The sequence below is a fragment of the Xiphias gladius genome, chromosome 8 (genome assembly GCF_016859285.1).
Source record: "Xiphias gladius isolate SHS-SW01 ecotype Sanya breed wild chromosome 8, ASM1685928v1, whole genome shotgun sequence".
Lineage (NCBI taxonomy): Eukaryota > Metazoa > Chordata > Actinopteri > Istiophoriformes > Xiphiidae > Xiphias > Xiphias gladius.
Window position 1 is genome coordinate 25472761 of NC_053407.1, and position 144179 is coordinate 25616939.

General features: G+C 41.7%; 7 protein-coding genes and 1 long non-coding RNA gene across 17 annotated transcripts in view; 1 reads left to right on the plus strand and 7 right to left on the minus strand.

The window, feature by feature from the left end:
* Window positions 1-9967: 9967 nt before the first annotated feature.
* Window positions 9968-23405, minus strand: alkbh3 (alkB homolog 3, alpha-ketoglutarate dependent dioxygenase). Of its 2 annotated transcripts, none has more exons than XM_040134076.1 (10): window positions 23276-23405; window positions 22054-22139; window positions 21724-21833; window positions 21581-21615; window positions 21367-21414; window positions 20443-20546; window positions 18090-18178; window positions 17659-17868; window positions 16735-16833; window positions 9968-12586 (listed from the first exon to the last, which is right to left on the minus strand). In XM_040134076.1, exons 2-10 carry the CDS (start codon window positions 22127-22129, stop codon window positions 12461-12463), a joined length of 897 nt encoding a protein of 298 aa, XP_039990010.1. In that variant the 5' UTR covers window positions 22130-22139; window positions 23276-23405; the 3' UTR covers window positions 9968-12460. The 2 variants fall into 2 exon arrangements, with proteins under 2 accessions (XP_039990010.1, XP_039990011.1); XM_040134077.1 differs by having other exon boundaries at window positions 22054-22142.
* A 1422-nt stretch (window positions 23406-24827) lies between these two features.
* Window positions 24828-46536, minus strand: hsd17b12a (hydroxysteroid (17-beta) dehydrogenase 12a). Its single transcript, XM_040133179.1, has 11 exons — window positions 46359-46536; window positions 33871-33917; window positions 32803-32878; window positions 30828-30935; window positions 29695-29759; window positions 29353-29397; window positions 28794-28828; window positions 27762-27843; window positions 27511-27576; window positions 26323-26472; window positions 24828-25849 (listed from the first exon to the last, which is right to left on the minus strand). Exons 1-11 carry the CDS (start codon window positions 46534-46536, stop codon window positions 25709-25711), a joined length of 993 nt encoding a protein of 330 aa, XP_039989113.1. The 3' UTR covers window positions 24828-25708.
* Window positions 46537-48493: 1957 nt separating this feature from the next.
* On the minus strand, window positions 48494-87650 carry LOC120793643. The gene is made up of 6 exons (XR_005708010.1): window positions 87553-87650; window positions 70810-70896; window positions 54966-55216; window positions 51000-51095; window positions 50317-50435; window positions 48494-48573 (listed from the first exon to the last, which is right to left on the minus strand). It is a non-coding gene; the product is annotated as an uncharacterized LOC120793643 (long non-coding RNA).
* Window positions 87651-111082: 23432 nt separating this feature from the next.
* Window positions 111083-122457, minus strand: api5 (apoptosis inhibitor 5). Of its 2 annotated transcripts, XM_040134247.1 has the most exons (15): window positions 122324-122443; window positions 122128-122217; window positions 120187-120348; window positions 119877-119970; window positions 118694-118759; window positions 117922-118073; window positions 117162-117368; window positions 116868-116972; window positions 115322-115411; window positions 114399-114580; window positions 114150-114243; window positions 113923-113979; window positions 113326-113405; window positions 113056-113198; window positions 111746-111822 (listed from the first exon to the last, which is right to left on the minus strand). In XM_040134247.1, the coding sequence occupies exons 2-15, from the start codon at window positions 122197-122199 to the stop codon at window positions 111746-111748; spliced, it is 1581 nt and encodes a 526-aa protein (XP_039990181.1). In that variant the 5' UTR covers window positions 122200-122217; window positions 122324-122443. The 2 variants fall into 2 exon arrangements, with proteins under 2 accessions (XP_039990179.1, XP_039990181.1); XM_040134245.1 differs by having other exon boundaries at window positions 111083-111822; window positions 122128-122457.
* Window positions 122458-123802: 1345 nt separating this feature from the next.
* Window positions 123803-130615, minus strand: samm50 (SAMM50 sorting and assembly machinery component). Of its 2 annotated transcripts, none has more exons than XM_040133300.1 (15): window positions 130436-130615; window positions 128922-129026; window positions 128683-128784; window positions 128497-128584; window positions 128231-128337; window positions 127878-128008; window positions 127451-127538; window positions 127077-127205; window positions 126719-126790; window positions 126557-126643; window positions 126140-126210; window positions 125071-125138; window positions 124832-124978; window positions 124539-124680; window positions 123803-123985 (listed from the first exon to the last, which is right to left on the minus strand). In XM_040133300.1, the coding sequence occupies exons 1-15, from the start codon at window positions 130454-130456 to the stop codon at window positions 123940-123942; spliced, it is 1404 nt and encodes a 467-aa protein (XP_039989234.1). In that variant the 5' UTR covers window positions 130457-130615; the 3' UTR covers window positions 123803-123939. The 2 variants fall into 2 exon arrangements, with proteins under 2 accessions (XP_039989234.1, XP_039989233.1); XM_040133299.1 differs by having other exon boundaries at window positions 124832-124987.
* A 704-nt stretch (window positions 130616-131319) lies between these two features.
* si:dkey-42p14.3 (EF-hand calcium-binding domain-containing protein 10) lies at window positions 131320-134352 on the minus strand. The gene is made up of 4 exons (XM_040133301.1): window positions 134137-134352; window positions 133068-133232; window positions 132631-132721; window positions 131320-132522 (listed from the first exon to the last, which is right to left on the minus strand). Exons 1-4 carry the CDS (start codon window positions 134237-134239, stop codon window positions 132477-132479), a joined length of 405 nt encoding a protein of 134 aa, XP_039989235.1. The 5' UTR covers window positions 134240-134352; the 3' UTR covers window positions 131320-132476.
* A 614-nt stretch (window positions 134353-134966) lies between these two features.
* Window positions 134967-137615, minus strand: c8h12orf73 (chromosome 8 C12orf73 homolog). Its single transcript, XM_040133302.1, has 3 exons — window positions 137484-137615; window positions 136912-137038; window positions 134967-136474 (listed from the first exon to the last, which is right to left on the minus strand). Exons 2-3 carry the CDS (start codon window positions 137017-137019, stop codon window positions 136355-136357), a joined length of 228 nt encoding a protein of 75 aa, XP_039989236.1. The 5' UTR covers window positions 137020-137038; window positions 137484-137615; the 3' UTR covers window positions 134967-136354.
* A 491-nt stretch (window positions 137616-138106) lies between these two features.
* tdg.2 (thymine DNA glycosylase, tandem duplicate 2) overlaps window positions 138107-144179 on the plus strand; it is a 6596-nt gene continuing 523 nt past the window's right edge. Inside the window, exons 1-10 of one of the 7 annotated variants that reach the window (XM_040131877.1) lie at window positions 138107-138399; window positions 138574-138705; window positions 139946-140262; window positions 140541-140740; window positions 140888-140957; window positions 141979-142114; window positions 142375-142457; window positions 142581-142675; window positions 142760-142931; window positions 143130-143286. In XM_040131877.1, the coding sequence (XP_039987811.1) occupies window positions 138617-138705; window positions 139946-140262; window positions 140541-140740; window positions 140888-140957; window positions 141979-142114; window positions 142375-142457; window positions 142581-142675; window positions 142760-142931; window positions 143130-143236 (1269 nt within the window). In that variant the 5' untranslated portion in view covers window positions 138107-138399; window positions 138574-138616 and the 3' untranslated portion in view covers window positions 143237-143286. The other 6 variants (XM_040131878.1, XM_040131879.1, XM_040131880.1 and 3 more) reach the window with 6 other exon arrangements.

Sequence of the window (144179 nt, forward strand, 5' to 3'; positions counted from 1 at the left end):
GAGAAAAAGGCCAGAAATTGTTATCCCACATTCCTTGTCATTATTTATGTCACACCAAGGGCCACGGGAGACAGACAAAAAGTGTGTGTTTATCTGTGTACACTGCTAACAAGACGAGGTACTGCAGGGGTAGATGACGTAAAAGAGTAAGTGAGAGAAGCAGAAAGCCGGAGGAACAGTTAAAAAAAATACAGAAAAAAGATTGATCACAATTCAGTCACCCTGGGTGCAATGTCAGGTAGACTGCAAATGTGGTCATGGAGACACACATGAGCTTAACAGTTCTTTAAATCACAGTCCGCTTAAACCTGATGTTTACAGTGCAGAGACAGGAAACAAGAACCCCAGGGCTAACACTCAGCATGATCCTCTCCACAAGAATACCAGCACCAGCCGACACTGTGGTGGCTTCTGGCGATACAACGATTATCTGCACTTGTGCGATCACACACCAAGCTTGATTCAATCAGCCCACTACCCTTTTAACACACATTTCTAATTAGGGCTCACAAATGCACACACAGTCAGAGACAACAACACATTGCTCTCCTTACACTCATAAACACACACACACACACACACACACACACACACACACACACACACACACACACACACACACACACACACACACACACACACACACACACACACACACACACACACACACACATTCAACTAGAAATTTCATTCTCATTTAGCCATAGGATTGGGTTTAAAAGTGGAAGCATAGTAAATGTACATGTCTTACACTTCGATTTCTGGAGAACATGACAAAAGTAAAGATTATCTTCAATATACTGAAAGACAGACCCACACAAATCTGGTGAGAGATGGGAGTCGAGCCTCAAGTTGATACAGAACTTTGGTCAGACTTTTGACACAATAGTGTCACCTACTATCAATATTAGCTACAGACTGATACACAGCAACTTTCTTCAATAACTATATCTCATACTGCAGAAGCTAAATACATGCAAACCATCCCAGATATGTTTCAGATTTGGAATCAAGGAACGCTCTTTCCTGCAGGGCACCTGGTTTTGCATTCAAGTCCTAACCTTCTGGCAATATTTCTGTGACACATTCTGTGATAATCGAGGATGTATCTCCCATTGGATCCATAACTTTGTGTATTTGGTAATTTTGAAACTATTAGTGCATACTTGCATAAAATTTAATAAAATGGCTTTGTGTGGATGCCAGAGAGTGTATAGAAAGTCCCTCCCGATAGCTAGAACTTACCTGTTCTTAGGAATGAACAGCTGTGTAACCATTGTAAAGATTAAATATAATATAATATTATTAATTTAATGTATAATAACTTTGTGAAAATGTGGCAATCTTATCTGGATTACATTACCTATGTTCATGTTAGTAATATTATAGGAATATAATCATCAAAGTCTTTCACAAGTCTTTCAAAAAAAGACTTGTGTTGTGCAAGTTAGCATACATACAAAAAATATGAAACACATTTACACAAATTCATACATGCACTGATATATATCCAAAAAATTACTTTCACCTAGTTTGAGTGTAAAATGAGATTGAGAGAAAATGAGAAAGAGAGGGAGCGAGTAGACGGGAAAACCCATTATCCAGGTCCGTGGGGTCAAGAGGTGAGGTACACACCACAGGCCACATTCCCGTACAGGCAAATCACCCCGTACCCACCGCAATGGGACACCCCTGTCACCATAGCAACCTAAATGTCAGGGGAGGGGAGCAGAGGAGAGGGGGAACCAATGTTGTTAAGTCACACAACATCATCGGGCCTGTACAGACACCAAAACCTGTGCTCACTGACTGTATCTGCGAACTGCGGACAAGTACTGGGAGGACGGATAAAATGTTTGTCCAAAAGCGGAGTAGCTACAACACGTTAGTCTCCCTCAAATCATGAATCATTTTCACAAATTTTCTAAACACGTCAGCTTTAGAGGTATTGAACTCAGGCAAGCAACTCACCCCTGCCTCCACTCTTTATGCTGAGTAAGGCTAACCCCATCTCGACTACAGCTCAGTACTCAACACACTGTCAAATATTCTTCTGTCTTACCCACCAATATCTATGGTAACTTTTCAAGTTTTTACCGCAGCTGTGTCGGAGAGGTGCCGATTCAACTCAATGGTTTACATAATGCAATAACAATAATAAGTCAAATCTAATGTTTTTGTTTGTATAATGCCTCTGACAGAATACTGACCAAAATATAACATTTTATGCTAAACTGAGGTTTTTGTATGTGGCAGACCCGTGACTTGGATTGGTTTACAAGGGAGATGCATCTTTTATATTGCATCTTTTATTATTTACAGACTGCGACCTCTTGCATACAAAGTTGCTGTAACTGCAACATTATATAAACAGTATGACTCTAAGTTACAGTTTTCATAGTCTTGGATGTGATCTTGCCCATAAGAATAACTGCAAGATAACCTTACTCAATTCAGTGAGGCATTTCAGCAACTACAGGTAACTAGCGGCTAATTAATGTTATCTGGGTAACTTTGTTAGCCTTAACTTTCTTGCGTAAAACCAAAGGTCCCCACACATTTCATTAAAGTAGTTTACCTTTATACAGATATGTTAAACAACGTATGTAGAAATAACATCCATTGCACTCGCTGGTGTAGTTTTTATAAAGAGAGGTAGCTTTCAAGTAGTTCTGTTTGAAAATACACAAGACGGCAGCAGAGGCAATGCCGTCATAAATCAATGAACACGTCATCTTATGGAGGTTGGTCTGGTTCCCCTACCCTCCCCCTCATGAGACTGAGTCAATAATCCACCGTAGGGACAACGCATTTATTTATAGACAGAGACTTGGAGACTGGGAAGCATTCCCATCCGGGAACACTGTGTCTGTTTATGCTGCATGGCCACATGCACACCCAGATAATTGATATTTTAAATCTTTCACGTACAAAATTATGATTTTTGTTGTTGCTTTTATTCCAAACTTTAATTTAGAAATAAATCTGATGTTTGATATGTACCGTACAAGATATGGAGGCTTGCAGCTTCTGCCAGATTGGCAACGGCAATGTTTGAATTGCAGCTAGTTCCAGTTTGAATTTGAGGTTGCATTATCCATCTTATTCTACTCATAACACATGAATGGACAGAATTGGCTACCACCATCCAGATCAAAATTCCAGCCAACACAACTTTGTCAGGGGCGCATGGCTGGTGAAGGGGTAGAGATTCCATCCACCACCGCAAAGACCCGGGGTTTGATTCCTGGTAGCTGTACCTCTGGATTCGCCAGGCATTCCGACAAGAACAATTTGCTTTGTTTGCAGTTGGGAGCCCGGGTTGAGTTGCTGCCCTTGTCTCTGCACTACGGATTCCTATAATTTGATGATGATCAATTCGTGAGAATTTGCTGTCACACATCTGTGACCTTCCAGTAACAATTCAAACATAATCCCCAGGAATCAGTGCGTGAAGTGTTACCAGACTGGTGATGCACTACAGTCAGTGGCAACGACCTCAAGATGCCATTAATGATGTGTCTGTTAACGCGAGGTTAGTTCCAGCTGCTAAAACTCACACAGGAAAGACGCGACTTCACTGAGGAGGAAAAAACAGTGGGAGAGACGCATTAAGATCAGCTGAGGTCATGTTTTCCATGATTCCAAAATTAGAACAAACCACTCAAATGAATATATGGAAGATTGAACCATGAAATGCTACTGCTTTTAACCACAAAAAGGATAGGGCTTTTATTTTGAAGATTATTGTCACAATTGTTAGTTTTAATAAACTGTATCCATCTATCATCTGCCTTCATCCTGCCTCTTTGTACTATCCCCACTTCTCATCCAGTACAGTCAAAAAGATCTTCTCAACTTTTGTTTCACACGACTGTCTGTAAGACCTGACAAGACATTTAGGTATAAGGGAAAGACTGTGATGTTTCCTTAGTCCAGCAGCTAACTTCAAGTTAATATATGTATGGAGAGGGGCGCGAGCCGATTCATATCTCTCAGAGGTCGACCACAGCAATATGACCTGACCAGCAAAACAACTTGACCAGACTGAATAAAAGAAAGCAGAAAAGGTGATAGAAGACAGGGGAGGAGAGGTGGAAGATGAAGAGGCTTACAGGTGAAGGGAGGAGAGTGGAGTGAAGCCATGAAGCCCAGAGGAGAGGGAGGGGAAAGGAGCTGAGAGGGTGAGTGAATCGGTCAGCTCGTTCCCAGAGCAGCTTCCCAGCAAATCACAGCATGACTTCAGACTGCACTTATGAGTATATTAAAGACACACACACACACACACACACACACACACACACACACACACACACACACACACACACACACACACACACACACACACACACAGACACACACAGACACACACACAGACACACAAATGTAAAACAAAATACACATGTATATTCTTAAAGTATGCAGTTGGGTATAAACATTTGGAGATATATTACTGGCTCACTTTTGAACTACACTCCACAAAAGATGCAGGTCAGTTTAGGTTTCCCACAACACAGCAATAGTGACCCAGTCTCCAGTGCTCAGTGTTATTGACCTGCAAACATCCTGCCTGAGCATGCAGAAGCTCAGAAGCTCAAGTGCTGTTCAATCCCCAAATGAACACACTGCTGTTGTTTTAGACTGTTGTTAACAGTCAGTTTATTTCAGGATTTAGCCCTACCAAGACAGAGAGAATTTATTACTGTTTAAACACCTGCAGCTTTCCCAGCGTCTTTAATACAAAGAAAACAGCCAGCTCAAGATTGGCACTAACAGTACACCAGTGGAAAACATTTCCTGTGATTGGCATTTGATTGTCTTATTGAGAAACGCACGCACCCATTTTTTGGTATTCAAAGAAACTAGGACAAACAATGAAATTTTGTTACTTAGGCACAATGGTGCTTTGAGCTAAAGACAGCATCCCAATGTGCTCACAATGACAATCTCAACATGGTGATGTTTAGCGGGTAATGTTTAACATGTTCACCATCGTAGTTTAGTGTGTTAGCATGCAATGCTAAACTTACTAGCTCTAAAACACAAAGTAAAACTGAGGCTGATGGGAATGTCATTGGTTTTGCAAGTATTTAGTCGTAAACCAAAGCATTGGAAAAATAAAAATGATAACCTTTTGATGTTGCTAGAGTTCACCAAAGTTATTACAAATCATCCTGTCAGGGGAATCACTGAAGTCAGTTGATTCATTCCTCTGGGGACCATGAGTGTCTGTATAAAAAATGTTCTGGCAATTCACCCAACACTTGGTGAAATATTACAAAATAGGCCAAAGTGGTGGATCAAGCAACAGACCAGAATTGCTCACAAAACAGGAAAACTTTTTTAGTTTTTTTTTAGTTAATAGCCCAGTTTTTCTATACTCAACATATCGTGCCATATTAAAAAATAGGCTTAACATGCTCAAACAGCTGGCACAACATTGATTACGCAAGTTTGTTTGGTACTTAATTATAAGGTTATGTAACACTTTTGCATCTGCGCTTAATACACATTGTTATATATTCCCCAATGGATTAATTTAAATATGCTTGTGGATAAGAACATAATGATGCCATGCAACCTATCTAAAGCTCCGTGATCAAACATGGTCCAACGAGTTACGTTTCATTGGCAGCTAATGTGAGACGACAGAGGCTGGTGGCTGGAAACGAGGTGGCCACAGTAAACACCGCGGACAGGAACGCCGCTGGACTAGGGCCTAATTCAGTGTGATCCATACAGTGGCTCCAGTGGCTAAAAAGAGAGCTAAAAGGAGTTAGCAACAGCCACGGCTCCGATGCAGCTCCGGTAAACCCCAAATGTTTCCAGCTCTGCACAACAGGTGTCGGGATCTGGAATAAGCAAACTGTGGCTAACACAGGAATGACGGGCAGCTTGTTAGTTAGCTCTGGTGTCACATGCCAAGTTCCTTTCCAGACAGACTATAAAATGTCAACAATAACAAGACAGAGCTGGGAAAGATCTGCAGATACATGAAGACAATGTCTAAATCTGAATCTGTAGTGGGAATCAATTTTATTTTTTCTGTCATTTAAATCACACTCAATGCATGTGAGCATTTCGCATTGAGTCACTCTGCAATTGTAATTCTAAATTAAACTTAAAATGTAAACTTTAGAATAGCTCAATATACAATGTTGGCACAGTGCTGGCTCTCGTGTAGTTACAGCTGCACTTTTGCTTGACAATCTGTTGTTGCAGCGTACGGTACTGTTGGTTTTTTATACTGCAGAATTTTCACAGACAACAGCTGTACGGACTGCACCAAAACGTTGCGGGCTGTAAAACTAAAACAATAAGCTTGAAGATGTTAAAGACGCACCCTAAAGCTGAGGGACCCTGCAGAGTGATTAATTCTCTGTGGGTTGGTTACAACAAGCAACGCCTTTCATATCACGCACTGAATTTTACCCTTCATAAATATAAAAATATTGATTAGTGCAGCTTTAACGATATTTAATATAAAATAAGATGAAAAATACAATAAAAAAACTGCATCAAATCACAGTGCATTTAGGAACAGTGAAGGCTGCAGGTGTATGGTAGGAAATTTAACATATTTTACACATTTTTTAGGACCTCCAGTCTTTTCTCCCTCTTTTTACTATGATTGTGATTATTATGATAATAAATCGTAACAGCCACCAGAACAACCTGTAGTCGGTGAGCAGGTGCAAGATTTGCTACTGGGCATCTCCAAAATACAAAAAGCACTGGTCTCGTTGTCTTGAACAGAAGGCACTGTCCCAAAACTAAATCAAAAGTTCAGTTCAGACCTCTTTACTGTTCAGCGACATGATGTTCTTGTCCGGTACAAACTGTCCCAATCTGTGCCTCTGGAGGCCCAACATCAAGGAGCCAGTAAAAGTTGGGCACAGCATGGCGCCTTTCTCACCTGCACTGCACCAACAAAAGGCCTAGGAATTATTACACAACCTGCTGCACCCGCTGTGGGGTCTTCCTCATTAACTCACTCCCTTCACTCACAAGAAACAGTGCCTGCTGAACCGATTACACAGTTTCACTCCCCAAACCCCCTTGTATATTCACAAAAATACATCCTGCAGTCGACTACTCTGTCATGTGTTGTCAAAGCTGTTTGTTCGGCACTAATGGAGGAGTGTGAGGGGAAAAGAAAACAACTGTCTGGTGTATGGCTCTTTTTGTCTTGCAGATGCCAATGGGGAGTTTGTGAAAAGACAATGGCTTTCATGTAAGACTTAAAAACATCAGCGGACCAGTAGTATATAAGGCAGGAGCCAGATGGGGCAGTCAAAGAAGTTGTCGTGGTTATAGTGACTGGCGTATTAATGGGAAGTTACATGGAAAATCGAGTTAAGCAAAGGCTGCAGTGAGTTTAAAATGTCTTGTCAGTATCAAGTGGTGTTTAGTTTTAACAGTACAACTTGGTGGCTGAGTTCAAAACTAAATCTACCTTTTTTCGGTGAGTAAATCATACCATTATACTTTCATACTATGTGCCGTCACTTTAATATACTCAACTCATCGTGGTCCCATTCTATAGTATTCATTGTAAAAGTAATTATTTGCCTTTTTTCTGGAGAAAAATCAAGTAATGCTGCCCTGCAGACCAAAAAAAAAAAGTTAGAAGCAGCACTATTACTTGTCAGCTACTGGTTTACAGAGTCAGCCAGTGTACAGAGTCTTGGGCAAACATCCTCTCTACCTACGACTCATTCACATCCCCTATTCTGTCTCTCTCCATCGCCCCTGATGCATCTGTTGAAGGCTCGCTAAGTGAAGCCAGCAGATCAAACAAATTAGGCTCGGAACCACCATCTTGGCCTTCTGTAAAGGTGGAGACTGAGGTCACGGTCACTGCTTTCCCCCTCGACCGGCAAAAAAGACGCTTTGGATCACACAAGTGAAACAAGAACCATTACAATGTCGGTATAGACATTACAGCAATAGTTACTAATAACTATGGTTCTATGAATTTGTGTGTCTGGATTTGAATGCCTTGTTTAAATTTGCAAAGGGGCCTCACTCAAGCTAAAATAGGGAGTTAGTTTGCTCTTTGAAGGAGGACGAGTTGAAAGGTTTATGTTAATGTTATAGCTGCAGTCATTGCCAACCATTCTCCAAAGCAAACCGAGTTCTTAGATGGACTTTCATTGTCCCAGGTGTCAACCGGTTGCAGTTCATTTCAGTGCAGTATGAATAAGGAAATCTGCATTGACAGTACATTTTAAAAAACCTTGAAAGCCTAAAGTTTTGAGGATTTAGATTACAGTTTGAGAAGTGAAAAATGCCATATCGCCCCAAAAGTAAGACAACCCTAAGACAACCCTAAAATATCATCTTATATTACAGTCAGGCAGCTGTGGTACATCAAAGTCAGTATGTGAATCGATCTGTAGTTGTAGTTGAGTTAAAGATATTTTGCTGGTCCTCCAGGAGGCTTCATCAGGGGAGTGATACTCTAATCCATGGGTGGCAAGGTGATTATGTCATCATGGAATGATCTTCTGTCTTTAATGCATTCGATCTTATCTGCCTTTCTTGGTTCTCATCAAGCTTTTTGCACCACTCTTGGCTGTGAGAGCTCCCATGTGCACAGCCTTTATTGCAACTGCAGGACAATTTGTTCTAGCCATCTCTTCTGAGGAACGGCGCTATAAAACTGTTACATGGAGCCTCAATATCTAAACAATCCTCCTATTTCCCAGCGGTTGGTAGTGAACAGCTGAGTCAGGTCTAAACCCTCAGATTGGAGCAATCCATGCCACACAAACAACTATTAATAAACTACATAGAAGGTGACTGGTATGACTGGACTTGCACCAGCAAGTTAATGTTACATGGCCAGTAACCTAACGTCTAAAAATACTAACATATTACATATCGACAGGAATCACCCAGAGGTGTGGGTTCAGTGTCTGGACACTCGATTGAATCTAAGATCCACATTTCTCTGACAAAATCGTTAATTATCCTTTAAAGCAAAGCTCAATGCAAACAACAAAATCGCATTACCGGAATTCTGGTAAAAAACAAAGCTCATCCATACTGAGCCTGTGTATTTTCAGTTGTGCCTGCCGAGACTTGTCACTGAAACCTGCAGAGGATACTTTCACACACTGCTTAATAGCTTTACTGAATTTCAGCCAATGCCATAAATGACCCTTTAACATCATGCGAGAGTCTTTTAAGAGACAGAGAGAAAAGAGAGAGAGTGGGAGTGTGGTGATGTTTAAAGTTGAGAGCGAGTGTAAAAAAGGGCAAGCAATAAAATAAAATGTACGTACATTGTCATTTATTCAGTATATTAAGTCATCCTAAAACTGTCCGTGAAATTATTTGCTAAATGTTATCATAGCAATTGGCATGGACACCAGAGAGTGTGAGGACAGTGACACATTTTATTGTTGTGATAGCTCTGTACTCCTGCACTGAACAATCAGTTGCACTGATTTTGAAATAAAGCAATGACTAGGAGGTTATGGTGCTGACTCTCAAGCTGTAACATGAGGGCGTTTCCATCAACACTAGATAAATGACTTGGGATCCTAGCCATGTTTATAAATAGTCACCTAATTTAACAGTCAAAAACGAATGGAACGAATTACGACGAATCTACATAAAGTCAGCATATTGCAAAACCATTGACGTAAATGACCGAAGTATGTGGCCCAGAGACATCAGCAGCGGCCTGGTGATAATGTGTTGCATCTGTATTACACAAAAAAAAAAAAAAAAAAAAAAAAACCTTGGTTCCCTCATCTGTATATTAAGTCTATTGCCCAATCTTCATTTTTTCTAAGTAGATAGTGGAACAGAGCTCTACTCAGTTCACACAACACGGATGTGAAAACCCTCAAACAACCTTAAAGCTGAGAGTCAGCACTTTAGCCTCACTGTTTCAGTTTAAACCAAAAGTGCTCGACAAAGCCAAAATGCCAAAAAACACACAACTGTCCGACTACACTGTAGCACATGATTTTAATAAAACCCCAACATGAAGTGGTCAAGGATTGTTTTCCATTAAACAACCTCATCACATCTTTTATGTATAATTACAACAATGATTACATAACCTCTCAGTTCTCAGGGATCCTGAGGTGAACCTTTTTCCTGTTCGCTGTGTTTTGCAAACAATATTCTCAGATTTCAGTATATTTTCATGACAAGCTTCCTGTCACAACCTTGTATTTCATTTAAACTTACCCGTTTCAACTAAAATTTTGATCAACTGTAGTGCTGCTAATAATTCATGTTTGTATGATACGTTTAAGAGACAAAAAAAAAATCTGGTTTTGTGGAACATAGGACACAATATTTCACATTCTTTTATTTCATTCTTTTATTTTCACATTCCTTTCTTTAGTGTTACAAAATAAACAGAATATCCCATCACGTGGGCTGTCAAAGTACCCGAGGCATGTGCCGATTTAGTACCTTAGATCTATTGGAAACTCAAAATCTTAACTACACAGTACAGGCTCATTGGATTAATGACTTTGCTAACAGCACCTTAAAGTGTCATAAACAACTGTTTCCTGTTTACCTGTTGTGTCTCGCTTTTTATTGTTTCAGGTTATTAAACCTCCTCTGTCTTATTCGTCTAAATCAAACTGTGCATGGCTGTGGGATTCTTCTGTTACCTTTTCCACTGGTTAAAGTGTCGCTATAGCAACTTTAGCCATACGAATTTCTTTTTGTTTGATGTCTCTTTGTTATTCGTAATATATGCAAGTTTGACCAAGTTTGCTATAATTTTAACAGAATGATAAATCAAGCAATATCACCAATTCTGTGTCTAAATGGGGTTATTTTCTAGAAACAAATATTTTTCTCCATTTATTGATTTACCAAAGACAGGTTTTAATGGAAATTTTAAAACGAGAATTCTTATTGAAACAGCAGGTAGCTCTGATGTCGGTCAACATACAGGACTGATTAGTATCAAAAACTACACTATTCAAGGTATGAAGGGATAAATCTGATTTCTAACAATCTGATTTACCACTTGATACTTACTAAACATACTTTCAGTCATTTAAAACAAAACAAAAACAAAGGCTTTTTTGCAACTGATCAACAACAAAGTTAAAGGGAGACAATCATAAATCATTCAAACAAAAAAAATGCAACTTGCAAATTACAATGGGTATGCAGGTAATCCATGCTTGGTGTACAGTACTGCACGGTTTCCCGGTCTTCAATTATACATTTCAAACACAGTGTCATTATTCAGTTGAAAATGCCATGTTGACTTGATTTGTTAACAAAAACAAACGACTCAAACTATGCATGTGCTATCTCAAAACACTTGTGTAAGCACGTCTTAGATGGACTTTAAAGATTCTTGTTCCTGAATTTGTATTTAAAAAAAACTTGAACTACTTCTTTGAGGGGTTGGTCAAATCTTGTTTCGACAAGACAATTAACAAATTCTAGTCCTGATGGAGTTGCAATTGGCTTAAGTGGCGACTTTACTTGTTTTGTCTCCTTTTATAGCAAATATGTTCTCTCCACGTAGCTCCCCAAGATAAACTAAGAATGAAATCGTTTACATTTCACGGTATTTCACCAACAGTCAGATCATCAGTGACATGCTGTACAGTGAGAACTCGGGACTCTGACTTTCATAAACACACTTTTCATTGCATGTGAATATTGATACGCACACACTGACTTTTCAAACCTCAAAACTACATTTTCTCTAAATTTATGGTCAAAACGAAAGTGTGACAAAAAACCCAAACCAAAACAAAACACTTGAATCTAAGTGACTCATCATGGCAAATATAAGGATATCGAGATGAAATCTGTTTATACCACATCCGACGTTGCCACCTGGGAGCTTCCCAGTGCAAACCAAACTTTTACTGTTGGCAACAAAAGCAGTGGTTGTTGAGTTGAGTTAAACACTCAAACACACTAAGAAAAAGTTTCATAAAATTATTGTCTGAAATGAAACAACTGTCTGTGCTGAATGAATTAATAAAGTCAAAGTAATATTCAGAGCTGACAGTTGATCAAGCCTCAAAGCCCTCATCATCGCCCGCTCTTCTACTCAGCTTCTCTGAAAACACTGAAATCTGATCATCATCACTGCTCACGACTGAGGCGTTATTACGGTTCACTTATGCAACAGGTGAGTTCAGGCAGGGCTGCAAATCTCCCTGTTTCAGTTGGAGGAAGCTGTCATTCACATTGGTTTTGTAACTCAGCGATGTGATCGGAAGGCTTGGGTCAAACAGCGGAAACTGCTTGCACGCTCGCTGAGAAGGGCGAGGACGTTTGCAGGTTACCTAGCCACGTTTGGCAAAATCTCTGCATCATTTATTAGCTTGAGCCTCGCTCACACTCCAGCCACCAGATCTAGCGCTGACTGGATCAGTGCACTGTTTGAAATGCAAAACCACTTCCCACAGGGTTTCCTAAGCGTTAAGTACCTGACTCGGAGGAGAGTTTACTGTTGCTTGGCAGTGAAGCGAAGCTTGGTCCCCAGCCTGTGGCCCTCCGGCTCTGGGTAGATAGTCCTGAAGGTCAAGTTGATGCGTGGGCCTCGGTCATGGTACTCTTTAGCCACCTGATGCTGGTGGAGACAGAGAGACAGATGCGGTAAATTTTTATTCTATTAAATTAATTTTCAAGGTATTTAATGTAGTTACTTTTCAGACATTTATGGCTGAAGAATGAGATCTCTGGTCATTAGCTTTCCTTACCAAAAAGATGAGGTTGAAATGAGCAAGTGCAGCAATACACATATATCAATAAAACTGACTGATAGTGGTCTTATTAAGAGGAAATATATACAGGTACAAGCTGATCTTGATCAGTCTTGAGAATCTGAATCTGTATTCACATTGTAATGTCATATATATTCTACTCTATGCAGCAAAAGGATCATTTTATATAAAAGCCCCAGTACCTTTGCTGTTTGACTGATAGAGGCATGCAGCTCAGATTAGAAAACAAAAAAACGTGAGACCATAAGGAAAGAAGATCAGTATTGAGTTTCCAAAACACAACAGTATTTTTGTTTTGCAACTCACCCAGAAAATGTGACAACATACAACAAACACCATTTTCTTGCCGTTTCACACATGGGGTAAAAGTCAAATTTATCCCCCTTTGCAAAAACATTCCTAAAAAATATCACAAACAAAGTTTTTATTCCCTCAAGAGCTCAACTCATTTATGTCTGGACCTTCTGCATATGAGAATGATAGCATTTTCTTTCCATTTGTGCACCTAGTGCCCTCAAACACACACAGACACAGACACAGACACAGACACAGACAAATACACAGACACAGACACAGACACAGACACAGACACAGGAGGTGAAAGGTTTGCATATCCACAACTGTGTGAAAAGAAAGAGTCCGGAACAGGCAGATATAACCCTGTATCCTTTTTCAAACACATGAAGTACTTCAGCGGGATTGACAGGTTTAGTTAAATATTTAGCAGTCACTTCCAAACCTCTCTGCCTGATCCTGGGGAATTTGTTAGGCAGACTCTGACTGCAGGGACAAAGAGAGAATTAATGGTGGTGTGATCTTCTTTCTCTGGCAAGATCTTTAAAGGAGAGATGAAACCTTTGTTAAGATACTCAGGGAGGTGTCGCCATAAAACACGTGTGACCTTCTCCTTTTTTTTTTTCTGGTAAGCTTAAACCCCTTTCATTGACTCTGTTGTTCCCCCTCTCTTTGTTCACACCATCCCCTTTTGTTTTTCCCTCACTCATTTTAATTGTCACTTACTTTTTAATGTGGCCAGCTCGACGTTTTAAACACAAGGAATTTCTTAGCATAGTATCTAAAATTTTTAGATATATAATATTGCTGCTTTCCTCTCATAACCATAAGTGGAGAAGGGCTCTGGAAAAAGAGATCACATTTCAACGTGTACAACAAAATTTTTATGGATTTTGTGACATTCATTAGCGGTTATACACTCACCAAGCATTTTACAAGGAACACCGGAACACCTACTAATTCATGCAATTATCCAATGAGGCAGCAGATGGTTGGGTCAGAATATGGCGTCAACGGCATGAATCCATGAGACCCAACCTGCCTTGTGTCAGCAGTCCAGACTGGTGGTGGTGTAATGGTGTGAGGAATGTTTTCTTGGCACACTTACGGCCGCTTAATACCAATCAGTCAAGGTCTGAATGTCCCAGCCTGTCTGAGTTTTGTTGCTGACCATGTGCATCCCTTTAGGCCCACAATTTACCATATTCTAATGGCTTCTTCCAGCATTATAATGCACCATGGCACAAAGCAAATGCCGTCTCGAACTGGTTTCGTGAACATGACGGTGAATTCATCGCACTTCAGTGGCCTCCCCAGTCACCAGATCTGAAACCAGCGGAACACCTTTGGGATGTGGTAGAACGGGAGACCGGCAGCATGAATGTGCATCTGACAAATCTGCAGAAATGATGTGGTGCAATCACGTCACCATGGAGCAGAGTCTCAAAGGAATGTTTCCGACATCCTGTGGAATCGGTGCCACAAAAGAACTGAGGTTGCTTTGAGAGCAAAGGTAGGAACTACCCAGTATCAGTACGGTGTTCCTAACAAAGTGCGTGATGAGTGTATAATTAAGTTCATGTAGGTTTATGTTTGGTGATTATGTTTCCATTCATCGATGCCCATCGCCTAAAGAACAAACATCAAGTGGAGTTCCCAAAGGCTCCATTTGTGGGCCATTTTTATTTTTTATTCATTCTTCCCAGAGACTCACAACACTGTCCACTGCAACTCAACCTGGATTGGGTTAAATTTTTATTTATATCAGTGATATTGTTGGTCAGTGCTTAATCTAAGGGGAACTCAACTGCAACACTTAGGACCATTTCTTTTTGTGTAAGACACTAATCTAATTGTGTCACACCCTTATGTACTCATATGTAGGCGAGGCAAACTATAGTCTAGTTAAACTAAATGCATTTTAAATTGTTTCGGCTTAATAATCTACCACTGAAGGTCAAATACCTTACTTTACTATATTAGGAAGGTAGAATACAACTATGACAAAATCAATCACCTAATAGTAATATGTTTAATGATTCATGTGGCAACTGATGTGCACATGACAATTTTACAAGTCCTCCCGATCACAGTTTTCAATTTGCCATGGAGGAGTTTAGTTAGGAATAAGTGCTGTAATCTACAATCTGCTGTATTACTGATTTTACCCATCTACACCAAAGTGTCTGAGTGGTCTCGTCCCCGCTTCTCCTTTTCTCACCATTTTCCCTCACCCTCAGATGACTACATTACATACTTTTGTTTTTTTGTGTTGTTTTTATGCTAATTTTTTGATTTACATTTGACTTTAAGTAAACACAGTGTTTCTGTCCTCTCTTGCACAGCTGTTTTGCATTCTTTTTTCTTTTTTTACTGAAACAAATCTAAAAATGGTAAAACTAAATAGTATGACCTATTTTAGACAGAAGTGAAGCATCTATTCTTCCAAAGGCTGAAAACCTCTCGTCATGATGAAATTCAATCTATTGTAATATAAAATATTCTTACTTTTGAGCGTGACCCAATTATTTTTTAACAGAAACCAGCTACGTACTCACACTCTCTATCACACATCTAAAGACTTTCCATCCAGTTTCATGCACTCATATAAACCCGTTCGCTGTCCCCGATTGTAAAACAAATGACTCTCATTATGCTGACACTCTATTATGCTTCTCTCCAGGCCACTCCATCCATCCTCACTGCCTGTTGTTCAGGGGAGGAACCTGAGTCCCTGAACACAGGTCTATGCTCTCACGTGTCGGTCAGAAGCACTTGTCTAGCCACACACACACACACACACACACACACACACACACACACACACACACACACACACACACACACACACACACACAGACACACAGACACACAGACACACAGACACACGAGGACAACAGGTGACCTCTTCACCGGACCTCACCTGGCTGAGGCAGATGACGTTTTAAGTGCATTTCCTGTATATGTCCAAGGGTAAATGAGGTAACTGTTTGTGTCAAGGTTACTGTTTTAACAATAGTAAGGACAGCTTTCAGCAAAGTCTACTCTAAGAAGTCTCCCAACCAAAGAATATATTTTTAACCAAAATGCTGTAATAAAAGAAAATCTCAGGCAGGTAACAGAAAGTATAAAAAATGAAAACTGAGTTATTTTTTTGTTGTCATCATTCATTGGAGTGTATCCTTCATTTTGGCAGTAACTATGTGATAGTGTTACTCAGAGCTACTGTTACAGTGCAGTGTAATAGGGTCTATAATGAGAGGCAAGCAATGTGAACCTTGAAGTGATACATACATTTTGCACTTTCGTTATGCTACTCTATATTGCTTATCGACGAAATACAGCAGTGATTCAGCCTATCACAATGCAAATGATTAAGGCCTGTAAAATCGGTTATTCTGAGCATGTGGTGTAATGTAGGGTTTCTTTGACAGAGATAAATCATGTGATACAGAGCATAGTAAGGCGATTTCTACACATATTTGTTTGGTATAAAGAGAAGATGCCCTTAGAAGTTTGTGCCAATGGTAAAGGTAACATAGAACACAAAAACAAGACATATAGTATTGCACAAGTTGTTTGTTTGACAAGTTAACTCTGACAAATGTGGTGAGACCACGGCAACCATAACTTGGCATTGATGAATTATGAATTGCCGTTTTGCCTGCATGGACCCTCGATTTTAATTGGTGGAGCCTACCTGCCAATCGTCCTGTGTGGCTCCTTCCATCAGCAGAAGTGTCCCGTGACTGAGAGGAACCCGAATCCGCTCCACATACGTGTAGTCACCGTTCTCCTCCTGCCGCATAAACACACAGAGGGTAAACCAGAGTGTATAATCGTCTAAACACACACACACACACACACACACACACACACACACACACACACACACACACACACACACACACCTGGTCAATTTTGTGTGACATGACATGTTAAAAGGCACTTTCTGTTGCCTGCAAATCACAACTAAATGCCAATACAACTCATCTACGTCATGACTAATGAAGCCTGCCTCCTAGGAAGTGTATACTTAGCACTTGAAATAACAGACAGCTATTAAATACAGGCCTCTAAATAATCTGCTGTGTCTAAACACACTTCCCCCTCTGTGCCCAGTTTTCTCTAACTCACCTTGGCTGCTGTTCTGCGCTACGCTAGCCCTCCTCTTTTTTATTAAGATTTGCACAGCAGTTCAGCTCGATTAAGAAGCATGCGGTAGAAACAAGAGATAGCTTCCTTGACTGTGAGCCAAGTAATGCAACCAAACTAACTGAAGAGAAACAGCAAAACGTCAAATATAGCATCTGCGGATTTTAGGAGGCCAAATCAAATACTTTATGAGAGCACTTTCATGAACAGTGGGAGCTGGATTTAGGGCCAAAATGAGGAGAAGATGATGAAACAAGACTTTGAAGTTAACATAGCAGGTAGAGGTGCTGTCACTATAAAGTGTAACGGTAGCGTGAAAAAATAGAGCCAAGAATTTCAGTGTTCAGAGGCATAATATACTTAATAAGCAATTGAACAACACATTTGTTATGCTGTGCCTAGCGCTATTGTACAAATGGACATATATTTGGAGCAGGGAAAACCAATTTCCATGCTCTACTCATCTCACCGGCGGAGGCTGCTTGCGAAGGCTGAACACTCTGGTGTCACCCAGACTGAGGGAAGCGATGGCGGGTTTGGGACCCAAGGAGGCCTCATCGTCACTGTGCCAGCCGATGCTGTCATGGCCGTCCCGATACAAGTTACACAGCAGGGAGTTGAATCTGCGTCCGCTCGCCTGCTCCACTGCCTCATGAAGGGTTAACAGCAACGGATGCCACTACCAAGAAAAAGCAAGAAAAACAAAGAGTTCAGCAGATAATATAAAGGAAAGAGACATTAAAAACAGAAAGAATGCCAGGGAGGAAAAAAGGAAACAGAAGGACACAATCTAAAGAAGATAACACAACAACACACTTGTGTAGAATAGATGTGTGGCGGCTGCTGTGTCACCACATCTTTCCTTTGAGTCTTGTAGCAGTTATAATGAGTTTATCTAACCTGTGTGTTGGCAGCCATGGTGGAGCGAGCGTACGTATAGGGCAACTCTCCATACCAGCAGGTCAGCCTGGGCTCCTCATATGCCTCACCTGGACCACAACACAACCACACAAACACACACACACACACACACACACACACACACACACACACACACACACACACACACACACATAAACAAAAACCTTTACTTCAGGAAATACAAAAGTAACTGTGGTAAGAACATTTTGTAGCCTCTATCTCCAGCAGCATCTGGTTCCCAACATTAAAACCAAATTTCCCATAATTCCCAAGTCACAAAGACGACATCACTGTTATGTACTTGTTTAAACATTTTCAATATCATTGCCAATATGATGCCTTAGCTTCAGTACAGATACAACACCTTTTTCAATACCTTAGTTTGGGGAACATAAACATGTTTTATTTTTTTTTTTTCCATTTAACCAAATGGGGCAAACTATTTGGTGCATCAGTGTTAAGTAAATAACTTTGCACAAAAAAAAAAATAAAGTCAAAAGTATACAAAGTTTTCTGATCTAGATTAGAAAATATCTGAAGTAATCAAAACTGAGCAAGCATCAAGCATCCAACCCCAACTTTCAATGCTTGACACTTGTTCATACTCGGTGCTACAGGGGCATTTCAGTTAGTAGTCAAAATCTTTTGGGGTTTCATATCCAGCCCCAGTACTGATTTCTCAAAATACATGTGGTGGTGATTTAACGATGCATGTGTTTTAAAAGACAAAAAAACAAACAACCAACCAAACAAATAACAAAAAATAAAGTGGTTCTAGATGTTGCAGCCTTTTAAAGTGACACTCCACCTAAAATCAATTTTTGCCTATCAAACACTCAAACCCTGTTTCTGTTTTTTTCTTTACAGAGAACAGTGGATGGTTTTCATGATGGAATCAAAGCGCACAGATCCATCTCTATATTGCAATAGTAACTGGGTCAAGGCAATTTCAACTTCAAAAGAGAATGGATTGAGTCTGTCTTCATAGCTACCTCTTTTCTGCTGAATGACAACTCTAAGTGAGCCGGAAAGCTGACACAGTTTTGTTCCTAATGTATTCATTTCCAGTGTTAACACACATTCATCTGCTTTGTAACTAGAATCTATTTCTAGCAGAGAGTAAGGCAAACATCTAAATCTAATTACTCTCTGTCTGTCTGCCTCTGTTGGTCTTAGTGTATCTCAGTTTCTCTGGGAACAACCAGATCTTTCCAAGAATCAATTATCTGCCATTAGTGTATTTGGCCAGCCCTCTGGTACGAGAACATGGTAAAACCAAAACAAACTGCTCGAGCAGCCATCACTTTTTATGGCGTTGAATTATTCAGGGCATGTGGGGCCAATATTTATAACTATGTGCGCTCATTTATCAACTCTAAAAAGCTTTACTTTTTCCATAATAAGATGCCACCGAGGGAAAAGATTAACAAAACCTCAAACCTTCAAGATTAGAGTCCTGAGCAATGCTCGGAAAAAATGAGTCAACCGAGTTTTAAAACAAGGCAGGATAAATGATAGAGTATGTGGGAGAAGTGCTTTGGGAAGGGTAAACATCTGTTTTCCACCACTTCTCCTTTAACCCAACTGTCAGATGGATTTTGTTGACAAAGTCTGAGGAATGACGGCTAGAAGATTACGCAACTTGTTTCTAGAGTCAGTGTTTATAAATCATTTTGTCTTCATCGTGCTGTTTGTGTGCTACGGCGCTATCACAGAATGATACACAATATGGACCGGAGCCAGTTGAGGGAAAGGCTGATTCTGTGGCAGTGAGGCTGCATCAACAGTCTCACTTTATCGAGTCTGTCTGGGTACAATGTGTGAGCTATTCTTTCCTTTTAAAGGAAAAGGCCAACTGTTTTGCAGAATTTAGCCCTTGCGCATCTTAACCATGTGCCAGGAGACAGTGGCTACAGCTTTACCTTTTGGGTGATTTGGTTAATCTTCTCATCACATACTGTACTAACTTAATTTTTTTTTTTTTTCCAAATCTGGCAGTTTTACCAGTGTGTATATTTTTTATGCAAATTCAGATGCACATTGAAAATTTCTAAACATATTCTGTTTTAAAGATATCAAATATAGAGAATTTCAGAGAATTTTTCAGCCTTACTAGAGGTGTGCTCTCTGAGTACTTCACATTTTTATAAGTACCATAAAAATGTCTCAAACATGAGGAAAAGAAAAACTCCACCTCTGCACAATAATCAAAATGGGAAGAGACACAAACCCAGCAGCAAAACAGCAGCAGTCGGGAAACCCTTTCCCCCCCTTAGCTTATGTCCCAGGTTCACATTTCACCCCTGCTAATTCTTAAGCCTCTGGTACGCACCCTGTCTGTAGTTGGTCTTCTGGGACCAGGGAAGCTCTGCTAACAGCTTACTGAACATCCAGTCAGCCTCCTCTGGGGGAAGAAACCCAGGCAGCAGCCGCAGTCTGGACAGATGGAAGACAAAACACACACAGTCCCATAAAAGTAACGTGGATATATATATTATGTAGCACATATATTTAGTGTTTGTACAGGACAGTCCAAAATGGGTCATGCTGATGGCCTTAGGGTTTAGGGCGCCAATCATAAATCCCTGGTTCAAGTCTACTAATACTATCAACTCTCTAATAAAGGAATTAAAAAGGATAGTTGAGAATACGCGAGCAGGAAGCTAACCTTTTATTTCATCAGTCAAAGTACCAGCAATACTGGATTCAAAAGTCCAACATCACCTTTCACCAGCGTACATGCTGGTTGTTTATCCCACGAGTGTCTGAATGAACTGGCAAAATAACAACCCGTCTCATACATGATAAATCACTGGGTCACAGTCACAGAATCACGCAATCAGTCACAGAAAATTGACAGCAAGATCCGTGTCGGCTCGAACTCGGTATTCTAGTCTGAATAAAGGCGTCATATAAATGCCTTAAAAGTAAACTGAAATTCTGGTTTTCATCTTAAAGAGCAGTGCGCCGTATATACAGCAGATATTACTACATATTCAGTATCTATTAAAAACATGGCTCATGCAGTAAGTGGGGTAGAAGGCATTATATTCAGTAAGAGCCATGTAAGATATCGCTTGTGGGATTACTGCCATCTAGTGGATTAAAAACTATCACAGATGTGTCATCAGCCATAAATGCACTTGTTTGGTACCATCCCATCCCTGTTCATCACGTCTTTTCCACTTGGTTAATTTTTTTTTTCCATCTGTTCCTCCCACTGAGTAAGATTCCCTCTCATTTAGACTGTACTCACCTGGACACTCCTGACGGTCCACCGCTGATCTCATAATCACCTGCCTGTCTGTCCAGAGCAAAATGATTGGTTAGTCACTCTGTGCAAAGTATAACCCCAAGTGCGAAGCCAAGATATCAGGCCACAAACAACAGAAACTGATTTTAAAAACAAAATCAAATATTACATGAAACACGACCCTGAGGAAGTCTATCCAGTGAAATGTGCAACTTACTCTATCACCTTCTCTGGTGGAACATCTCTAATTGGCTGTAATGAAGAAAAGACAGAAAACAGAAGGTATAAGCACTTTGGTAAAACCCATTTTAACAAATTCAGAGGTTCCTCCTTTTTTTTTTTAACGCGTTAACTGTTTACCTTAGTTGGCTGATGAAACTCAAATGTCTTAGATGTCGTCTGTGGCCCAAATCCCCAGGAACCAGGGGCTGGGTTGGCATTTTTGGGTTGATGGTTGTTTGGAACTGCACCTGTTTTAAATAACATAAATAAAAAGCTGTTTTCTACATATCAGGAAGGTTAGTGGGACTTAGTCAAATCACTTTTATAAGTTTATGTATTTCAGCCAGACACTAACAAAATTTTATAGCAGCATCAGGGCTATAAATAAATAAATATATATATAATGATCTAATTGACTGAGGAGTCACATGCTTCATACATAACAGTGTACAGTGACCCTTAAATTGCCTTTTTGTCCTGTGTGTTTTGGCAATGGTTTGGCCCAGGAGCCCTGGACTCTGGCACGCTGACGTTTATCCGACATCACAACACACCTGCTGGGTGAGAAACACAAAACGAGTTTTCGTCAACGCCGCAACAAACTCTCCACATGCCAACAGAAATACAGAGAGCCGATCACTTGTGCTAGAATTCTCCCAAGAAACCCTGACACGCTTAATATTTATGAAAACAAGGGCTTCCAGAGGGAACGTGGGACTCTTTCTGTTTTCTGTCACAACAGCTGATGATAACCAACAAATTTAAATCCCCTTTTTATTTTTAAACTATTTGTTGCTGTTCAAAAGGACAAAGCTGCACACCGTGTCTGTCTTGACTCCCCAGGCCATTAGTAAAGTCAGCAGTGACAAGAACTGCAGTGCTGAGGGAACTGGCATCCCAAATTGAGAGAATCGCACAAATAATTGATCACATCCTTTTTTTTTCCTGTCTGTGTATGCCTGTGTGTGTGCTAAGTGCCTTTAGTTATTTGCGTTATCTTTTGTGTGCAATGGGTCTTTATTATCTACTCGTAATGCTCTATTTGTCGTAGTCCTTTGTGGTTTTTTGACGCTTTGCTATGCAGTATCTGTTGCTGTAATGTTATTATACATGCGGTTGTACGTGTCTGTTTTATAATGGCATTTTCACTTGTGCTGTAGTTTATATGTGCTTTGATATAATTTGTCTTTTTTTTTCTTGCTTGCCTGTTCCTTTTAATTTTTCACATCAACCTGCCCAATAACTGCTCATGTAAATAATGAATCTCTTAAATGCTGTTAACTAGCATTTTTAGTAGCTGCCTGATCTTTCCATTTCTGCACTCAAAACATGTGCTGTTGATTTTTCTCGTTAAGTATTTGTTTGTTTGTTTTTTCAAGTCTGTGATAAAATTTAATGTTCTGATTTTATCATTAAGATACTGACGGTTGCGTTTCATTGTCAGGTCGAAAGACAATTTAACAAATTCTTTACTGATTTAATCGGGTCACTTCTGAAACTATCAGTCACAGGGTATTTCAGATGGTGAAATCTGACTGAGACGAACCTTGTTTAAGATGCTACCTCGCCCCTGTACTAAGTTAGCTGAACCTACTTAAAGTTACCTTGATAAACACTTTGTTCGTAAAGGTCAGAGTTCAGAACAAATTCCCGGTTAACTAATGTTAAATCACATCTTTAAATTACTTACCTAAATGGCCGCTAAAACACACTAATACAGCGCTCGGAGAAGAGACAAGTTCACATAATCTGGGACGCCTGCTGTTCGACAGCCATGTCATGTGTGTTTCATAAAAACAAATCCTACCCGGAAAAGAAAAATCTGAAACTATGGTTCCGCCCCATGGCTTGTCTGAGACTCCACTATCGCGACCGATTACATTTATTATTTAACATTTATAAATAAAGTTCAACTTTGGGATACATGGCATTTACGTGAGCATTTTCATTTTGAGCTACTTTACTCTTTTACAACACAACATTCCGGGGTGACATATTGGATTTTATTTCATTTTGACAGTTGTAATTAATGGGTAGTTAGACGCAAAACACAGGAAAAGTTTATGAAATGTGATGCACTGTTTTAGACGAAACTATCCATCAGCATGCAGTTAGAGTATACAGTTGCAGTTAGCTGCTTAAAATGCTGCTTCCATGTTAATGAATCAATAAAGAAAATCCAATAACACTGTATATACAGTATACAATAACAGTCTGACAGGGCCCATTCTGCATGATGAGTACTTTTAATTTAAATACTTTTCTTATTGTACTAATATTTTATACTTTTACTTCAGGTTTGAATGCCGGACTTACAGAGAAACATAGTATTTTTACAATGTGTTATTGCTACATAAAGAATCTGAATACTTCTTCCACTACTATCTAAATTTGATTGTATTCATCTTTCTGAAATACATCCTCCCACCCTTGGGACACTTTGGCATTGTTAGCAGTGTGTCTTGATCTGTACCGGACTCAATCTTCACACGACCTTGACAATTCATACATTGTTTGAAAGCTCTAAGTCTCCTGATTCCATCTGTGCAAAGCATTTTAGGATCCCTGTATCACCACAACAGAGTTGGTTCAGACTTGTTGCTGTGGCACTAAGGGGTTTTCCTTACAAAAAGTACTACTATGGGCCTTACATTCAATTTTTTGATTAAAAACAAAAAATTTAAATTAAATCAACACTATAACTTTGGTTCAGTATCACATACTTATTCTGACTTTTTGGTTTTAAAAATTAAAGACCTATCTTTTAAGGGAGACTCGACTGTAATCAAATGGGTTGTAGAAGAGTAAAATTTTTGTTTTGGGTACATTATTTTCAGGCTTGTGCACAATTTCCTTAAAAGTTGCAATTTTATCCAGCCATCTGTAAATTTAAAAAAAGTACACAAGGCAAAACACTTTTATATGCCAGAGCTTTTATTAACAAACAGTAGAAAACTTACATTGCCATTGGCAGGGTACACGTTAACAGTGCATTTTACATGTAGAAATTCAAATTTTAATTTCCAAGCATATTAAAAGACTCTTTACAAAAGGAAAAGGACACATGAGGCCATTTAGTTGAGACACAGGTCAGACCAAGTCATATGGAGTATTCAATTTGGCACTAACTGTAAAGAGGTGTGATTCTGTTTACAGCAAACATTTGCTAGTATGTTATAAGTTCAACTGGACAGACATGTTACAAAAAGAATGATATTCTCTAGCCATGTGAAATCCAGACTGATTGAACTCAATGTGTAGAGATTAAGCTTAAAAAAAAAAAAAAGTTTTCCTTTGGTTGCATTTTGATTAAACGAGGCAGAAAATTGAGCAACTGTGTAGTTCCCTGCTCAATGCTTGGATCTGACCAGCGTCGAACGATAACTATGAAAAACTTTGGTTTAGAACAACTGATACACTGGTGTAACAACAACCCACCACAAAGTATCATTTTAAATATACAGTAAACAAGCAATAATCAAGGGAAAAGTAAAAAACAAAAAACAAAAAAAACAAAACAAACAACAACAAAAAAAAAAAAAAAAAAAGAGCCAATGGTTGATGAATCCAGCTCAGCGATGCATGTAAGCGGACATGAAAGAAAGCAGAAATTGCCATCTTTAAATGGCTCAATGACTCGTGAAACAGGACTAGGTTGAAAGCTAGTCTTAAAAAGGCGAGTTTGGTTCATGTGTTCATACAAATATAAAATAAATAATTATACATATATATTTATAAAAAGATGCCCACCACCATTTTCCACTGCTTATAACAGCAGGGTTAACAAATCACTCATTTTTGGCTGTATAAATTCCACTATCAGTGTCAGGAACAAAAAATATTTATGTCATTCGCCCAGAGCAGCATTTTATTACCATTTCAGCTCCTTCCTTCTTTGGCTATTTTGCTCCAGACGAACCACATTAGGGCAGATTGCCGTTTTTAAAACACAAAGCCATACATAAGCGGCGATGTGTTTATTTACTGAAAGAACAAAAGGTGAAATCTCAGGCAACCCTGGAAAATCAATCACACAGATACGAAACTCTCTCTCTCTTCCCTTAAACACTGCACCGGGTCAGAGCAGCGCGAGAGTTCCCTGCAGAATCGCCAATCGTCTTCCCTATTCACTCTTCAGACTTGCTCCATTCTTCTGCTCCCGCAGCTTCCTCCTATGCAGGTATCCGGTACGCTGCAGACGGTTCATTCGGGCTCCCAGGAAGATAACAATGCTGCTCGGCACCAGCTTGGTGGTCACCCAACCCTGCAAGGAAATAACAGAGAGGTGCATGGGTTTATAATCATGTATAACTTTAGCTTTCAGGCTTTTTTTTCTTCCTTTAAGCTAAAGTCATTGGGCTAAAAAAAAAAAAAAAAAAAAACTTTTCCAAAACTTCTTGAAAAGATCGGTTTTATGTCAATTATATAAATTTTTTTTAGCACGTAAGAAACTGTTAAAGCAGAAAAGATGCAAATCATACGATGCATTCAATGCTCCTGATTTCATAATTTAAAAGAATTAGCAATGTTTACACAAACTGATAGACTAAGACAAAAATACAACGTGGATATGGAGTTGCAACTCTATATATAAATTTCATCAAGTCCTAAAAGGGGCTCAACTACTGAGCCAGATAGTTTAGTCTTAAGTTTCAAACACCACAACTGTGGGCAACATTTCAGTTTATTCCGTGTATCCCCAGATAGATTCAGTATTTTGAGATCTCGACTTCTTACCATGACGGCATGGGGGAAGTAGCCGTTGGTCTGGCTCTGCAGACCCACAGTGGTGAGCTCAGCTGCCACATAGCGCTCCGGGGTGGGCTTGTCCAGGGTGGGCTTCCTGATACGGGTCATCTTAGTGGCCACAAAGAAGGGCAGCACACTCTGCAGGAAAAAGGATAAACGTGTGAAACGAGCTTAAACAACAAGAACATTAAAATAAATCAATTCCTGGCCCGACCACAGAAATTCCTTGCTCTTCCCCCTGTCAGTATAAGGTCTCTTATAGAGATATTGTGTCCTCCTGTGAGACTGACCACTGGCACCGTAAGATGCACTTTATGCTAAAATACATAAAATCTTTGCTGTAGACTGGTCTGGTGACTGGGGTTATCAAGTGAAAATACACTCGGGGTTTGCTGAGGTGAAACTGCCGTACACACTCCGACCACAAGGTGGCACATGAGCGAAGAGTACAGAACAAACGAGCCTTAAGTGGAACATCATAATTTTAAAAAAATGCCTCTGCTGTAAAGGGAAAAAAAAAAAAAAAGGAAAGAAATTGCCTATCAGAGACATTGTTCATGAAAATGCGTTTTAGTTGAGAGCAGCAAGTTGATTTTTTTTAAATTCTTTTGGGTCAAATTCAAAAGCATCAGAAGGACATAGTTCAAATCGCTTGCAGTATATCTCTACAGCAAGGGTTTTAATACGTCACCCCCTTCCACTCATTTTCTCTTTGTTAATGAACTTGAATCTAAAGCCACGATGGAAGTTTGGTCTACAGCGCCCAACCCGGCCGTCACAGGCCAAATGGTGCGTGGATCACATGCACTCACCCCCATACTGGTGGCGTTTAAAGGACGCTCTTACTCCATTTAAGGACTTAAGATTCCAAAACGTAAAATTTTAATTATCAAATTGTTAAAATTACCGTAAATAAATGATTGTTCCATTTCCTTTCAAAAATTAGTACCAAAGCAAAATGTTACACTGTTTTGCCTCCAGACAACTCTCTGCCTTCATTTTTTTTTTTTGTGTGTGTGTGTCTGTCTTCACTGTTTATCGATAAAGATGATCTAAAAATAATCCTCAGTGTCCTCACAGCTCAGGACATCTCCATGGGAAAGTTTTGCACTCAAAACCTCCAATGCACGTCACAAGTGAGGGATCAACTCCACCGGACGAGCTCCAAAAACACACCTGAATGATGACGCCCTGACGCCTGTACTCCTCCTGAAGGCCACGAGAGAAGAAATCCACAAAGGCCTGCACACCGAGAAGGATGAAAGACAGGTCAAACTCAACATATCAGTCGGTGAAACCTAGGTCTGTTATCACCAGCCTCCAAAAAAAATGACGGGTTGCCTTGACGAAACAAGCAGGTACTAACCAATATCGTTAAGAAGTGAAAAATCTGTTTCAAGAGAACTTTTGCCAGATGTTGCACATACCTTTGTGGCAGAGTAGACTGTGAGCAGAGGGACGGGGTACATTCCACTGGCAGAGGAGATGTTGAGGATAACACCTTTGGACCTGAGAAAAAAGTCAACAAGGTAGATTTGGGACAAGAACTTTGAGCATCACAAACAGTAAAGCAGACAGTTCAGAGTTCGCACAAATGAATGAATTAAAATTCCACATCATCAAAACTACCATGTTTTGATGATGTGGAATTGGTCAAAATCATCATCAAAAAAGGGGCTTCGTTGTTCACTTGGAGGTTGTCAAACCAAGAAAACCTGGTAAAATCATCAGTTTCGATGCTGCTGCCATAAGACAAATCTATATCACAGGGTTTTCCCCGAGATGTGAAGCACGGTGCAAAAATATATGTTTTCAGACGGTGTTTTTAAGTCCTTATTTTTCCTTCAGGTCCACAAACTTTCACTGATTTCCCATGCCTGTGGGAACCTAGTGTCTATACACATTCAGCACACTGACAAATATACACACACACACACACACACACACACACACACACACACACACACACACACACACACACACACACACACACACACACACACACACACACACACAAACAGTGCGGTAGTGGCCGTGTGCGTTGCCATGGCAGCCTGTTGCTGCAGTGATGTAGTGGAGCGACGCTCCAGCCTCACACGGCACCAAATGTGCCTGTGCTGCTATTGGCCAGCAGGAGTCACATGGGAACAGGGGAGCCAATCGGGTGGGAAGAGCACTTTGTGTGAATTGAAAGCTTGTCAGCATTGCGAACAAAGGAGGAGAGGGAAAGAGAGATGCAGTGATGGAAAGGGCTTGGGGAGGATTTGTTGTACCACTTCTCAATAAAAGAGTCATCTTTATAAACAGTAGTCTTCCAAATAGTGTGCTTCAAAAACAAAAAGGTTGTTGTTTAATTTTGAGATTCCTTGTGCAGCCCTGTGCCACAATACCCTCCTTCATGACGCTGATATTTGACTGCAGTCATGTCGCAAAACATGGAAGCATATCATTTAACTCACCTCTCAGCCATCCTGGGCAGCACCAGACGGGTCATCTGAAAAACAACAACAACCACAACACAAGCTCAGTTAATGCCAACCAGCACACTAAAACAAATAGATAAAACATGTAGGAGAACAGGGGGACTGGGAAAGAAGGGAAAGAGTTTTATTTTAAAAAATTATATATATTTAAAAAAGACTGAAAGTAGGAGGGGGGGAGAGAGAGAGAGAGAGAGAGAGAGAGAGACACATGCAGAGACCAACAGAGAGAAAGAGAGATGCGTGGGTGGCGAGTACAGACAGCGTTGGTGTAGTCCACCGTTGCTTTGGGAACAACTGAGACACTGCAGGTACCATGGTAGAAACAGCAGAAGAGAAGGAGGAGAAAGAAGAGGAGGAGAAGAACAAAAGGGGGAAAAGTGAGGAGGAAAGTAATACCCGTGGATCAACTTTAAACAAACACTTGTGGCGTGATATAAATGTGAAGTTTGCAGTCACTGGGCAGAACCTAGCTGGAACATTTCCCCTCCGAGGAGGAAAAAGTGTGCAGAGTCGTTCAGTACAGAGCCAAACTTACCTGGCACACTGAGGTCATGTTGACGTTGATCATATTTGTGATGAACTGAAATACAGAAAGCACCAGTCAGACAAACAGCCATGTATAAGATCATGTGTTTATACAGTACAGAGCAGACCTATCGCCCGTGATATAAGAAGGGAGCAGATGTAATAAAGTCTAACCCTTACAAAACTATGGAGCATGAGGCAAAGAAAAGCTTGTGGAAAAAAAAAAAGACAATTTCTTTTGCTTTTTCAGGTTGTACTCTTTCGAATCACAGAAAACTAGAAGAAAAAAATAAATAAAGAGAATTCCTATCTGCAAAGAAAGATGAAATAACGAGAAAAAAAAGAAACTCACGTTGTCCAGATCAGGAATGTGAAGGTAGTACTCAGGGTAGGGGTAAGACACACCAACATTGTTGACTGTTGAAGACAAAAGGAAAAAAAGAAAAAGAAAAATTATTCTACTGTTTTCATAAAATAACCTGGTGCTGGGTAACTCTAACTAGCTCAAATTTCTACCACAAGGTGGCAGGAGAAGCAAACAAGATACAGACAGGCATTTACTCCACACTAGACACAGCCACACCTTACAACCAGTAGAGCACAATTGGATTTATAAAAAAAAAAAAAAAAAAAGGACAAAGAGCTCCTTAAATGTTCAACTAAAAAGTACAACGCGAACTCCAGAGTCTATGCATCTACGATTTACACCTAGATCTGAAATTTTAGTTTAACTTTAAACATAAACAATGACTTGTGAGATCGGTGTCAAAATAATAATGTTTCCCAAAAAGTCATTAAAGCTTGTTAAAAGCAAGGCAGACTTTTCTTAAAAAAGGAAAAAATAGATTTAAAAAAAAAAAAAAATCTTCCTGCACCTCCTCCCTCCTTTCTGTTCTGGCAATATGTCTCCTTCACAACAAAGATAATTCAGCCAGATCTTAAACAATGAACCCAGTCGAGAACAAGTGCATATTGCCAACTTCTCCCGACGGTGAAACAACAGAGAAGTCAATTCAAGTATCTAAATAAGAGAGTTTAAAGTGGATCAAATTACGTTAACAAGTGTTGCACGATCTGGACAACACAAGTCATGGCTGATGTGTAGTGAGATCCAAAAGGGAGGTCTGCCAACAGTAAAACAAAAGGCATCTCACCACCTGCTGCAAACGACGTGCATCTCACGTTACCTTAATACACAAGGTAAGTGAATGACAACTGTTCATTGTTCAGGGGTGTGTAGCTTGTCATGTACTGTTGCTTTGCTCTTAAGGACAGGGCTTTATCATTTATCTCTCTATGCAATACAGCAGCTTACTACACTTGAAGACGAGACATCCATTTTAAAATATGTCGAACTTGTAAACTGTGCCTGTAAGTCAGCACTGGGCAGAATAGAAGGATGGATGCACACACTGTCCTGCCATCAGAAGTTCAGGAGAAAGAGATGCTGCAGAGGAAAACAAAAACAAAAACATCAGCTCTTACCAAGAACACCAATCTCTAGACCAGCCAGCCCCGCCTCGATCTTGGGATAGATGTCTGTCTTGCCAAAGTCAACCGCAATGGTCCTGGTCTCCACTTTAAACTGCTCCGCTGCGAAAGGAGAAACACATATCCAATCAATCATAAGTTTACAATGATATCGGTGCGTGGCAATGAACAACAAATGTGTCAAACACTGTACAGTTGGCACGAGAAGAGCAAAGATCAGAAAGATGCATGTTTAAGATCATTCCTCTTCATGAACGAAGATGCCTTTGGGCCGCACGCTCATACCGTGCATTCGTGTGTCACAAGTCAGCCGGCACACATTGAGCGAAAGCTCATTACATGGCCCGACAACAGAGCAAGCCCCAGTTTCGAAACCTTGGATCCATTCAAATGAAAGGAGCATGGAACCAGTCACCGTCAGGCTCGAACTGAAGAGGGCACTGCGTACCAACAAACCAGCTGAGCAATCTTCTCCTCCTCCCTCCCTCCCTCCCTCCCGCCCTCCCTCCATTCCCTCGTCATGTTTGACGCGCCTGCTGCAATTAGAATTTATTGTCCAAAGACTCGTTTAGCTGATAGGTGGCGGAGGGAGTTATAAGAGGAAAATTCCTGGTTTTGTGCCTCGGCAATGATCTGTAGTGTGTCAGTGTGTGTTCAGTCAGAGTTGGGAAAAGTTGTTTTTTTTTTTTTTAATAAAAGAAGAAAAAAAAAGGGGGAGGGGGGGGAATAAAAAAGTGGGGGTTATGGTTTTGAGCCTCCCTGAAATCCAGCTCAGTTTTCGTTTTTTGTCGTCATCACAACCACTTTGAGTGCATGTCAATGAAAACGATAAAAGCAGCTTAAGACATGGTGGCAAAGAAGCAGAGATATGAAAGCTCGGGTCGGCAAATTGGAGGAGTGATTTGGGGTTTGCCAGGCACGTGTGATCCAGAGTCAAATAAGATGGCTGCATAAGAGAGGAGAAACATGTACAACAATTAAATTATAGGTGGGACAGGGCGGATTTCCTAGTCACATGCCGAGGAGGGTGGTTTTGTCAGTAATCGTGAGGGACGAGTGCCAGAGTTTGGCACGCCGCACCCCGCTCGTGACTACCCATCAGCCCCCTCTGTGGACTTGAAGCACGACAGGGGAAATTGCGCTGTGGGAGACGTCAGAGACAGATGGAAAGAGAGTGAGTCGGGGAGAGGGCACTATTTGAACAAGAGGGGCCACTCACCATTCAGTCTCTGTTCAAATGTGGAGACAGGCCAGCAAGGAGGAGGAAAAAACTTTTTTCCTTTCATATGGACGCTCATTTACTATTTGTTGCTTCTTTTTGCTCAGACTTGAAAGAGGAAAGCCTGATCTGCTTCTAACAAATATCTCAAAAGGAACAGGTTGGTAGACGAGTTTCCTGAAATCAGGCCAGATTATTTAATCCGTCTTTCTTCATACCATCAGTGAGGAAGTAAAACACAGCCTGCTTTGTTGGCTGCATGTTTCCAATTCACTAGCTCTCCAACAGAATAAAAAGGCATGACTTAGCAGGATGCAAAAGAGTGTGAAAAATGGGATTTACAGGATAAATCTGAGTAGTGAAATACTCAAAACGACAGATTCTGTAAAATAAATACACTGTGTTTTTGAAAATGCAAGTTAGCAGATGCAAACCTCTGTTGCCACACTTTGTACAGAGTGAAACATCTAGAATAAACATATGCTAACATGTACATGTATTTTGTCTCCCAAACATATTTTCCTTCTCTATTGACTATATTCTAACTCCTTATGTTGAGGATATGCCCTGTTACCAAGGCCTGGGAAGCCCTGTAGCGGACGGGGTGGGAGGGTTGCCCACACACACACACACACACACACACACACACACACACATCCTCATCAGCCCATTCACTGTGCTCTCAACCCGATCAGGTTTCCATGATGTTGTGGACACAAGCACACACTCTCACACTTTTTTTATACACACCAAGTGACCGGGCCACGTAGTCCAGCTTGTCCTGGGAGCGACTGATCAGCATCATGGCAAATCCGCGACGAGCCAGCTGGAAAGGAAATAATGGTTAGCAACAGATGCATATATGGAAGGCAACATCAGATACAGTGTTGGTAACTACAGATATTATATGAAAATGGCAGGAGAAAAGATCCAGCTTTTCTGTCAAGAGCACTTACTCCCTAAGTTTTAGGAGTTGGGTTTGTATTCTGTTGAATGCTTTAACTCGGGTTCAGATGACTGGTAAAGCATTGGTGCATATATCATTCAAAATGTATCCAGTGGACTTGGATCAATCACCGATGCGTGTATCTGCACGTGTAGAACTACACTTGTTGTGCTCCCTTTGCCAAAAGTGTGTCTTCTGCAACCATGTTTCCAACAGACTGACTTCTGAGAACTACAGACTTTACCTGGGACTGTGGTCATTCTGAATTTTCAGCCTATTTCCGAAACAGCTGCTTCCCTAGTTGTTTCCAATGGACGCACAAAGACTGGATCAACATGGGGTCCTAAGCTCAGCCGGGTTGATCTTTGGGTATGTGGGCATGCGATGTGCTTTGGAGCAAAGAGGAGGACTGATCGTGTTCCACGTGAAAAGCAGCACTGAACTAGTGTGTTTCGGCGTAGGTATTAACATGCCTAAAAACCCTGCATGGCATAGTGCACTGGGTAAAACGGTGGCTAGACCCACTGTAGCGCCAATAGCAACAGTATGAGACAAGGGCCCTACATGAATATATTATACAGCCAGCACGTCCACACAAGTACGGGCCAAACACGTGGCAGCGTAGCCCCCTATGCAACGTGTGCTTCTTACCTCCGTATGAGCTCTTGTTGGCAGGCCTGTGTTAAAGTGTGTGCGCATGTGTGCGTGAGGACTCTCCTCCACGTTAATAGGCCTGTAAGAGCTTTCCCCCTACCGTGGCCTATGAGTGAACACGGTGTGTGTGTGTGTGTGTGTGTGTGTGTGTGTGTGTATGCATGAGTCACAGCTTTCCCGTGAAAGAAATGAAATAAATAAGGGTCCAGGAGCCTCACCTCCTCCGCATAGGATTTCCCAATTCCATCCGTGGCTCCCGTCACAACTAGAGAGACAGACAGAAGGTAGAAAAAGAGGTCAGTACAGTACAGAGCAAGGGGTCAAGTCAACTTCTGTTCACCTAATAAAAGGGAGTGGATGTTCTTTGAAGTCTCCAAAAGTTAAGAAAAGACTCAAATGGTTCATATTCCCTGAGAATTAATGATCTGACTGAAATCATGGTTTCACTTTGTACGTTTAATCTAAGTCTACTTACTCCAAACCTGCCAAATGGCCTCAGCGACATACATCCGCAAAAATTCTTGCGAGTCATTGAGGACCGTCTCATTGCTCTGACACTAGGACATACGTTATTGCTTCTGTTATCTTTCCATCTTGTGACAGGCACACATACAACGTGCACACAAAATCGGATCCCCTTTGTTCAGACGCTTGTCACACACCTTCAGCTTCAGGTTTGACCACTTCCAGTTGTCATCATAATGCCTCGGAGCCTCAATATGGAATTAAGCCTGGGGGGGACTTTATGGGTGACAGACATATGAAGCAAATCTGTTGGCACACACACCCAGCAATACTATTCTCTTGTTATTTAGCAATGCCTCTCTATAAGCTCTACAATGACAACTTTGTCATCAGTCAAATAATGTTTCTTTTGAATGAGAGGCTTACAGGGTTGTCCATTCTCGAAGTGCACCCACAAGCTTGTGCGGTTCGATTTTGGAGCAGAGATGCATATAATACAACCCCAAAATGGTATAGATAGGAGTTAGATCACAAAAGCTGAGCTACAAAGACAACAGAGGGGACAGAGTTTGTATAATGGTGGAGATAAGATGATATAGATTAAAGCAGGACGAAGATAGAAGACAATATATGATTCACAAAGCCTTCAACAACCACCGATACCTCGCTGGGAGCAGCTCTTGTCGTGTAAAACAGTTTGATTTTCGAGATCATGATAAGGGTTTCTTGCGCATGAACGCAGCCTTGAATATCTTATCAGCTGAGCATACTGACAAATCTGACTGGTAATAGTTAAATCACGCGTATCTGTAGTTTAGACAAAAAGGTGGAGTGAAAGGGAAACGGTGGCAAACCCAAGGGGAGCGGAAGAGTTTGGTCAAAGCGGAGGAAAGATTTCATAGGAGCCCTACAAAAGACGGTAAAGAGGCCAAAGCGAAGGAGACAAAGACAGATAGAGGAGCTGTTGTTCATCTTGTGTTCAGAATTCTCCTCACCTTGTCAAGCAAGCAGGGCTATTTTTAAACCTTCACTGCCCATCAACCCCTGCTTGACTGACGGGGGGGGGGGGGGCAAGGGAGGTAGAAAAACAGACAAGACAAAAGAAAAAGAAAAAAAAAAGTGGTGCTATAAGGGGAGATTTGGGTGGTACACACAAATATACATGCACACAGTTGTGCATCATGAATATAATATTAGCGAGGCTTGTGAAAGATTAATAGAGGTAGAGGACATTCTCTGGCAAAGAGCTGGAGAGCAGGAAAAAGACAAGATGAGAGAGGGGATGCAAAGAGGAGGGAGTGATGACGAACATTGAGCAGGAGAAAGGAGGAGGGTGAAGTGGGGTAGGGAGGGTGGGGGCGAGACGGGGGGGGATGAGGAGGGATCCTAGGGGTGGCTAAAAATAGAACTGGAGCAAAGCAAGAGAACGAATGAGTGAAGGAGAAAGACAGAATAGAGATGGCGGTGGAGGAGCGAAGGGGGGGGGGCAGTGAGTGAATGAGAAAGAGTTAGAGTGAGAGAGAGTAGCACAAAGTCAAAAGTGAAAAGAGAGCAGAATCCCTGGTTATTTTTAAACCCCCCGTGTTAAGAATGAAACACTCCGTGGCAGAAAAGCCTCAATGGGCGCGGGCTGTACCAAATCTGGCTCTCGTTGCAGATGCAGGTGGGGGCAAACGACGGGCATGGAGAGGCTACATTCGCCGCAAAGTAAAATGGCTGGGGGGGGGGGGCTGCATCCACCTCGGCATAAAATTAGCTCTTTATGAACTGAATAAGGCTCATCTATAACAAACATGCCAAAATAACACTGGAAATATTACTTATGGATCGTAGCTGGCAGTTGAAAACCACATATTTCTAAAATGTCAGTTTTTAAAAAATAAAAAAAATCAGCCTCATTTCAGATGAGTATCATGTAAGTTTTGAGTTTATCCGATGAGCGCTGAAGGAGTATAATGAACACGAGAAGAGTGAAGCATGAAACCGTTCAGATCATGAAAAAGAAAAAACAGCACAACTTTGAGGTACATGATTCCTAGATGGTAACAGCAAGCGAGCTTTCTCTGAGACTTCTTGTACCAACAAGTGACTGATAATGAATACCTTCTACAATTCTTCTAGAACTAAGATACCTTCGAGGAACAAATGACAGACCATGTCAGCTGAAACTGAGAACACACACACACACACAAAAAAAAGGTATGGCATCAGTGCACCGACCACATTCCAGTCACATGGGATTACAATTATACCCCTACAGAAAGGCAGCTGGTATACATGCCATTCGCCTGCATGACTGAGTTTCAGGTGCTGAGAATTGCACCTGCGTGTAAGAATGTGTTTTATTTGCGTCAAAACGCACGAACAGCCTCGCTGAACTTTAACCTGAAAGAGGAGTGTGCGCAAAAATGTACTCACAACGTGACCTTTTTGAACCTGAGCATGACCGTAAAGAACAAGCGGTACTTTACACCATGTGCTACATTGTCAGACCGCGGATGTGTTCAGCTCATATGCATGCCATGCATTTTCAGAATACTGTTAAAAAAAAAAAAAAAAAAAAAGGAGCATCAATCTCAGCTCTGCATCACTTTAAATAAAACAAACAAACAAACACAAAAAGCAAAATCAGAACAAAACAGGTAAATTCTTCCCATAACAGTGAGGACCTTGACTGGCTCCTCCACTCTGCCGGTTTCAGTTGGGGGAGATGCTACTATCACCTAATCAGGGTCCAGTTTGGGCTGTGAGGACACGGTCTTTAAATTCATTCAATAAATATCCTCTTAGCAAAACATAATTAAAGAGCGTTCTTTTTCATTCTGACGCGGCCATTTGAAATCTAAGAAAAAGAACAGGCACAAGAGCCTGCCCATTTTTAAGAGGTCACTTTTAAAAAGAATTTCCAATACTGCGCTCTCAAACGATTTAGTACAGATCTACTTGTTTTAACAGAGGTCGCAGTTTAACAGAAAACTGCATTAAGTTTACTTAAGTGGTGGAATGGAATAATGGAAATGGAATGGAAAATAAAAGAAGAGTAAAACTGTAATGGAATTAAAATGAAGGTTGTGAAACAGAGGGAAAGTGAGGTATGTAAAGGGGATGTTTTTGGATGGATGGAAAAGTGGGAGGCAAGACACAGTGGAGACAGTTTGCAAATATTCCCTCCATCCTCTTTAGCGAAAAGCAAACAGCTGGAGAAAAGAAAAAAAGAAATAAAAAGAAATTAACACTGAGAAGATTAGAACTCAAATTATTTTACGCCATTTACTTCTTTAAGGACACTCTACTTTGAATTGTGATTTTCCACTGTGCATCTGGCAGCCAGCCCCTCCCACCACATCCCTTCCCCAGGCCAAATGCCCCCCCCCCAAAAAAAATCCTCATGCTGTACTTATGAATGACTACACTCCTCCCACCCATTATATAATAGTACCATTTTCTCAATAAACGTTGTCTAGGGAGTGAGTGAGAGAGAAGTGTGTGTTTGCCTTTTTGCGTGTAACGCGGGGGGGGGGCTAGTACAGTGGGATGAGGACACAGAGTTCCTCTCGAGTCGTGAGACATTTTTGCTTTTGAGTTGCTATCATCCATCATTAGTGCAACGAATACGAGAAAAAAGAAAATATTCTGGGAGATTCGAAGCCCAGTGACCTAAAATAATTTATGGAGAGGGAAAAAACAAACAAACAAATAAACAAACAAAAAAAACAAAAACAAATAGCAAAAAACCTTCATCAGCCACGCCTGAAATACGACAGAATGATATATGATGCCCGTTGTTCTTCCTGTAAGTGGCAACCCTACAGTGATGAACCTGCACTAGACACTGCAGACTGCAAAAATAACTGGAAATGTAAGTCACCTATTCAACTCTTCCACTAATGTACAAGCAGAACACAGTGTCCAAAGATCCTATTGTTCAGCTCAGTCAAAAACACACACACACACACACACACACTCAAACACCCCCCCACACACCCCAGTGCTCCCAGCAGGACTTAATTCCCATCACGTGAGCAATGCATTACATCTGTGACAACCACACACACACACACACACACACACACACACACACACACACACAGATGTAATGTAACAAAAAAGGGTCTACGCAAGCAAGCACGTGAATGACAGCAGCGCTGCTGACGCTAAGAGAAGACGCAGACATACACTGGCAACAAAGCGTGGATGTGTGCTGATGGGGCAACTACATATGAGCGTGATGTGTGACATGGAAGAAAATGGAGGCTTGGGGAGAGGCCGGTGAAGAAGGGTGTGCGAATCCATTAATGTATGCGCGTGTGTTGGCAGAGGGGACGTGTGCGCCGCTGCCTCTCGTTCATTCCTGGCAACACAGCTCTGAACCCAGTTTCCCCCCATTTCAGCGCCTCTGAGAAAACTGGTCCACCATGCCGGTTCTCAAGCGCCCTGACGGGGGCGCGTTTGCACTGCAGCTCTGCTGTGCTTAGTGCTGCACATCACGTCCAGAGGTATTGACATCCCCCAGCCTTTTCTGTCTCTCTCCCTCCCTCTCTCTTTCCCTCCCTCCCTCCTCAGCAGTGGAGCAGCCCCTGCCGCTTCCTGCTCACTATTCCGAGGGTCTAAAAAAAGCAGCAGGAGGAGTAAAAATAGCAGCGCGCCAGCACTGCCTCGTCTGGGAGCTGCCTGCCTGCCGCAGCACCTGAATACCAACAAGATCCCCCACCACCATCACAGTCACCACGACAACCAGGCTGCGGATGCATCCTCAGCCCTCCACCTAACCCCCTGATGCCAGCATGAGCACTGCAAGCTGGGGAAAAGAGGGGAAAACACAGAAAATCTGATCTGATGAGCAGTAGAAAAAGAACAGGGTGATCACAAAGCCCTATCTGCTGATGCTTGTGAGGAGTCTTTGATTATCGTGGACTGCATGAGAATGCATGTGTGAGGATGAGCAGCTCAAAACAGAAAGAGAAAAGCTCAAATCTTTATAAAGTACGGAGATTCAGATTTCCATTCATTCACTGATCATTCAGCCTCAAGATGAAGGTGTGTGGATTAGTAAAATAAGATGATCTGGTGTTTAGTTGTAGAGAAATCTAGCATGATCTTGACTATCAGTTACCCACAGGGTGAGTGAGTTTTTTTTTTTTGGAAGATTCAACTTCCTATGCAAAGAGAGAGCTAAAATGAGCACTCCCCCCTTAACCCTCCCCACCACGACCAAATCCCCAATTAAGATTCTCAGTGAGGAGAGACTGCGGTCCTTGTATGCCCCGCTCTCGTTACGTACTGTTATGTAATCTGTCGCACCCCAAACTCGCCTATCAACGAGCAGCCCCTCCTACCTCAGAGGGAGAGAGAGAAAAAAAAAAAAAAGGAGGGAGGGATGCAGCAGAAGATCCAAAGACAGCCCCCCCCATCCAAACACACACCCCATTCTCCATCCGCCTACCTTTTATATTCAAACACACACACACACACACACACACACACACACACACACACGCTGCTTTAAATAGCAGGGGAGAAAAGTCACATGGGTAATATAAAAGTCGACAAAAATAAAGCCTGATCGGGCCGGGGGAGAGAGGGAGAGATGAAGGGAAGGGAGGGAGGGTGAGAGACAGAGAGACAGAAAAAGAGAACATGTACTTCAGAGCAGCCCAAGATAGAACCAGCATCTATATTTGGGTACAGAGCAAAAATAGTCCCGCCCCCCTCCCTCCTCCAGTCACATGCCTTGTTTCAAAAAGAAAAAAAAAAGAAGAGAAAGAAAAATCGATAGTTTCCCTCACCACAACTACTTGGATTGAGACAAGGTGATTTTTGAGCAGAAAACAAACTTCACTAATGGTTTGTGTGCTGTTAAGAACAGACTGTACTGTGTGGAGGTGTTCATTGTGTTAGTCCGTCCTCTCTCTGGCTGAAGGGGTGTTAATCATTGAAATCACCTGGCTGGAGTTCCTGGTGGTGGGCACGAAAGCCTGGCGTGGTGCGTGACAGAAAATGCCCGTTGTACCATTTCGCATCCCTGCGTTTGTTACATGACTCAAACCGGCGGATCGCCACCAACAGAACACGCAACGTGCCCACGATTGTTGTGCTGCCGATTCCTTCTCTGTACAGACGTTTCGTCAACCAGGGGCTTCTGGTTGATCAGTTTACGACCAAATCACATCAAAAAACTAAGGCCAGCCAGCATTAACAGAGTTTGTCCAAAACTGACAACGTTAACACACATTTCCCCGTCTTTTTTCAATCCAATCACAACCCAGCTGCCTCGTTTTTATTTTCTATCTAAAACTACATGAATCCATTGCACACTAGGTATCTTAACGTGCCCAGTGTTCACTCAATAAACCCTTCTCAGGTGAGGGATGTTTGTATTTTTATAGAGGTTAGGTAATGACTTCGATCAGAACATTCTTCTGCTCGGGTTGGTCCCTGCCTGCCAAAACCTCAATGTATATTTCAACAGATACTCACAACTGAACAAACTGCCTCTCTGGCATGTTGGGCTGCAACTGACGTAAAAAGGTGGTGTAACTTTACAGAAGGCAATAAAACCACAGATTCCAAATATGCTGGTGGTCCAGAACAACACGACTGAGCAGCTACTTCATTATTGAACTTGACGCTCACTTTTAACTCTGCGCAAGATGTGATTAGGCTGGAAAATTGGTTCAACTTGGATTAAGTAGACCAAGTTCATAGTAAAAAAAGAAATACGCGACTTATAAAACAAAAAATATGCAAATAATGAGTATTTTGTGAGGTGCTGTAGCTTCAACATGAGACATTTTGCTGAAAAGGGGCCATTTATGAGTTGCTCTGTCTAAGTAACTCACTCTGATGGCAGTTTACTTCACTCAATATTACCTTAATTTGCTAAGGCATTTCAGTTCCTTTGTCAGAGCGAAGGCTTTAAATGACCATCTCAGCTCAGATGATTATTCACTTAGATTAATTGACAACTATTTTGATAAATCAACTAATCTTTTGAGTCATTTTTCAATTAAAAAAAACAAAACAAAACAAAACACACAAAACAAAAAAACCAAAACCAAATATTCCCTCATCCCAGCTCCTCAAATCTTAAAAATTGGCTGCTTTTCTTTGTCATATGATCTTAAACGTGATTCTGTATTGATTTTTAGACTGTTGGTTGGACACGCAATCAATATGAAGATGTCACTTTAGGCTTTGGGAAACTGTACGGACATTTTTTAACCATTTTCTGACATTCCGCAGACCGAACAAGTAGTCAAGAAAATAACTGGCAGATTAATTGATGATGAAAGTAATCGTTACTTGAAGCCCCAGACCCTCTAATATTTTTTTTGTAAATTCGTATTACCAGTTAATGTTTTGGTTTTTTCTTTGGTAAATAAAAATTACAAATTTACTGCTTGCGCATTGACAAAAATCATCTCAGAACAGGTCATTATGGATGGCAAGCATTTAATTTCTAAGAAAATATGAACTGAAGGGGGGGGGTGTGAGAAGGGGGCAAACAACTGAGTTGAGTAAAGGAGATAGATGGAGAATGTGAGACAAATAAAACTGGGGAAAGAACAACGTGCTCTGACGAAGACGATACTGTAGCTACAAAAGGGTGCAAGATATGGAGAAATGAACACACACACACACACACACACACACACACACACACACAGACACACACACACAAGGCTGGATGGAGAGCTGGGTGCGATGGAGTGAGGGAGGGGGGGGGGGGGGGATTGAGAGGGGCTTGAAATGAGGGAGATGCAGAGGATTTTTTCTCTGCTATTTTTTTTTTTTTTTTACCCAGCATCCCTGGCTCTGGCACGTGTCAGAGAGCGTGTTCATCACATGAACAGCAGTGTTCTCTCTCTCTCTCCCCGCCCCCACACACACTCACTCTTACTCTCTCTCTCACATACAAAGCACTAGGGGGAAGCACATTCACAAGGATGAACAAGTGGAGACCCTGCCTCAGTTGAGGCGTACACACACACACACACACACACACACACGGATACATTTCATTCATATATGTGCATTTTCCTTAACATGAATGAAGCCTAATGCCTATTCATAAAAAACACTGTAAATGATCTCTCTCATAATAATTAACGGTGCTCCTGTAACTCGATTCAGCTCTAAAAGTGAATCGCCTCCAGCTTGCGTGGATAAACTGGCACGCAACTAATGTTTATTCCTGGAGCCGAATCAAACTCGACGAAATCCTTGCGTAAGTGCTGACCCGAGTCTTTGTCACTCTTGTACTGTAGTGATGAATGGCTGCATCCTTCTTATATAATAGGACCATTTTCTCAATAAACTCTAATGTCAAAGGGAGGAGGGAGGCACTTCCAAGGCGCATGTCACATCACTATCCCCCCACCCTCGCAAAAAGCTCCCTTTGGTCTAATTTACTTCCCTGTAATGGAGTTTTACACACACACACACACACACACACACACACACACACACACACACACACACACACACACACACACACACGAACAGACCCTGGCTCCCTTATATAATATGGGTTGCTGGGGGCTAAGAGTGGAGGAGGGAGTGCAGAGGAGAAAACTGAGCATTACTACACATTACAGTGAAAAGCTGCTCCTCTGGAAATAAAAGCATAAATACTGAACACTGCATCATAAAAAAATAAAATAAAAAAAATCTGCTGAAATACTATGAAGGGTCTTTAAAAATGTTACCTCAATGACTAAATCTCTCTCTGAAAGCCAGAATCCTGCACACTGCTTATTATTTTATTTTATTTTTTTTAAGGAATCTCTTCTGATGCACCCATTGGTCTTTTTCAAGATCTGCAAAAAAGTTAAAGTTGAAAAAAATATTTCTTGACATAAAAAAAATGTATCGTGATCTAGAGGATTGCTATTCTGTTACTCTACTCTTTTTTTTAAAGCAAAACTGAGCTGCAGACGTGGATTGGGCTGGCAGGAGGAAGGGAGGGTGAGTATGTGTGTGTGTGTGTGTGTGGAGATGCACAGTGCAGCAGAGAGGCTGGGGAAGCCACCTTGACTCATGCTGCAGTGCTCCAGTTCCGCCACTAGGAGTCCCACCTGCTAAAGGGGAAGACCAGCCATTGGCAGAGAAACTCCAGAGAAATCCCTGCTCTGCTCTGCATGCAAGGGCTGCAGAGCTTCAGGCCATCACAGACATCAACGTGTCCAAGTGAGAACATGAAAACTCTAAAATGTTTCCTCAAACTAAAAGATGTAAAAACTAAGACTAAGTACAAACAAATGTACTCGATCTCACAAGAAGGAAGTCTTATCTGATCCAGTTTTAGTCAGTTGCTGGGCAAATTTGACCTCAACCTCCTGCACACACTCACAAACCTGTCTGACCAGGAAACGCCAAATGCCTCCCGTGTTAGCAGCCATGTGTTTTGCAAAAAGCACATGTTCAAAAGTATCATCAAACTTGACACGTTTTCTTGGGAAGCATGTCAGTCTAAGAACTAAGAATAGTATTATGACGATTTCTTGAAAGATTTTTTCCTCACTGTGGATGGGTTGACTGGCCAACATCATCTCCTCACATTACCACACATGAAGTCGGTAACTACAAGTCTAACTTTAAAAAAAAAAAACCAAAAACAAAAACAAACGTATTGCTAATTACTGAATCCAACTACAATATTCACTGAAATGATGCATTCAAAGAGGAAGGTATTTCCACTTACAGCTACACTCAAAAAAAAAAAAAGACATTTCATTTCAAGCTTCAAGTGTTTTCCTTCACAAAGACACTTTGTATTACTGAATATTTACTGCCAGGGCAAATGCAGGAGGTTTGTGCTAAACCCTGACTTGAGATATTATACAACTGCACATCTCGAGAGAGAGAGAGAGACACAGAGACAGAGACAGAGAGAGAGAGAGAGAGAGACACAGAGACAGAGAGAGAGAGAGAGAGAGAGACAGAGAGAGAGACAGAGAAAATGGAGTCAGGGGTCATGTGGAAGGAAATAGGTAAATGATTGAAAATCCTACAAGCTTAGTCTAATGCAGTTGCTGTAGAACAGCTACACACTAGGACCCATCAGGAGTTCCCATCTTACGCTCTTGTTGCTTATTGTGAATGCCAATACAAAGCCTATCCAACGGACAGAGGAGGTTTAACTTGTCGGAGCAGGTGCCTCTGTCCTTTAGTGAAAGGTGGAGACAGGGAGTAGCACCGCTTGAGGCATATGTATGCGCTTGAACTAAAATCACACCGCTGCCTAATCCGGCCAGACCTGCGGGTCTGGTACAACCAGCTGAGGATGACACCTCATCCCTGGCATGCATCAACCCCCCCCATCCCACCTGTTCACTTCCTGCCAGGGTTCCAACCGATGTGATTGGAAATGAGCCTTAGAGACTTGTCAGACTGGACCCGTGGTTTCGGGGTGAGGCGTGCAAGTTCGCATCTTCAGGAAAGGGCATACAAGAATCAATGTGAACAGTGTGTGGTAAGTCGGGTAGCGTTTTTTCACGAGCCTTTAATATGAGTTAAATAAGAACCCATTCTGAAATATTTCTTTAAAACTGCTGGTTTAGAGCATCTCCTACACTTTTAAAACAGATATCACAGGGATTCCACATTTACCCATTGTATTGGATGCAACAGAAAACTGCACCAAAAATGGGCTCTGCCAAAGAATCATTTTGGGTTACTAGGAGTGCAGGAAGGAAACCTCTGGTGCGTAGTTAGAGCTATAACTGATTTACTGGGGGTGGCGGAGGTGGAGTTGGGGTGTGTGTTTTTTTTTTCTCTGGGGGGGGGGGGGGTGTTTATCACAATTTCTATATGACCAATGGATGACGAAGCGAGGAACAAGCGCATGACTCATCGGTGTGCACCGGTATTCCTCCGCATATTCCAGCAGAATCACTATTAAAATTTTTTTAAAAATTAGTCATTCCTAAAAGCACCCTACCTTTGCGTCAAACGTTTCATCCCCTGGCGCACAGGGCATCAATTAAACACCCCATTCATAAATTTAAAAAAAGGGGAAAAAAAAGACGAAAAAAAAAAAAGGAACCAAACAACGACGATTTGGAGGCAGTGTGCGTCACGGTGCAGAGATAAACAAATGGGTTCTTTATAAAACAAAATTAAAATTAGAAAGGCAACAGCAAGGATTCAAATCGTCCGGATCGCCTGGTTTTGGGGGTCTTAGAAAGAAAGGGGGAGATTATCAACCTATCCCGATGCAAAGGGGAGCGCTCGGCAAATTGCGCAGCAAGAAGCTCCAGACGCAGCAGCCCTCGCCAAATAGGAGACTGGAGAAGTGGGTCAAGCCATGGCAGGGCGATTCCTATGAGACCAGTCGCTACAAAACCAAAATACACTTAGATTCGGCTGGTAACTCGCTCCTGTTTTGCCAAGCACGTTGGAAAAAAACGAGAGGATACTATAGAGTCCAGTCTTATTAATGGCATTATAATACCATATACCAATATGTAGGGCAAACGGACTGGGACAGGTAATGAATGTGACAAGAAGCAATGGTGAGCAAGAAACCGACGACACAACCTAAAGCATGACAACAACACCGCCTGGATATACTGATGTATGAAAGTAGGGCAGAAAGGGAATCAAGACAAGTGTCCAAATGTAGGACAAACTGCCCCATGTGACACATTTTGAGAAGTCACAAGCCGTGAAAATGATCTAGATGTAGGTCACGTTTGACTTGAGCATATGGGTTTGTCCTACATCATGCGGATGGGCTAATGTGGTTCAGTAGTGCGCTGGCTGAGAGCTCACCCACATAAAAAAAACAAAAAAAAAACAGCACTCTGAAAAGTGCGCATAGCCTGCGCAATTTGGCTCCTGGCTCACCAATGTGGGGCATCCCCCTACCGCTCCAACTGTGGGTGAAAACGCTGATTGGAGCCCCTGGCAGCAGACGGTGCTGTCTGACGCGAGGAAAAAAGAAAAAAGAAAAAAAAAAAAACACAGCCAATTGAGCTAATAAGGACCATTATCTTGTCAGTCAAACAGCTGCTTACCTGCGCCTGTTACGCAACACCAGCCTCCCCTTGAATTAAAAAAAAAAATTAAAATAAAAAAAAAAGGCACCAGAATTCAGCCCCTTCTTTGTGCCAAAGTGAAGTTTGAGCCCAATAACCTCATTCTGGCGTTTGCACGTCGAGTCCACCTGGCTACTTCTGAGCTGCCCTCTTCGTGACCGTGGTGTGGACGGCGTGGAAGCCGATGTGACCCGACTCACCTGCCCATTTGCCCAGCTTCGGGGAGAGCAGCTGCCCGTTTCCCAGGACCCAGATCCTGAAGCCCGAGAGCAGCCTGTAGAGCAGCCACAGCGCCAGGGAGGCCACGGTTAACGCGCCGACCCAGAAGAGAGGCGTCTCGGCCCTGCGGAGCATCTCCTCGGCGTTCATCCAGTTCATGGCAGCGGCTCTCGGTGACTCGGCGTGTGTGAGAGTGTGTATGTGGAGACCTCAATTTTAGGCAATGTGCTCTAATTTCCAAGCCACAACGTGAGAGAGAGTCCCTTTATAAGGAGGTTGTAGCATCACACACACACACACACACTCCCCCAACTCCCCCAACACTTGTCTAGCCTGATTTAAAGTGCACCGCCCACCTCCTGCTCTGCGCCGCCCTCCTCCGCTGCTCACTGGCTGCAGTGGCTGTCTCTCGGCTGACCGACCCCGCCGGTTGGTGCGCTGGCGCGTCAGTCGGCCCCGGAGCTTCCCCCATTCATTCGATTTTCTGTATGAAGCAGGGTGGGTCAAAGGGAGACCGGGATGAGGAGCGATTGGGCAAACATTACGGCAGCTCCCATCCGGAGCCTGCCATTGGCTCTCGCCGGAACAGGTTTGTCGGTTTCAGTCAGGATTATGAAACCCTCCAAACCCACGCTTTCGGAAAAAAAGAAAACTGCCCATACCACTTTATGAATGAAAGGCTGCTCTCATTGGTGAGAAACGTGCGCGTCCTCCCGCCCCTCGGAGAGCGTTTGGAGACGGCTCATTGGCCGAAGCGATGCCGGTCAGCGAGGTCCGCCTGCTCCCACCTAGACATGAGTCACTCGTCTATTTTAGGTATTCTGTCTGCATCATACTGCTGGTAACCACTAAAAAAAACCCTCGGTGCATAGTTTCGCTCGTGTAACTCTTCCACACCCTCGCCCCTCTGCCGCGAAACGCGCGACTACAGGCTCCCCGAAAACGGCAAAAAAAAAAAAAAAAAAAACAACAAACAAAAACAAACTACAATCCCCAGCTCGGCTTTCGCTTTGCAGATTCTCGCGAGATCACCCCCCCCCTTCCCCATCGTAGTAAGTTCCCCTTCCAAAACATTGAGGAAGGGGGGAGATGAGATGAGATGTGATGTGATGTGCGTTACATAAACACCGAGACAGGCATGTGAAAATTCACCGCTTTATTTGGGAGTTTTTTTTCCTTTTAATTTTTATTTTCTCTCTCTAAAAACATTTCCATGCACATGAATAAGCCGGTCACGCTTACTGGCGCTGGATGTCTCAGCACAACCGACTGTCACGATTTTTTCTCCTCAGCAGTATGTGCTCCCTTCTCCCTTCGCTCTGACCCAGAAAAAGGCTATTTGCAACCGCATTTTGCAGTCTCCAGCACACCCCCTGTGCCGCCATGCTCCCTCTCCCTCTCTCTCTCTCTCTCTCAACACACAGACACACAACCAAACTAAACATGAAATTCTGACAAACCGAGGCTCCGCGGCACAAGGCGAAGCCTGTCACGTACTCGGCGGAGGGGAGAGAGTATGAAACCGCTCCCACGCGCTGACGATCACCGTGCGGCTCCTCGCGTTCTTCGACAGAAGTGGAGAGCTCGAAGTCAACGTGGTGACACCGGGAGGGAAGCAAGTTGTGCAACGACTTCAAACGGGGCTGGAATCCGATGAGTTGCTGACCAGGTGTCCCTCAGTCGTGGCTACAATGTGCAGGGGGAAAAAAAATATATTCCCACAATGTCAACTGTCCCAGAATCGTCTTCAGAAAAACAAAAAAACAAAAACAAAAATCAAATTTACAGCAGCTTTTTTTGTTTTCTGGCATATTTGCATTTACGTTCATTTACAAAGGAATAAACATTTATCAAAGTGCAGGCTCCAACATGGACCTGTTTTTTTTTTTTTTTTTACACAAACATACTTTCCAACAGTTTTCACGTTAAAACAGCAAATACACAGCATTTCAGTAGAGCGAAGCCCAGCAGGAAGATTTACATTAGTGAGACAAAATTAGCCACAAAGTGTGTTTAAAGTGATGACATGAAAAATAATCAAACTTCACATGTGAGACACACACACACACACACACACACACACACACACACACACACACACACACACACACACACACACACACACACACACACTCTCCCATCGGACGTTTTGAGAGTCCACCTTCACGTATCGGTCGTGTCCTCGCAGCCCCACAGCTGAAAACGAGAGAGAAAACGAGGATTTAGTCGTGCACAGGTCCCTGTGAAAATCTCTAAACGTGTCTGTGTAACATGCAAGACTCGAAAACAGGCAGAGAAAAGTGCACTAACATATCAAAACATCAGCCTGTCCAGCACCTCTTGACACCCATGATTTGCCTTTTTTCTTTTTTCTTTTTTTGAGGGATATCTATTTTGATTTCAAATAAATCCACAGCTATGGATATTTCTGTCTGTTTGGTTTTGTTTTTTACCAGCTTGTGCCACAGCAACACCACAAACCACAGCTCCTACTGTTTTCTGATTTCAGGTATAATGTTTTGCGTGCACGAAAAGTATATTTACCCCTACCAGTATCGATAACCCTAAGCACACACACACACACACACACACACACACACACCACCTCGCCTATATCCTACAACACAAAGCTTTTCTCACATTTAAGTTTCTGCCCCCTCCTCTCAACACAAACATAGTCAACAGTACCCCACCCAGCCACACACACTCACTCACACACACTCACCCACACACACACACACCCTAAACCGACCGTCCACTTGGACACTGCAACATGACAAATCAGCTGTTCCGCCCACTGTGTTAATGGCATCTTCTCTGTCCATTAGTTCACATCAGTCAGTCCAAATTTTATGTGGTATTTATTAATATTAATAATCACGAAACGAACGTTTTTAAGGTGAGCAATAGTTACCTGAATTTTAAGGGGGGGTTGTCACATCAGGGCAGCGTTTAGGACTAAAGTTTCCTCTGTGCTGATAATTTCCCAGCTCACAAAATATTAAAAATAAAAAAAATACGGTCTTTCCCCACTGATTTCAACCACATTGCTCTCAGAAAGTACGTCTATGTGAGCTGAAATTTCGCTGGCACTTTTGCAGTTTTCTACACAGGCTTTGCCAGAGTTTGGAGCGCAGTCAGTGAACGTGTTTCCTTTTCCTTTTGAGTCTCCGTCTTTTGTGTGACGCTGTCCACTACCGTGCTGCTGAAACGCGCGTCTTCAGCACCGCAGACGTGGACAGCCACACACAGAACACCCCCCCCACACTCACACACATTCACACACATTCACACACACACACACACACACACACACACACACACACACACACACACACACCTTAACACTTACTGAATATAGTTCCTCAAATTTAAATGATCGCCTTCTGCCCTGCACAGCGGTTTCCACATCTGCAGGATCATCAGAGGCCCATCTGGCGGAGGCCCGCCAACGGAACACTCCTGCCCCGCGCCTCACACACGACCGACCCCCCTGCAGTGACTACTCTCGGTCCCGTCTTTGCCCCTCCAGCTGCAAATATTCACCGTCGACGTCCGTGACACAACGTGCTCCACGCAGCAGCCTAGGCAGTGGCTTTTCAGTGGAAGCACCTCAGCAGCCTCAACGCAGAAAAACACACAGCCTAACTCCCGTTTTACACATCCAGATGTGTGCCGGAAACACGCGCAATATTCAGGAGGAAAAACTAAGGAACGCCGCTCAAACTGAGTTACAGTGGGCCCCCCAAAAAGTCACACCTAACATTTCACACTCTTAACTCTACAAAATGACAGCTCCTGCCCAGTGAATCAAACCCAAAGCATTACAAGTATCTGACAATTGACACACGTGAAGTGCGTCCCCCCAATAATATTACAACAGACGTTTACAATTACTATCTATATGTTTGTTTGTTTGTGTGGTTTGTTTCTACATACCTACAGTCCTGTTTGGTCCGACCAGGTCAGAAACCTTATGTCAGCTGCATCTGAGGACACGCGGAGCCAAAATGAGTCCAATTTTATTCCCAGCAAAAAAGAGACACAACAGTCCTCCTCTACAAAAAAAGAAAGAAAGAAAGAAAGAAAGAAAAAAGGTCATATTTGAACAATTCATCTCATATTTTCATGTCTGTAACTTCTCAAAAAGGACTGACACAGATGACTTAAACATTACAGCAAACATCAGCTTCTTAAGTAGATTTTAACAGCTACCGTTCCGGCAAAATCTATAGGTTTTTGTTTGAAAAAAGTCAGACTTTTAAATGTAGAAAACGCTAGAAATCTCCCAACTTTCACTCACAGGCAACTTCAAAATACGTTTCAACAAACCGGGAGCAGAAACAATTACCTGCAGTGATTTGTACTGTGTACAGGAATTTAAAAATATTAGTCTTTCATTGAGTTTCTACCCTGGGGCCTAATGGCTATTTTTTCACATCACCTGTGGTCTCTCATCAAATTACATTCTACAGTTTTTGTTTTTTTTTAAACTAATTTTCTGTTAAAAATAGGTTTATAAATACAATTTGTGTTTCGCCTGAGGCTTGACACAGTATACGGTATAAGTTGTTCACTGTGATTTGTTTTTGTGTGACATGTGACATGAAACATAGAATCACCTGTACGTGTGTGTGTGTTACGTCCAGCTGAGGAGATGGTGTTGAACGTATACAGCTGCCTCACATGGTGGCTGCAGTCACATCATTTTGTTTATCCTGCAAAAAAAAAAAAAAAAAAACAAAATACAAAGAAAGACATCACGTTAAAAAAAAAAAACCCTTTAAAAGCACCTTGTCACAAAGTTATCACATGGAGCAAGAGAAACACACACTCCGCCCTGTGCTGTTTTGGAAAGAGAAGAGCCAGCGTGCTCAGGCGCACACACACACACACACACACACACACACACACACACACACACACACACACAGAAGCAAGCAAAAATTAAACAAAAGAACTCCAAACGCTTCCACATTTAACATTTCCTCGTGTCTATACTGTCTGATTTAAGTCTCACCATCACAGAGAGAAGATATATGTTTAAGTCACACACATACACACACACACACACACACACACACACACACACACACCTCTGAATCATGCACATATGAGGCTGATACACTCACGCTCTTGTCTAAAACAAAACGTGGAGACACACGGATGTACATGTGCACTCACTCAACCACACACACACACACACACACACACACACACACACACACACACACACTCACACACACACGCACACACACACACACACTCACTCGCACACACAGCGCCACATGTATCACTGGTACAGCGCATCCTTAATGTAAAAAGCTTGAATTATAGTCAAAACCTACATCAAAAAGCCTCCCTGAGCATATAAACTGTATATTCCCCAAAATGAATCTCACATAAAAAAACCAGTTAAACATCTGCTTTGTTGGAGCCACACTGAAACGCACAGAACAAAATGACTGGAAATTCAAACTGGGGGATCCCTCTGCCTAAATGTGAGTTTAATAAGCATGCAGGGAAAATGTTTTCATCATAAATCAGTTTTATCTCAAGATGTCTAATAAGACAAGAAAATACGTTTTACATTTGAGAGTGAGTTTGTTAGAATTAACACCACAACGTATAACATAAAGCTAAAACTACTGGTTTACACTTTTCTAAAACCCATAGAGCAGGATTCATTACATTAAATATAAGGCACTAAATAGAAGTGCCCCTACGTATGTCTTGAGATATAATTGTTGTATGTTAAAACAGTTGTCTCTCTCAGTTACATCTATTGAGCATGATAAATGCACTCAAACCCACACACACACACACACACACACACACACACACACACTTACGAGTGTGTGAGAGTCTTGGCAGATGTAGCGTGAGTGTGTGCGCGTTTGTCTTAGATATTTTCCTCCACGGTTGCATTTAATTTTATACCAATTTAACTGACACTTTATCCAAATTAAATTCATAGACAACGTGTGTGCGTCCGTGTGTGTGTGAGTGCACGTTTACATGTCACACTCATTATTTACCCTGTACGTCTTAAAATGTACCAACATTATACAGACCCTTAATTTAATACCATACGTACATACACACCCCACTAACAAATATAAAATCAGCCATTTTTTCATTTAGAATATATGTATGTAGATGCTCAGAAACACACACACTCTCTCTCCACACACACACACACACACACACACACACACACACACACACACACACACACACACACACTCACGGACTGCCGTCCCTCACACTGTTGTGCTAATAAATCTGGTAAATTGCAAATTAAAATTACCTGTAAATTATCTGTTGAGAAGTTTAAATTCACCAAAATAATGTGCTGAAAAACTTTAGCATTAGTGGTTTTACCTTTGTGTTGAATATTGTATTATTAGATTTACATTTATATACTGTACTATATATCTTAAATAACTTTCTACATTTAATCTGCAGTGTGATATTTTCTGTATAGGAGCCTTTAAATGCAACATCTCCTCTCACTGTAGCTACTGTGGGAAATTTTTAAAATGACGCACACTCCGGTGAGACGACTGCTCGACACCTCACTTCCAAGTCAGCAAACTCAGGCTTCTAACACACTGACAAATACACACACACACCTACACACCTACACACACACACACACACACACACACACACACACACACACACACTTTAGGATCACTGATCAGGATGGATTTGAGGTTTAGATTAGCGTGAGGCTCTTATTTTGTCTGATATTTGTCTTTAAATGCAAACTGGATATGAACCTGAGGATGTCATGTGTCTTAAATATGATGGAGGTTTGGACATGATTTTACTGAACCAGTTTTCAAAGTCGTCACTTTGCAAAAGGTGCTATCAAGCCCGCCTGGATAAATTTCATAAATCTTGGTTTCAAACAAAAGTTTTTACTACTTCTGATAGCAAAACTGAAGTGAATGACTGAATAAATGGCGGGCGGGCATTAATATTTGAATCTCTTTGCCAACAGAATAGTCATATTTAAAGGCATTCAATATACACTCAAATTCCAGTTTATTAGGTACACCCAGCTAAAACTAATGCGGTCTAATACAACAGTCCTGCAATAAATCCTCCCTTCACGAAGGTTATGATGTTCAGCTGTGGTTTAAACTGATGTGTAAACAGGTATTGATTCAACTTTTTGGTCATTTCGAAGGATGCAGTTTGTGGTGCTGTTGAACTGTATTGCTTAATGCTGACGGATGTTTCCATTATTTTGTCCACCCCGTTTATATCAATGAGGGGTTGGCTAAATAACAGAAACGCCTCTCTATATAATGCAATACAGTTCAACAGCAGCACAAACTGCATCCTTCGAAATGACAACATTCATGAAGGGAGGATGTATTGCAGGACTGTTGTCTTTGGCCTCACTGGTTTTAGCCAGGTGTACCCAATAAACTGCCTACTGAGCCCAACCCATCAGCAGCTTTAATCACGAAATGCTAACGCTGGCACAGGAGAAATGATTAATGCTCTAGTGTAAGGATTTACCCAGCTGTTGTCTATGAGGTTAAGGTGACTGCAGTTCTTTTTTTCCGCCAGGTTTTGAGGTTTCTCGTCTTTAAGAAACCGGAGCCCTCCAACGTTTTTGTGTCCCAAACCCCCAACATCTCAGATTTAATATTAGTGATACAAGATTCTTCCCTATGTCAGGAGGGACTTCCGGAAATCCCTTTAAGGTCCCTTGGTGATTTCCTGCACCCTGGTTCGAGACCCGTTGAGCTAGTTTAAGATGAATCCAATGCTACTGTCTACAACCATCACATCACGATCTGACTAAATGACTGGATCCAAAAAAAGGGTTGGTGAGGACAGACTCAAAACCTGCCCCAGAATCTACCAATAAATGCCAGCAGGTGAGCTCTTTGGACCTTGCACTCTTCCTCCAAAACTCCCCCTAATTAACATGGGAATTAACCCACCAGCCTTGTTTAATTCCTAGATTATTTGTGACTTTGGTGATTCATAAACTTCACTTATTCTCCTGCTTCCAAGTCGCAGCTAAATGGCCTAAGTGTCAAAATTTCCAGACGAGGTTTAAAAGGTGGTTTAAACCCAGTACGAGCAGGTGTCTTTGTGAGCTCAAGTGGAGCAAAAGGTTTCTGCACTCAAGGACAAAACCTGGTTGGTTGATGGTTGGAGATTTTTTTAACAACTGACATGATTCATTTTGCCTCTCTCTTTTCTTTGTTCCTGCTTTCTCCTTGTCTCTTCACATCTATTTTCTTTTTTTTTTCTCCACAGATTTAGTGTAAACAAACTAAAGATCAATGTAATACAGTATATTGACCTATCTCGACATTTTTGGACTGATAAAGGAAGATAGAGCCTAGTGTTTTTTATTTTTTAAAGTAAATTTCACACTAGTTTTTAACTTGAAGAGCTTCTAGTTATGACGTGCAGTAAGGTTTTGAATTTACAGTGAGAAAGGTGTGAAGAGCTGAATGTATTGGGTGTTTTTGGATACCTTTTGTTTTCAAGTTTATTTTCACCAGGAATAGGACCCATACATACTTAAGCAAGCAAAAGTCACACCCGTTTACCTTCCCACACTCTCCCTGGATCTGAGTGCAGGGGACGGGTGTGTCCAACCGACTGGACTCTCAGGGTTTCGGGTGGTGCTACTGGAAAAGAAAAAGGTGTTGGTGGATCGGAGCTCTCTTGCCGCCCGTCCGGATGCCTCCTCCCTCCCCACCAGAGCCAACAGCCTGTATTGTCCCATTCTGCTTCTTCTTCTGCTTCATCGGCTGTGTCAGTTTCAATCTTAATTCCTCTGACAAACATCATTTGGGTCCTACGGGTACAAAAAAATGACAAATTCAGAAAAAAACACAGTGAGTACCCACACTTTTTTGTGGCATGTATGCACAATATTTGACGAAAGCATGTGACAAATAACCTAAGATGTTGTGAAAAAAAACATACGGTATGAAGAGATGGAAAAAGTTAGCAAATAAGTTACTGCTGTCGAACAGTGGCTTGTGTTTTGTGATTTAAAACCTGAAGCAAGTATTTCACACATGCATGGAGCCTGGACTGTAATTAACAAAACAAAAAAAAACACTCCGTGTGAGTGCAGGTAACAAGGAAAGGGCTCCTTTTTGGGGCAGGACACCCACCGTGGGTGTCCCGCTTTTTTCAACCCCTCCGGCCCACAGGACAGACTGCTCACAGTTCCCGTCTTTGGCAAGACTGAATCTGCCTCTGCTGTTTCGTTACGGTGAGATACACAGACTACCACACCTGTAAGTTAATGAGAATATATATCTCCAATACGCTGTCCAGTATGAGTCAAAAACATCCACAGGAACGCAAAACAGAAGCGCGGTGGCGTCACAGGAATCCACGTGCAAAATGAATGGGAGTCGACACACACACACACACACACACACCTGAACACATACAAACATCTCAAACACATAAAAAGGCTCCCACACAACAATGGTGCAGTAAATTAAAGGGTACCTTCATCTACAAACGACAGTTAGTGATCACTACAACTGACATGCAGCACACTGAATAGTTGCACTTTATATTTATCTAAACTGCTGAATGCACTGGACTCATATGGCAACTCAGCTGGTGTCTATGCACAGTATGTACAAATGACACCTAGTACATAACCTTACTACCCCAGTAAACTTAGTTTTATATATATATATATATATATAGACACACACACGTACACATATACATATATATATATATATATACACACACACATATATACACACATATTGCTTTTGAGTAATTATTTATATTTGTATGTTATTGCATTATATTTATAAGTATTTAAAATAGTTTTACTATTCTTTTCTGTTGCCTTCTTCTGTTATCAAATCTTTTTTTTTTTCATTGACTGCCACCTGCCCCACAACAAATTCCATGTACTCATGCATTTAGAGAAAAAAGTCTGATTCTGAGGTGTTGCCTTTCAACATTTTCTCATAAAACTTTTAATTTCACGTATCTTATGATCAATCTAATATTTTTCCTCGTCAATGTAAACCATGAATTTTGGTCGCAGAGATTTATATAAGGCCCAAAATACGATACTACGTGTGTGTTGATGTGTGTGTGTGTGTTTATGTGTGTGTCTGACTCTGTATACGTGTGTGTTTGTGGTAAGATGCAGGGTTTGTCACTGATTTTGGATGGGTGGCTGTTTTTGATTTTCTTTTATTATTTTTCTTTTCCTCTCTTGTTACATTTTCTTGTATTTCCTTTATAATGCTGTGTACATGTTCCTTGTCTCTGTAATTTAATGGAATACTGTAAGGCACGTTGGGTTTTCTTGTAATGAAATGTACTATATAAATATAATTTGCAAAAAATTTTAGGCTTGGCAAAAATGAAAATCACAACATTGATTCACTTTTACAAATCTAAAGTTGGATAATCTGTGTAAAGGTGAGTTTTCCTCAGTCTCATTCCCATTTTTTTATGATGTGAATTGTCTCAGATACCACCAGTGGTAATTTCTGATATAACAACAGCCTCTTTAGCCCAAGCTTTCTGAACAAACAGCCTGTGAGATGCAGGAGTGCTGCTCTGCCTCTCTGGAGCTCTGTGCCTTCAGCTGTACAGTCAGCCATTTTCTGTCAGACATGAGGAGGCTTCACCGAGGCTGCACTGCTCATGAAAGCAAGGCTTTGGTAACTGGTTGTGTCACAAAAGCCGAGATGCACGTGCAGATGTGGTACACAACAACGCTAATGACGCTGTACGAGGCTTTTAACATTCAGTTCTTCCTCAAATGCCTGACTACCAACCCAATGAGTGGTCACAACAAAATGGCTGACATGCATCTTCAAGGGTAACCAGACACATCAGTTTAAATAAGCACCTGGGAGGTAAAATGAAAATGCAGAGAATGTAATTTCACCTGCATTTCCAGCTTATATCAATTAGCTGTGTGTGAGATGGTTGAACTGACTCAACCTGCAGTTTTTACTTTTTTTTTTTTTTTTTTTTCTGAGGAAGATTGTGAAGCACAGTTCTGTTTTTGGTGCATTAGAAAGGGATTTCAGTCAAACAAGGGAGGTCACTGGACATTTAAACCTGCCTCTTTAATAATTTTTAAAAAAGATATAATTGGAAGATTTGAACTTGTCCTCTCTTTATTTTCATGTGTCCTGAAGACAAAGTTAAGATTTGACTTTCTGACATTTAGAGTTGAAACATTTTAGAATATCTATTGGTTTTTACACCCATAAAAATGTTAAGATCCCCACAATCTGGCAAATGTGATGCATTTACTGTGCAATGTTTTTATCCAGCACCAGCACCAGTCTGTCAATTTCATCTCCCTTAAATACGATGAAGGTTTATATATTGCCTTACTCAACAAACTAAAGCCCATCTAAAATATCACCAGTGAAGGTTTCAATTGAAGGCTTTTGTGACTTATGATGATAGAACTGCAGTAGTTGAATGACTGAATAAACATTATGGGGAGGACACTGACATTTTAATTTTTTTGGCATTAAACCAATCGCATTTAAAGGTAGTAAATAAAGGTGATCAGTGGTTGTAACATTGGTATCGGCCTTTAAAAACACCAATGAAAAAGGTCCCATAGGAAGAATTTAACTTTTCCTATCTTCATGTCGTAGCACGATCTAACATGTTTCATGATGGAGAAGTTAAGATTTGTCTTTAATTCAGAAATTACATTTAAATGTGGAATATTTTTGAAGATCTGTCATTTTTATACTCTTAACAATTACTACCATCCCCACAATCAAAAGTTTGAAGAGTCAGTGGGTGGGGAATTATTTGTCAAATTAAGAATATTTTTAGAATTTTCTCTTAACTTGTTTTCGTCTGTAATAATGGTCTGTGTGTCCCCTAACTCCTATATCCAGGCTGTTAGTCAGAGCAAATGAAAGAGTCGGCGCAGCCACTGCCCTGATTATCACCCCCTTACTGTGGAAAGATCACAGAGGGAAAAGAAAGTGATCTGTTAACTTTCCAAATTCCAACTCTAACCAAATGAAGAAGATATTTGTTTTGTATATTTTCAATTTAAACTAGTTATTGAAGACTTTTGAAATAGATCGTTTTTTTTCTTTACATTCCATAAAAGCTTCCTCCTTGATCTTTACACTTTTCTTTGACACCTCTCTAATATATGGATAAAAGGACCTAAAACACGAGGACAGAGACGAAAAGACTGGAACACCCTGATATCAACAGTTCAGCAACTGTATTTTAACATTTGGCTGCTTCTGGAGTTGGTAAACATGCACACATGACCTTGAAAATGTGTCTTAAAAAAGTAAAAAAAAAAAAAAAAAAAATTCCTTTCTTTAGGTGCATTGATCCACAAACTGCAAAAACAAAATGTAAAGTTTTAGATTCTTGACATTACATTGCAGTGTGTGTGTGTGTGTGTGTGTGTGTGTGTGTGTGTGTGTGTGTGTGTGTCAGCGTCAGCAGGTGTCCGACTCACATCAGAAGTGAAAATTAAAAGAATTAAAGCCGGCCATCGTCAGTATCACACATGTTTGGACTGTAACAGCGAAAGCCACACTGCTCTGATCATGATCAGCCAGAGAGAGAACGTGAAGTTCCTTTTTTTTTTTTTTTAAATCACTCGCTTAAATTAATTCACATTAAAATAAAATTATGACTTTAAATTTGATGAAACATTGTGAATTAAACTGCCTGTAATTTGCTTTCCCAGTGAACTTGCAGTGAATTTATCCTGGTAAAACACACACAGACACACACACACACACACACACACACACACACACACACACACACACACACACACACAGAATGTAATGTCACGTCATGTAACGTTACATCTTGTGTCTACAGTTTGTGGATCAGCGCAGTCTGGGGAAAGTTATTTCTGAACTTTTTTGTATTTCACTCCCAGACATGTGTCACGTTTGTGCATCTGCTTTTCGGGATGCCACACATTTTTGTGTGAGTCGGCTTGAGGTTCAGCCTTGTTATTGTCGTGTGAAAACTCGACAATAAAACTCTGAAGCTGTTGTGATTGTCATGCATTAACCCCAGTTTCTGTTTTAAAAACTCCTCTTTGGGCTGAGAAACTTCTGTGACCCTTTTCCTCACAGACTGAATAAACCCAAAAAAGATCATGGGCTAAAAACAACTCGGTTTTTTCTTATTTTCCTGGAAAGAAGACGTTCCGTAGTCAGAATTTCCTCTGAAAGCTGCTCCTACTGTAACATATCTGAATACCGTTCATATGTTTATTCTTTTTCTTCCTCACTCCAACTCCAATCTGCTGTTTTCTACAGATGTTCCCAAGTGAAAATAAGGAAAATAAGAAAACAGGAACAAAATCAACATGTTTGTTAGGCTTTGGTCTTGGTGCACACACTTTGATTCTTAAAAATGGTTGTGTATTTGAATATTGTTTCACTTTTGTCTTCTATTCGTCTAAAATCTCTTGACTCTTTTTCTGCTATTGCTTAGCTAATTCTCATAGACGACATCGGACAGAAACGCAAATTTTGCTAAAATGGAGTAAACTGTAGGAAGCTACTTAGATGCATGTTGGAATCAGCTTAATACAATTTGTCCACTGTCTATACTGTATAATGGTGCTTTCTTCTAAAAACCTTTTTTCATTTACATTTTTAACTTTCTAGAGCTGTGTGACTCTACTACTGTGACTTCCCTGTTGATCTAGAGGATATTAGATTATCTAAACATTATCTAAGACTGTGATATTTATGTTTTATATTTGTAACTGACACTAGTTATTGAATAGCCTTGAAATTGATCATTCTTTCCACATAATCTCTTTCAGCTTCCTCCGTGTTCTTTGTAACAGAATACAGGCATACGTCAAATCCATTTGACAACTTGACACCTCCATAATTGTTGGCGTAAACAGAATAAATTGATCTAAAAACTGAGTCACGGGGCGGGAAACGTTAAAACTCCCCAATATTAAGAGTTAAGAGAACTGCATTCTCATAATTAACTGCTTCTGGAATTAAAGAAGTAAAAAATCTACAAACCTTCCTTTTTAGTTTTCCCCATTAGCTGAAAAACACGGTTCACAATTTAACCTCCAGTATCAGTGAACAAACTATATTTCCATTAAAAGTGTGTTTCAAACTAGTGTGTGCATTTCTACATAACCTCATTTGTGTAAATTCCATCAGGTTAGTGTTAAAGTGTCACAGTTCTTGTCTTAACAATTAACACAGAAAAACCCAAAACACTGAAAGAAAGAAATGAATGTGTTTACGCTGACAGAACTGTCCAATAGCTGTCTTTCAATGACTTTTTGAACTTTTCTGTGGTGCCAAAAAAAGGGTTTGAGGTTAACTAAAAGTGGATTACCGGGCACTTAAATTCTCCTTCTCAAAAAAAAAAAGATGAGACAAAAGTTGAAATCATGACATACAGAGAGAGGTGAAAACTAGAAAAAGATCTCCTGCCAGACTTCTTGCATCAGTTTTTTTTTTTTGATCTGGAGATATTCGGTGCTGTAGCCTAAACAAAATCAGCAGCAGCAGCAGCAGCAGCAGCAGACGTGGCTGACATGTGTTATCAAGTTTAGCCTGACAGTTAAACAGTAGGTAAACAGGTACACAACTGACTCCAGATAAAGCATCAATACATGCTAACTGAAATTTTCACGCTTCACCATGTCAAGACTATAAATTGGCACATAGTAAATGGCACAAGAGGTTTATTTTGTTTTACTTTCTTACTTCTTAGGTGTCATTTGCCTGTACATTTATTTTATTGCTCATATGTGTTTTTGTGTGACGGATTCTTTTAAAGTCCTTGGGATATTCTAGGAGCGGGGCAGTGTCTTACTGTGTAACCATGTTTAGTTTGTCCGACGTCGATTTAGTCAAACTATTTATTCATAACTTGCAATGCACTGTGGCTGCACTGTAGTTTTGATTCTGCTGTTTGATCTGTCTTATTCTATTTCAGCTTATTTTTATCTTCTATTTTATTTTGCTTTACTTTTTCTCAAAACGTGCATGTGTCTTTTTATGTAACCTTGAGTCTCTTTTAAATTTCTTCCTAATGCCTTTCTGTCTTATGCAAAGCACTCAGAAGTGCCCTGTTGTTGAAACGTGCTATACAGATAAACTTCCTGGCTCATGACACTTTGTTTTCAATTTGTATTTGTTGTCTGACTTGAAATCATAGTCACGATTAAGATAATTGGGGCATTGTTTCTGGAAAGACACACTGCCTTTGACTTTCATAAATACAATCTGTCTTTGCTTTGAGAACCATAAACTAAATTCCATTAACTTTCATTGTGTTCAGGTTATGAGGTACTGTACTTATCATAACCTCAGCACATAAAACACATCAAATCTATTTACGTGGCTAAATCCCACCAGGGCTCCTTGAGTACCCATTAAGTCTTCAACATATTATCTGTCTCTCTGTTGTCTGCACTCAGGTCTAGTCCTGAAAAACCTCAGTGTCACTGATCATTCTGGCCGTAACCGAAGCTATAAATCCTTAAAAAAAAAAAAAAAAAAAAAAAAGCTTATCAGTTTTTAAAGCTGCAAAGTTTGACATCCACTCAACAGGAAACATATCATTTCCAGGTAGGATAAGAATTTTAATTGCATTATTTTCTTGTATGCAAACTGCCAAAACCCTGCTACCATTACATAGTACGGTAATGAATGGAGGTGGTTTGGTGTCAGGCAAATGTAAGAAACCACTAAGACAGAACTTTTTGTAAAAATTAATTTCCTTAAATTGGCTTAATAAGCTTCACGTTTGCTTACGTTTCTGGATCTGACCCTTCTGACATCATTAGCAGCCGACTACAAGGATCGAACCTTTTGAGAAGCGTAAAAGTTTCAGCCTCCTGAAAAGTAGTCCCTCAGTGATCTACTCTGTTTTGTTTTGTTTGTTTTTGACCGCTTAGCGCTTTAAAGTAAAAAACAAACAAACAAAAAAACCCTCCCACAAAAACGTAGGAAGCAGTCCGGTTTAGACAGATTCTTGAAAGTCATAGCTACACGAAAACACCACCATGATGTTTTAATGACTCTGCGCTGTCATACAGAAGCGTTATGATTACGTAACCTACAATGTAAATCTCAATCAGCAGAAGACGCCAATCAATCAGAAACCTACACTTTTTATTGACTGAATTTATACTGTGGTAGCTTCTAATAATTTTGCCTTTTAAGGTTAATGATTAACTGGTTATTGGATTTTAGAAAAAGGCCTAATATGTAAAAAATGGGTTTACTTCTCCTTTAGATTGAAAAACTTAGGTGATGAATCAGACAAACACGAGTCTGTGTGTGTTGATCAGAATCAGCTGGTAAATGTTACTATGTTGAATGAGTTTTTATAGGTAAATGGGTAAATATATGGGTAAATATAATAAAGTGACAGCCAATACATTTTTCTTCACATGTATAAGCAGTATACAAACATTTAATGTATGATTTATTACTCACTATTATTTAGTTCTAAGTAGTTAGAAGTGTTTATATTAATGTATTTGCCAACAAGGGCAACTCTTCCTGTGGGCGCCCAAAGGTAAAGACTGGTGTCTAAACAGATAATGATTGACAAGCATATGCACACACATAAAACTGCATTATAGTGTGTTATAAACCATTTATTAACTGTTTAGTGCTTTGTTTAGTTTAGTGCTTATAAATGATAAATAGGGGGACTTAAAGTGTTACCTGTATTTGTGCTTTTGTATTTGTGTGTGTGCAGATGTTTGTGTTTGATTCGCTTTGAATGAAAAGTTAATGTCAAATACAATTATCATATATTTACATTTGCTTCGTTTGGTTTTAAATTGTCATTTAAAAAAAATAGAGTATTATGGAGGGAGAGAGACATCATAGATTTCAGTTTCTTTAATAAATTACACACACGTGCACACACACACACACACACACACACACACACACACACACACACACATGGTGGTAATTTATAATATGTAAGATCTTTTTATTATATTTTGAAGTTATAGGTTTTTTGAAGGTGTTCAAGGTGCTGTAAGGGAAATTTTAATCTCATCAACAAAAAAAATGGAGCTTATTCAGATCCGGAAAAGCTTTGATGCAAATTGGAAAAGCACATAGCTGAAAAAGTCTTATGACGGTTTCACAGATGCTGTTCACTGGTTTATCAGTGTAATTATCCATCTGCACTATTATGGATCATCTTTACATGTGTTTCACTTAAACCACACGTCAAGCTGCCTCTAACATTTGCATCAAATCTGAATAACTTCTTCCTGTGGAACATAAAAATAGGTTATTTGCATAGAATACAGCATTTTAAAAGAGCTTGACATGGATACATGTAAAAGGTGAAGAAGAGAATCAAGGTGGCCGAAGGAAAATTTCATCCAGAAAAAAAACAAAACAAAAAAAAAAACTGTGGAGTTTATTTGGATCCAGAAAAGCATTTTTTTTTTTTACAATTTGAAAAAGGAAAGAGCTGGAAAAGTTTTCTGAAAGTTGTACAGATGCTTTTCACGGGTTTTCAGTGTGATTATTCATATATACTACATTGTACTATCTTGATTTGTGTTTCAGGTCAGTGATTCAGCTTCTGAAACGTGCATCAAATCTGAATTAATTCTGTGGATCATAAAAATGACGTTATTTAGTAGAGAATGCAGCATCTTAAAAGAGCTCCATGTTCATTTATTAAAAAGTTAAAGAGGAGAATCAAGTTGCTCAGAGGAAAATTTAAACTGCATCGAAAAAGGAAAGACAAAAAAAAAAACCTTAAGGGCTTATTCAAATCCAAAGCTGTTTTCTTTTTTCAAACTGGAAAAGGAAACAGCTGAAAAAGTTGTGAGGAAAACGTTGTTTTTTGGAGATAATGATAAATAAAACGACATGGTAACTTCTCTTCTCTGCTATTTGGAAAATTCAAGAAAAAATAAATGTGATGAACGACTTATGATGAATGATCAGTGATGGCATTTAGTGTTGTTTACACATTTCACAGGCTTGCGGGAGATTTCGCTGTTCAAAACGTTGATTTGCGTGTGTGTGTCTGTGTCCAAATGTAAGTTGAGTGGAAAAAAAGGCAGGTCGATGGTGAAAGCATGTTTGGAAAAAGTTGAACAAGATTGTGTTTGAGCAGGTTTATTTATGTGGAGCTCTCTTTTTCTTTTGTGAGGACGTTATGGACCGTCCTCAGAACTTCGTAGAGCTGTCCGAGGGTCAAGGTTTGGATTTAGGGTTCAGGTTAGAATTAGGGTGAGCGGCTATGGAATGCATTGTGTCAACGAATGTCCTCACAACTACAGTGAGACCAACATGTGCATGTTTGTGTGCGTGCGTGTCTGTGTGTGTGTGTGTGTGTGTGTGTGTGTGTGTGTGTGTGTGTGTGTTTCAGACTTTAAAGAGAGATCAAGGGAGAAGAGAAAGTGTGAGAGTGAGTCACTAAGTGTCAGCACGAGTGCGTCAGCATACGAGTGAGAAGTTACTTGTGAAATTGTGTATTCCTGACATATGCAAGTGTGTGTGTGTGTGTGTGTGTGTGTGTGTGTGTGCCAGAGAGAGTGTGTGTGTGTGTGTGTGTGTTTGTGTGCATGTATACGTTGCTATATGTGTGAGTGTGTGTGTTTGTCCATTAAGTGTAAAGACAAAGTGAGGAATAGTTTGTAATAACTTTTGCTTCAACTTGGTCTTCTCACTGAAAATTTAAAAAACCAAAACAAAGAGAAAATAGATATAAATATCCCCTTGATTTAAATAATTTAATGTATAACATAGAAATAGCACTACTTTACAGCTTGAAGTGACAAAATTAAAAGTCAACTTAATTAGAAGTTGTTTTGTCTAATCGACAGATTTGAGGACCTTGAACTTAAAGCAACGGCCACAAAACGTGAGAAACTATCATTAGTCCCGCTTGTGTGTGTGTGTCTGTGTGCATTAATGTGCATGTGTGTGTGTATCCACGTGAGACTGTTGATGTTTTGACCAACAGCATCAGGCATTTAACCACCTGACGTGTGTTTCGCACGGTTGCAGAAAGAAAGAAAAGGATGTGAAATATTCTCTATTTATATTTGTGCGTGTGTGTGTGTCTGTCTGTCTGACTGTGTGTGAATTAAATGGACTGTATGCTGTGATGCTTCATTCACCTACGTCCATGGAGCCACAGAAGCAGCCCTCACAGCAGTGATGACGTGCGGACATGGACTTGTGTGTGCTTTTGTCCATGCAAGTGTGTGTCTATCTAACTGCGCTTGTGTGTGTGTGTGTGTGTCTGTGTGTGTGCGTGCGTGTGTGTCTGTGTATATGTGCATGTTACCTACGTCAGGGGCCACAAAGCTACCTCTTACCAAACCCTCACCTCCCTCCTTCCCGAATAATTTTCCACCACCACCTATGGGATGTGCCGTCTGCTTCCTCTTGAGTCATACACCCAAAAAAAAAGTGCGTGAGTGCGTGTTTGTGTGTGTGTTTGTGTGTGCGCGTTAGTTAGGGAAGGTTAAAGGGTCAGGGGGTCAGATTCAAAGTCATTCTGCATATACTGTGCGTCTGGGGTATGAGTATGGAGAGATGCTGCCATAACCAGGAGGGTGGAGTCTGCTACAGGACATCCTGGCAGAGAACAGGAACCTTCGATCTAAACGTGACGTGGCATTTTGCCCTTTGGTAGCGCGCGCGCACACACACACACACACACACACACACACACACACACACACACACACACACACACACACACACACACACACACACACACACACACACACTGCACAACACTTCCATCCGGCAATCTGCCCCCACCACACCACACCATATTTTGGTGCAGAGCTCGGAAAAACAACAGGTAAATCTGTTTTCGCGCGTAGCTATAAAATACTGAGCTTTGTCTGAGATAATTACACGAAAAATAACGATCACCTCCCGTGTCTGAACCAATATTTAAAGCCGCTACACGTCGCAACATACGTAACGATCAAATCAGCTGCTATGTACTTGTCTAATCACCACAAAGGTATGAGAGAGTTTAGCTAAATGTTGATTCTCAAAGTTGAGAGCATATAAATTTAGCAAATGTTACATTTTGACCCTAAAGATTTGGAGAGAAAAAAATATTTAACCAATTCTAACATTTCTCCAAAAGTGTCTTGGAAAGAACCATGTAGTTTGGTGCTACTAACAGGAAAGACAGAGACAAAGGTGAGAGATTTCCATGAGAGAAATTGCTTCATTTAAACCCCAGTGAATTGGTCATTCATTTATTACTGGGAACTTTATTCTTCATTTATGCCGAATTGTTTGATTGTTTGTAGACACATTTGACAGGTTGCATGTGTGGCTCAGCTGCTGTCCTCTGAATGAAAGTCTCAACGTTGTGCTAGCTTTTAGAAACAAACGAAGTGTACCCCCTGATCACGCTCTTTTTTTTACCTATAATTTGTACCGAATTATACGGTTCTTTCCTGGAAACTTCTTAGGAGATTATTTGGAAGTGAATCGGAATTGACTACAAACTCGTAAAATAAAGCGTTACCTGCGTCAGAGTGACAGCTGGTTCAAATCTAATGATGTGATTTCTGAAGGTGAGGCTTTTTTTTTTTTTTTTTTTTTTTTTTACATGTGGATGCTGCCTTTAAATTCAGGTAAACAAACACTGCCACACTGAGTATATGTATATATCTCTTTTCTCTTCTCTTCTCTTCATAAGAAGAGCAATTCATTTATCTGCTACAACTGATACATCCACATATGGTACACGCACACACACACACACACACACACACACACACACACACACACACACACACACACACACACACACACACACACACACACACACACACACACACACACACACTGCACAACACTTCCATCCGGCAATCTGCCCCCACCACACCACACCATATTTTGGTGCAGAGCTCGGAAAAACAACAGGTAAATCTGTTTTCGCGCGTAGCTATAAAATACTGAGCTTTGTCTGAGATAATTACACGAAAAATAACGATCACCTCCCGTGTCTGAACCAATATTTAAAGCCGCTACACGTCGCAACATACGTAACGATCAAATCAGCTGCTATGTACTTGTCTAATCACCACAAAGGTATGAGAGAGTTTAGCTAAATGTTGATTCTCAAAGTTGAGAGCATATAAATTTAGCAAATGTTACATTTTGACCCTAAAGATTTGGAGAGAAAAAAATATTTAACCAATTCTAACATTTCTCCAAAAGTGTCTTGGAAAGAACCATGTAGTTTGGTGCTACTAACAGGAAAGACAGAGACAAAGGTGAGAGATTTCCATGAGAGAAATTGCTTCATTTAAACCCCAGTGAATTGGTCATTCATTTATTACTGGGAACTTTATTCTTCATTTATGCCGAATTGTTTGATTGTTTGTAGACACATTTGACAGGTTGCATGTGTGGCTCAGCTGCTGTCCTCTGAATGAAAGTCTCAACGTTGTGCTAGCTTTTAGAAACAAACAAGTGTACCCCTGATCACGCTCTTTTTTTACCTATAATTTGTACCGAATTATACGGTTCTTTCCTGAAACTTCTTAGGAGATTATTTGGAAGTGAATCGGAATTGACTACAAACTCGTAAAATAAAGCGTTACCTGCGTCAGAGTGACAGCTGGTTCAAATCTAATGATGTGATTTCTGAAGGTGAGGCTTTTTTTTTTTTTTTTTTTTTTTTTTACATGTGGATGCTGCCTTTAAATTCAGGTAAACAAACACTGCCACACTGAGTATATGTATATATCTCTTTTCTCTTCTCTTCTCTTCATAAGAAGAGCAATTCATTTATCTGCTACAACTGATACATCCACATATGGTACACGCACACGCACACACACACACACACACACACACACACACACACACACACACACACACACACACACACACACACACACACACACACACCTCAGGTAACTTAAAATATTTCATAAAACTGCTATATGGGATGCTTAAAAATTAATTAATGCAAGAACAATCAAATTTAAAAAAGAAAACTGATTTTAAATGATTATGTGAGATGTGAGTGAACGGGTAGATGTGGTCGCGGTGTTTGTGGAGGAGTTTAGGGGATGTTTCCTTTCGTAGTAACAAAATATCACACATACCCCAGGTCTCAACAGGTAACGGAAGAATGTTTTGATTAGATACTTAAACTAGGCAGAGTTTGCTTTTGCTCCTAGTGCGTATTAATTATCAAAACAAAGCCTTGAGTCACACATTCTGCGTCAGACAATCAAAAAGCAAGAAACGACACCGCAAATAGGCGACACCTCTAAATGTCATCAAGTAAGACCACTTCATTATCCATAGAGCACTGAAGACATGACTGGCGACATCTGAGAAACGACTCCCGGGATGTCAAGAAACTGCGCACAACATTCACAGAGCAACACTGGAAAATATGAATCAGCACTCTTTCCTGTTAGATGAAGAGTACGGGTGCGTGACAGTATCTGTGGACGTCGTTTACTCTTTTCAACTCATACACGAAACCATAACACAGAAAGAAATCCAACAACTACTGACTCGATACATAATTGAAATCGAATAGAACCGGGAGGAAAGGGGCTCAGTAGGCACAAAAGGTTTGCAAAATAAAAGAAAATGCGGCTTTTATGGTTGTGAAAATGTAAACCATGAAGTCATATGATTAAAACTGAATAACTAAAGTAAAAGAAAGTAGAAAAAAAGTAAACTCAAACAGTTGCTTCGTTGTTAGGGCAACCAAAACAATGAGTAAGACTGGCGAATTGAAAACACTAAACGTTTTGAGGTTTTACTAAGATTGCTTGTGTGGAAAAATGAAAAACCTTGGTGGTTTTGAAAAGACAGGCAGCTGAACCATATTTACTGTATGTGTTTCAGAGATTTCTTGGGAAACGGGAGGCTTTGCATGGAACAGGGACTGTCTCCTGTAATCGGAATATGTGGTCACTAAATTATACTCAGGAACTTACAATAGTTGTACATCTACTGACAGATTTAAAATGAACTCAAAGTCAGTCAACAACAGAGGGCTTTCAGCCACGTCGGGAGCCCCCGAGGTCCACCTCAACAAAGGCTGCGGACGGGTGATTGATTTCTGAATATGCTAATTTGCTTTCTCAACAGTTAACTGTTAAATGTGACGCCAGCAGCCCGTTAACAAAACTTAGCACAAAGACTGAAAGCAGGGGGAGTGAGCTAGCCCGGCTCTATCCAAAGGTAACAAAACCAGACTGCCAGCACCTCTAAAGCTCATCAATGAACACATTTCATCTCATTTCTTTCATCCGTACAAAAACTGAAGTGTAACGACAACAAGCAGAGAAATAATCCGGCACACACCCCGTGCAAAAATGGCAAATTGTCATTCTTAGACCAGATTTAGTTGCTTTCTGACCTAATCAGGCTAGCTGATTTCCCCTGGAATCCAGCCTTTGCGCTAAGCTAAGCTAACTGGCTGCCCGTGTAGCCTTACGCGCAACAGATCTTCCAACAGATATTTTTTTTCTCAAAATGTCGTACTATTCCTTAAAAGTTCGGTCACGTTGAAGTCCAAACTCCACCCGGTTAAAAGATCGTGGACATGGTTAAAAGAAGAACTACACTGACTGCTGGACAGGGGAAGCGAACAGCGACCTCTTGTGTAACACACTTTCCACCCACCCAGCGGTGAAACAGCAACTGCTTCTGTCAACCAAGCTGATCCTTTTTTCCATCTACACTTTCAGCTACTGCGTTCATAAAAAATATTTTTTTAGACCGTGAATTTGCATATAATCTGGCTAACGCTGACTGCTTGGGTCGCATCAGGTCAGTTTTGAGTACTGTGATGCTAGTCAGTAAGTCACTGATAAGACAGTTATGTGGTTTCTTTAGAGGATATGGTTCTAACTGACGGGTGTCGTTTCATAATGTATGGGAGACTCCTATGCGGATGAGTAGCATTGCAGTTATCCTTAAAAGTAAACTTTTAAAATTATCGAATTAGGGCTGCAACGAATAATTCTTTTCATTATTAATTAATCTGCTGATTATATTCTTGATCGATCGCTTAATCATTTGGCGTATAAAGTGTCAGAAAATAGTGAAAGGGCTGTTATCATTTCTCGTGACGTCTTCAAATACCTTGTTATGTCCAGCTACAGGTACAATAACCTAAATATATCAAGTTTACTGTCATATCTCACAAAGATTCTCAGTAAATCCTTAAAACTGAAAAGCTGGATCCAGCAAATGTTTGGGATTTCCATTTGACAAAAATGACTAGGAGAGATTATGCAAACAAACAGTCGCTCAGCTAATCGATTCATCAACAAATCATTGCAGCTCTAGAGTGAAGACGGGAATATATCCAATCAGCAAGAATAAAGATGTTTGATTATCTGTCATACATGTGGCACCACTGTCATACCTGCAGTCATGGTAAGAACACGATCTGGTCCAAAGACCACCAGGTGCTGTCGTCGCTTCGGGGCAGTGGGATTGCGTACACCGAGTCCTATGTGAAAAAACACAAAAAAAACAAAATAAACATTTAAAAATCATTTTTGTAATTAATGGGAGGCTGAAATATCACACCTCTCATTTACTGTACATATTATCAACTTTTATCAACTCTCTAAGATTACAGTAAAATGCATAGAGCGATCACACTCTCCAAGCTCGTGCTTGCATTCTGACTTCAAAGCTGGTCCACAGCCACTTAAACGAATAAAGTAATTCACTGATAAATTCGAAGAACTAACACAAAACAGAGTTAGAACCTGAACATGGAGTTAGAGGTGGTGAAACATTTGACATTTCTACTTTTTTGCCATTAGTGTGATGAAATGGTGGAACAAGATGCGCTTTTTTTGGGTTAAAAAAAAAAAAAAAAACAACAATCCAAAAGAGCCAGAATAGTGTGAAGGACACTGTCTCATGGTCCTCTCTCAGGCAAAACATCAAGTTCTTGTACTGCAGGGACATAGACTAAATTGATCTTAAGCCAGCTGCTAAGTGGGTCTTGAGCTCTGTGTTCTGACTGGTTAAACCTACACGGGGCTGTGTAGAGTGCGTTGGTCAGCAAACCACGATGCACTGAGCCTGGCTCTATCAACGAAAGCTCCACCTGCTTCGGTAGCACAGCGAGGGATTGAATCCCAGTGGGTCTGCAACTAACAACTGTTTCCGATCATCAGTTCATCTTCTGATTATTTTCTCAGTTAATCATTTAGTCTACGAAATGTCAGGCACTAGCGAAAAAAATGCTCACTATAAATTCCCACAGACCAGGGTGAGTATTTCCAAATGTCTCGTTTTGTCCAACTACCAGTCCAGACCCCAAGAACATTCAGTTTACTATCATGTGTGACACGGAAAAAGCATCACATCCTCACGTGTGAGCAGCTTGAACCAGCAAATGTTTGGTATTTTTGCTTAAAAAAATGACTGAAATGAATATTCGGTTATTAATCTAGAAGCTGATTAATTTTCGTCTAACTGATTAATCGACTAATCGTTGCCGCTCCAAATCATATGTGCACCGGTAAAATATATCATTAATGTTTGTCTGAACCAACTCACTATCTTAACAAAATATGGTTTTTCTATTCATTTGCAATAATTTCTTCACAGTTCAGTCTTTTATTTGAATACAATTATTCTGCTTTTATAGTGATACTTTTACTGTAGAAAGAAATGTAGGAAGCAAAACTGAAGACACGCAGCATGTTCACTGGAAATGGTGATAAGTCTGGGATGTAAGAGGGAGCCCACAAACTGAAAACACTCAGTCAAACGTGAGAACAGCGATTTGACGAGGTCTATTTAGCCCTAAACCTTAAACCTGAAGAAACCTTTGATTTATCTCCTCAGTATCTGACAAGTGAACACAACAAGTTTAGATATTTACCATTAAAAACAACAACACCACCTCCTACTAGCAATTTAAGATCCAACTCGATATGATTTCAAAAGATAGCACATTTAAAAGATTTCAAGTTTCCTGTAAACAGTGGCGGTGAAAGCAATTAGGCTGTAACGGACAGGACTGACTTTCCCGAAAGGGGAAACCGCTGTGGCATTTTTGAGTGGAACTCATGTATTTCAAATGTTAAGACCTTGGAAATTATATTTTTCCCTGCAACTACCCCGCCCACCACCACAGTGCCACCGCTCTCCGTCTCAATATTTGTGAGACCTTTCCATTTTCAGGATGCGAGTATCTAAACGACGTTCCCCTTTGTCGCCTTAAAATCACACCTGGAAGGGAACGGACAGGAGGACACCCACTAACAACACAGCAACCAGTCAAACAAAAACCCAGTAGAACTGCTCTGCCGTAAAGTCCACGTCCAACAATGTTCAGTGGTTTGACCCTGTCCAAGAGGAGTTAATTAAATTACATGCTCTAGCACTGGGGTTGCAGGTCGTGGTGGTGTTGCACCGGACTGTGTTCTTCTCATGTAGGGAAAAGGGACCTTTATCCATGAACTGAATCGTAAACATACGATGAATTTACACATTTGAACAGAGAACACGGTGAACTTTGTAAAGACAGACGTTGGGGCAGGGCTATATAATACACTGTACAGGTGTACCTAATAAAGGGGTCACTGGCTGTGGGTTTCATGTTCTCAAAACTGAGGTTGCCGGACTCTGAATGTCATCGGTTAAATTTATTAGATATAACTTTTTTTTTTTCTCCTTGAAATGTAAACGATATTGCAATTTAAACACTCACCTGCTACATCAGCCCTGAATGAATGGACACAAATCTCCCTATTTGACACCTGTTTAACTTGAAAATTCCACATTTGGTTAAAGTTTGAAAATGTAATTTGTGATGACCCATTAATTTCCTGTACCATTGCTCTGTCAATGACGTCCAGTCTCAAGAAAAGAATGGGTTTTTACACCTCTTAAACATTTCTTCTCCTGTTCCTGTGTCGCTTTTGGATGTTGTGTGTCACCACAAAGTGATTTTAACGTCTTTAGGACACAATGCAGGTGATATCAAAAAAAAAAAAAAGTTTGGTTTTGATAAACTATTGGGATTAAAGGGGTGCCTTGCAGAGGAGTTAAGGCACATGCTTTCTTATGGCCATTTAAAAAAATGGAGGTTAGAGGGTGTGTGTGTGTGTGTGTGTGTGTGTGTGTGTGTGTGTGTGTGTGTGTGTGTGTGTGTGTGTGTGTGTGTGTGTGTGTGTGTGTGTGTGTGTGTGTGTGCCACCCATGTCACATGTATGCATCTGAGAGAGACCTTCTGCAGGGAAAGTTTGGATGTACCTTAATCCTAATGCACAAGAGGGGGGAGAATGAGGAAGAGAAGGAGATGAACAGGCTGGAAAGAAGGAGGAGAAGGGGGTGAAGAAGGGAGAAGAAAAGCAATGGCGCCCAAGGTGGAGAGAAGTGAGAGGAGAAACTGAAGAAGAAGGGAGAGGAAGAGGAGACGTCACCAGCCGGGTTTCAGTCAGTCAGGATTTCCCCTCTGTCAATCCTCACCTCGGGGGCCCCTGAGAGAGACGGAGTGAATGAGAGAGGGGGATAAAGACGGAGTAAGAGGGCGCGACGGAGACGGAAAGGAATCACAAGTGAGAAAGGGAAAAGAGACAGAAGAAGAGACGAGGGGATGAGGATGAGAAGGCACAAAAAATGGGGGGGAAAAAAAACAAAAGGAGAGAAGAAACCAGCGAGGAAGTATAAAAAAATCCAAGCAGGGAGCTTGGTGATGAGAGTTGCAGTTAGTATTAGTGCATGTTACAATATGAAATGCATCTTCTTCTAACTTAAACCCATAATCCTTAAGATTTTCCTGAACTCTAACCCCATTTTTGATATTATGTATGGTTGGCATTTTTTTCTGCAATGGCCATTTAATGTATTCACATTCTGTAAATGTCTCTCTGTAAAGTAGTTTTTATCGGTGGTGACGGAGTCCACCATTCCAGCACAATTTTATCTCACTGATAACAGTCTCACTGTTTACTGTTCACTCACTTTACACCACTTTAGAGCTGTACTCACTTTATTTCTTTTTTTTTTTTTTATCCATATTATTTTTATTTATTTAATTTTTTTTTTTACTTTACTTTGTTACAGATAATGCAAGCACAACATTTCCTACTGTTTGCTGCTCCCCATTAAAAGCATTAAACTGACAAAAACGCGAGATGGCTTTTATTTGCGAGGCAGCCGCAGGGAAAACGCAGGTTGCCTGTCACCGCAGTTAGCGTTAGCCACGACTGCTCATCAGAAGTGTGTCTACACAACAGGGCTACAGTCATTTTTGTCATTTTTCGTCAAAAGAGCGTTTTAATTTTTGCAAAGGAGTAGCAAAACAGAGAGAACCGGTTTGGCTGCACCATCAACAGATACACCAGTATCACTTATTTCAGACGAAGAAGCCGCTTGAAGAGCGTTTGCTATTGTTTTAAACTTGACTTGCTGTTACCAAATGAACAGCCAAAGGAGCCAGGACTGAAATCTTATGGATTACAACGTTTCCCAATTATCGATGATTTCCTGAATCTTTACAAAACTTTCTCTGCTTCATTTTCCAGACTTTGCCATTGGTTGAACGGAAGGGACCGGCTTGTTTGCATGACTGTTGTTTTAAAAGGTCTCAACGTGCCATCCGGATAAACTCGCGGACTTGAGATCAGCTCTCCGAGGTCTGGCTTGTTAACATTAATTGGACATCACGACAGACGTACGGTAACATACTGTACTGCAGACAGGGATTCATACATTTAGCCCTGGAGGAGAGCTAGTCGCGGCTTTATCACGTTGACTCCTCTAAGTGTGCAGCTGAAGTTGAATAACACTTTAAAAAAGATCAGTTCGCCCAAATAAAAAAAATTAAAATAAAAAGTTTTCTCACAAATCTCATACAGGTTTTTTTCTATTCGTCCAGGCTTTGAGATGTCAGCGTTTGCAATTTCTGCCTCAATGTACCCAAACACAATGGAGGTGAGTGGAATTTCTGGGGTTAAAGCAATGAAAACTAGACTAAAAGATTCAGCAGCAGAGTGTCTTTCCACGAACACTGTTCTATTTATTCTCGAAAGCCCGAAGAACTCGTTGCGAACAGTTATGATAATACTGACACTGATTTACTATGAGGTAATGTTTCGAAAACAAACACAATTCCATTTATACTCCAATGTTTTGGGGTGAAACCTGGACAAATAAAACCAAAACTCTCTGCATGATTACACAGCAATTGTGATGATTTTTGTAATTTTGGTGAACCAACCCTTCAAACGATAAAGACTGTAAAGAGAAAGGAGGCGACAAGGGGGCGACTGAGGAGAGTTGGCACAGATGTGATCAAAGTGATCAAATGCTGGTTTTCAAAGCCCATACTGACCATAATGCTGTTGCTAAACAGCTGAAAAAAATGTAAAACAGTTCTGCTGTTCCTCTAATTGCCTTTTGTTTTGAAGTAAAGTGATGTGTAGTTGTGTCGAGAAGTAAAGTTGTGCCGTTTCAATTCTGATTACAACAACAATTTGACCATGATGACTAATTTGATGACTTTCGCATTTGTGGAGAGTCTGAACTGGTGTCTGCCGCGTGTTATCTCGTACTGTGTCGGGGTTTCGGGTTCAAAATCCCCCTCTTCTGATTATATTAACGCTCAGATCAAACACGCAAACAGGCTGGAATCTTAACAACTGGAATCAAGGCAAATCTCAACCTAACCCTCAAATTTGATCTGGTTAATGAAAAAAGTGTGAACACAGGGTGCAGCCCTGTAAGCACTAATTTAGTGATTTGCAAGTCGAAAGAACTCAATATGGCTGACAGGTTTCTTTGAAGTCTATGTCCCATATAACTGTTGTTTCGACAGCAATTAAAGAATCAAATGTCTATATGTCAATGGGAGGCGGATTGTTATTACTTTACTTTCCAATACTTTTCATCCAAATTTAGCCTTGTTTTAACCTAAACATCAAGACATCGTTTAATGTGAAAGTCACCAAATCGATGCCTAGAGGGAGTCTATGTTTATAATCTGAAAAAGTTAGTCTTCAAATGTGCGTTGTCTTTTCTGTCTTTGAGTTTGTTCCTTGGGTGATGCACTAATTTATGTACACAGCTGTTCTTATGTCTTAAGAAACGACTCCGGTCACTTTAGCTGTTTGCACGTGGGCCACGGCAACTTCAAAATAACTCTTGAGCAGTACTGCAGAAATAAAAATGTATTCATCGGTAAATATTATCCAGTGTATCCAAACTCCGGTTTCTGTTCACACGCTGAAACAGCTGAAATAAGAGTGATCTGATGAAAGCACAAGATGTGTAAGACACGTCTGCTGTATCTACTTTCACATCGTCAGGCTCAGTTATCTGCAGACAACGCAACAAGGCAAAGACAACGTAGGGACAGGCAGCACACACACACACACACACGCACAGGCACACACACACAGCCCCTTTGACATCTTAGCAATATGAACTTTGGTGCATGACATAAAAAGTCTGCTCGACCTCTCTGACCGATGGACAAAAACAGTATCGAAGAAATAAGAATGCGTGGATGAACCGATGTATGTTCTGCATCACACGTGTGCCTCTGTGTGCGTGCATGTGTGTGTGTGTGTGTGTGTGTGTGTGTGCCTCTGTGTGTGTGTGTGTGTGTGTGTGTGTGTGTGTCATCTCGTGCGCAGGCCTACAGCTCGGGCGTATAAACCGTTGCTCAGCTAAAAATAAATAAAATGCTCGAGAGAGGAGCGAAAAGCATTGTGCGCTGTGAGTCACGACCAGGAGTGGTGGTGACAAATACCCCCCCAACACACACACACACACACACACACACACAGAATCCCACCTTCCCCTCCCCATTCAAATGCTGAGAGAGAGAGTACCATCCGGCTCTGGACACAGAGAGATCAAGACCTCCAGAAACTCCAAAAGACGCTCCTCAACACACACACACACACAGTTATGACATGACGCCAAGAAGGACGCAGACTATAATATCAAGTCAATTATCATCACAACAACAGTTTATCAAAATATATAAAAAGTTTTCAGATTTTCAGACACTGCATTTACTGGAAAGTATTCCTTCCTGTCTTTTCCCCTGAGAGGTCCAAGTAAAACATACATGACGTTCATGCTACTTACGGATTCATAAAATAATATTTACAATATACGGATACAGTGTACGCCAGCCCAAAAAATTAATAAGCCGTCTTCAACAAAGAAAAAGTGGTGTGGCATCCGAATCTTGGTGGGTTTGCTCCCCACAGCATTGCTGTGTAGGTCCTGTTTGTGGACACAACCCATGTCCAAAAAATTCATACAAAAATACAAATTACATTGCTCCTACAAAGGATGAGTCATACTCAATAAATCTGTCTACTGCAAGACAATAGACGGTATGCTTTCAATTCAAACGTGTGTAATTACTATGCTATAGCCCGATTTACTATGTTGTTATTAAAGTGATATCACGCCACATTTGGGCTTCTTCTTTTAATTACTATGCTGTTGATTTAACTTGTCTCTTATACTAATTAATATAAAACAGTATTGATTGCTGATACCCAGGTAATTAATGTTTTTACATTAACAGACAGGTTGGGATCGCATAATTACATGACATCGGACAAACCTCTAAACCACGGATTATGTTCTGTGGACAAGACCAAACTTGAAGATTCGTGCACAAGTTAGTAGGACACATCAAGTTGTTGAGTGACAATCTTAGTTTTGTAGATCAGGTCTCGACAAATAAAACCGCTGAGGTTAAAACATTTGGTTAAGGATATGATAACGATTTAGTCGCAGCAGCAAGAGGAAAATGTTGACCGAAAAAGAAAACTCCAGAGCAGTGTAAACGTTTTTTGGATGGACATGGAATCCGGAGCTTCTTTACCCCTTACTTTCGAGGTGTGACGGGGCTTGTAACAGTATAACAAAAAAATTTTAGGAGAACAGACAAATGGTGTTGTTTTACCCCCTAAAAAAGAAAAAAGATAACTAGTTACATTAACCTCACGTGACTGACTAAAATCTTAATTCTTCCCAGGTTTGGTTCATGTAAGACTCACGAAAAAATGTCAAGCCCTGTGACTAAAAACCCTCACTCCCGAGTACTCATTCTCTGATTTAATTGGGAAATAACCACTTGGATGAAGAACTCATTTATTACTCAGTTATTCCTGTGGTCTTGGACAGATAAGTCTATATTTGTCAGCATGCACATCTCGAATGGGATTCTTTTTAAAAAAAACAACAACATTTTCCATCCTTCTAATGTCAGTTATGCCCACGTCTGCATGCGTGTAAACATGTTTATGTCAGTTCTGAAAAACCAGTTGAGAGGATTCTCCATTTCCTCCAGTATCTGTGATTTTCTCTCCAAACTTAAACTCTTAGCTCCGTCTACCAACTTAAGAAAGATGCATCCGCAGATGAATGCTTGATTTCACACAATCACAGGTTAAAATTTCAATCAGACACCAAACACAAACTCCATCTGTAAATCAAGATCCATCAAATTCAACATAGCGCTGACGATATAGCAAATAAAGTGATTTTTACATTAATGTAGAAAACATTAGTTGGTCTCTTCTTAAAGGGGCAATTTAATTCAGTTTTAACATAATTTTGATCATACGGAGATTTAGGATAAAAAGTAATGCTCTTCTTATTCTTGCAAATAAATTCTGTTTAACTACTTTCATTCAGGTTGTAACTAAACTGAGTGAATTTCAAGACTAAGTGCTGACTGGCCGACATCAGCACCTCATCCAGTTCAAAGGGCGTAAATCTGCCGAGTGGCAAACTTTCAGTCCAACGGCTTTGTGAGGGAGCCAATCGGGAGCGGGTCCGCATGCGATGTGTTCGCAGCTGTTACAACCCCAACACAGGGAGCTAACCTCAAGAAAGCTGAGGCTAAAAAAATCCCAAATCAAACGCTTCGAGTTACAGCAAGTATTTTGTAAAAATTTGTGCCCGAGCTCGCTGCAAAGACGGCAACTGGCTGCCCATTGACGTGCAACAACGTTCCCCATCTGTGAGACAAAATTTGGTCAGTAGTCTCTGTTCTTATGGCAAAAATCGTGGTGGTAAGACAAAACTGAAGACCAACTAGCTTACGGTTTTCATTCCAGGCGAACCTGCTCTAAAACCTGCTTCAAACAAGTGTAATAGCTAACGGATGGATGCAACAGCCATTCGAGTGCTTTATCAGGAATCTTTTTTCTAGTTTAAGTACATCAAATGTCGCTTACACCAATGGGCTACCTAATATAAGTCAGTCCAACACAACACCTCCTCTGACCCTGGCCCCAAAAAATGACCCCTAGAGTTGAATCGACGCCTCTCCAACACAGTGTCTACGAGTATAAAACATTCTAAGCTTATCGGTGGTTGGGTCTGTTGCAGTGGTGTTGTATTAGAATTCATCACATTGCACAGCTGTTGATTTTATTGTGCCCAACCCCTGGACATTATCACCACATCAGAAAAATAGATTGTAATACCATATAAGCAAAGAACAGAGCGCGAGTACATGAGAATACATTTGAAATTTTCCCAATGCTGTCTCCTTGACATTATGTTTCTATATCGCTAAATTATTTTGCCAGTTACGTTGTGATGGTGAACGTAACGGGTGCCTTGATTTTGTTCACGGGCAACGTTTTTTGGTTTTGGTTAAGTGTTAATAAACGCATCCTGTCTTGTAGTTCAAGTCACTGTGAAATTTTATCTGCATTAAACCAGACCATAATACTCCCTTAACTTTAACTGAGTGCCGTGAGTGCCTAAACACAACCCTAAGCGGCTATTGTATTGCAGGATTGTATATTCTGGCTGAAAAGTAAATTAAATGCATTGTCAGTAATCTTTTTTTTTTAAGTATTAGTTTTTGGCATTTTTGCCGGAAAATGGCAGTCTAGAGTGAGGCAGGATACAACTGCAAAGAGAGCGGGGTGTGAAGCTGCGGTTTCGTGGGATGCCCGTCAATAATCTTTTTACTGATACTGAATTTTAGAGATTTGCCAGATACATAAATTAAAAACATTTCCTCATTATGTTTATGAAAATCATAATCCAGTCAGTGGTAGGGTTCCTTCGAAACGTATTTGCTTTTCAGATTAGTTGTATATACAAATGGTAGGTTGAAAATTTCCCCAGAAGGTCTAAAGTATGCACATTTATATAATACTTTATCTGTGCCTGTAGGGAAATCTGCCTCAGATTCCACCAAAAAGCAACTACATCAGCCACCTGACATCTGATATTACTAACATGTTAACATACATACAAATGTAGATTATATGTACAGCACATGTACAAAGTAACAAACTTCACAACCCTCCATAACGGCAAACTGCATGATCCTACACACTGTACACAAAAATAGATATATGGGTATATGGATTTCTATAAACACTAGGCCTCTAATTTAAAATCTACAAAAAAGTAGTAAGTCTATATCCATTCTGAATCAATGCTGGAGGATTTAACTGTTGAATGTTATATGGTACAACTACCTTTGTATATTTTTTAAAGCTTCAGGCTCATGCGTCTCAACAGTTAAGTTTTGAGAGGAGTGCATACATTCCTATGACGCCCGGGTAAATACACTAAGTGTTTCCGTGTACAATTAGTTTCATGTTTTTACCAAAGGAAGCCAATTTAAACAACTCGCTGGGGACAACAGTTGAAAAAAAAAAAAAATTGCCATCACAGGCTAACTTCTATAAATGCAACATACGGCTAATAGCTACAGGAAAGCAAAGCGAGCGTTGAAATTTTCACGACGGACGGCGTTTCAGTTGGGTTGTACCCTCTGAGCACGTTGGTGGCGTGGAGAAAACAGCCCTTGCTCTTTCGTCTGGCTTCTTCTGGAGCTGTCAACTGCATCAGTGGTTGCAGCAAGGGCTCCACAACGACATACTATGTGTACCTTTAAATTGACAAAGCCCTCTATTGGTTTTAGTAATTATAACAGGAGCAAAGGAGGTAGTCAGGTGACCTTTTTTTATAGAGCAACAAAGTCAACATACGGAGGAGGTTGAGGAAGATGAATAGGTCATCAAAACATCAGACTTTAACACAGGGGGCCCACAGCTGATTTCTTGTTTTCCACCGACAGTCGACGTTGTTTTTTGTTAAAGCATGAGCATGATCTCTCCTTAACCCTAACCACATTTATTATTGAAACCATGACATCGAAGATCCTCTAACCTTAATAACCTTAATGAGTAGTCATTGTAACCCGACCTGCGCTGTGTCCCTGGCCTCAACAAAGCACGTGTTTTACCCCAAATCTTTATCCTTCGCTAAACCTTACCAAGTCGCTTCTGTGCCTAAACTGAACCGAACCTTAACCATAGCGCTGTCAAATCATAAAACGTGTTGATTTTTCAACAGTGACTTGTAACGGTTTTGGAAGACACCCACAAATGATGTGGTCCTGCCGATGGGGGCGTCAGATCAGAAAACGCTCCCACGTGTCTTTCTGAAGGACATGGACAAATGACGTATTTTGTCGTTTCATTCGGAGGACTTGTTGCATCAAACATAACTGGCAGTGCTCACAGGTGGGAAGCCAGTGGGGGACCATGTCCCCGCTGCTGCACCGGCGGCCTCTGCTGATTGGCTGGGGAGACTGTGAACAGGGTGGTGGGATCCGATTTATCAGCGTGAACCTCAGCGCAAGTTACTGATGCTGATCCTCCCCACTGCCTTGTGGAAAGAGGCGGCGGCTGCCTCCAAGTGTTTAAGAGCAGACACATATGCAGTCTGCAGCAAGCCCAGGCCAACAGTGGGAGTTAGCAGCGACGAGGACTACGGTGTGAAAGTAACTGGCCATTCCAGTTGGCTGAAAATCGGAAAGTAGGGATTCATCAAAATCCTGAACTCGTTCACAACTTGCTTGGTTGTCGGCCCATTTGCTTTTCTTATGAACTATGCGCCGAAATCAGTTTCTTGACATAATTTAGGTGAAATCGGTGGAAAGACATGGCACGATGATAGTTGCGCAATTGTGCTCCGTGACTCACTCTCGGCTCGTTGCAACAGATCTAAGTTTAGGTTTCACCAGTTTTGAGAGGCACGTAACAAGTCACATCATAATTTAAACCCTCCCCATACGGTGTCAACCTCAATCCATTCTCAGTGGATGTTTCCCAGACTTTGTAGAGCTTGCCAGATGTCATACTGCAGCTTCACGAGGCTATTGTAAGACAGTTTAGTTTGCATTTATCAAAAAGTTAGACTTACTGGGGCTCCATCTGGAAGAAAAGGCACCCGGATCTTATTGGAAATGGCTATGTGACTCAACCAAGACGTTCAGTTAAACGTTTTTTGATAGAAAAGTAAGTAAAACCATGACCGCAGCTTTAGCCTGATCCTTAACCAAAATTATTTAACTGAACCTTAACACCAATCACTAATCGAGGTGAAAACTATGTAAACGATCACAGCGGCATTTTGGCTGTTAATAAAAAATGAAAGATTTCAAGACTGATATAAAAAGTATGGTGTTTACTTTCTGTGGGATATGATGGAAAGATTTGGAGCTTTTGTAGAATATGTACAAACTACAGTGGATGTCTGTAAGAATGCACCAAAATCTAAAACACGTGCATCAAGAAAAATTATGAATTTTACAATGGAACCTCTGACTCTAAGAAATATGAATGCACCTATAACACAAAGGAAGAAAGATTATTTATATTACGTTAAATGTCTCACTCCATTGTCATTTAAAGATTCTCACAGAACAAGGATTGGGTTTATTCTATTTTTTACTAATTGCTTACAAATCCCTTAAAAAGACCCAAGTCAACAGTGTGATAGTCAGTTCCCTCCCTTGCTTGTGACACTTAGCATCGATCCCACTGGTTCCTACTGAAGACATAAATCTTCAAATCTCAAAAAACAGATAACAAATATATACTTTCATTTAAAAAAAAAACAAAAAACTGAGTAATTCTCCGAAACAGCATGGCACTTCAGTTTTTAGAAAATGTGACTCAAATAAGGAGTAAATATTGCCTTCGACGGGGTCTATTTTCAGTCGAGGATTGATAAAGATTTGGTCCACTGGAGTATTTCCAGCAGTAGAATTGTGTATGTGGGATTGACTCAAAATGAAATACAGTGACCATGTTCATTGTAAGGAACATGTCACTCAGTGGAAAAGTGTGGCTCACTGATTTGTTTTTAATACATTTAGTACTACAATTCAGCTCTGTGAAACAGATATATATCGGACTTTGGCTACACAGGTTATACTCTAATAGTAGGATCAGCTCATTGTGGCTTTTGGTCTTTTCACTGTATATGTTGACCGTAAGAAAAATTTAGAATTTTACCAGCCTTATCCTTTAAAATCACATTTGTAAGGACCTGAAAAAATTCTAATGTTTTGCTTTGTATGGTGTAGACGCTCACTAGTATCTCACACACTGAAAACAAAATGGAAGGATGGATTCTAATGTTGAAGCCCACCTACACACACCAACGGTGCCCGTCTCCTTCTTTAGCACAAAAGCTAAATGCAAATGAAACAAACGACCTCCAACCCCCAAACAATTAATGCTCAAAGGTGATATTAACACAACTTCAATTCAACATGGAAGGTTTTAGGTGGACTGAGCAAATGTTCTGTCATTTATAGTGAATAATATTTATATTGTGAATAATAGAGATTAGTTAAACAATAGGTTGACGCATGGCTTTTTCTAGTCGGGTGAAGAGCAGGGCAAAAATTGCAGGAAAAAAAAAAAAAAAAAAAAAATCACTCCACTCATTGATCATAAATAATTAAGGCAAAGTGTTCCACTTTGTCTATTGACAATTTTGGCCATGTTAATTTTAAAAATGTAATCTCTGGTAAGTCCTTAAGATATGAATTTAAGGCACGAGTCAACCACATGAATTTTGGCCGTATCAACATGTGGTCTTCAAGAGACTTCAGATGTAAACACCTCTGTAAAGCCACACTATGATGCTTCTCAGCTGAGAATACAGTGATTCTGCTCTCCATGGGATATTCCTTAAAGATAAATGCATTAATAAATATTAGTTAATTGTGACAATAAGTTACAATGCAGTGCATGCCGTGTGTGTTGTGTTATTAGCACACAGAGTTGATCGTAACTCCTGGCTTTTTGTAGCCTGCCTCTTCAAAGCCCCTTGGTCTCAGTTTTAACCATGACGTCATCTCCCTAAATATAGCTTTGGACTGGTGGCTCATATTAAACAAGAGGAAAAGATTGTCAGTGGATATTTAAGAACGTGCTGTGATTTATCATACGCAGGTGGGGTGACGTCAGGGCAGAAACGCTCTCTTTACACTTTGTTTGTGGCAAAACATACCGCGTGATACTTAAGATCATATGTAGGCCATTAATGCTGTAATTTACTGTAATTATAGGCATCGTTGGAGCCGTAGAGCAGGTAAATAATCAAATGTCATGCGACATAAGCCATTATGGACACTTATGATGAGATTACGGGTATATCCTCTGCAGTCAATGTATTAGCAGTGTTTAAATGTACGAGTTAAAACAGCCAAAGTATAATATTTCACAACAGACACATCAGACCACAGTGTTACCATAGCACCAACAGCTTGAATTGTATGATACAAAAACACACACAAAAAACAATTCCCTTCAATTTGATAGTTGGCCATTTTGCATCCCCACTTGAATCATGGTGATTTGGTGTTTTAGAAATAGCAACAGTCTGAGCTCAGTTCACAAGAGGGAAGCAGCAACGTGAGCCTCAGGTTTACAGACGTGCAATGGTGTGATACAAGTCAGGGAGACTGAACAGTCACCACAGCAATATGAAACACCTTATTAATAGTGAATCATTTCAATGAAACACCAAAAAGCCCATGGACAAAATAGCTTTGTACTGATACACACAAGAAAATTACACTAATTTCTTCCACAAAAAATGTTCCTTTTTCTTATAGGACTCTACTTGGCCAGTTATTCTATGTACAGTTACAGGGTTGGATCACCCCAGATTCCAATTAAACCTATTTTCCCCATGTTTCTGTGGTGGTGTCTAGTTACGCAGACATTTTTGGTTTTATTTTTCCAGTATTTGACATCCGTCTCTAACATTTCTGCCACTGGCCCAATACAATGGAGGTGAATGGAGCTTGGTTTGCAGTGCTTGCAGCACTGGAAAAAATATATTTAGAAATTCAACAGCAACATATCTTTCTGGAGTCCGTGTCCATGTTACTCTGGATAATAAACAGACCTCGTTGTCAACAGTTTTCATTGGAAATACTTCCTGCTAAAGAAACAGTCCCAGAGACAACTGTTGACAGTGTGTTTGGTGGACTATCCTGATGAATGAGGACACCGTGAATGTACATCATTAATGCTGTGAGCAAAAAAAAAATTCCATTCCCCGAAAAATTCCTCCATTGTATTGATGGAAAATCTCAAAACCAGGACAAATAAAACCAAGATATCTGCATGGATACAATACGTACCGCTTAGTGATTTACCTTACACCTTAGTAATTTAGGTGGATTGACTGAAAATAACCTAAATTAAATTGACCCTAACTTTGGCCTTGATCATTTTCTGGACACTAAGAAATGACCCGAACCTGCTGTCATGCTATTTTATATTTACAGCAGGCTATGTGGTGACAATGCACATTTGCAGTATGTTTGCAAAAAGAAATGGTGTAGTACTTTTCACAGGACAACTTTTTTTTTTTTTTTTTTAAATCATGTTTTTTTGTAGGATATCAACTGGTGTTTTTATTCACACACACACACACACACACACACACACACACACACACACACACACACACACACACACACACACACACACACACATCTATAGCATCCATTTTGTTGCTGTTCCCGGGCAAAGAGCATATGATTGTCAAGCCCACTGTGACTACCACTTCCTGCCGCAGAAGCAGGCGCTTACGAGGAGCACCTGAATGCAACATCAAACGCTCTGTAGCAGGGGACGCGAGCTGGCTGCCACGAAATGTCACCGACCGCGTCCGAAGGGAGCAGGTCACGACGAGCCCGTTGACCCCTTCAGCCAACCAAACCAGCACACGTCGACATCAGCGCATGTGCCATACGTTTATATGTCACCTCACCCTTGGATAATTGCTACAGTAATAAAACCTAGTGTAAAGAGGCAGGGAGGGACTTTTTGTTCTGTTAGAGGAGAGGAAATGTTGGCCTGAACTAGACCCCCCCCTGCGCCTGCCGGTAACTACAGCGTTATTACAAGGGCAAGTATATCTAAGGTGACGTCGAGGTGTTGCCTGAACTGTCTACGATATGATGACTCACGCTGAGGGGGTGACATGGCAGCTATTTTGGGGAGGTAACTTTACAGCCCCCGGTGCCAAAAGCACGGAGTACGAAGCAGATGCGGCGCACGTTACAGTCAGACGTGCACGCGCGCCCTAGCCTGCTCAACAGACAGCTGGCAGTCACCGGATAACTTTGCCCACCACGTGGTTTGACGCCCGAGGCTGACACTAACAAACAAACACCCAACAAAAAAAAACAAAAACACAAAAAACAAAAACACAACTGCAACTGCAACCAGATGAAAATGCAACAACGCGCATATCCATGCGATCCATGACGAGGTCATGTTGGAGATCCGGGACAACTGCAGAGCACGACTCAAAATTCCGGATGGCACAACACGCCAAATGTCGCCGGGGTCACGTTATAGGTACATCACAACAACAACAACAAAAAAACAACCAAAAACCATACCTAGGTCCGGGTTGGGAATATTACGCTGACATGACAGGCCTCTTAACTCACTAACACACACCGCAAGACCCTCCTGCAGAAACTTCAGAGAAACATAACACGGCTTTTGTTGTACAGGTATGAAATTTTCCATCCTGCCACTTGTACGCAACATCTACGCTGAGCGTCTCAAACCATCACCAGAACATAAACCGTCTACGTGTAAGATAGTAATTCAATATGTAGGGGACGCGGCGATTGCTGGCACTCAAGGGCAATTTAAAGGCCTGGGCCATAGGTTGGCATAAAAGAAGAAGAGGAGGAAACCCGGCACCACAAGGCCCCTGCGCAGACACAGCTCCTGCTCACGTGCACTAGTCATTAGGGGCCTCGCTCAAAAAGCGTGATTTGGGTTTTGACGTCAATTACCTTTCTCGGGATGAGGAAGAGGGCGAGGACAAGGGAGGAGGAGTAGTAGGAGGAAGGTCAGTCGGGCGGTCGGTGTGGTCTGTGCACTCCTCGGTGAAAACATCCAAAACGTGCCCCCCCCTCCGGCGCACAGCTGGAGGGTCCAACAGCATCATCAGCATCATCAGCATCAGCATCATCATCATCATCATCATGAGCAGCAGCAGCAGCAGCTTCAGCAGGGTCCACCCGGGCACACAAGTCACCCCGTTCCCATCTTTGCTCTTGTTCTCCGCTTTTTGTTGCCGTCATTTGTTTCCTCCTGCAAGACAGAAAGACGAGACACGCGTGGTGAGACCTGGCCGGCCTTAAAGTTAGTCTGCGGCCTACACGGACCGGAGAAGTGGCGTGAAGCAAGAGGGGATTTGGGGGGAGAGGGGAGGAAACCTCACGGTGATCGGACGGCGCCACACGGCCGCAAACAGCAGCTGTTTCAGTAAAAGATTCCGCTTTCACGCACCAGACTGACACAGGTCCGCGCACGTAAACTGCAACAATTGCGTCACCCTTGAGGGATGCATAGGTGAGTTTGCCCTCAGTCGCGGCCACACCCCGCAGGTCAACGGGGAAGCAGCCTCCCGTATCCTGCACGCAACTCTGGCCTCTGTCGTTCCAGCTACCAACACTCCCCGGGTCAGAGGTCACGCTGTTTCCCTTTAAGGAAAATAACGTCACCCGCGTCTGCCGTGTCGCGCCCGAGCGCGTCGTTTACAGTTCATTCATGGTGCGTGTGTCCCGCTCTCACACACGTTTCGGACTCCGTGGGCAACCCGCGACCCGGGGCGTGACCTGAGAGGAACGGGCCCCGCCAGGTCAACGCTTCGCGCGTGGGTTGGGTTACATGTCACTCTCGGAAGTTACAGACACGCCTGCTGGGAACTAGTAGCAAGGTGCGTTCATCTTGCTCGCAGTACGTCATGAACTTTTGTACCCCCCCCCCTTTTTTTTTTTAACTTCCCAGTTTCCTTTCCTGGTAAAACTCTACGTCGTCGCCAAAAGACACCGGCGACCAGCCACCTAAAGGCTCCGATCGTGGTTTTTGCTCTCTGACATGCACTTGCTCCATCCTGACGATATATTTCCTTGCCAAGCCTCAGATCTGTAACTTACAGGTCTTGCGGAGTAGAAGGGGGGGTGGGGCGGTGGGCTCGTATTTCACAGTGGAGGTCATTTATGAGCAGGCCAACACTTCCTACGTCTTTTTGGGCTACAATTGGCTCCTTTTTGGCCCCACGCTGCAGCTATACACCAGCATGAATTCTGATTATTCACACTGATGCTCCCTGCAACTGTGTTGGGACAGCAGAGGAGGAACTGAGCGTTAAGTTGCGTGTGGGGTTTCTTCTCGGGGCTAAACTGAACTGCATCCTCTTTTGCCCTTTTTACTCTGTCTTTCAAGAGAGGGAACGCTCGTGTCTGGCTTTTGTTTTCATCGGTGTGATCGTGTTGCCTGCACACGTCACTCATAATTCACGCACAGCTCTGGAGGCCAGAGTTTTGCTGTGCTGCAGAACTTTTGAGTTTATACTGATGGAGACGTTAAGCTGCAGAAATCTGGGGATGATAATCGTTGTTTGTTCGTCTTTTTTTTTCTTTTCTTCTCGTTTTTTTTTTTTGGTTTTGTTTTGTTTTGAATCTGGGGGGGGGGGGTCAGGCTGGAAGGACGTGCTCGTGTCCGGTTCACTGTGTGCTCTTTGTGGGGAACGTTGACAGGGAACAGGGGTGGGCGATGCTTGAGGTGGATTAACTACTATTCACAAAACTGAGAGGGAGACACGTGTGCGTTTCCAGCGTGCCTTTGTGTATGTATATGTTTTAAAGGGGGAGTGTGTGTGGATCTTCTCACAGAGGCCACACACACACACACACACACACACACACACACAGCCACTACTCGGTCAGTGTATGAGGCAGCGATTGCAGCTGTTCCTCGTCCCTCTCCATCTGCCAATCTGGGCTTCTCCCTATGTTAGGATGGCCTTGTTGGGGAATCCCTTGTAAATGCACTTTGCTTACAGGGGTGTGTATGTATGTATGTATGTATGTATATATATATGTGTGTGTGTGTGTGTGTGTGTGTGTGTGTGTGTGTGTGTGTGAGAATGTTTCATTGTTTTTTTTGAACGGGGTTAGGGGTTCAATGACGTCCAAGCAAAGTGGCACCCCACCCTCCAAAACACACACACACACACACACACACACACACACACACACACACACACACACACACCACCCTCTACTGTTTTGCCCACGTGCAACTTGTTCATTGCAAGGGTCTCCCCGTGTTTACACTCTGCTCTGCCGAGGGGCCACTGTCTCTTGTTGAGTGTGGGACGGCGGCTGGGGGCTGGGGGGCTTGGGGGGGGGGGGGGTGTTTGGCTGAAATGATGACTTAATCTTGCGTGGCGGAAAGTTTTGGGTCCGACGACATGTTTGTTGACAGAAATACCAAAATAATATATGTATTTTTTTTTCTCCCCTGGACACTGAGGCACGCAAGAGTTTGAGCAAAACTTGGGTGCGACGTGGCTGCAGAGCTTCGCCACAATTTCTAACAAAGAAGAAAACTGTTGACTAGAAAAAAAAAATAAATAAAACACGTAGGGCTGAAAAGCAACCATGACAAAAACGCCCCTGCTATGGAAATAACCAAAATGGCAAGAGTAAATAAGGACAACAATATAGCAAAAAGAAAAATCGAGCAGAAAAAGGAAACAAGCCCTTGAAAATAAAAATAAAAAATAAAGATTGTAAAATTCCACGAGTGGAGCCGTCTTTCCGATGTCGATGTCTCGGCGCGGCGATTGCGCCCTCCGCAAATGCTTTTTGGGGTAAGGGCTTCCCAGATTAATAGTTATGAACAGCAAGCCCAGACCGCAAAAAGATTCGTGAAGGACATTATCTGCTGCTGCTGCCGTCCGACGGAGACTCCGCGACACCCGGGGAGTCTGCTCTCTCTTCGCTTCCGTGAATTTATCTCCCATCCCGGCTCGGTGGATTGTATCTCCAGCCATCGGCAACCCGAGGCGAGTGTGTCCCTCCAACATACACACAAACAGGCGCGTACACACACACACACACACACACACACACACGCACACACGCTAGGAGGAGGAGAGGATGGATGGAGGATGGAGAGAAAGAGAGAAAGAAGGGGGGTCTCCGGATGCCAAGGCTGCTGCTGCAACTGAGAGCTGTCCAAGGTCCTTTCGTTTTGATTCCCCACTCCTTCTCCAGTTTGAATCTCCTCTATCTCCCCTCTCGTCTCTCCTCCCTCATCCATCCCTTTCCCCTCTACCCCCTTCCCCTCTCCCTCTGTCTCTCCCTCACATTTTCCTCCTCCTCGCTTTTCTTTTTTTTTTTTTCCTCTTTTCTCTTTTCTTATCCAAACGCTCGGATGTGCAAAGCCCGTGTGATCATTGGGAGCTGTGCATCGATGCGTTTTGTTGTCAGTGTGCTCTCTCTCTCTCTCTCCCTCTCTCCCTCTCTCCCTCTCCCTTCTCCCTTCTCCCTTCTCTCTCTCTCGCTCTCTCTCTCTCTCTCTGTATTATATTCCCCGGTCCGTGGTGTGTCTCCCTATAGTTAAGCGCTGGCTCTCTGCAGCCGCTCCAGAGCTCTGGGTGAGGAGGGAGCAAGGCTGTAAACTGCTGGCAATAAATAGAGAGCAGGGAGGGATCTCATTGGAGCAAACCAAACCTCGTCATCAACCAATCGGTGTCTCGCTCATATAGGGACCCCCCTTTTTGAAAAAAATAGACAGGGCTAACCAAATTGTGATCTATACCAGAGAAAGAGTATACTTATGCACTGATATAGGGATATGAGCATTTGATGCGGCTATTTGTTAATATGCATTTGCATTTTCCCTTTTTTTTTTCCTCCTCTTTTTTTTTTTTTTGTTGCGTTTGCGGGGCGGCTAGCGAGGCTGCGAAACCGACCGTCGCCCTAAATGGTTTTATATCGTGACAAAATAACGCTAAATTATGATGACAATAATGATAAACAAGATATGTGGCGGCGAGGATGAGCCATTTTCACCTCATCACAAATAATGACACCCCCCCCTTTTTTTTTTTTCTTCCTTTCCTTAGCAGCCAGCTACAAGCTACATCAAATGATGGCAGACGCAAGCATACCGAGCAAAAATGTAATAATAGTAATGATATTAACGATAATAAAGGAAGAAAGAAACCCTCCACATCGCACCACAACATAGCAAGAAGCATCCGAGGCGACTCATGGTCACCTATAGAGTTCACCGGAGGGTACCACTGCGAAAACGACACGGGGGTCTCCGAACTGCCATTTCAGTCCGGAGCCACGGTGGTTCCGTCAATTTCCAGCGGTTTTTGAGGTTGAAACCCCACAGAATAACAATTATATCCCCGCGGCGATGTGCTGCAACAGTTCACGGCTTCGTACGGCAACAATGTACAACTTAACACCACAACAACAACAACAACAACAACAACAACAACACATAGCTGAGCATCACATCAAGAGTTAAAGCGTTAATCACGACCGTAAACCACTCACTCTCACACACTCGGAGTTCAAACGATCTTTAATATGTTTGGGTTTTTGGTTTGTTTGGGGGTTTTTTTTGGTCAAATTTAGCAGCGGAATAATCAAATAGATAGATTAACTTACCTGTTTTTATTTATTTTTTATCCCCTGCAACAGTTCCATTAGTTTGTTTTTTTTCAAGAAGCCACTGCAACATCTCAGAGCCTATAAACAACAACCCTCAACTTCCCTTCTGGAACTGCAAGTTACTGTTTACCGAGGTGGAGGCCGGGTCACGATCTGGATCCGGACCCCCTGTCTCTGTCCCCCCTCTTATTTGTACCAGGTTTGGTCTCGAACCAAAATACCCCCCCCCCCTCCTCCTCCTCCTCCTCCTCCTCCTCCTCCTCCTCCTCCTCTTCCTCTCTCTCTCCATCCACACCGCCCCACTATCACTGATGAAACTCGTCTGCATTCAAGTTGGCTGCCAGCAAGCAGCAGGGCTCACACTAAAAACAAGCTTTGGGGAGAAAGGAGATGCTTGGGATGGAATGGGGGGGGGGGGGGATTAGGGAAATGGTTAGTGCATACCCAGAGTCTAAAGCCCACCCAAGACCCCAGACCCCAGACCCCAGACCCCCACCCTTTCCCTCCCGTCATGCCCCCACCCCCCCTCCCCCCGGTGTGGGTATTTTTTTTTTTTTTTTTTTTATTGGGTGGTCTTTTCATTTGCAACCCAGTCAGTCACGATTCTCCCCCACCGTCTGCACTGCACAGTGACTGCCTCTCCTGACGCAGCCAACGCGCACATTACTCACTTTAGCAGTCACGACTCGGGAATCCGTGTTGTTTCCACCGAAATTACACGCTCGGCATTGAATTATTGAGCAAGATCTCGCCCCTCGAGTCGGTATTTACGCGTTTTGACCGACGGAGAATGACAGAGATGATTTTTTTTTTGTGTGTGCGCGCGCGTATGTGTGTGTGTATACGCGCGTGTGTGTGTGTGTGTGTGTGTGTGTGTTTGGGGAGGTGGAGGAATGTATCGCAGGTGAAGTGCAATCGGGATTTCGCACGACAAAGACAAGTGGTCGATGTGGGGGTTTTTTTTGGGTTTGTTTTTTTTTTTTTTTTTGGTCCATCTGTGGCACGGTAGCCTGCATGCAAAAATACTGGGGAAATTGGCCAAAGTCGTGCACAGACACGGGTTTGGCGGCGAGCGCGGGTCCTGTGTCCCGGTCGGGGCTGCAGAGCTGTGCAGACGCCCGTAGCCTATTCATCATCTTGCCGGTCCGGGTCGCTAATTCAAACACTGATACCTGAATTAAAAGGGTGATTCCTTCGAACTCTTTCTCGGAGTAGAGGCGATGATAGCGACGCTCCTTTCACCTCTTGCGCGCCCTCCTCGTCGCTAGGACGCAAAGTTATCGTGAGGAGGAGAGCTCCTGAACCACACAAAAAAAAAAAACATAACAGCATTGAAGTCGGACACGTCTCGCTGAACTCAAACAAAGAATATCTCAACTATTTTTTTTTGTTGCTACTTTTCCCAAACATTTCGTGAGCGCACTAAATACTCGACACCTGCTACGCACCCCCTGTTAATTTTAACGCGACGGTAATTGTTGCCTCACTTCAAAAAGGCTGGGTTGGTAAAGAAATCAGACTGATTCCTTTATAAGTTGGTTAGACACGGGAGGAAATGACGGGGCTGACGTGAGCAGAAGAAGAGCTGATCCAAGTCGGTCCGGATGCTATTCTCTCTCTCTCGCTCTCTCTCTCCCTCTTTCTCTGTCTGTCTGCCTGCCTATGACAGCCGATGAGGCCGTTCAAACTATACAGGCGGGAAAAGCTACGTTATAACATCTCTGCGAGCCAAAATGTCTCCCCCTCGGCAAGCGCAGGCCATTTGAAGGAGGCGGGGATGCTTCAGTATGTCTCCTCTAACGTGGCTTCGGGAAAGAGGGCTCGCTCAGAATAGATGCCGTCGGCTTCCAAACAGGAGTAAATAAAGCGTTCGGCTGCCAGGAACAACAACCCCCCCCCACACACACACACACACACACACACCCACCCCCAAGCACACACATCCATATCAACAGACACACACACACACACACACACACACACACACACACACACACAGGCAGAACACACCACCACCAGCAACAGCCCACTACCGCCACTTGGTGTGGTTTCAGCACCATTGCTGCCGGACAGCTCCCGGGTTTCCCCATGCGGTGCGCCTGGTCTCCGCTGCAGCAACAGCTCCTTCCCTTCACTCCCTCTCCTCTCCTCCTCTCCTCCTCTTCGTCCTCCGCCGCCGCTTCCCCTGCCAGCATGACTCCTCTTAAAAGCAAGAAAACGGAGGGAAAGGCGTCCTCAAGCGCTCATCAGAGAAGGGTTCCCCTCGCTTTCGCGGTTAGGCAGGGAGGTGGGAGGGGGGAAAAAAAATAAAAAAATAAATATGTGATAGAGACTCAACAGCGCCAACAGACAAAGGGAGTTTTTGCACTTGCTTATTTACCAAAAGGGGTGATTCCTACTCTGCAGGAAGGGTTGCTCTGTGCTTCGGCTCTACAGTCGAACGCGGCTCGCGAAGCATGCCAATAAAATCCATGCCCACGACCGGGAGTCGAGTGTGTTCTTGCGTGCAATGAGACAGAGGAGGAGACAACACCGGGAGAGGGGGAGCAGCACGGGCGCCCGGGAGCATGCACTACCACAGACACAAAAAGTACACGGAGTCTGGCGTTGCATGTGCAAACCGTCTCACTCACCGTGGTGCGGGAGGCGTCCTCGTCCTAAACTGGAGAAAGAGAAACACAGAGAAAAGATTGAGATTTTTTTTTTAGTGAGGAGCCGCAACGAGAGCCCGGAAGAAATGCAACAGATGAAGTCCTCCATTTGTTATTGTGTAGGCTTACAGTGGCGCGTCCAAGTTTGCTCAGGATCGCCTCCCTTTTTATACAAGTGATACCCGTCTGTCTATTTCTGGCTCACGATCAAAACTATGTTGCTATTTTTAGGTCACAGCACGAAGAATGGGGTAAAAGGAAAAAAAAAAAAAACACACTCACAAAAGACATCGCTTAGGAACGTTACGTGAAGTGCATGTAATGTGAATTAATTTTGCCTCTCCAACTCTGCACAAGAGCCCCGATTCACCTCCGTTGCATCATTGCAGTGATTTTTTTTTTTTTTTTTTTATGGGAACCCAATGTGCCTTCAGCAGCAGCAGCACCACCACCACCACCACCAACACCACCACCTCCTTCTTCTCATCCCCTAAATCACACTACCCCCCCCCCCACAACTAAAATCTGGAACTCGTCGTCGCTGCCGATATCACCGACAATATCTGATGTCTTGTCGCCCTCTTCAGAAGCTTCTCGTCCCGCCGTCACTTCAGCGGCTCGAACTCGCGAACGCCAAATAGGTCCAGATACTGATGAAGGCGGATTTACCGGACGCTCCCCCGTGGGATTCTTCTTTTTTCTTTTTCTCCCCCTTTAGTCGACGGAGCACTGGAAAAAAAAATTCAGTAATTCGGGCTTTGCTGACGAGAAGAGGAAGAAAAAAAAAAAAAAAGAAAAAAGAAAAAATAAATAAAAAAAGGCCATTTTTGTTGAAGGGCTGCGTCAGTTACTAGGCATTGACGTCACGTTTAGATTCTCTCACTTTACAGCCCGTAGAGCCTGATTAAAGACACCACCGCTCTGTGATCAGCTCTCCGCAAATGTGCCACGGGGTGGGGGGATGGAGGGGGGTTGAGTGACAAAATAGGAAAATATTACAAGTGTGTGGTGTGGACTAGTGGAAACTATAGCTTTGGAGTAGGTTATCTCCTGGTAAAACCCTCCTCTAATTCTCCAGCATCTGGGTTTCCATCCTCCCTCCCTCCTCCTTCCCTTCATCCCTCCCTTGTCTCTATATTTTGTCGTCGTCGTCGCCCCCCCCACCCCACCACCCCCCCGCGTTGGTGCTGTTTTGGTCTTGGAGATTTTTTTTTTTTTTTTTTATCCCACCAGCATCCAGCGCATTTTGGCGGACAAAACACTGCATCTTTAAGCCGAGGGGAGAGGAAAACACGGCGAACTGAGCCGCTGCCTCCTCCGTCTCATATATTCACCGGTCGTGCCCACGCACCAGACCCCGCTCATCCACGGAGTAGACCCACGGGGTCCGTGCAAAAAGGCGCACAAACAAACCTCCCCCCTACAGTACACTCTGTCTCTCACCCCCCCACCTCCCCTTCAGTATCTATAGCCCCTTTACTGTAAGACCCTCTCCACGCACCCCACGCCGTCCAACTGCACTCGTGCCGCGTGGAGATTCACGAGACTTTACGGGATGGGATGGGATGGGATGGGATGGGATGGGGCGCGCTAAGGTGGAGGGTGTCGGGGGCTTAGAGATAGAGGTGGTGAGACTGCACTGAGTGGCAGCTACCTAGAAAAGTCTGCTCTGAGAAGGGAAAAGGGCTGCGCCCGACGCATCGGTTTGTGCTATTTTTATCCCTGCCTGTAGGCCAACTGTATGTCCGTGACTGCTGGCGAGTGCATGTATAGGGACACACACACACACACACACACAGAGCGGATTTAGCATGTCCTCTACACAAAGATCAGCGGCATGAGGACTCAAATAATAATAATGGTAATGAGAAGAAGGAGAAGAAGCTTCAATGCTCTGGATATTTTGGCATCTGTTACTGTCTGGCGCTCTGTTTTATTCAAGCCATCAAGTCAGTCGAGGCAAAAGTACGAAAAGATGAGACAATAGTCAAATATCCCATCTACCCCGCACACAAACCAGCACCACAAGCCACCCTACACACACACACACACACACACACACACACAGACAGACACACGTGTACACGCTCACAGTTCCCTGTAGTCCACAATCATTCAATCAAAGAGGGAGCAGTATCAATGGGAGTTGCAACCGAGGTTCCTCAGAGCAGTGCGCTAAGATCACCGCGTGGTGTCGACAAACTCAGCCAGAGATCCCCCTTATGCCCCCCTAAAAAAAGTATGCACTCCTGACTCCAGCAAGTTGCTAGCTGCTGCAGACTCCTTTTCTTTTCTTTTTTTTTGGTCATTTGCGAAGCCATCGTCCGACTTCGCCCCAGAACGAGAGCGGATGGAATATCCCGCAGCTCTCACGGTCGCGACTAATCGATGGCCGCAGGCGCACTGTAAAAGAGCCGCCGTTCGCAGAAACCGGAAAGTCGCTCTGCCGCAATGAGCGAGGGGCCAGGGACGGACATCTGTGAACATCTGTCCCCAAACTATCCACTTTAAAAAAAGATCTGTGAGGCCGAAGACATTGGTTTCCGGGATGCACCATGGCGTTAAACTAGTGCAACTCTAGGGGAAAACACCTGTTCCGCTCCTTTTTTTTAAAATTTCATTTTAAAGGCACAATTCACCTCCACCCCTGGCCGAATTTCGCCGCCGAACTCGACCGCGTGCGAGCCGGATGGCCGTCCGTGGCGCCGAGCGGCTCGGTGTGTCCCTCGCGTCGACCCTTCTAACCTCCACAACCTCCCCGGCGCTGGTCCGAGCGCCCGGCGCGATTCCACCCACCGCGCCTCGCGGGCGGGCGGCGTTTGCTCCAGGGGGGGACACGGGCGCCAAGATAGAGGCCGCGCGGGATCTGCAAATGCAGTTTAAACCGCTGCCATGTAACAGCCCGGGACAAACGCGTAAACTCTGGGGCGACCGGCAACACGTGTGGACTGACGCAAGTCCGCTGCGGAAAGTTGTTTACACGTGGAGAAAACTCAAGGCGCCTTAACCTCTGGGCTGAGCTTTGTCTGTCCCAGGTCTGCACGAGGGGGGGGGGCGTCGCGCGCTCTCTCTCCCCGCGCCTCTTTGTTTTGACACTCACGTGTGCTTTTATTGGCAGGGCCGGGAAGAAACCGGTGCTGCCAAAACTGTCCAAATGTGTCACGGTACAGATATTTAGAAACACAAGAAACAGGGTCAGAAAGGAACCAAACGATAATTTCCCCAAACTTTCTCTCTCTCCCTCCCTCCCTCTCTCTCTCTCTCTGTCTCTGTCTCTGTCTCTCTCTCTCTGTCTCTCTCACAGTTGTTACTAGGCATCTGAGCAGAGCAGGCAGCCTAAGAGCAGAGGATCCCCAACACGTGAATACTCCCACGCATTACCGCAGCCCGCTCTCTTTGAGTGTCTGCAAAATCCCCCTCCGATGTCAATATGCATACACACGCAAAACCGGGAAAAAAAAAACCAATAATAATAATAAAGAAATAAAAACCTGCCTGAACACAGTTGCGCTGCCGTATTTTCTAGCCCAGGTCTGGTCGTTTCCCGGAGACAGCATTGCTTGCAAACACCGGCGTGCCCCGCGATGAACCTAAACAAAGTCACTCTGGGTGTCTCGTGTGCGGCGCGGAAGAAAACGGCGTTAATTACCGGCGTCCGGTCGATGTCGCTATTCGGCAACTCGCCTCGATTTTAAGCAAAATGTTCACCAAAAAAAAACCGCACAAGGCTTGAACACACGCCGCCCCCCTGAAAGGACCGACGTCCTCAGATGATTTAGATCATTGTGTCAGAAAAAAAAAAAAGATGTATTCAGACCACAAGCGGCGGGTAACCTGACTTTGGATGGCGTCCCCTGCCACTACATTCCTGCTCACGGGAGCGCTACTATCCCCCGTCCTCGCATCGAGCAGTAATCTCCGACTCCCACAACATCCAGGCATGGTCTAACTGCAAACTTCCCCTGACTAACACATCACATTCCGGGTCGGGACTCGCGCCATCTAAGAAGGAAAGCACTTACCTTTTGGATTTAGGTGGTGTTTTGTTTGTTTGTTTGTTTTTCTCTCTCTTTCTAAACTCTTTTTTTTTGTTGTTTTTTTGTTAAAGAAGGGCTTTGTGCAGGCTGAGGCAGCCGGAGGAGACAGAGGGAGAGTAAAAGCAGGGCAGCCTACAGTCTCTCCTCCTGCGTCAGGACGGAGAAAGCAGGTCAGTCCGATGTGCGTCGTCTCCCAGTTCTGCCGGAGACTAAAATATTTGGTGTTGCCATTCAGGATTCAGGGAGCTAGCTCAAATAAAAAAAAGTGGGTTGGTTGGGTGGTGGTGTTGGGAGGGGTGAAGGGGTTTGGGAGTGGAAAGGTGGATATGGTGGTTGGAGAGGAGGCTGGGGGGGGGGGTACACAGAGTTACAAATCTGAACCAGCTGATAGAAAGAGCCCGCCAAATCAGGGGGACTTTACGCATTTGGGGAGGCGCGCCACACGACTCACCTCACTGCATTGACTCTCTCTCTCTCTCTCACTGTCTGTGCGCGTGCGTGCGTACGTGTGCGTGCCCGCGCCTGTGTCTGTGTGAATGACTCCCAGACAGAGACGGAAAGCATGAATGGGGCAGGAGAGGCGCGACCGAGAGTCCGCGCTAATATCGGCGCAAAGCCGCCGGGGAAACGCACGAATCGGGCGCAGTTGAAGCGAGGAGCGGGGACCGGGGCGGCGCAAAGGGCGGCTTGCGGGGAGAGGCTGGGAATTCGTGTATTTAAAAAAAAAAGAAGGGGGGGGGGAAATAGAAAGAGAAAAATCTCCGGGAGTGGAGAGGCATTCATGTCACAACACAGGGAATGGCTTTGGAAGAGTGTCACGACAACGAGACCTGCAACCACCTCTATTTCTCTGTTTCCTCTCTCTCCATCTCTGTGTTCGTCTCTATCTGCCTCTCCCTCTCTCTCCCTCTCCCTCTCCCTCTCTCCCCCTCCCCGGTCCTCTTCTCCAGCAGTGTGCTATTGACCTGCATTGACGTCATTGCGTCATTAGGTATCCCTTAGAAACACTGACTTTCAAAAATAGTATCAAATTAATTCAGCTGGCAAAGGAGAGAGGGGTGGGGCTTGCGAGTGTTTGGGGTTGGGGCGTTTGGGGTGAAGGGGGTGTGTGGGTAGATGTGGGTGAGGAATGGGGGGGGGGCGAATTGCACGTTTTATTCTGAGATTTTTACCCCCCCCCCAATAACCCCCTCAGATCCCCTCCGCCACCATTTCCAAGCCGACTGGGGCGGAGAGCTAGACCAGACGCATCGATATCTGAAGCCCGAAGACTCTGTGCTCAATGTGGAGTCCCACTGGAGGGGGGGGGGGCAATACGAAAATAACTCGAATTCGAATTGAATTTCCCATATGCATATTAGTCACTGCTGCCAAGGTGAGTATGTAACACACAAACAAGGGAAAACGGGAGCATAAACAAACCCAACATCGATTAAGGTAATGCTAAATGATAATAAGTAATAGCTTTAGTAATCAGGTCAAACAGGTCAGCTAGGTTAATCTCTCTGGGTTTTTGTCTCCCTGTTTCTGTTCGGCTCTTCGGGTCTAAAAATATCCTCCAGCTGACTATGTTGAAAACCTTTTCCCCATTTAATCCACAGCTCTCATAGCCGAGGGAGCCAGAACACCACACAGACAGACAGGCTGACAGAGAGACAGACAGACAGAGACAGACAGACAGAGGGAGAAGCAGCCAGACAGTAGGCAGAGAAACAACAACAGCAATTCGACAGGTTGTAGGGATGATGAGAACATCCAGAAAAAGGCTGGGTTCTTCATGGTCTTTCTGTTAGGTTAGCAGTAACGACCTCCCCCCCACCCCAAAAAAAACCCTTTGATTCCTACAAATACAGAACAGAGAAATCAATTTAAAGAACCCAGCATTGTTCTTGACTAAAAGATATGTTGTCAGTGCCTCTTTGGAACATTTCATGCCATTTTTAAATGGATAACTGGATAAGGCGATGATGGACTGGACGATTACACCAGCATGGGAACGAATGGTAATAGCCAAAGTCGAGAATTATTCCAATCAGGTATCATTCTGTAGAGCACGAATCCCCAGAACGGTAGGGGTTGTAGTTTCGGGTGATAAATACAGTGTCCGGAAGGCTGCTCGTGAAGAAAGTGTATTTGGATTTAGACGAAGAGTTCACTGTTGTGTATTGAGGGCTGCCTTTAGGAGCTGTCCGTGGTGCTGAAATGTCTTTTCAAGCTGAAAACCTTTAAGACTTGTCTGTTTGGGCTTTGCTTTTCTCTTCTACATTTATCGTCCACATTTTGACCGATGTATTCATTGTTGTAGTAAAGCACGTTTTGGAAAACTATTCTGAAGAGTGGCCTCTGTACATTAGTCTTACTGCTATTATTTTTGACAGGCCTCCCCACTCATCCGCAGCCCAGGAAAATTCTGTGACTGATAACTGTTAATGTGCTGATGAAGCAAAGTGGCAATAAACTCATTAGAATCAATACAGAACTGCGATGTACGTGTCTAATTTACAGGCTATGGGCTATGGTATAGAAATGATTGGCATTACATGCCCACTGCGAAAGGCAATAGTAAACAGTTCAAGTTCTAAACTCCGCGGTCTTTGAGGTGAACAGCTAAACAAACACAGAAAAGTGTCTGAGGGGAGAAAAAACAAACATATTTCATGTTTTTTTAATTTTAATATTTAATATTTATTCCTGCCGACGAGGGCACACTGTGCTGTTGTGACCCTGACCTTTGACCTACCTGTGTAGTTAAGAAAACGAAAAGAAAACCTCTACATAAGCATCAGTAGCAAGCACGGTGAACATTTTAACCTTGGTCTTCTCCTGCCTGTACTCAGTTATTCCAATTAGACTGAAAAACAACCTTCTGTAGGACAATAGGCTGTTATCTTTATATCCGCAGTGTACGAGACACATCAGTAATTTCCGTCTTTAATTTCATATGACTATGGGACGTGTTGTTTTGGAAGGTATAGAGTCCTGCACCTTTCTCCAAGACACACATTGTCATTGGTGCATGCATGGATACCAAACACACAAACAAATGCAGATGTTGGCTACTGATTTGGAACCTGTCCACCCGTTTGTGAGCTTTTAGACTGGCTCCTTCGAAAAGTTGCCCAAACCTACTTTAGTCACCGGGCTGCCATTCGTTTTTTTCCAGGCCTGCAGAGAGAAAGCGAGGCTGCGTTACTATGTGTGATACATGAAGAGATGGAGAAGAAAAGAGTGAAGAGGTAAGGAGGAAGGAGGAGAGAGGAGAGGAGATATTACAGAAAGGGAAGGAGAGAGGCAAGCAGAGAGACTGTGGCAAAAATACTTCACCATTAAGACTGAATTAGGCCTTATGATTCATCCTTTTGAATTGAGACAAATACATTTCAAATGTCGTAGGATGCTCCATCACACGTCTGAGAATTTTGTGCCCAATACGCTAAAAAAAAAAAAAAAAAAAAAGGGTGTGAGTGCTGTTTAGGAGGAGGAAGTGGAGTGTGTGATCAACAACAGACAGGAAATATGCTCTGTCTACACCCCAATGCACGAATGTACCAATAACCTGCTTAGGTTTCGGCAAACAAAAGATGGCAGGCCTAACTGGTGGGGGTTTCCTCAAGCACCTTTGAGGAAGTCCTGCTCTGAAGGCTGTGCAGCTGCAGCTGACCTCTGACCTCTCCCATGGGTGGGAGGGGAAAAATAAATTCTCACAGAAATCAATGAGGAAAGCACAGAGAGACGAAACAATGGCAAGGTGCAGGCTGCGGGACTCGGGGATGTGTGAGCGCAGGACAAGGCAGGGGACCCGCATGGGGGGAAACGTATGACAGAAGACGTCATCGGCACCAGTGGAAGTCACGCAGCATTCAGGGGGTCAGTGCCAAAGCTGACGACAGAGTTAGAGAGACAGAGAGAGATCCTGGGTGTGACTAAGATGCTCCAACCATGGAAAAACAGTGTGCTGTCCTCCTTTCCTCCTCCATAATAACATAAACACATGAGTCAGTCAGCCTGTTTGAGCGGAAATGTTAGTCTTGATAACGAAATGAAAATAACGCTCCCTCTATACAGCCTATTGAGCTTCAATCCTCCGCCTTGTCCTTTTTCTTAGCATGTCAATATAATAATAATACCTTCCAAAACATTTGCCTTGGGTGTATGATGGCCCCGGTCTTTTCCACTTGGATCTCTGCTTGTGTGTATGCGTGTGTGTGTGTGTGTGTGTGTGTGTGTCTGTTGTATACACACAGATCCTTTTAATTTGTTTGATGTCCCCTCCCATCTGCCTTGTGGCTTTCCATTCCAACTCGTAGGCTGCGTCTTTCTAGGAAAGTGTGGGTGTTTTGGTCTGATGTTTACTATTGGGCCCAAGCGGATGAGGGCAAGCATACACACACACCGAAAAGAGAGGGACTCAGTGGATCCTTTGCCGGGCTAAGACTTCACGTACTGAACCATTATGCCTAAAAAACAAACAAATCACAGAGAAGGGTACAATATCAGTGTTGTAATGTCTTGTTTATAGCAGATTTTACCTGGTGACTGCTAACTCCATTTGTCTACTGTTTTGTTTAAATGTTCATTTAAAAAAATGTTCACCAAATTTAAAAATAAATTACATATATAAAATACATTTTATATATATATATATATATATATATATATATATATATATCCGTATCTATATACAAATATACACATATAAACATATATACATATATCTACACACACACACACGTCATGTTTCATGCATTGTTAAGGTCTGTGTGGGATCACTTAAGACTTACTTTTGTTAAATTTGTGTTGTAGTTTAGGTTTGTTGTATAGAATAAATCACTAATGAGAAGCTCGAAAAAACGGGTTTGAGGTGTAGAGGAACCTTTGCCAGGTTTACTATGCAGAATCGTTTCTGTGGAGAGTGTGTACACAGGGATGGCTGGCCAGGTTATGTTTGAATTTCAAGCTCAGATTAAGAAACCCTGCGCCCTCAGCCCCCCCCCCGCATCCCCCACCCCTATTTATTTTTCCATCTCTCCTGCCTAAATGATGTCAATGGAAGCAGAGCTATAGTGCTATTTATAGAACGTCCCTCTTACAACACACACACACACACACACACACAAACACACACACAACCACCACTTAGGTTTTTACATACCCAGTACTCCTCTTCTGCCCCCCCCCCAAAACAAAACACCACCCATCCTTAGCATCACATGCTTGTTTGGGAGCTCTGCTGCACACAATAAACCACCCCAAGAGAAGAATCCGCATGAATAGAGCCGCTGAATATTTATGAACGGCTTTGTCACACGTGCACCGCACGCACGCGCATGCGCGCACTCCCCCATGCCCCATCACACACAACCATGGCCCCCTCATTAATGTGTGTGTGTGTGTGTGTGTGTACTGTACGTGTTTGCTCTCCATGCTTGGTTATTGCCTGTGCAACCGTACTTCCCTCTGCAGGGAAAAAAAAAAAAGAGAGAGAGAAAAAAAAAGAAAAAAGAAAAAACCCATTGAGAGTGACAGGGGAGACGCGCGCCCCCTGCGTTCTTATTCTTCTTCTTCTGCTGCTCTTCATTCATTCATTCATTCATCACTTTCCCACTCACTCATTCACACAGTTCCTCCGGCAAAGTCTGTGAATGGACGGTTTAAGTGGGACGAACGCGGGAGGCCACCTGTTCTGCCGGTGCACTATTTGCTGGTGTTATATTCTAGTTGGTTTTGGGTTTGTTAGGCCTATACGCCAACCTGTGCGCGTGCGCAAGAGCGCGTGCGTGTCCGTGCTTGAAGGCTTCGGGGGGGGGGGGGGGGGTTGGGGGGGGTAGCATGATATCTAACATGCCAGGTCTCCGGGGACACCAGAGTACACAGTGTTCCCTGGGTATGAGTTTTGGGAGCTCTATGCATAGACCAAATAACACCCCCCTCCTCCCCCCTCCTCCCTCCATCTCTCTCTCTCTCTCTCTCTCTCTCCACGATTCTCTCTGTGTCTTGACATTCACATGCTAGATTACGTAACAGTGTTTGGGGGGGTAAGGGGGAGGGGTTGGAGTTTAAAGCTGGTGGTGGTGGGGGGGGGGGTTAAAGTCTCCTTCCATCACAAATAAACGCACGGTTTGCTGCACAAGCGTCTTCGATTGAGAAGAACTCATTTTTTTTTTTTTTAGACTGCCTTCTATTTCTGAAAGGCGACCGTGATAAAAATAAACTACCCCCCCCCCCTTCCCACACCCACTCTTAGATTCAGAAACGCCGAATTTCACCCCCCGTCCTTATTCAAGGGAATCGTGTAAATACCTACCGGGGGAAATGCAGATGATGCGGCTGATCATCTCGTAGCTTTCATCGCCCTATCGGCAGTATCGGGTTAATGATGGTTTCGGGGGTCTAACGGAGCAAAGACCCGTCTAAAAATCAGTTCAGTCACCGTTTTGCTTTGTTTTTGGTCCATTTTTTTTTTGATATCCAGAATAGCTTACTTTAAAGCTGATATAAATAGATGAGGTAAATGTTCTGTCTTTGGAGCGGCGCAGAAATATTTTGATTTGTTCTTGATTTAAATGATTATTATTTGTCTCCGTTGGCTATAAAGACGAAATCAAGCGCATCATTGCCTCTCACGTTTGGCCATTTGTGTGGGGTTTTTTTTTTTTTTGTTTTCGTTCGTGCGATCGCAGTCATTTTTTTTATCATTATATATTTTTCTTTTTTTTTTTAAATATATATAAACCCGCCCTGACTCGGTGTGCATGTAATATGCAGCAGCAGAGAGCGGGGCTGGTCGGTATTTATAGCCATACTGTGTACATCCACGGCGGTCACACGTGCAGCAGCCGCTTCCCTGCACTCCTGCTGAAGTTGACATGTTAACACTCACTGGCTGCTATATTTAGCCCAGCCTCACAGTGCTGTTACTATTCCCAGCATTGTACATGAGGGGGCGGACTTTGCGTTTTTTTTTCCCTTTCTCTCTCTCTCTGTTTTTTTTTTTTTTTTCTAATAAAAAAGGAAAAGAAAAAGTTCCCTTTTCACAACTGATTTCTCTTTCACGCGCACATCCCGGCCTGCTGTCCGCCAGCGACGCCTCACTATTTCAGGGACGCTGCGGTGACAGAAAAAAAAAAAAAAAGGTGATGTTTTGATTGGCGATAACTTGATTCCTGAGCAGAGATAGCTGACAGTGCTGAATGCAGATTGTCGACACGTACCGCCCTCCGAGGTGACCTTGAGCAAAACACAGCGCCTTTGTGCAGCTGACCTTGACCCCTGACCTCCCCGTGGAGCGACGGGCAAGAAAAACGAATAGGCTTTCCTCACATCAGGAATCGTATCAAAGTCTACGTAAATATTTTCAAGACGTCTAAGTCTGCACATGCCGGAAAACGTAATACTAAACTCACACCTTTACACACCTGAGTCTGGTCGAAGACGAGGGAGGATCCTTTAGCGTGTTCTGCCATGGCGAGCAGTTTCTCCAAGCTTCTATCGAATGCTGCTTTCGCTTTCATTAAATTAATTTAAACGCCTCTGTCAAGCAAAGCTCTCTCTCGATGCCTTTTGGGCGAACCCTGCATTGGTTATGCCGCCCGGGTCAAGTCTGGCGTGTTTCTCTGCACCATGCACAGCCCCCGTCCTAGGCCCTAGTCCCCCTGACATGGGAGGTTCAGCACCACGGGCAGCTCCATAACACAGTGCACACTGTGCCTGCATGTTGTGCGGACCAGAAGCTGTTGCCCTTTCACCTCCCCTGACAGCCTTTTCCCGGGCCTTGACGCAAAACGTCCCGGGCTCCAGGAAGGACCTAAAGCAGAATCCATGGGAAGCTGAGAAAAAAAACAAAACGACTTCCACTCCCACTGGACAAGACGCTAATGTAGTTCCAGTTGCGACTGCTGGTGACAAAACTGTGCGCCACCAACTTTGTAGCACTTTCATTTCAGTAGTTTTTTATTTTACGGATCCCACTTAACTCATCTCAGCTAAGAACTTCCCTCATCAAAACCACTTTTCAACAGCACCCGTGGTTTCTCCCCTCTGCAACCGCACACCCAGACTCCCTTCTGATCAGCAACGGAGCTCATGTGAGACTTAGCTTGTTATACGAGGAGCTACTTGGCAGTCCGTAAACAGAGCATAGGTTGCAATGGGACAGATGTTTCAGTTACAGGCCTTCAGGGGGGCCAGTTCTTCCTCTCTCGCTATACATACAGGCCTATAGGAATACAGATCATGTAAGATCTGAAAATGATTGATGTGGTAGAGGCAGGCACTGAGGTAGGCCTATGAACTGCTTGTCTCCCAGTGCTATGTACTTAATGTGCGGCAGCTGTATCAGCCTATATTTAGAGTCAATATGAACAATTCACCCTTTTTTTTTTTTTTTAAATTTCTGACGTGCACCTTTGACAAAGTCCAGTCCAACCCAGCCATCACAGCTGCAGGTCCTCTATACTGTCTCCCCAGACTGTATTCAGGCCCAGTCCGACGTATCAGAAAAACTACATCTCCACCCAGGGTTCTCTGTGAACACCCTTAAAAGTTGGGCGTTGGAAGTTGGAGAAAAATTTTGCAATCTGGCTACAAAGTTGTGGTGTAAAGTCAAGAGGGCGCGTTGCATCAGAGAAATGGGAACGCAAAGTTGAAGTAGTAATCACATCGATGAAAGTACCGTGTGTATTGAAGGCTACAGTTCGAATGCGAGTCATATGAAAACAGGAAGGCAGCAGTATGCATATTTGCTCGAATTGTAACTTCTAAAGCTACATGTTAGCCAAAGTCACATCATCCTTTTCAGGGCACCGGCCTCGGACTGGCGTCGTGGCAGCAGCACGTTACAACGGTTCACAAACACGGCGGTGTGGCCCGACCTCACGCAACATGAGGATTCACTTCTGAAACTTAATCACAACAAAACTGGCAGCAAAAATCATAAAAAGTGAAATGCAGGGCCTTTAAGGGTGGTTCACTTGCAGGGAACAGGCACCCATTCATGCCAAGTGTAGATTTTGCTTCAGGTCTTTTGGGGGAACAGTATGAAGGCCTTGTTTTATCACCCCCACCACCACCACCACCAACACCAACACCCCCTTTCCCAAGGTTGGTAATAAAGTGAGGAAACCCATCGAATTCCACCAAGTGCTTGAGGACTATTGATTTACCTTCACTTCTACTCTCACATGGACTCGTACAGTCGTTCCTTCCTTCTCTTTCTCTCTCCGAGGGTCGTCTGTGCTTCCTCTCCCGCTGCTGCCGCCCACTCCTCCTCCTCCACCACTTGATTATTTTCAGCTCCGCCGTGTGTGTGTGTGTGTGTGTGTGTGCCAGGCATTGGCTGACTGGCTGGCTGGCTCTGGCTGGCTGGCGGGCTGGTTTGGGAAATACCTGGTCACGATCAATGAGGAGAGGGTTTTTTTTTTTTTTTTATCTCGGTCGCATACCGCCTCCTACTGTCCTGAAACGAGAACTAAAAACTTAGACCTCAAACGCACCGTGATGCTGGTGCCAAAAGATACAGTACAGTATTTGCAAAAATACACCGTCGGCCTGCAGGTGAGGACGAAAGCTCAAATTAGTAAAAAAGAGAGGAAAGTGGTGCATTGTATTATGTTAAGACCCCCCCAACTGCAACACAGATGATATTATGACTGTTCGCAATCAAAAAATACACGTAAAACACACGCAAATCTTGCATAGACAGCAACGAGCTAATGGACAGATGCGTGATGTCTTATCGCCGTTGCAGCCGTGGTTCATTCCGGCATTGACTCAACACAGCACTTGACCAATCCCGCGGGCTCTCAACCACCAAAATGTTTTCGGCCTGGGTCGTGAAAAGGAGGGGACGTGATTTGGACTGATCCGCATTGGCCGGCCGGATCGCGGTGTCCCTCCGTGCGCCTCGGCCCGAGCACGGACACGAGGAGAGACAAAAAAAGACATCATGAAAGCTCTGAGCGACGTCGCTCGGCGGGGATAAAAATAGAGCCGGTTGCTCTGCGAGGAAAACCCTGGTCTGCATCGCCCTCCAGAGGGGAGACTCTGCCAAGACAAGAGAGCATCTCTGGGCGGTCGTGCGTCCTCTTCGACCGTTTATTTTCTGCAATAAAAGGCGTCGTAAAGCACCAAACAATACATACAAAACTCCGTGTTTCTCATCAACGAGCCTCTCTTTATGTAAGGAATCCATTTTATTTTATTTTTTAATAAACACCACATTTTATTTACTGAGACGTGTTTATCTGATTTAATCACATGAGTATTTTTCTTCCTGGCTATTTAGCGCAACTTCGTCGAGAACAGGATCACGAGGCTTACCGGTCATTCCCGGCCGCTCCTCTTCTTAAATGACCGGTAAGCCTGGTTTTGCGTAGAGGGGAGGACGCTGAAATGAGGTTTTCGCGGTCTGTCTCCCACCACGTCCCCCACAAACGGTCTTCATCTTGCAGCTTAAAATTGTGCTGAAGTCGACGCATCCCAATAAATGGGTTTTCTTGCATGAATGTGGCAGGAGCTGCGGCAAAGAGTAAAAACAAAGGGATGCTGCATTTGCGCTATTTCGCCGATATGTAACTTTTACAGAAAATGACTCGGGGGCGGGGGTGTTTTTCCGAGTTAAAAAGTTTCAGTCGTCTCGCCTCTCTAAAGACACAGCCGCAGTCGATTCAGAAAATTGCGAGTTTAAGCCCCCCCCCCCCCCATCCAAAGCATCCACCTACACACACCAGCATACACGTGTCTTCACATGCAGACCTGTAGCTCCCACCGACAGATCACTGAGTCTTCTCTGTCTTTATGAGAACCGTTTTTGGACCTTTGGGAGTACACGTTCCTAGTTTTTCTTTTCTGCAGACGGTTTAGGATTAAGATCTAGGTTTAAGGCTAGTATTAGGATTCGACTAGGTTTAGGCTTGCGAGAACCCAAATACGGGCAAGGATTTGGTTTAAATTGGGATTTATGCTGGTACAGGACGAGGTCCAGTTTAGTTCAGGCTTGAATTCGGGGGGGGGGGGGCAAGACTTAAATTAAGATTAGTTAGGTAAGGTATACAACATCTTTGACTCCTTTCACATCCAACAGCTGTGCAATGTGTACAGATTTAAAACGAAGTAATACAAACTATTTAAAGAACAAAAATTAACAAAAACAAAAAACATTGACCTTTTAAAACTTGTGGAATTTGGAAATTAGGAGATTAAGCAAAAGGCTCCAGGTTAAGACCAGATCTATTGGAAAGTCACTAAATGATTTAATAAAAGCAATTTGGCTTCTCAAGGTTAAGGAGCTATGTCTTGTTAGTTTTTACATCTAAATTACAGTTGTGACTTGGAATAAAGACAATGTTAAAATTGAATTCAAACTCTAAAAGGAGTTTAAGGCTGAAAGTTGAGTTTTTCGGGTGGATTTTGATAATGCTTAATGTCCATCAACCACTTTAGTATTACATGAAGTAGTCAAGATCGGGGCTTTGGTGTACAGTTAAAGACACATGTTCAGGTTCACTTCACCTTGTGTTCCAGTTAAGTGGAATGAATGCAGTCGATGGAAGGTCCCCACAAGTGTTATAGCACAAAGGTGTTTGTGTGTAGGAAATGTGCGCATGACTGAATGTGCACAAAGCAAGCAGAGCCTCCACCACCAGGGTGTGTAAAATAAAATGAGTTCTAAACATGGCAGCAACTATTTATAGCCCCTTCAATTACTGAGCCTGATTCCACTCTTTTCTACTTCAAAGAAGACACAGCAAACACACACACACACAGAGGACTGAGGGGACGGAGGAGGAAGAGGGGGGGGTGGAGGTCGGGGTTGATGCAGTCATGTAGACGGCCGAGAAGGCACGTTTGTGAATGTGTATTCTAAATGTAGATACCAGATCGTGGGCTAAAATTACCTTCTCGTCACTCTGCTTTGGTACAGATAGAGGTGAGTACAAATAGAAACTGGGGAGAAAAGAAACGACAGGAGGTTAGACAGGATAAATGGCATGAAGAAATGGGTAAGCGACCGAATATGAATAGTGAGGGGAAAGAACTGGGGGGGTGGCGATGTTAGTTTCGACAAGGTTTTAAAACAAGTACGTCAAGTTTTGCATTGAGAAAAAGAAAAATTGAAGCAGAGTGGTACAGAGTTGTATGGTTGTCTTGATCCCTGATCGAGGTTTTGCACTTTACTGAAAAATTCTACATTAACAAGGACAAAAGTTTATAGTTCCATACAAGTTTATGATAAAAATCCAATGAAAACAACATCATTGATTCATACAAAGTAACATAATCAGCCAATTCAACTTAAGCTCTAATAAAAAAAAAAAATAGATTAAATAAAAAGGTACAAAGAAATGCATTCATCAACATGTTGCAAAACAAGAGGATCTTTATCTTTTCCTACAACAATCTGACAAAAATACTTATCAGTTACAACTTGGCAGTCTTTTGTTCCACAAAAATACCCAGATTAATATTTTAAAAAATTAAGGGAAAAAAAAAACAAAAACATTTAGTTTGTCTTGAACTATAGCCTGGGCCAAGGGGAATACAGGGAGAAACGTTGCAATGGCAGGTAGAAAAGTCTGAGCCCGTTGTCTGATATTCTGAAGACTGGAAACCAAACCCCCCCACCCCCCTACAAACACAAACAAACAAACAAACAAACAAACAAAAACAAAAAATTGTATGTGCGAATTTGAAAGTGAAAGAGACGCGGAAACCGGTTAAAAATCATAAGAGTTGGTGACAAATAGTCCGTCCTGGTGCGGAAAAGATCCTGATGCGATGCAGTTCAATGAGCAATATGTACTGTATGTGTGTGCCTCAGTAGATTCGGCCTCGGCTCCTGTTGCCTCTGGCTCCGAAGCCACGTCCCCGGCCACCCCTGAAGCCACCACGTTCTAGAGTCAACGAAACAAATAGTTCAGTATGGACACATAGTAATTGTAGCCCAACCATTGCTGAATTGTTTGGGGCCAATACTGGTATTTGAGAGTTAAAAAAGCAATTGGATAATATGTCAAATATTCATTTTTTTAAACATTAACAACATTTTTATAATGATCCCTTGGATTTGGTTGTTAAAGATTATTTACTGAGGATGATAGTTTATAGTTGAAAAATAAGTTAGTGCTCTCTGGTGGACAAACTGTAATAGTGACACTGTTTCTAAATGACCTCAAATTGGTGTTTTTGTACTGCAATTTTTGTTTTTTTGTCCCTAACTGACCAAGATATATATGTATATATACCTATAAAGTCACAAATATTTGCTGGTTTATCTTTTTTTTTTCCTTCTTTCTTTTAAAAGAGAGAAGAACCACCTGAATGTTCTTTGTTTCAACTATTATTTGCATTTATCCTCCTCTTCATCTGTAGGGTCTTAAATAAACGTGTTTCAGAGCATATCAGTGAACTATTAATGCCATATACCTCTGCTAGGCCCCTCAGGTCCCCTGAGCAAGGCCTGCTAGTTGTACCTCGCTCAAGACTGAAAAACACGACGGGACTGTGCATTCTCCTGTCCTGGGTCCCAGGTTGTGGAACAGCCTGAAGCCCCATCTTTTTTCTAAGTCTAATTGTGCTCGAGTTATTATGTACACTTGATTTTTTTTTGGTTTTTTTTGTTGTGCTATCACCCTCTCATGGCTCTGAAGCTCAGGTAGAAGTAGCATATTGAGCTATTTATTAACAAAGTGATGAGTTTAACAATTTTCACATTTTGAAAAATGTGATGCTTTTTAGCAGTGACTTTGCCACTGGATTCCGTTTACCTGTTGTGAATCCAAGCTGACTACAGATGCCATCCTCCGCTAATAAACTACAGACTTTTCAGAGCCCACTTTAAACCTACAGAGGGCGAGTGTTTGAATCTTAAAAGAAGTATTTTCTGGGGAGTATAGCTTAATAAATTTCCTAGCCAATGAGGGTTTGCTGTGTCAACCAAACCTTCAAAGAAGTTCTTACAGACATGGATGTGATTAGAAAAATAGTAACAGTAGCTTTATTGGTTAAATCAAAGATGAGTCAAATAAAATAATGTGTGGTATTAAATAAACATAAACATGCTGCACCAAAGTGTTTCCAAAAATAAATAAGAAGTAAAAAAAAAGGTTCCATAGAGTGCTCCTCACCATAGTTAAAATTTCCAATGGAGGCGCTGTACTTGCCGCTGGGGGGATTGTAGATTTGCCGTGCATCCCTCCGGGGCAGAGGAGAGATCTGTTTTTTTATGCTACCACCAGACGCCATCTCCTCACCTGATGGACGCTTCGGCCTAAAAACACAAAAGAAAAGTGACTGAAGATCTAATTGGGGCAACAAGGACAGTCAGCTGCTGCATGAATGTGTTTGTTTCACCTCTGACTTGAGGCGACATTGGCAACAAGCGGGAGCAGACTTACGCTACTGCCTCTGTCTTCTGGACAGGTTTCCAGGACAGAGTGACTGTGCTTTTGTATGATGGAGGGTTGTGGAAGAGATCCTGCAAAGACAATAAAGTTTAATGACACTATAGAAAAGCTATTGGTAATAATAGAGTCCACTTTATGTTATTCTCATACACCAAGTGACCAGAAAAAATGGAAATAATTTATGTTATAAGTCAATATAATGTAACAGTCCTTACAGTAAATACTTTTTTATAACATACAACTGTCAGTTTGAGTTGACACTGTCAGAAAGGTGCTGGTATAACTTGGAGCAGCGGAATGCACTATAACTGAGGTGTTCCTGATATTTCTGTTTCTCCGTACACATTAATGAAGTAAAGAAAATGTCAGAAACACTTTTCAGTATCATGCAGTTTCTCTCAAGATACAACAACAAAGTACAGCCTGAAAACCACAGAGTAAAGTCAATACACACACAACTGTAGCAGTCTGGATAAGAACTGAACGTTTTAAGTACGTCAGTATTTATGCAGTATTAGTATTTTATTTTTATTTCGTACAGATATTTGTATTTTTCTTGTCACTCAGAGTATATGGCAGAAACCTTACCTTGATGAGGACATTGATGTTGTTTGTGATCTTTAGGGCCACAACTTTGATCTTGTTCTGATTACACACAAAAGATAAGTTAGACTTTGAGATCATTTCTAGCAGGACTGTCAGCACATAAAACGTCCTAAACAGCTCAGTTTTCATTTTTGTTGACTGTATGCAAGACGTGAAAAAAGTTTATACTTAAGCTGAGCTACCAAATGTAAGCTGACAGTGGCTGTTACCTCTTCTGTCTTCAGAGCATCTCCTGTCTTTCCTTGCAGTGCGACCCGCAGCTGTCTGATGTAAACCTGCAGGCCTCGGGCAAAGTACTGTAACCTATTCAAATACAGAGGACAGTCAATTTAAAGAAAAAAAGTGGTTGCTTTTAGATCAAGTGAGAGTCAACCAATGTGTGCTAAACAATCGAATGTCGCGCTTTGGTCTGAGCTCATTATTTTTGTTTATTGGACCTTTGTTTATTCTACTCTCACCTGATCTTGAAGTCTTTGAGGCGCTCAGCATCCACTTTGTCGAGGAGGAAGTCTGGCAGCTTCTTGCCCAGCTGGTGAAAGCTGAAGAGGAGGCACTCTACGTAGCTGAACTGCAGTTTGGGCTCCTCGCTCGCCGAGTTCTCTCCATTCTCTACCTCTTCTGGTGGCAGAGGCATAAACTCCTACACAAACAGAGAAAACATGAAAAATCATGAGTGGAACCTCGTTGATATCCCTACTTTAGTGACAAACAGCTCGGACCATCAGGGTGTACTGGAACATTGGGATATATGGGATCTTTTTTTTATCTACTGGTATTTATTTTAACAATTAGTAAAGAATTCACAGAGAGGATCGCCATGGGTCGGAAAATTTAGGAATGGTGGGCCACCATGTGTGAATGAATAAAGCAGAAAGAAAGAAATGGAAAACTTTGACCATTCTGTTCGTTATCATTACTAATAATTACTACCTGGCTTTTAAGTTCCCCTTGTTGATTACTACAACCTCTTTGCTTTTTACAGATATGAGAACATATTTCAATAAATTCTCACTACTTTGAAATGAATAAGTCTCACTGTAGTAGTTTGAAAATGTAGGCTTTTAAAAAGGGACGGATTTTGGTTCAAATACCCAGCCCAAACAGGACAATCTGACCAAGGAAAGTGAATAAGTTATGCTCTTAAATTGTATCCTCAGACAGCCAGACACCAACAGCAGAAATTTGACTGAACCGGTCAGCATCTCAGGTGCATGTGTGAAACAATACGAATGCAAAACAAGGTAATCCTAAAGAGAGCAGCAAAATCCCAGAATGGATCAGGGGGGAAACTGCTAATGTGTCCACTGTGTATTTTGATTTTCAAGTGCATTCACACTTATGTTCTTCAATATCCAAAAACAACAGGACAATCTGTTCTCACCAGCAGCTTGGTAAACAGCATGTTGAGGTTGGCCTCCAGCTTCTCCATGTCTCCACAGTATGGACTCATCTCAGCCAGCAGCTTAAGCACCTACACACAGACACACAGAGACACACGGCGTTATGTGTATTGCTAATGAGAAACAGTGTTGCATGGTGCAGACTTATAACCCATTAACAACATGCAGTTGGCTAACACCTCTGTCAGGTGGCTGCCACGCTGACTTTGTTTACTACTACAACCGCTCACCAAATGTCAGACATTAGGAGTATCGACCTCACACCAGTGGCCACATGTCAGGCCTCTCAGGAATGGAAGGGCTGTTTCAGGCTAAATAAATCCAGGTGGAGTAACTAGTCTTTTGCTTAATGGCCACACTATCTTGTACACTGCAACACTGATTAAGCACTCTTAGTTCTTTTCCTGAGATACCATAAGTTTTTTGGATGGAACTGCGCTGAAATGGAACAACACTTTAGAACTGCAACCTGCCCAAGAAGCAGCTACAGTTCCTCACAAAATTAAACCGCATTTGGTCTGTGGTTAAGTCGCAAATAAAATAAATTGGTAACACTACTTTAAGTCATTTTTATTAAGCAATTATAAGCAGCATATAAACACTGAATAAAGGGTTTATAACAAAAATATAACGTAATTTGTTATACCCAGATGTAAGTGTTTATTAAATGTATTTATCAACTATAACTCCTTTCGTGGGCACCCATAAGTTAAGGCTGGTGTATAAACAGAAAATGAATGACAATATATGTTATATTTTGTTATTATATAAAATATGTCTGACAGGAGAAATTATAGTTGCTGACAAATACTGTATATCAATAAACACTTAAAATGTCCTTATATCTGCTCGCAGCTACATAATAGTGTGTAATAAACCATTTACTAAATGTTAGTATACTGCTTATAAATGCTAAACTGGGGGACTTAAAGCAAATTGTTGCCAATCAATCAATCTCGTTCTGCACCTATATCTAACAAATGATAAAAACTTAAGCAAGGGAATTTTTGACATATCACTAATATTACATTTTAAACTCACTTAAGGACCAGGGGTATTTACAAGTCTACTTTTTCAGTAGACTTCAACTATATTTTTACAACCTATCTATAATTTTGTCATCCCCATTGTCCATACTGAACTTTTACTATGTTGGTTTACTCTGTACACATGACATCTATTGAATGTTTGTCTTCCTTAGATCTCTCCTCTGTTGCTCTCCCTGAGATTTCTTCCATTTTTTTCCCCCATTAAAGGGTTTTTTTGGGGAGTTCTTCTATGTCCTTGAGGCACATTTGTGATATTGGGCTATATATTAAAATTTACTTGAATATACCCCACAACTCTACATGCCCCAATGACATTCAGTTAAAATACTCTGCAGCACTGTGGTGGAATAAGCCAGTAGTACCAAATAATGTCAATCCAGGAAGCATCAATGAATATTAAAAAAAACAAACAAAAAAAACAAACAAAACAAAACTGAAAATACTCATTTCCCTGTAGACAGCACAAGAAAGAACCCACCTCCAATTGAATGTCCAGCTCAGCCACAGGACTTGTCAGTGTGCTAAGGTTGGGCAGCACGTGTTCACAGAAGTAGGTTACAAAACGTGTGGAGTGGACATTTTTCTACAAGAAATGAGAAAACCATGATTAATTCATACTTTAAGTACACTAAACCATGACTACTTGCAATACATGTTTAAGAGGTATTCACTGACTTGGAAATACAACTAAAGCTTCCTGGTACTGTATCAGACTCAAAGTTTGAAAGGCCTCTTTCCATTTTTTCTGTACGCATTCAGCAGTTCTACTCACAGAGAACAGGGGCAGGGCCTGGCGTGTGCACTGCAGCAGGCGGTCGACAGTGTCAGGGTCGGCCGGGTTTAGAGCCTGCTCCAGGAAAGCCTGCTCCACCACCAGCTCCACCAGCTGCTGCCGGCCGTGCACCGTCTGCAGCACCCGCAGACCCGACACCACACGCATCAACAGCACAAACTCCTCTCCCGTCACATCCTCCAGCACCTGAGCAGGCAGCAAAGAAGAGACAAGAAGCTCTTTATTGACGTGTTCTTGTCTGTTTTTGCACAGACTAATATCCATCAGATGCTACATCACTGTTTGAACTCCCTCTAGTCTAACAGTGTCAATATAAAAACTAGGCTTTTTTTTTTTTCTTTTCCACAGGGGAAGCAGTAAGTCAGCTGAGTTTCAGCCAAAGTAGCAGGTATGGCACTTTTTTAAACAATAACCAAACCCTTTAAATCATATCTAATGTGCTAGGGGGAGAGTGGTTATGTATCTACAAATTCACAAGTCAATTACACTAACTTCCAAAATAAATGCAAGTTTTAAAACCAAAAGAAGTCTCACACTACACCTACATGGAGAAGTCAGCAAAATTACCAGCCACTGCCAAAACAATCAGCTTTGGCCAGTGGCAGTCTTAACACAGCCTGATTCCAGTCCATCATATGGTGTAATGTAGTTGGATATAAATTACCTTTGCTACATTCAGACTGACAGAAAAAAGATCACTCAATCATCATCAAAGATCACTAATCAATTCTACACTAACCTTCTTTGTCTCTGCAAAGACATAGTCCTCCACCTCCTTTGTCATGACATCTTCTGGCAGGGTCTTCAGTTTGGCTGACAGAAACTTGATAGCCCTTTCCCGCACTATGTCCTCCCCCTGCAGGATCTGAGAGAAGAGGCCTCCCAGAGTACCTGGACAACAAAAGATAGGATTAGACGGGATTGTGTCAATGCAAGTGAATGATTACAATCTCAACTGATCCCAACCCCAATCTGAACTAAGGATCTAATGATAATTAAACAAACAGCAAGTTGAGTTATTGATATTTAATGTTTACGAAACAGTAAAACTTGAAGATCAGTTTCAGTAGGTTGAGAAGCCCTTATGATTTATAGGACTACTTACTATTCTAGACACAGTCCAAATATAACGAGTGGTTATTTCAAAAACTAAATAAACTACTACAGATCTACAAGCTGTCATGGATGAATAATGACGGAGTTAGTACACAAGGCAACTCACACAGGTACCTGTATAAAGGAATTTCCTGTGGGCAGTTACTTAAAAACAAAACAAAAAAAACAAGCCTTACTAAATTGTTTATTTCACTTGGCCAGTAACACGGCCCATTACAAAATAATACAGGTTACAACAAGTAGAAAGTAATCTCATTGTGGAATTAGTGCTCCACGGAGGAAGAGAAAGACCTTTTTCACAGTGTCCTTTTTCAACACAGCTCTGAACTGGGCGGGATAAGTGACAAGCATACAAGAGCATTATTTAGCTCAACAATAGGGGAAGCTGCACTTACCTTTAGCATCTATCTTGAAGATAGAAACAAGTGCTGCATTCACTTGGTTGAATTCTGCTGTATCATCTGAAAAAAAAAAAAAAAAAACAAACTGATTCGTCAGCAGTCATTACAAGATCTGGATTAAAAAAAAAGATTTGCTGAATAAATGAGATTATTACTTGGATGATCCAATATTGATTCTTAAAATCCCAAGATCGAGCTTTGCATATGTGCCTTTTTTTGGCAAACATCTACATCTGTACAGCTGAATGATGTGTACAGGCAGTGGTTACTTGTTATAATTGGTTAAGTTACGGCTACATGATGTGTACAATTTCCATGTCCTGGAAATCAAGTTTTTACAATGTGCACAAACAGGTTAATTTAAGTTAAAAAACAATGTGGATGATAGCTGCCAGACGACAGTCCTGTCGACTGTAATGTGAATAATTACAAATTACGTGGATTTTCGTGACTCAGGATGATTAGGTGACTCTGGCTATCTCACAGCGGATCTAGAGATCGCATCTACGAATGGGATAGACTTGGAAAACACTCTGCACACTGATCTGAGCCCTGTTTGTGTTTGCTGAAGAGAGATCTCTGACTACAAGATGTGAAGCCGTGAAAGTTGACCGAACAATGTGTAGATTGCACTTTACACAATTTTATATTCAAGGAAACAGCAGTGTTGCTCACTTGTTGAATGCAGAAGAAACCGAAGAACCCAATATAAATTCTGAGAAACGTTTTAGTGGGTATTTATTTGATATAACTCAATCATCGAGAATCCAATTGAAATGAATCGATTCCTAGCTTTGTGAATCGAAAACAAATTGGGAGACCAGAACCAATATCCAGCCCTAGTCAATAGAGTATTAAAGATTTTTATTAAATATTAGCACAGTATTACATGAAAATCCAGAGACCAAGGCGCTGTTCAGACTGACAAGCTAATCTGATTTCAAGGGTATCCAGGGAATTATACTGACTGAAAAACAGATTATGATATTCACGATGGATCATAGCTGAGACTGGAGTAAACATGACTATATTTATAGTACAAACCACCCCCTTCTTTGAGGCTGCATGGGAAAACAAATTCAATACCCTAAAATACCCTAAAAAGGATATTAAAGTTTCTTAAGTTTTAACAGTTTTACTTGCAGCCTCAAAGTGTTTATACTGAGGCAGCCAATACCTGTTTGAAGGAGCTGGGTGAGAATATCTGCAACTCTGAGGATGTTCTCGCCAGTTGCAAACCGTGGGAGCTCCTTGATGGCCTGCCGTCGAATCTGGACAACGACAAGTGCACATACACACAGATGGGGTTCTTATTATAGAATAAAAATTACTATTATGACTAATCTATTCAGTCAAGGGAGGAAACCCCACTTGAAACTGGGAGAACACAGAACCCGCAATTTTGACCCAAGAGAACTTGAAGGACAAGACCATTTCTGCATCCAGCACTGAGGTACCCATGCACACCTGTGTCCTTTAATACTCACCGACACGTCATCATCCTCACAAAGATCAAGCTGAGCATTAATCGCTGCATCGGCCAGTTCCGGAAAGCTGCTGAAGAATTTGGGAATAAACTGTGCTGCCAAGCGCTTCTCCTTGGGGCCACCCTTTACACCATCCAGGATTACTTGGTAGGCATCTTTGTGCTGCAGAGTTAAAGAGAGTACATCCATAAACATGTGCAAGATATATAACAGTGGCATGTCTATAATTCATTCTGAACCTCACATTATAATATGGCGCGAGTTCTAGATTGAAACTGACTTTGGTCTAAAGCTCACTGTCCTGTAGCACACCCTGGAACTGTAGTGTATACAGCTGAGCCAGCCAACAGCAGGGGTTGGCCATTGAGTGTACCTGGCTTTTACCAGTTCACTTGGTTATGCAGAAACCCTTGTGTGTATGTATGGTAACTACAGTAAGTTGGGGATGCTCTGAAACTAGTCAGTTTAAGGGCACAATGGTCACAGGCACTATAAAAGATTTTATATACATAACTCAGTTTCAAAATCATGGGGAGTGCTCCGTGCTTTAACTGGAAGAATAGACACTGATGTTGCATTGTAGTCAATGTAGGAATGGGCATTTTTTAGAGCTTGACCCATACAACAGGGTAGAAGTTAGGATATATCAGACTCTCCTGCACTGATTTTGACCAGTCCTTTTAAACTGTCTCTCGTGAGTCTCCTTGCATTACGGAAATGCCACACTAGGTCGCTGAAATACCCCCTTACACCATTTCATTCCTTTAATACAAGACATCTCAAAGGACAATGTAGAAAGTGCATTTAAGTTTCAGATGTGCATGAAGATCATTTCCAGTTTAAGTCATTTTTTTTTAAATTTACTGACGAAACAAAACACAAAATCTCTTTCAATCTGAATTACCAAAAGATACAATTAGTACAACTTTTTTTAAAGTTAAACATTTAAACCAGTGTAAAGAGTCTTTGAGGATTCTGTTATCAAGGTTTTAAATGACCCACTAGGGGTCATGGCTGATTGGTTTCTGTAAAAGATAATCAATGGTTCTATCTGCGACTCAATCTAAAATTAATGCATTTCAATACAACAGTCCTGCAATATTTCCTACCTTCATGAAGTTTATAAAGTTCAGTTTTTACTGAAATTGTTTTAGAGGTGTTGAATCAACTATATGATCACTTTGGAGGATGTAGTTTGTGCTGCTGTTGAACTGTACTGCTTTATAAAGAAAGGTGTTTCTGTTATTTAGCCTTCCCTCACTAATATAAATGGGGTGGACAAAGTAATAGAAACACCTGTCCATATAACGCAATACAATGCAACGACACCACAAAATAAATCCCCCAGGATAATCACACAGTTTAATCAACACCTATTTGAAACGATTTTGTAAAAACTAAAAATTATAACCTTCAGGTAGGTAGGATTTATCGCCGGACTGTTGTATTAGACTGCATTAGTTCAAGCCAAGTGTAGCTAATAAACTGCAAATTGTGTACATTTGAGTAACTGATGGGCACAACTGGTGCTACATTCACACAACTGATTAAAACCCGCCAGTTCACTACCCTGCAGACGTTAACTATGTGCTTTACAAATGAAAACTGATGACAACGGTGAAAAAGTTCCCCTCAGCCCAAAAGGAATCGTTGCCCTTAAACAGAAAACAGTTCACAAATAAGTACATAACCGCCTGGATGACTTAAAACTAAGGATATCGAGGGGTCAAGTTAGAAGCGCCTGTCTTACGGGTCGCGACTGCGAGGCTGTTACTATTAGCCCGGTCACTACGCTAGCTACGTTAGCCTAGCACGCACACAACAATGTTATGTAAGTCAACAAAGTTATCAACAGTGGAAGTAAAACGAGGTCATGCGGCAAAGCAAGAAAGCTCTCGGCTCAACAGGGTTTAAAAAAGAACGTTTCTGGCGTTTATTTACCTGGCTGAGGTTGTCCTTAGCGTCGGCAAGGATCCCGTAGTTACGGTAGAGATCCTCGATAGTGACCGCCATCAGCGTGCGTCCGGTTGCCTGCCGCTCACAGATAAGACCGCCGATAAAACCACGGAAAAAAATCCCTCTCAGGTCACTTTTGCTTCGCTCTCAGTCGACTGTAACACAACCAAAAATTTATTACCGGGGAATATGTTCTGCGGAAAGGGGACGGGGAGATGAAATTGTAGAAGCCCGTGAATGGACACCCCCCACAGTCGGTGCTCTAGCAATGCTCACTGGCGAAAATGCTACGGAACAATGAGTAGGGCGCATGCGCGGGTTTAGCGAATCGCGCGCAGAGTCACGACGCACGTGACACTATTCGGCGCTGAAGTGGTTCGCAGTTCAACCTGTTATCTTCATGTCACAAGTAAACAGATGCGATAATAAAGTTTTATAGACGGAACCTTATGCCGGACGTTTATGCACAGAATTCAAAGTGTTCAGCGTTTGGGACTAAAAGTTTTCACGTTCATCCGTTTGAGGCGTGTAACTGCGAGCATTAATTTTGACACCACAACTAGTTTGCAACTGACGCAGGTCTGATGTGGAAACTTACAGTACACTGAGATTGGACGTTCGGTTATATAGGAGACATTTTGTATGCAGTAGTTAAACTTTTTATATTAAAAATATATTAAAATATATAAAAATGTGCATATGAAAATCCTAGACTGGATTTTTCAATGAGGGAGGAGGTGTATATGTACATTTTAAGAATTTCTAACCAGGTAATGGAGCTTTACCTTTGAGGCAAAAACCATATCAGACACAAGTTATTATTCAAATCAGAGTCTTTTTATATATCTTGCCAGGAGGGATCTTCAAATTATATGTATGCCACTTCTGTGTTTTAGGGTTTTCCTATATATTTCTACCTTTTTAAAAAAAAAATTATTAGAGGGTTAATAAAATAAAAATATTTATCATTTTCTAATATCTATGCAATGTTGTAAATGCTTGTACTGTAAATGAAACTTTAATCAAATCTGAAACAAAATAGCACATCTAAACAAATCCAAGTTTGTAAATTGCATCTAATGCAATTAAGACTAAAACTAAACAATGTAAAACCCCATGTTGTAGTGTTCCAACCCTTGTTGGACATACTACTTTATTTTTGTTGGATTTACCGTACTCTGGAAACGTTTGAGGCACTAAAAGTAAAGTTAGGATAGTTTCAAAAATAATGCCATGAATTGTTTGTATGTATCATTTAACTTCAGACAAAGTGCAAACAGAAATAAACTAAAATGAAGATTCAGTGTCACCACCCTTTGCCTTTTAAAAAGCGCCAGTTCTCCTTCATACACTTGTGCACATTTTTTCAGGGTACTTGGTTGTGCCAAGCATCTCAGGGAACTTGCCAAAGTTCTACTCTGGATTTAGGCTGTCTCAGTCTCCTCTGTCTCTTCATGTAATCATGTATATCTTGGATAACTATTTGACCATCTCTTGGCAGAGTCAGGTTCATGGAGGAGAGTCTGTTGACAAATTTCTTCACCTTCTCTTGACATATTCTATGTTCTACACAGCAATGTGGCGTGAGTGACATCTGACTAGGAGTACTGTATTAGACCTCTGACAGTAAATGTTAAAAAAAGATACATCAAAAATAAAAGTCAGTGCAAACACTTTTATTGAACCAGTGAGTTGCAACAACAATTCTGTACAAGCAATCTTCCCTCCCAATAAAATATTTCTGGCATAAAATGAATGCTAAAGCACAGGGAACCTCCAGATCCAGCAAATGTGGTTTCATAGGAATCTGATTCCTGCACCAAACTGGACCCCATCACATATCCTGCAAGATGGGGAGAAAATCAGTTGAAATCAATAATCAAGCAAACCAAGAATTTCCAGTGCATGTTAGGGACACTAGACATAGGGCATGTGTCTCTTGAACGAATGCTCTTACCATGTGTATGGAATGTTATCATGTATGTCTGCATGATTAAACAGAAAAAGCTTTTGTTTTATTCAAATGAATTGATAAGTGAGGTTCTGACATTGCTCAGTGTTTACTGTGTTTGGCTTGATAAGACCTTGAGTATACGCCGGTCAGCCACAACATTAAAACCGGTAACTCGTTTTAGTGTTGTGGCTGATCGGTATATTTCAAATATGTCAGCAGATATGTGAGATGTACTGAATGAGTTGAAGAGATCCAACTTTACGTACATTATAAGCATGACTGGTTTTTTCTTTGGTCTTTTCTAACAAAAATTCATTTTTCAGCATCTTTTTGCAGGGCGGCTATTGGACATCAAGTAAACCTAGTGTGCCTTAAATGTAATCTAATAAGTTAAATTCAAAAGGTTATGTTAGCTAAAAATAGTTAACCTAGCCAGCCTTACCTGTCTCCACTCTGGACTCCCATGGGAATGCAGTAATTCAGCTCTAGCCTGGCAATGTTCCCCAAACGCAGCACGATGCCCACTCCATATGACCATCGGATGCACTCTGCCAGTTTCCTCAAATGCGCTTTTGGCCCCTCACCTGAGTACGAACAAACAGAATATACCTGCAAAAGCCTGTATCAGTAATTTGAGCTCTGCTTTGCCCAAACAAAGGAAGTCCAAATACCAAACCTGAATTATACAAAAGTAAGCTTAAAATTCAAGTTCTCCTTATGTTTCATATTACTCACCATAGTTAAGGTTACAAAGGTTTCCCGCATTGAGGAAGAAGTGTGTTCTGAAGAGGTCACCAAAGCCCCCCCTGCCTGGTCTGAAGGGCAGAGGGGTGTAGAGGTGGAGGCCTCCAGCCCAGTAGGCCTCTCCTCCCAGGTAGTCGCCTGCCATACCAGTAATACCAGCACACAAACTTTCAATTAACCATCAAACTTCAGCCTGGTTACCAAGCAACTCAGCCAAGTTAATATCTCACCTTCACTCTGAGGGCCCATACTGTACATACTGAATCCCCTGATACTGGTGGGACCACCTAGATAGAACCTAGGTCGACGAAGACACACAAAACATACAATACGTAATACAGTTATGAGCTTTCTCTGAGTGCAAAAACAACCCATACCATTTTTATACAAGTTTTATCAAGGTTTTTAAATTTAATGTAGTTTGATGAAGACAGTCGGTCTGAACTCAAAGGTTTTCAAACTGTGAGGCGCAGGAGAGTTGGAGAGGGGCCATGGAGGAAGACACACGAGGCAAAAATAGTGTGTGAGGTGAAAGGAACAGATGCATGCTGGTCTTCTGAAAACAACTGGAAGTTAGTCAATGTAGTTTTGCCCCGCGGATACCAACACAGTCAGCAGCAGCAGCAGCAGTGGTTGTGATGCACAGCTCACTGAGACAATTAAGGTACCCGCAGCGCGTGATTGTCGCAATTTGCACCAGAAATCACACTCCTTCTGTGACTCATTAGTCAAATCTGAACGCTTGACATGATACACATATTTTTAGATTCAGTGTGACTTACACTTTCTGAGAATATCATTACATCTCTGTTGTCAATCATTTGTGATTCCTGAAGGTTATAATTTTTAGTTTTTAAAAAAATTGCTTCAGAGAGGTGTTGATTCAACTGTGTGATCATTCTGGGGGATGTAGTTTGTGGTGTCGTTGCATTGTATTGCGTTACATGGACAGGTGTTTGTATTATTCTGTCCACCCCATTTATATCAGTTAGGGCAGGCTAAATAACAGAAAACACCTTTCTTTATAAAGCAGTACAGTTCAGCAGTACAGTTCAACAGCACCATAAAAAAAACATATAACTCCAGAACTTCCCTTAGAATCGTCACTTTTTTAAGTTTTCTTCAGTATCACAGTGATAGCTCTCTGTACATCCATGGATGACGCCAATTTGCCAAAATGAAAACAAATATAGGCCGACAAAATAGGCTTTTGTCTGAGGGGGAGGCCAAAGTGTGAGGCTTTGAAAACCCCTGGTCTAGTTGATAATGGCAATAGGTTGGTGCACTGTATCTCTGTACCTGTCTGCTATGCTTGTTGGCCTGTCACCAATGGGTAGGAGCAAACCACCCCACAATGAGGTAGAAAGGACCTGGAGAAGAAAGTCAAAGGGTTTAGTCAAGCTGACTCGGGCACATAATCACAGAAACAGCATACTAATAAAGTACATCAAATTGTTGTTGTTTTTTAAACATAATAAATGTATGCCCGGTTGAAGAACTACACCAATGTTTTATGTAAATTAGCCTGTTGGTCATTTAGTAAATTTTTCTGCTTAACTGGCTCTTCTCACAAAAACCTGGGTACATTGATTGAATTCTTTACCTAACACTTAATAGCTGCACATGAAAATTTCTAAAGTTGAGGTTAAACTGTGTTAAGAGCCTTTAGATGAAATTGTTGGCTAATTGGCAGAAATGTCAAATGTAGAAACTCACTGAGTCCCAGAGGAGTGTTTTGTTGAGCTGGATCTCAAAGTCCTCCTTCAGGAAACTAGCGTCTCCCCCAGTGTAACCAGCAAGTTCCTACAACCACAACATCAGTAATATTGTTTTCATATGGCCTTTGAAAAAGCTCTGACTTAGTGGCGAACAACAAACCTGATGGATCTTCAACAGGCCGCCTTTCCTGGGAAGTATGGAGGAATTTCTGGTGTCAATGACCATAGCATGCTGAAAAACAAAATGGCACTGTTCACACAAGCAACAACTAGGTTTATTTCTACAGTGTCTTGCTGGATATTCCGTTCTTACCACTATTCAACATAATCCAAGTCCACCATCCACAATCCCCCACACAATGTTACTGGAATTAGTAGCGCAAAAAATGTTAAAACCCTGACTTAAGTGCTGAATAACAGATTTGGCATGAATGTCCTGACAAGGTTCTTCATGAAACTTCACAACTATTTCAGACCTCACAGTTTAAAAACTGCAATGTAAAACAGATGACAAATACCGAAAGGGAAGACTTGAGGGAATGGCCACTCTCCTCCCGGACGGCGAACGAGGCAGTGCGAGCCAGACAGCCCAGCTCTCTCCAGACTCCCTCCCACTTTACAGTTTGGTTGGTCTTCCAAACAGGGAACTGTGTGTGGTAAATTGGTAATAAGACACCCATTTATTTCTTTTATTTTTATGCAGATTTCATGCAGTAAATGAGCATACAGCATCCACCGTTTGTGAAATAGCAAACTATTGTCTCTTTACAAAAAAGAAAGAATAATGGCTCTCTGAAAGTCTCTGAAAAAAACCCAAACATATTTTTTACAAACATTTTTAATAGAACAAAAATGTGAAAAAATAGACACAGAAATAGAAACAAGTATTTACGCTCAGTTCTGCAGAGATGCCTCGATCCGTCTCCCTCAGCGAACTCCATGGAAATTGACCTGTTACTTTGTATACGTTGACTGAGATACTGAAAATGAAAAAAGAAAAGAGGAAGTTTCAATACCCTGCTACGATTCCTTTGTAATTACAAACCAAATATATCGAAAGTTACGGCCTAGATTGCGCAGGCATTTACTGTACCTCCTAACTGATGAACCCAAATCTAAAGCTTAAGTAGCAGGAGAGTTACTTTATCTGCCTAATGTCCAACCTCAGCTAATGTGCTAATGAACAAATGATATAAACTACATCACTTATAGCAAAAGAATAAGCCTTTCCACAGATATAACAGACACACACGCAGGCCATGTATCAAGGGGATTAGACCTACAAACAAATTTATTTTATGAAGCTGTTCATATCTTACTTGCGCTCAAAGTGTCCTGGTTGGGGTTTGAAGAAGGACAGGCCGTAGGATGTCTCTTTGGTGCCATACGAGAATTGAAAGGTCATTTTCTCTGCACGACCAAATACATTGGGTAACTTCAGGCCCAGTACCTGTAATTAAAGTGGGTGAGATGTGTGTCAAGGTATAATACCGTCGTCACAATGACATACAACTTTAAAACAACCCCAGTGTTGCAAACTGAGCTCAAAATGAAAAAAATCTTTAACGAAAGAAACCAGTGTACTGATGCCAGTGTGACACTGCGGTTGGATCCAAAACAGTATGTGGCCTTTCGGAAAGTGGATGGTGACATGAACCATCGCAGCACTCACCATGCTTCCTTCATTGTTTCCAACCATGGTGTTGTAGCTGCCCGTCATCCGTCTCAGCTCAGTGACCTCAAAAGTCACGTCAAGCCCGTTAGGAAGAGCGTCATCACCTAAGGGGAAGAGAGAGCAGAGAGGATATGAAAATGGTTTTCCGTTCAGTTTGAAACAATGAGACATGGTTAAACAAAGAAAATTAATCATTATAATTTGTAGATTTATTTGGAAAGAGCCTATACATAACCGTAAGACTGCGCCGTGACTGACAGTACCTCGGGACGTGTCAATAACAACTTCAACTTTTCTGAAGATACCGAGACGTAGTAGCTTCTGTCGGGCTTCATGGGATTTTCGCATAACCTGCACCACAAATTGAAGCATGTGTTGATGCCAGTAACTGCTATGCACAACCACAACCGTTAATTACGTTAAGTGATGCTGTCTACACATGCACCTACATCAATCAAGTTTTTTGCCCGGAAAACTTCTGCGATTTCATATGTCAACAGGTCCTCCTTGGTTCTTCCGAGCCCATCTATGTGCACTCGTTGAACCACAACCTGAAAAACAAGAGACAGACAGCATTAGGAACATTGTGGACATCCAAATCAAAGCACATTGTGGAGACAGGTCTGGCAATGTGAGAGTCCAAGCAAGAGAGTCGTGTAATTACTGTCTGGAACAAAACAAATCTTACATCCTTGTTTTCAAGGACTTCTTGCTTTGGCTCAATCTCTGGAGCTTCGATGTCGTCTGCTTGAACTCCTAGCTCTGGCCCTTGCATGGGCAGAGGGTCCAGGCTCTGCAGCACAAATTATAAGGAAAAAATATTATTATGACAATCAAGAGTTCTTACAGGGCTCTACCAATAAAGTCTGATTCTACTCCTAGGAATTTAGTATTCTGCACAACAAGTTAATGCCATCCAGCAGATTAGGGCTGCAACTAAAGATTATTTTTACCACGGATCAATCTGATGATTATTTCCTCAATCAGTAGATTAATCATTTTCAAAAACTGAAAAATGTCCATCATAGTTTTCCTCAGTCCTAGGTGAGGTCTTCAAAATTTCTTACCAATTTTCTTTTGATCTACTTATTGATAAATTGGTGAATTGCTCCAGCTCTAAACAACACCGTAATGCTGGGAGATACAATTCACAGAAAATATGATTGAATCAATAAATGTTTTTTTTTTTTTTTTTTTTTTAAATACTCAGAAAATTGTACAGACTTTGGTTGTTGATACGTCCATCTCCCTATCATATACGTATTAGGCAAATGGGAAATGTTGCATGTGGAAAATGGGGACTAGATATGAAAATGAAGGAATGAAGGAAATGAAAACTAAAATGAAAGCAACAAATCCTGTCATATGAGAGCCTGGTGTCAGAGAATGTTTGGCATTTTGCACTATTTTTACTTGAAAAAGGACTAAACCAATTAATAGATTATCAAAAGTTATATTTATTTATAGTTTTGTGTTTTGCACCAATCGACTAATCGATTAATGTCTTCAACTCTAGATTCTAGTTATATTTTTGACTTGTCGGATAACTTTTACTACATTTTCTTACTTTCAGGGTTCCATAAGAGACATCGGTATTTCTAAAAGTCAGGCTACAGCCCTGTACGAGATGAGTAAAGTGCAGTGGTGGAAAGTGATATGCAAGTACGCACTGTATCCTCAAGTACTATACTTAGGTACAGTTTCGAGATCCTTCTACTTTACCTGAGTGTTTCCATTTCAAGCTAGTTTATACTTCGACTCCACTACAATTCAGGAGGAAATACTGGGGAAGGGGCCACTCTGCACAGTGAGTACTTTAACTTTCGGTACTTTCAGTATGTTTTGATGCTCATACTAATGTGCTTGTAGACTAAGTATTGCAGAGTGCTATAAGCAAAACACACAACAACGCAGCAGGACTTCAGTGAGTGGAGGCACCACTAGCATCTCACATCGCCGTCAAACGTTTTGTTTAAAGTACGAAGCGAGACGCAGTGCGTTTACGTTTCGCTTTGGAGTCACAAACTAGCGGCCACGTTTTGCAGGGAATTGATTGAGTCTGTCGTTACAGAGCTGGGCGCCTGAGCCTTGCTGTGGTACGCACAGCATGGGCCTTTTATTACAGCTCAGTAGCCAGATAAGTCACTGAACACACAGGGAGGTCAAAGTCATAGCTGACACGTTCACCGGACTTGTCCTTACCCGGGCGTGGACGGTGCCCATGCTGAGCTTCGCGGCGCGTTGTCCCGGTAAACGTGGGCGAAAACTTTGTGCGGAGAGCAAACTAATTTAACTAATTTAACCTACAAGCAACCGGAGAAAGGCGAAGGAGCTCCGTAGAAGGAGGCGGCCATGTCACTTCCTAACCACGCCTCCTGCTGGTGCGCGTTCAACGCGCCAACGCTGCAAAATCCGAAACGATGAAAAGAAAATTAAACACATTATAAATAAATGCATACAACACTATTTCCACATCTACAACCACTACTTTTATTATTACGTTATATTAAATCATGTCATATTGTCAGTGGTGGAATATAACTAAGTACATTCACTCCAATATTGTACCGAATACAGTACTTCCTACTTACTTTACTTGAGTAATTCCATTATATAACACCTGATACTCATAGTCCACCACATTTCAGAGGGAAATATGTTTAGTCCACTACATTCATGTGATGGCTATGGTCACTGTTTAGAAAATTACTGGCCAACTGTTATTATGATCCTTAAAGTAATTGTTCCTGTAAAGATGCTAAAACATTTCACGGTTCCAGATTTTTAAATGGAAAAGATTTGCCGATTTTCCTCTTGATAATTTTAATAATTGTGAAGTTTGGACCAGGTAAGAGAAAACAAGCATTGTGAATGTTTCACTCTGGGCTCTGGGTAACTGTGATGGGCATTTCTCACAATTTTTTGAATTTTTACAAACCAAGCAATCTATTGATTAATCAAGAAAATAATCAGGAGATTAATCCAGACTGAAAATAATAATTAGTTGCAGTAGTAAAACAGTTTTTTTCTTTGATAGTCATATAATGGAAGATACAAACACAAACCAAAGTTGTATTACTTTATTATTTATTACTATATACAGTATATTGTAGGAGAAAATGTTATATTTACCAGAGTAATCATTATCATTATCATACATTGTGTTTGTAGTCTTTGCTTATGTTTTTGACGTTCTTACTGTGAGTGTTTAGGCCTAAAGAGTGACGAGGTCAAAAAGGTCACGAGTGTCCATGCTTGACGTGACATGGGCAGCCTCAGAGATAATCCCCATGGTCATTTTGAGGAGTCAACGAACACATGTTCTTGGTAGGTGAAAACCTTTTTTTTTTTTTTCAATATATGAGCAAAAAGGGAAAATCATCCATCAGAACCCTGAGCTAGGATGTGGTCTTCACAACCTCCAGTTGTAAGAGGAAAATGTAGTAGCAAAATCCCAAGAAATGTACTCTGTGTGCCAAGGTATATGAAGAATATACTCTGTGTGTTACAGTATAGACCACAATGTATTGGACATTGATTTTAACTTTTAACATTGATTTCAATGATAATCAGACTCAATCATTGGGCTTGCAGTGAGTAATAGAAGTAATGTGATTAATCTGAATAACGAAAATGATTGTTATAATACACAGTTTGGAAATATTAAAGTTTAAAAAAAATATGGCCTAAGACACCTAGGAGATAGTGGTGTCAGGAGGTACCCAGACTTACCCAGGCAGGCCGGGAGAGTTAGGGATTTTCCAAAGAGACTGACACCATTATTTCCAGGTGGATATGGAAGATGTAACCAAATATGGAAACTATGACATCATTATTTCCTGATGAAGTGAAGTTAATTTTTTATAAAAAGAAGGTGGAGAACCCACCAGCAAGGAGGAGCGATTTGGGGTATAAAAAAATGATGTATAGCTATGCTTAATTCAGTTGGTTTCCGAGGCTAACTCGGGTTTATTTCTCGTGAAAGAATGAACTCTATTGTATTGAACTCTGATCATCTCCAGTGAGTGTTCGTGAACTCTTTGACACTCTAGTAACTCTTCACCTTCACTAAAGTTAAGTTTTGAAAGAGAGGTCCAGAGATACACTCTGGCCCTGATCTGGGCATGTTTTTCTCAAACAAAAATCCACCACAATATACACTCTCAATTACAACATCCAGATGCATTTCAGCATTATAACACTGAATAAATAACATCAGCTGAGTGGAAGAAAACATCAAAGTTCACAGTTGTTCATATGTTGCTGAGCATCTCTGCAGGCCTTGCATCCTGTAACAACAAAATGGGATAAACATTTCCTTCATAATATGGTAAATTTTAAAATGCTTGTGAATATTGTCTTTGTCATGCTGTTTAGATTTGACAAGCTTCCCTTACGCTTCTGTTTTGAACGTCTCATGAGTAATTCTGTCTTCATTTACTCCATCCGGACATTCATTAATGTCTTTTATGCCCAGTGTGGTCAGTGCTGTGGGGGGGGGGACAAAACATTGCTGTCATAATATTAAATTTTGTTGTGGGCTTTGAAGTGATAATTGGATGAATTAAAAGTACCTATAGGTGATGAATGAATAAACACGCTACATCATATGAAATATTGTAAGTATAACTAGTGGTTCTAGTACAGAAAAAGTGAATACATACAGTATATGGAAAAATGAATGCATGAAAATATTGTTTATTGTTTTCTCTGGTGACCTTTGAATTATGTAGCCAATATAAATAACAATGATGCAGTTAATTATAATGAGAGTGTGTGCAGTGTCAGTCCCTCTACCAAAGAAAGTCTTAAAGTGTCCATGTTCTGTGCTCACCGTGCTTGTATTGTGCAAAAGTGATGTATTTTTGATTAGTGGGGTCCAGTATCCCAAAGACTGCATCCAGGTTGGACTTGTTGAACAGATTCGCCCCTTTCACGCCACTCTGTTGAGAAATCTTCAGCTGTTCCAGCTGCTCAACAAGGAACTCTCTGGGTTTCTCTGAATGAAAGAATCAATCAAAATACATCGACAGATCAATGCTATTAAGGTAGTGAAGGTTGAAATACAGAATGCTTTAGGGAAAGTTCAGAGGGAAAATTCGGAAAAAAAGCAACAAAATGGAACCTAATATGAACAGTAATTAGTAAAAATGTAGCGATACAAAATTGATATTTAGTTAAATACACTTTACATACAATATCAACACTTAGTTATCTCAACTGGATGACTATTTGTGCTGTGTTAATAGGTGTAAGTAGCAACCTCAAAATGTAAGACACACTACAGAAGAAGACACCATGTTTTATGTTTAGTTGTGACATTTTCAGCTTATATTTTAGGTTATAGACTTCTCCTTAAGGTCTAACCATTAGAACTGTAGATTATATACACTCAGTTGTCAGTTTATTAGGTACACCTAGCTAAAACTAATGCAATCTAATACAACAGTCCTGCAATAAAATTTCCCTTCATTAAGATTATAATGTTCAGTTTTTATTTAAACTGTTTTAGAGAGGTGAACTTTATGAGTATTTTAAAGGATGTAGTTTGTGGTGCTGCTGACCTGTATTCACCCTGACCTCGCGGATATAAATGGGGTGGACAAAATAAAAGAAAGATCTGTCAGTATTATGCACACATACTGTACATTCAGTTTGCAGCGACACCTATTTTAAACAGTTTCAACAAAAAACTGAACAGCACAGATCCAATCCAGCACAGATGCAGTTCAGTAAGGTAGATTTGCGTCTGAAAAGCTAACCACGAAAGCTGTTATGGTCTTTTAGTTACCTTGGTATGTGTGTTATAATTTGAGCTCGATCGCTAGCTATTGCGAAAACGTAGTGTTTTTCAGCACAGTGTGTTCTAATGTTGTGTCTAAAACAGAGAAATAAGCTCTAACCGGGTCTGTGAAAGAAAAGCATGCTGGTCAGGTAGTCCATGAGCTCGATTATTTTGTGTTTTTTGAGATAATCGGCGGCGTCTTCTTCTCTCTGCGTCGCCATCCTTTACCAATTCACTTTTGTTTAAACCTGTTGCTATGATACGCGACGTCCAACCGTTGCGGCGCGCGCAGACACACTTGTTTGTACTTCTTTATACTTGTGAGGTCCCTCGCCGAACATCCGGTAATGAGTGACCCCAACGGTTGCCCGGACGCTAACCTGCTACCAAGTCATTGCTTGTATTATGATTAAAAACAAATAATGATGTATTCTTCATGAGGGCTGTAACTGAGAATTATTTTCATGACTGATCAATCTCAAAATATTTCTATAAGGGACAGTGTGGCTCGCTTAGTGCGTTTAGATAGGTACGACAGTTCTTTGAAAAACGATCTAATATCGTTACGCAGTATTTATGTTTTTAACGGCCTTTAAGAAACCCCATTTCCCATAAGCCCTAGACGTTCGCGACGGCTCCACAACAGAGGCGAGCCCGTCAGCAGGGCAGTGAGCAATGAACGCAGCAGAAGTTTCTGAAAAGCAGAGATAACAACTAGAAAGTTAAAAACAAAAACAAAAAAAGTGAGTTTTATGGATATGGGCGCGACCACGTTACAATGACGTAAGTAACCGCGCTGCCAGGCTTGTAGTTTCCGTCGTGGGAGTTGTAGTTTTTTTTTCTGTGCACACGCAGTGATTATCGTTACACTCTGTTAAAATAATGGAAGAAAATTAAAAAAGGATCGCAGTTCAAATTTTTTTTTTAATTTTTTTTTTTTAATAAAGACTGGTAAAAGAAACGCTACGTGAGAGTTACTGAAGCTCGTGGAACAGAGGTTAGCGCTCAAGCTCCTCAAAGGTGAGTATGTCCCAGTTTTCTATGATAGGAAGCTCAACATCTGTGTTTTTTTTTTCTTTTACTGTTGGTCGGACAAAAAAAGCAATTTGTACATGTTAACTTGGGCCTCAGAGAGTATTCATGAGCCCTTTTCACTATTTTTGACAATTTATACACTGGAAAAAAATCAACTATTAAAGAAAATAATTGTCAGACTTGTGCATGATGAAAATGAAATGGTTGCAGTCTTACAGTTCTCTTATGATGGAATAATAATAATTAGCCTTAAGTTTTCTTTGTGTTATTGACTTGGCGCTTGATGAAACTTTATAAAAAACGACCACAATAAAAATTAAAACAACTTAGTTCTTAATAGATTCTGACAGAGTGTGACTACAAGATTGGGGATGGAGGACCCGTCACAGGTGATATTGTACTTCGGTGGTGTGAATTTCTGACAAATTTTTAATTAATCAAATTATGTAGACAGAAATAATATGGAGGGAACCTGGGGCTTTTGTGGACCCTGGGCAGTAGCCCGCTTTGCCCAATTCATAACTCAGCCTTGCAAAGGTCATGTCTTCATGTGTCTTCTTTTGTCTGACCAACAGTCCAAAACCCAAAGATATTTAAATTGCAATGACAAAATACAGAAAAAAAAGCATCAAATCTCCCCCATTTTAAAGGCTGCAAACAAAGAACATTTTTGCTTGATAAATTATTTTAAATATTAACGGGAACACTTTACGTCCCCCAGTTTAGTATTTATAACCAGTATACAAACATCAAATGCTTGAATATTTCTTATAAAGGTTTCACCAGATTGGTAACTATCAAAATTGTTGAAGATTAATTTAGAAGGTTTTGTGAATATTTCTGTATAGAATATTTACCAAAAAATACTGCTAAACTTTTAGTTTATTTTTATTTAAAATACATTTTGTCTGCTTGGTCGAAACCATCAACTACTTATTGACTTTAGCAAAGTTGCTGTGTGTTCATAAAGTTTTCTTTTACTCTTATATATTTCATCACTCCTTCTAAAAATGCAAACACATTCAAAAAGGATGAAGAGGTGTATTAACAACAGATGGATACAACTAGTTGTATAAACAAAACAATCGTGTTCCAGATAAGATCCTTAACCATCCTTAAGCATTTGACTCCACTTCTGTTTGTTCCATTGGGAAAAAAAAACAAACACATAAGATATCCATTTGCAGATGTCCCAGAAATGACTCTACTCCCAGGCACGTTTCAGCCTCTAGCAGTGAGCAAAGACTGGACACGGTCTGCTCGATTGAGTGTCCATCGCACGGAGGTTGTATAATTCCACATCAGTCCACCTTTTGTTCTGCTTTAAGCTGCTGTAGTGCAGCAGCCGCTTCTTCTTTGACTTTGTAACCCAGCAGTTCTGTCTGAAGCTCCCCAGGCTTTGGTGGGATCTCTGGTATACTCTGAAAAAAACAGCAAGCACTGTTAAGCACACACTGAAAAACTGGGCTATTTGGTTGGGTGGTGTTGTATTTTTTTAGAATTCCCATGCATTATTGGTGAACTATTGATAATATGACATAAATCAACATATTTTTCAGCAGCTACACTGAAATTTGAGCCCTCTCAAACACTAACAGTAATAATCTGTTTTTTGGAACTGATTCTGACACAGTAGTGCGAGATGGATTGAAGCAGATGGGTATGTACATCACTGGTGATGTTTTTTTTTTTTTTTTTTGTAGTGTCCAAACTTTTCAAAAACATGGAAATGATCATCATAATTATTTCAACACATCCTAATATTTTGCAGACTTGTTTATTGATTTCATCTACAGAGCATCTACAGAAAACACAGACAGATCACTGTGGGGAAAAAAAGGTTTATTCTGTCCCTCACCAGATCAGGTAGGTAGTACTGATGGACGACCTGTGCTCCTGCAAACATGGCCAGTACACTTGATCCAAACATCCTCAGGTACCTTGGCCAAGACACACCGGCTGGCATCTTCACAGACTTCCTCAAGCTGGAAAAAGAGAGAAAGAGATCGGGATACAAATCACAACTATATGCCAGAAAGGAGCATCTTTGTCTGCTCCCCTTTTTAATTTGTTGCCAAGTAGAACATGTCAAATTCTTTACTTGCTGAATAAAAGTGTTATTATCTGCTAAAACTGTAAAATAATGCCTCATATTCAGGACCATGCCTCATATCACTGGAAACTGAATTCAAGGATCCGGTATAAACAGCTACTGTAGGTGTAGGTCACCATAAGGGTTTTCTAGGTAAGTAAAGACCACTATTTTAATACCACATGTACAGTGTATGATTGCAAACACATGCACAGTGGATCTATCCACTAACACCGAGGCTACTGACTGTTTGTTAGCCCTGTTGTAACAGATACCAAAAATAACACACAATTGTGACAGAGCAACAGATACATAAAGTGACACTGTTAAAATCTTACCTTGTTTATTTCACTGTCATTTAAATAAGTAGCCGCAAAATGAAGCTCTCACCATCTTTAACACAAGTGTCACCTAGGTCGTGCTGTTTAGCTAACACGGAGATGGTTTAGGAAATGAGGGCACTCACTCTGCCTCTATTTGCAGACACCACAAACGTTAAGATTTCATTTCCCTGCGCCCGCTCATGCATTTGTTGGCTTCGCTTTTGTGAATTTATTGGTAGAGGTGGATTGCGATCACGTTTTACGCTTCAATGATTAAAAAAAGCCCACTTGCTTTCTATCCCAATACGTTGAGTCTGCATCTAATATTAGTATTTTTTGTATCTTATTTGTTTTTATTGAACAGCTAACCTCGCTAGCTGCATATTGCGCGTCTTACATTGTTGTACTAGTTTAAGTCATGTAAATCAGGGTAGTTTAAAAAAAAAAAAAAAAAAAAGAGTAAACGATACTCTAGAAGGCCCGGTTATGGGATTTTCACCAATTGTGTACTTTGAAATCGTCCTGTTTTTAACGGTGGAGTTGTACGCTTCGCGACAACACGCGATCTTTGACCGCTGCGTTCGTCTACTTTTTAAATTCGCGCTGGTGCTTTCACACGCACGAGCTCTGTCGCCCCCTAGTGGTGGTCCGCAACGTCTGTGTAACGTGCACTGTGAACCAGATCGTATTTTGCGTCGTTTGGATCAGCACAAAAATCAGCACCGTTTTCCTTATTAATTATCGACCGTTGGCGCTAATAGTTTAGTGGCGGGACGCGACGAGGCATGCACCTCCTAACCACGGGGTGGCGCTAAGGCCTCACTCAACCTGAGCAAGAGGAAGCGTCTAGCGTTTAAATGGTCTTTGTGTTGGGAGGATACCCAGCACCCCGTCTCCTTATTTGAAAACTAAAGAACAAAATGTATGACAGGTATGTTAGTTTACTCACATACCTTTATGTCTCGTTAATTTATCGGTCAGTTGCGGTTTCAACGCAGCTGTAAGCACTGCGTACTGTTGTTAGCTTACTGTTAGTTAAGCCCCTCCACCTTCCTGTCTTCTTTGTGCTGGCAATGTTACTGTATGTGCTTTAATCTCCACACAGCTCATGTTTCCATTGTGTATAGATGCATCTGGCAGCACAATAAATGTCAATTTATTCAAATAAGTCAACAGTTAAGATGGAGGAAAACGAGTACACATCACTGACGGTACCTACGGATTATTTTCAGCAGTGGTGAGTTGGTGTTGGAGGTGGCAGGTCCTGGGTTCTCATTTTCATGCATGAGATGGGAGAAAATAAATATCATTTGACACACGGTATCATATGCATATCTGTATACTTTATATCTAGGCTTGTAGCAAGTGATAGTGCAATTATTAACGATAATAAAATGTTCCTGGGACTGGAAAGAGAGGCTACAAATGTAGGACTAATACTTTAAATTTTACGTACCCTGTGTTATATTTCGGGTATGTAATAATAAATGTTATAACTGACGGTTAATTTGACAGAGGGATGTTGCACCATAGGGCTGCAATGATTAGTCAGTCGAAAAAAAATCAATCAGTAACTATTTTGATAATCGATTAATCGTGTCAGTCATTTTTCGAGCATAAATGCCAAACATCGGCGGTTTCAGGCTTCTCAAATGTGGGGGCTCAAGGCTTTTTTTTTTTTTTTTTTTATCATGTATGTTACAAAATTAAATACTGTTGGGTGTAGGACTGTTGGTCAGACAAATGTAGCTATTTAAAGTTGTGATGGCTGTTTTTCACTAGTTGTTTTTTTTTTTTTTTTTTTAATTTATCAGACTAAACGAGGAGTCTGTTAAGGGAGAAAGTAAGAAGCAGATTAATCGATAATGAAACTAATTTACAGTTGCAGCTCTAATGAATACACTGGAGCTGGTTTGACAGACTTAGAAGGACATTACATTACACCATCACTTGTTACAGGCTTTATAAATACACCCGCAGTGGCTCTTACTCATCCTATTTGCCAGTTGTCGTATGTATACAGCCGTAAAATAAACTCCTCACGTGTTTGATTTTATAGTCGACTTGATATCAATCACGGTCACAGTGTGTTTGCTATTGATTGATTGTGTCTTCATTCCATTCTAGACAAAGTGAACAATAGATCAGCACGTGTAGTACGTAAACGGAGTACTTGACCTAGGTTATTTGATCAAAACAAATCAAATTGCCACAGTGAAGTTGCGGTGATTGTAGTGCAGAGATTAAAAAGAGGTCTACATCAGCGCATGTGTGTTTGTAAGTATTGTGTGTTGTAAATTTTCCGCACCCATGTCTTCACGCACTGCATTGAACACCAGACATCATTTGGCATTTCTTGCTGCGTCCGGGTCCGGTTTCACTTTCTACTTTTGCTCAACTTCCTCTCCCTTCTTTCTTTAACGTTCTTCTTCCTCCTCATCCTCTCCTCTTCTGTCATGCACCCTCTTCTTTTCCAGGTACCAGTCCAGCCAGCAGCACCCTGAGGCGCAGCATGTGACGCCATATCACAACATGGGCCATTACACAGAAGGTCCCAGGGATGAGCCTGTCATGGCTGAGCTATCTGTCCACCGGGAGCCACCTCTTTACCAGGAACCTTTTTACCAGAACTACCACCCAGCCCAGAATCACTACCAGGAGCCGATGTACCAGCAGAACGTCAGGGAGCAGCAGCAGCAGCAGCAGCAGCAGCAGCATCTTGCGGTCCTGCATCACCCTCAGCAGCTGGAGCCGAGTGTCCAGCACCAGCCTCAGTCTGCTGGTCCACCTCAAGGTATGGAAGACGTTATTGATCAAAGTAGTTATCCCTCAGACCTGAAGCAACATCTCAGAGGTTTTTTGTGAAGTCATACCTATCCAAATATGTAGCATTTTGGGCTTACAAATCTGTCAGCCTTTATTTTATTTTGCCCATGCTGCCTCATATTGCAAGGACATGATTCGGCTTGTTTTGTCTTATGACAGTGACTCGCCCTTGAATTCACCATTAAGCTTTTTTCTATTTTTATCGGTAACTGTCATACCTCACCGCGTTCCTCCTCTCTGTCCCAGCTGTGACACCAGCGAAGAAAAAGAGAGGCCGGCCTCCTAAACAGCAGGCGGAGGAGGGTGAGACGCAGGAAGAGGAGGACGAGGCTGAGGCCGCCAAGAAGGCCAAGAGGATTCTCAACCGCTTCAACGGCATGTCAGTGGCCGAGGTTATGGCCAAAACCCTGCCAGACGTCATTACCTACAATCTTGACATTTTGATAGTGAGTTATTTGTGGCAATTATACAAGGAGAACTGCCGAATTTTACAAGGCTTTACTCACATCACATCTATGGTGTAAGATTTCAGTCACATAAAACTGTAGTTCCTAGGTCTGTTGCCGTGGTAACCCCTTCATGTTTCTCCTCAGATTGGAATTAACCCAGGACTATTGTCAGCCTTCAAAGGACACCATTACCCAAACCCAGGAAACCATTTCTGTATGTTGAAATTCAATTTCATTACTGACTACAGGGGGATACATGCCAGTATTCACTATTAACTGCTTCTACCTTGTTGGACAACGTGGTGGGTCCATCGCTCCGAATGCCTGTTATGACGCTCAGATTTGTTCAAACTCGCAATTTTCAAGTGCAAGTAGAAATCCCAAAGCTTCCAGAGATACCAACATAATGATGTGATACAATTGAACTTTGCAACTCTCAATCCGATATATTGGCGCAGCCATAAAAATGGTGTCTTGGGTTTGAATATTTCCCTCTGTGTCAAAATGATGTAGCTTCAGTGAATCACTGGAACAAGCAGGCAACAGAATACACAGTATGCATGACGCTGTTGTACAAAGTTGAGAAAAGTTTCTGTTAAGTTCTTTTTAAGCTTTTTATAATATCAACATATCAGGTGGCAATAGAAAATGTATGAATATCTATTTCAAATTTATAGTAAAGGTAAAGGTTTTTTGCCAGACTGGTTTTCAAAATGAGAGGTTAATACGATCCGCGTGCACAATGATTTCTTAAGCTTTTAGTTCTAGCTCCTCGAGAATGTTTTTTTATCACAATGTTTCTCAAATTATAATAGGCACAAAGTATTTCTTTTCTCTCAACCATCTTTTTCATGTCTCATTTCAGTCTTGTGTACTGTTTATTGTTACGCTGGTGAGGCAGCCAAACATATTTGATACCGGTGCTGTCGTTGACTCAGCCCCAACCTCAGCAGGTCACGTAGCAACACAGCACGTTTCACCATGGAAATAATTTTACTGCGTGGCCAAATCTGCTAGTTTCTTCATCATGTTCATCATCAGTTCACCAAATTATGCTGGAAAAACAAACCTACACATCGTCCAGCTGTGTCTGACAATAGAGTCCGGTAGATTCAGTGCAGGTACAATACCTGAAAGTTCCTTTAAAAACTAGTTTGGGTCCATTGTTTTGAAATCTTGTATGTGCTCGATAGCCACTCGGCCAAATAAAGTTTCAACTCCTCTTTTCTGTCCAGGGAAATGCCTGTTTCTTGCTGGTCTAACTGACCAGCAGCTCAACTATATGCACGATCAGAGCCTGCCGGAGAAATACAGCATCGGCTTCACAAACATGGTGGAGAGGACCACACCTGGCAGCAAGGACCTCTCCAGGTGAGGGGGAAAAAACACACACATTGATGTTTAAAAGTTAATAGAAATGCAGTTTTACTTAACATACATTCTTTACATCCAAAAAAATGTCATTTTAGTTGGTTTTATACAGAATGATTCAGAGTTAGTGCAACCGAAGACCCAATTGTAAGATCATCAACAGCGAGGAGCTTCTGGGTGGATATCATCCAGTGTAATCCAGTGTGCACCTTGTAAGAAAACACTGAAAAGATTTGTCTGGTTTTACGTTTTTGCTCCAGTAAGGAGATTCGTGAAGGAGGTCGACAATTACTTGACAAGCTGCAGAAATACAAGCCATTAATAGCAGCTTTTAATGGCAAAGGTAAAATTATTTTATTATTATTATTATAATAATTTCTGCTGGAAGTGTTGACATGGCGTATTCATAAAGCCACTGGATAATCCTAACAGTGTATCGATATGTTTTTGTTTTTTATTTCGACAGGTATTTATGAAATCTTCTGCAAAGAAACCTTTGGTGTGAAGGCGAAGAATCTGGAGTTTGGTCTGCAGCCCTACAAAATCCCAGAAACTGAAACAGTATGATGAAACAGTACTTGAATTACTCTTAATATTTACCGAACAATACCAGACAATCCTCATGGCATATTTCCTGTCACCTAGGTGTGCTACTTGATGCCCTCATCAAGCCCTCGCTGTGCCCAGTTTCCCCGTGCACAGGATAAGGTGCATTTCTACATCAAGCTGAAGGAACTGAGAGACCAGATGAAAGGATTGGTACCTAGTCGCGAGGTGGTAGAGACACAGTACTCCTTCGATCTGCAGCTAGCTAAAGGTAAACAGTTGGCAAAATTCTCTTTAACTGTGCAGCTGAAACATAAAGTGTCGGATTCAGTTTGCGGCCCGTTTGGATGCAGAGATATACCTGCTAATTTTGGATTTTCTGAAACATAAGCAGGCTACATCTTTGTCATTTTTACAGACACATTTATATCTGAAGTAAAGTCTCCGCTCTGATGGTTTTGTTTTGCAGAGGACGCCAAGAGGATTGCAATCAAAGAGGAGCAGGTGGACCCAGAGTATGAAAGCTGTAGTGCTCTGCACGACAACGTGAGGCAAAGCAGCAACGTGTCCAACTAAAAGGGACCAAGGAGAGGAAAAAAAACAGGCCTGTCTACCGTAGCACACAGGTAGTGGATCCAGGATTTTTTTTTTTTTTTTTCGTCAATATTTGGCCTTGGCGGAGGTAAACGCTCTACTGAGTGCCATCCTAGTTCAAATTAAATATAGCTGGAAGTATATGGAAGTCAACTTCTTTTTATTTATACCACAAATTTTCATGTGCATATAATGTAACTGTAAAAATGACTCCAAACCACTGTGACTGTTTACCACTGGTGGAAGAAGTATTCAGATCTTTTACTCAGAAATACCACAATTTTAAAAATACTTTGTTATAAGTAAAGTCCGGCTTTCAAAACCTTACATAAGTAAAAGTACGTACGTATTATAAGCAAAATGTACTTAAAGTATAAAAGTCCTCATAATACAGCCAAATTGGGTACTGTCGGGGCTACATTTTAATATTGAATTATTATTGTTGAGGCATTTACATGTAAGCCCCATTTTAACATTGTAGCCGACTGCGGTAGAACTAACTTTACTCATGTTGTGTAACTTCGGGTATATTCAATATCTTGTATTTTATAGGCCCATGATGTGTTTTTAAAATCTTTATCTGCAAAGCAAGCAGAAACTACAACTGTCAGATAAATGTTATGGACTGAAATGTAATGAAGTAGCATAAAATTAAAATACTCACGTACAAGTTCCTCAGAATTGTACTTAAGAACAGTACTTGAGTAAAGTTGCCTTCCACCAACGATTACCTGTCTAAAGCAAGGTGTAGGTCTGAGTTGTTCTTTCACACAACACTCACAGTAACCGAACTAATGACCATCCTGGAAGTAAAAATTGATTTGTCAATCCCATGAATTATGGCGTGCTTTGAAAAATGGTTTTCAGTTTGTTAGGTTTACACAAAAAGTTTACATAAAACACACAAAACAGCGCCCCGGTCCTT

Excerpts from the sequence above, each read along its gene's own strand:
- c8h12orf73 (XM_040133302.1), bottom strand. The coding sequence starts at position 137,019 with ATGCCAGCCGGTGTGTCTTGGCCAAGGTACCTGAGGATGTTTGGATCA. Across the intron at positions 136,475-136,911 it reads AGTACTACCTACCTGATCTG|AGTATACCAGAGATCCCACC; the intron begins GTGAGGGACAGA and ends TGTTTTTTTCAG.
- si:dkey-42p14.3 (XM_040133301.1), bottom strand. The coding sequence starts at position 134,239 with ATGGCGACGCAGAGAGAAGAAGACGCCGCCGATTATCTCAAAAAACAC. Across the intron at positions 133,233-134,136 it reads GCTTTTCTTTCACAGACCCG|AGAAACCCAGAGAGTTCCTT; the intron begins GTTAGAGCTTAT and ends TCTTTCATTCAG. Across the intron at positions 132,722-133,067 it reads TTTTGCACAATACAAGCACG|CACTGACCACACTGGGCATA; the intron begins GTGAGCACAGAA and ends CCCCCCCCACAG.
- hsd17b12a (XM_040133179.1), bottom strand. The coding sequence starts at position 46,536 with ATGAACTGGATGAACGCCGAGGAGATGCTCCGCAGGGCCGAGACGCCT. Across the intron at positions 29,760-30,827 it reads TCTAGAGATTGGTGTTCTTG|TCAACAATGTTGGTGTGTCT; the intron begins GTAAGAGCTGAT and ends TGTCTTCAACAG. Across the intron at positions 26,473-27,510 it reads GTCAGGGCGTCATCATTCAG|AGTGTGCTGCCCTTCTTTGT; the intron begins GTGTGTTTTTGG and ends TTTTTCCTGCAG.
- alkbh3 (XM_040134076.1), bottom strand. The coding sequence starts at position 22,129 with ATGTCGGATAAACGTCAGCGTGCCAGAGTCCAGGGCTCCTGGGCCAAA. Across the intron at positions 21,834-22,053 it reads AAAACACACAGGACAAAAAG|GTGCAGTTCCAAACAACCAT; the intron begins GCAATTTAAGGG and ends TATTTAAAACAG. Across the intron at positions 17,869-18,089 it reads CCATGGCTGCCAACACACAG|TGGCATCCGTTGCTGTTAAC; the intron begins GTTAGATAAACT and ends TTTTCTTGGTAG.
- samm50 (XM_040133299.1), bottom strand. The coding sequence starts at position 130,456 with ATGGGCACCGTCCACGCCCGG. Across the intron at positions 128,585-128,682 it reads GGGCAAAAAACTTGATTGAT|GTTATGCGAAAATCCCATGA; the intron begins GTAGGTGCATGT and ends TTTGTGGTGCAG. Across the intron at positions 128,009-128,230 it reads GAAACAATGAAGGAAGCATG|GTACTGGGCCTGAAGTTACC; the intron begins GTGAGTGCTGCG and ends CTTTAATTACAG.
- api5 (XM_040134245.1), bottom strand. The coding sequence starts at position 122,199 with ATGGCGGTCACTATCGAGGATCTCTACCGTAACTACGGGATCCTTGCC. Across the intron at positions 115,412-116,867 it reads AGCTGGACATTCAATTGGAG|GTGCTTAAGCTGCTGGCTGA; the intron begins GTGGGTTCTTTC and ends GTCTGTGTGTAG. Across the intron at positions 111,823-113,055 it reads CATTGGAAATTTTAACTATG|AACGTGGTGGCTTCAGGGGT; the intron begins GTGAGGAGCACT and ends CGTTGACTCTAG.